At 38.1% G+C, this 144179-nt stretch overlaps 6 protein-coding genes and 1 pseudogene across 7 annotated transcripts; 3 read left to right on the top strand and 4 right to left on the bottom strand.

Moving 5' to 3' along the window:
* The first annotated feature begins 1377 nt into the window (after positions 1–1377).
* On the top strand, positions 1378–2477 carry LOC105048079 (transcription factor bHLH162). Its single transcript, XM_010927266.4, has 3 exons — positions 1378–1691; positions 1806–2147; positions 2267–2477. Exons 1-3 carry the CDS (start codon positions 1569–1571, stop codon positions 2336–2338), a joined length of 537 nt encoding a protein of 178 aa, XP_010925568.1. The 5' UTR covers positions 1378–1568; the 3' UTR covers positions 2339–2477.
* Positions 2478–10066: 7589 nt separating this feature from the next.
* LOC105048080 (VQ motif-containing protein 4) lies at positions 10067–11288 on the bottom strand. Its single transcript, XM_010927267.4, has one exon. The coding sequence runs from the start codon at positions 11056–11058 to the stop codon at positions 10279–10281; it is 780 nt and encodes a 259-aa protein (XP_010925569.2). The 5' UTR covers positions 11059–11288; the 3' UTR covers positions 10067–10278.
* Positions 11289–47864: 36576 nt separating this feature from the next.
* On the bottom strand, positions 47865–48907 carry LOC140859461 (uncharacterized). Its single transcript, XM_073261340.1, has 4 exons — positions 48817–48907; positions 48555–48656; positions 48102–48461; positions 47865–48000 (listed from the first exon to the last, which is right to left on the bottom strand). The coding sequence occupies exons 2-4, from the start codon at positions 48609–48611 to the stop codon at positions 47923–47925; spliced, it is 495 nt and encodes a 164-aa protein (XP_073117441.1). The 5' UTR covers positions 48612–48656; positions 48817–48907; the 3' UTR covers positions 47865–47922.
* A 12795-nt stretch (positions 48908–61702) lies between these two features.
* On the top strand, positions 61703–85298 carry LOC105048081 (uncharacterized). The gene is made up of 12 exons (XM_010927268.4): positions 61703–62021; positions 62459–62523; positions 63789–63887; positions 67259–67391; positions 68402–68461; positions 71066–71125; positions 72695–72817; positions 73622–73693; positions 78006–78143; positions 80231–80386; positions 81185–81289; positions 84863–85298. Exons 1-12 carry the CDS (start codon positions 61797–61799, stop codon positions 84899–84901), a joined length of 1275 nt encoding a protein of 424 aa, XP_010925570.1. The 5' UTR covers positions 61703–61796; the 3' UTR covers positions 84902–85298.
* Positions 85299–86460: 1162 nt separating this feature from the next.
* LOC140859246 (protein RALF-like 22) lies at positions 86461–87292 on the bottom strand (annotated as a pseudogene).
* Positions 87293–91726: 4434 nt separating this feature from the next.
* On the top strand, positions 91727–93057 carry LOC105048084 (heat stress transcription factor C-2b-like). The gene is made up of 2 exons (XM_073260469.1): positions 91727–92047; positions 92147–93057. The coding sequence occupies exons 1-2, from the start codon at positions 91826–91828 to the stop codon at positions 92780–92782; spliced, it is 858 nt and encodes a 285-aa protein (XP_073116570.1). The 5' UTR covers positions 91727–91825; the 3' UTR covers positions 92783–93057.
* A 17387-nt stretch (positions 93058–110444) lies between these two features.
* AG2 (floral homeotic protein AGAMOUS-like) lies at positions 110445–129016 on the bottom strand. Of its 2 annotated transcripts, NM_001305068.1 has the most exons (9): positions 128807–128838; positions 128388–128616; positions 123510–123591; positions 111554–111615; positions 111375–111474; positions 111252–111293; positions 111129–111170; positions 110884–111044; positions 110511–110720 (listed from the first exon to the last, which is right to left on the bottom strand). In NM_001305068.1, the coding sequence occupies exons 2-9, from the start codon at positions 128567–128569 to the stop codon at positions 110717–110719; spliced, it is 675 nt and encodes a 224-aa protein (NP_001291997.1). In that variant the 5' UTR covers positions 128570–128616; positions 128807–128838; the 3' UTR covers positions 110511–110716. The 2 variants fall into 2 exon arrangements, with proteins under 2 accessions (XP_019707055.1, NP_001291997.1); XM_019851496.2 differs by having other exon boundaries at positions 110445–110720; positions 111252–111474; positions 128807–129016.
* Between the last annotated feature and the right edge of the window lie 15163 nt (positions 129017–144179).

Raw genomic sequence — 144179 nt, 5'->3', positions numbered from 1 at the left:
ATCTGAAATCAAATTTGGTCGGCTCAAATAGAATTGCAGATCAGATCGAACAGATAAGAAAATCGAATCGGATCGAATCAAATTGGATAAAAAACTCATTATATAAATATTATAAAATAATTATAATTTAAAAAAAATATATTAAGATTATATTTGATCATATTTATGATAAAACATTTCATTATTTATATTTGATCCAAATCCATTTTGCATATTTTTTTCTCAAATTCATATATATCCGTTTTGAGTTCTAATTGGATCGGATAAAATTCAAGTCATTTGGATTGGGTTGAATTAAATACCTAATAAGGTGGCTAAAATTGTCATCCTTAATAAGGTTGTCATCTTTTAGGTGGACTTCCGGTTCATGTCAATGTAAACCTATAAAAAAAATTTCGAGGCCCAGTATGATAAAGGCAAGTATGGCTAAATTTGGGCATGATGCCTGGTATATTCGTTAGTTCACCTCCCAAGCTCCATCGTTGCCCCTTGCTCCTCACTGTCACCTTTCATCTTAAGGATTCTGTGGTCCTTGCCCCGCCCTTGCCCATAGCATATCATTCATCGAGCAATACTACTGCAACTCAGGAAAACCACTCAAAAAAGGTTACGCACATGTCTTTTCATCGGTTATATGCTTCATTAAATGCGCATGCTGTACGATTTTAATTCAAAGAAAACAGTGAGAACACACACACAAGGTGACTTTTTGTGCGATATTTCGCAGTCACTTAAATATTCTCTTGACTCCAAATATTATTTCTTTTTTATCACTCGTCCCCACTTTATGTTCGCAAATGGACTGACAACATTTAGATCAAAAATTCAGGGGATTCAGTCTAAGGTAGGTAACACCCGGGCCCAGCCTGACTGAAATGCACCAGCGTCTATCTGATGTAATGCACTCAAAAAGTGTGACAATCAGCGTCCACTCCTTGCAAAAAGAATCAGCATCCGTTCACATCTTTCCGCCTTCTTTTCGCACGCTAAATGATAAGAGTAAATTTTACAAAAAGAAACGATAAAAGAAAATTAATGGTCGGTGATTCGACGCGCTTTGCTCTTCAGCTCGCACCAGCAAAACAATGATCACCATAATCATATCCGTCCATCTGTAACAGATCTCGAGCTCAAACGGTCATGATCAGGATCAACTTCAAGTCCGCTGTTCAGCCCAAACAGCAAACGAACCCAACACTCAGTAAGCTGGGGAGTCAATAAACACGGCTTCGGATTCCACCCCCTCGACCCAGTCAAGCGTCAACCTAAAGTCGTCACGGTGCCAGTTGTTCCGAAACCACGTAAAACCCCTTTTTTTTCTTCTTTTTTGGTAGAAAAAAAAAAACCCCTTTGGATGACTTGTGTCATTCCCTCCCTCTTTCCTTCGTCTCTACTTTATCCCTTCTTCCCTTTCTTTCCATTTTTTTTTTTTGGGGTAAAAATTCCCTTCGCCTTTGCACTATATGAAGAGATGGAACGGCTTGTGGTGGTCCAAAAAAAAAAAGGGAAAAAACGCAGCGCTTGTGGAAGAATAGAAGAATAGAGCTGGTTAGAAGCTGTGACCCCAAATGGAGAGCTCCCATGGCTTGACGAGACCGGACCGAAAGACCGTGGAGAAGAATAGAAGAATCCAGATGAAGGCTCTCTGCTCCAAGCTCGAATCCCTCCTCCCCAGCTCACCAAACTCGAGGGTACGTTATCCCTTTTACGGAAAGCATTCACTGATCAATGTTGAAGTATGGAGAAGGTGAACAAATGGTTCTCTTTTTCTTCTTTAATGAGCCTTAATTTGCTTGTGTTGGTAGGAGGGAGTGACGCTGCCACTGCCGGATCGACTAGATGAGGCGGTGAATTATATCAAAGGGCTGCAAGGGAGGCTGGAGAGGATGAAGGAGAGGAAGAGGCAGTTGATGGGATCCGAGAGGAGGAGCCGAGGAATGGGAAGCGAGGTGGGAGGGGGGATGAGGGTGCCCCAGATAGAGGTCCAGGACCTGGGTCCTGCGTTACGAGTTGTTCTAATAAGTAGCCCGGTGGATCGGCTTTTGTTCTACGAGGCGATTCGAGTTCTGGAGGAGGAAGGAGGGGCGGTTCTCAATGCCAACTTCTCGGTGGTCGGCGACAACGCTTTCCATATCATACACTCTATGGTGACCATATTGAACATGAGCTGTGTTTAGTCGTAGTCACTGGTTGCTAGCTAGTGTTGCTTATTAGTTTATTGAAAACACCTCTTTCTTCTTTTAACATGCAAGTGTTAATGGTGTAGGTCGCGGATCCTAGAGGTGGTTCGGAGGCTACCAAGGTGTTGGAGAGACTAAAGATGGCATGTAGTCAATGATGATGTTGTTAGACTAGTGTTTGTGTGTGTGTGAAAGGGGCTGTTCAGATTTATTAGATTTGTATTTGTTTTCTGACTATCGTATTCATACTAGATTTTGTATGGGTGCTTCACTTTATAAACAATGAGATTGATCAAATTTTTAGAAAGTGCCAAAAATGAATAATGGAGAGTAAACTATCTGTCACTTTCTGTAACAGGGCTATCACTTTTTTCAACACGCGGAGGAATGGAGTTAGGAGTGCTTTAATAGCTGTACAGTGACCGGTTCAATAATATTTGTACGAAACAAGATGACAAATAGCAACTCAGACCTCATTCAAAAAAATTAAAAATATTATTTCATTTTTTTAATTTTATATAAATATTTAAATTTTTTGAAGTAGATAATCGATATAAGATAAAATATACATCATATGGATCATGGAGGATCCCTGCAACCCCAACGAAAAAAACAAAAGTAAAAATATTATATACATCCTTGGCCTATCCACTCTCATGATTCACATCTTTCTTGATTTCCTTGCAATTATAGATCTACATCTTGGTGATTTTTATTTACAAGATCTTGGAAGTGTAGATGGCCTATTTTTTGCCCCTTGTGTACCATCTGGGAGTGTCATCTAAGGACATATTCCTAAACCCAAGTCTAATGTATTCCGAAAGTCTGAATCATTATCCAAAACGTGCAATCCATTCATCATCTTTATTATGCTTGCCTTGCATATTTGGAGCCAGGTTTTGAACAAAAAAATTTGATCTTTCCACCATTTTAGTCCCAATGTCAGATCTTTGGCATCTGGATGCTCCAATACCACTGTTTTAGAATCAGTATAAAAGATCAAATTTTGGCATGCCTATATACAGCCCTCCGGGATCAAAACAAAAATCATATGAGGAGGGCACCATAGAATATCATATGGGACTAGTTTCCTTATTTTGTCACGTTTCTCTTAATATCTATTTTAAAGAAAAAACTTAAAAGTTAAAAGACTCTTAATAAAGGAGTCATTGTCTCATAATTAAAAATAAAAAAGCACAGTATTCTCTTTATTCCTCATTTTCATAATATCTTTTATCGATATATATCACATAGTCAATTAATACACATCAAGCAATTAATCATCAAGCAAGTCAATACATATCTTCAAAAAAAATTGATACACAATTTTGGAATATGAAGCTAATCAATACATGGTATGCAATCAAATGATACATATTTAGTAAATTAGTCATCAGCAATTCAATAGATATTTTTAAGTAAATTGATATATAATTTTTTTCAGAATATTATATTCCTAGTATATACTACATGATATAGTGATACATGCTTATTGACTTTTTGATATAAATTATAAATTTCTTTGATATATCTAACAATGATCCAATATACATATATAGGTAAATTGGTATACAGTTTTCAAAATATAGAAAGTTCATCAATACATATTATACAGTTAGATAATACATACTTAGTAGATTAGTTATTTAGCAATATAATCCAATGCATATCTCTAAGTAAATTGATATATATTTTTCAGAACATTATGTTCATCAGTATATACTATATAGAAAGATGATATATACTTATCAGCTTTTTGATGTATGTTACAAGTTTCTTCCATGCAGACTTCATAATGATCTAATATACACCTGCAGGTAAATTGATATGTAGTTTCTAGAATATATTGTTATTTGAAGATATGTATTGGATCACTATTAAGTGTGTCTAAAAAAAACTTATATTATATATTGAAAATTGATGAGGTGTATCAGCAAGCCATATAGTGCATACTAATGAACATAATATTCTGAAAACTATATATTAATTTACTAGAAGATATGTATTAGATTGCTACATAACTAATTTACTAAGTGTGTATCACTTGTCTGTATAATGTATATTAGTAACTCTATATTTAAAAATTATATATAATTTATTTGGAAGTTATATTATCTTTTAATGATTCATTTATTTAGTATATATTATATAGCCATATAATATGTATCAATAAAAAGTATATGCTGAAAATGAGGATTAATAACTTTGTTAGTATAAATTTTTTGACTTTTAGATTTATTTTTTAAAATTATTATTAAAAAAATATGGTAAAAACTATAAACCCATCGTATATGATATTCTATGGTGCTCACCCCATATGATTTTTGTTCCTTTGATCGCATGGAGGAAATATTTTTGTTGATCATACAATTCTGGTGGAGAAGAACGACCTTGCACCGGATCCAAACTACTTTGTAAATGGCAACCATCCATCTCGGGTGGAGAGCAGCATTCCATGCTCTTCAATCAATGTCTTTTGAAATAGGTTTAAAACTCCAGCATCATTTATTAATTAGCTATATATAAGCCCATCTTGCTTGGCTCTTTTATAAAGATTTTCTAGTCGTATAATCTGAACTCGATGCAAAGCAAGAAATTGGATCTCCAATCAATAAAGTCCGTTTCAATCCTCGAGCCCTTGTAATTTGTCGTTTGTCACACAAGTCAATGGTAGTAAGGTGAGACTTGCTCTTGGAAATTCAAAACTTAGCTCTGGTCCTTCTAGCTGTTCTATTACAGTTCTCTTGGATAGTTTCTCAAAAACGAATATAGTTCTCTTGGACAGATATACCCAGAATCCGACTATTTTGGTTAGCCCTTAATTTACTTGTAATTGGAACAATCCAACCCCTAGTAGGTAATCAAACCAACCTCATGTAAAATCTCATCTTACATTTTCCCAGCCCTATATATCTTAACACCTGAGAGCTCAGATAAGCCATGTATAGCCAGTTTCATGTTTTGATAAAACAGGAATTTATTTTATTATTATTTTTTTAAAATCTTATAGGGCCATCCTTATGGGACCGGTGTACTGTTTAATTTTCTGGCTGAGTTTAATTTGATCATGGTGATCAGTTTGTTGGCTCTGATGTAAAAGTCTGATGCAATGAGCATAAAACAATATGCTTACATCATCATTAGTGGGGAATTTGATTCTTAGTTGGGAAACAGGAATCAGATGCTAACGAAATAATTTGGGGAAACAATCAGAAATTGGAGACATACCTTCTTATTCTTGCCTGACGGAGTTTTTATTCTAATATTATTTAAAATGACTATCAGTTCGTCCGTGTTGTATTGAAAATTGTTGGATGTTCCATCCTTTCCTACACATGGACCTGCCACTAATAGAGCACTTGCGTCCACTAAGACCAGCTCCATGTTGAGTTCCGTACATAAAGTATGATTCTTTTGAGATTTTATCCTAAAGAAAAATAAAAACCTGAAGGATCTTTTAGATTTCTTGCACATATTTTAATTAATTATATTAATTAAAATAAATTTTTATATATTTTAAGTAATCGTATTAATTGAATAGAGTTGGTAGAAAAGAAATAAATCTAACCTATTCATCGTATACAGCAGAAATAAGGATTAACTACCTATCTTTTCATGTGAAAAAGAAAACCTAACAATAATATCCCAATATACAGAAGAAAAGAATCAACAAGTATTAAAAGAAAAATCGATTTTTCTTTATACCTATGCGCGGGTTGATGATCTCCATAACTGATGACCGTGAAAAAATTCTTCTCCTTATAGCCATGTAAGTGCCTGCCTTCTATGAGTATTCACATAAAATTAAAGATAGATCAGCGATCTTTTGGTTCTCCGGGTGCTAGCTCCCTTGTGGAATTGTTGCTTGATGGATGATTGTTCTCAACACCTTGAGAACAAGAGCAAAACAGGATCCTCTTCAAAAATCTTCTTGCTGAAGTTTGATTTCAGCACAACCAAGAAGGAGAAAGAGAGGCTTTAGGACATGGAGGAGAGGGAAGAGAGAGAGAGGCGGCAACCTTAAGGCTTGGGAGAGAGAACTTGGGGTGTGGGAACACTCTTTTTCTACCCTTGGAGATTGACCACTAATTTATAGGTTCAAAACCCTGGGTGGCACCCAAAGCTTTCATGAAAATTAATCTCTTTGAAAGAGTTCCTAACGGCTAGGACTCTTGGAGATAGAGTCCCAGTGCTACGGCTCCCTCTAAATCAGCCAAAAACTTTCCATTTTGGCTTGGGCGGCTTGGGTTTAAAAAAACCCTAGAGATGGCATCCCAAAGTTTCTCCATTTGCTTTCTCATGTGGTGCCTAGGGTTTCATTCAAGAAACTCTAGGGCATGGGCCCTGTTGATTGATCCAAGATCAAATCAAAATTGATTATGTAGATTAGACTTAGATGTCAAACATCTGATGCATTCAAACCCATTTAGGTGCATGTGATCTAAAGCCCAAATCTGGATCCAAACTCAATTGGACCAAATCTCTATTTAATTTAACTTGAATTCAGTCATAATTAATTTGATCCAATCAAATTAAGACATGCAATATTTGCATATTGGTCGTCCTTAAACTTTGCTAATTTTTAGCAATTAAGTCTTACTATTTGTAACAATTATAAGTTAATCCAATTATCAATCTTATTGAAAATTTGGATTTCAACTATCTGATCAGTCTCAAACTCTTTATGTGTGTGACCTCATAGGTTTTATTCTGCCTGATAGTGAGTCATGTTGTGATCTCCATTACAACATCCTTGAAACTTCTTTCAATAGATTGGAACGTTTTCAATTCTTTCCAATAAAAAATCATTTGATCATATATCTGATTCTCTGTAAGCTCCATAATCTATCAGTGACACCTAGCAGTATATGATAGTAGGCCAACAGAATGAAATGCAATGAATATTTAGGTACGGTTACCGTGTGATACAATTCTTCTATCTTGGGTCCTAATAAGATGGAGGTTATAGATCACTCATCAAACCACAATATCTGTCATATGTAAGATTTATTTGACTTGAGTTCATGCTGTGAAATACGTGAAAACTCTTTTCTACTATTCACACTGTCTTGGTCAAGGTCTTCTGAACTCAGTCTTATAAATTACATAAGATCATCTTCCTTATCTATCAATGATGATAGATTTTATCTTGGTGCACACCTTATTTCTACAATAAATCTACTACGACCAACATGCAGCATAAAGATTCATATGGCTAAGGACCAAACGTATGTGCAGTCAAACAATAACAGTCTCATTGTAAATGGTCGAGGCACCTCAGGTCTAAGAGCTAGTCACACTACTGTGGCATTGAATAAGACACCGATGAGTGGGGAGCTATCCAAGTAACTTTTCGTAATGATTATGTTCGGTACTTTTGTTCTCCAACAAACACCTGCACTCTCGCTCCAGTGTCTCCGTATTGTAGACTCGAGACTTGTCCATCCTAATAGGAAAGTGATCCGTGCACTGATCGGATCAATTATTATCTCCATAATTATTCATTGATCGAGAGCATTCAGAAATTAATCATCAATGACATATGCCTCAAATTCTCGACTTTTGAAAGTATGTGTCATTATCTTATTAATTCTTTGAATAATTCATGGACATAAAATACAATATGCATAAAAAAATAATTCAATTTTTATCAATCTCAATAATTTAATTATAAAATTATGCGTCTAGAAAATTTACAAATATCGATTTAATTGGCTTCTAGGACATATATCTAACAAAACTATCATCCTGCTATCGTTTATCTTGTTGTCGTAGGTCTTAGACCAAATATTTTTGGATTCGCATATTTGAGTAGAGTTAATAGCTCCAAGTATCAGCTGCCTGTATCACCAGTTCATGTCAGATTGATTAAATTTTTGTTTGAATTTGCTGTCATCCGAGATGTCTATATCATCTAATTCATCATTTTGATTAACTTAAAACTCGACTGTGCTCATTTTGACTGAAATGTAAGATAGCCTATTCTTCCATCTTAACAAGTCTGTTAAAAATTGAAGATTCTGTCTTTAATCTGACTTATAGATTTTTAATGAAATATATATTTGTATTTGTGGTTTTTTTTTCTATGTTTCTCCATTTCTTTTTCCGAATTATCTTCGTTAATTACTAATATCAATTAGCTCACCGAATAGATGATAAAATGTGGGAAGTAGGAAGTTTGTGTGCAGCGTATTTGATCATGTGATATGCATGGTAGATGATTTGATCCGGAAACCTAACAGCAATCACTATGCCCGAGTCAGAAGCCCTGCCCCTATCAAGTGTTGGGTCGGAGTCTTAGACAGGACTCAACTGCAGCCTTAATTGACTTCATCTGCATGTAATTTAACATCAAGAGTTGATGGCTCCACATTATTGTCCCACATTATTGCCTTTGACAAATTGATTGTTGGTATTCGGAAAGTGAACTCTTTCCAACCCTTTCAAGTGTTAAGCAGTTTAACGCACCCATCAAAACCATTATTGACCGATATTATCATAGCACCTGTTATTTATCCCAAAAACACCTAAAAAAGATTTTAATATTCAAATAGTCATTGAAATAATGGCTGTTACAATAGTATTATCTTTTTTGTTTTTATTGTATAAAATAATATATATTTTGGACCATACAATCATTTTTGGAGGGAATTTTGAGAAAAATTAAAATTTTAAAATATTGTTTAGCCATGCAAGTAAAAATAATAGTTGTTATTTGCATTATATGTGAGAAATAAAAGGAACTACCACAATTATATTTTTCTTTGTTGTTTACCTCCACAATATAATGGAAGGTAGCTTACCTCCACATTATAATGGAAGGTAGCTGAAACTGTAATAATAACCATCACCATTATTTAAAACCATGCTTTCAATGGGAAGTCCAACCATGATGGGTTGAGAAGTTGGTTACGAAACTGTAATAATAACCATCACCATTATTTGAAACCATGCTTTCCAAGGGGAAGTCCATCCATTATAGGCTGAGAGATTGGTTACTCTCTCCTGCTCGAATCCCTTGCTATGTATCACTAAGATTATCAGACTGGAACGCAATGCTACCAGCGGAAGTCTTCGTCGGAAACAAGGAGTTGCCTTCCTTTGCATGAATCCATCATTGAACCACCCCACCATACAGGTCTCAGAGCATTCGAAACCCCATCATTTATCCATCTGCATAGATCTCAAAGTGATCGGTGAAGAATTCAACAGTAGATTCGTATGAAGAAAGATGAATCCTTCTTTCGTGCCAAAGATACAAGTCCTAACCCTCTCAGCTGAAAATTTTAAACAACATGGTTCCCACCCATAGGCCACTGCTTCCAAGTCCCTGTTACTTTTACTCGATTGTCCAGCTCCGTAAAATTGTGCATTAAGATCCCAAAAGCCCACAAAGCATTTTTAGCTCGAGACACCTCAACCCACCTATCATTAGGTCCTAAAACTTAGCTCCCATCCATTATCCTAAATGAAGAAGGAGAAATGGGCCTTCTTCTTCTTCCACGCATTTTCATTGTAAACAAATGAGAAATGGGCCCACTCTCTCCATCCAGCTCATCATCCATATTCCCCACTCCCACATAGAAATGCCAATTAGAGAAGCGACCGATAAAGACAGGTGAAAATATACAATCATAAATTCTGTGAACAGTAGCTGGCTTCCATTTCTTCACTGCCATTTAATATGAGTTAACGAAGGGACTGACAGAGATAGGTGAAAATACAAAGATAAATTCTGTGAGCAGTAGCTAGCTTCCATTTCTTCACTCTCATTTAATATTAGTTAGATTCTCGGTCCCTACTCCATAGCCAACACCAAGGGGATGGACAAAGTAAAAGAGGAACACCAAAGCTAATAATGCAGAGTTAAAGAAAACAGAGCAAAAGAAAGAAAACCACCATCAGGGCATCATTCAACTCATGCTGGTGGATTTGCATCACAAGCATAATAATACACGAAGGAGAGGTCAAATTGTACAGTTGAAGCGGAGAACTCTGCTATGAAGCAAGCAAGCAAATATTGGATAGCCCCATCTCTCTCCAACAAAAACAAAGGAGTAAAGGAGAAATAAAGATACATGTTCCCACAGTTGAAATCTCAAGGACAAGGAGAAGGAGAAGGAGAAGAAGTGGTGATCGGAGAAGCGGAAGAAGAAACGCCGGGAGATGTCACGGGGAACAGCGGCAGGAGCCGTGGAGGCTCGGCATCCCTCGGCGTGGTCCTCGGCGATGGGTGCAGATAGAAACCTTTCTCGGCGATCGCCCGGTCCTCGGCCAGCTTGGCGGCCTCCGAGCCCGGGTGTGGCGAGCGGTTGAAGGGATCGGGTATGAGTGGCGTCACCGGACTGAGCACCAGGGAGGGCAAATCCAGCATGCTCGGCGACAGGATCTCCGGCTGCTTCCGAGGAGAGAAGGCGGTGGCCCCGACAGGCGAATTCGGATTGCAATTGGAGCCGAAGAAGGTGGGGATGAGAGGACTGGGGATCTTGAGGTTCTTCAGGCTGTTCCGGCGCTCATAGAGCTTGAAAGCTGGCTTCTTGGGGCCAGGAGGCTTGGCAGGGGGCGCGATCGGGCCCTTGGAGGGGGCGGCGGAGGCGGCGGCGGCTGCGGCGGTCTCGGCGGAGCCGGTGAGCATCTGGACGACTTGCTTGAAGGAGGAGGTGTCGGCCTGGACGAAGGTGGTCGGGTATGGATTAACTTCAGGGGCTTTCGGAACGGATTTTGGTGTCAGAGGTGGTGGAGCTGGTGGTGACGAGGATGTGGTTGCTCCATTGGTACTACTGTAATTGCTGTTGCTATTGCTATTGTTGGCAGCGTTAAGGGAGGAGTGTTGGAGTGGGTTGGTCTCCTTGTCCTGGGTTTTTGTGTGGTTTTCCATTGATTTTTGGTAAAAACCTGCCTTTTAAGCAGATGGAGGAGCAGTGAAGGAATGGGAGACTGGAGAGGGGGTGGTGGAAGAGAGGGAGGAATGAAAGGGAGACAAGTCTTAAATCTCTCTCCTTTTGTGGCTGGGTGGGCGAAAAAAGAAAAGCAGGAAATGGAGGAAAAGAAGAGAGGGAGATGGGGAGAAAGTGAGGGTAGAAAATGTGCGAGTTAAGGGGGAAAAAAAAAAGTAGCAGCTCTGAGTTGGTCTGTCTCTTGAAATAGAGGTGTGGTTTTGGGATCTGTCCGTTTGTTTTGTTTTGTTTTGTTGATTGGGTGCTCTGAAGAAAAACGGGGTGTAGAGTTCAGTAGGAATAGTACGTGGCTCCATAAAGAAATGAGGCATGAATGGCCTACCTCCTCTTTTGGGTCCCAAATCCAAAATTTGAAATGGATGTGCCATTGACTTCAGCACAGCCCACTCATAGTCACATGCAATGCAACCTCGTCCCACTTCCAGGTTTCTCCAGTGTACACCCACCATAAGTTCCCCACATTATCGTCCTCGAGGTGGTGGGTACGGTAAAATGGAGTGATTGGATTGACTAAGAACCATCCATCAAATCCACAGGAGTATAGGATAGAAGAAGCTAGATTTAACCGAAAATTTCTGTAAATCTATGAATTGAATCAGATCAAACAGACAATAGAATTATAGGCTGAATTAAAAATTTATATCTATAAATATTAAAAGATGATTCTGAAGTGGGTCGATCGAATCTTATAGGAAGAAAAAAGAAATCTGCTGGTATGGTGCGTGTCAGTGTGATTTATTTGGCGGTTGGTGAGTTTAGTGAGACTGTGAAAGTGAATGGATGATTAAAGGTCCTCCATGAGACATCAAGGACTTATAAATGCGCTAAAGAAAATACTTCAAATATTCAGTTGGACATGAGCCAAAGCGAGAGAGAATCCAATTCCCATTTAATGGCCTCGTAGATCTCCCTCCTGGGGAGGGGACCACTCATCCTCAAGCTTACAAATTGATGCCAAAAGATACTTTCCAGCAATTACGTGCAATATTATAGGAAATCCTTTGAATTTAACCTATCTATCTGTCTATCAAAGGCGTCCATGTGGCCCAAATGCAATGAACATTTGCGTTCCATGACATAAATATATGGAAACGAAGGCATCCAAGTACCATCGAAGGACAGCGAGCAAACTCTTCTCTTTTTGAAAATTTTTTTTTTTTCTTTTATCTGCGATAAAAGTCCTCACGCCATGATCATGTGATGGAAAGTGGCCCACGGTTCCGATATAATATTGACCAGTGGTGGGACCCACTACAGGCAGGAAAATGACAGGACCGTGTCCCGTACATGAAAGCATCCATAATCTATTGAGACGGGGTGCGGTAATGGGCGACATCCGGTCGGGGTGCGGTTCTAAGGTGGTCGCTCCGTGGAGGAGGGAAAAAAGGCGGTTTTAGTGGGGGGAGAGCAGCGCAATAAGTGGGGAGGGAGGGCCACCACGCGGGGGCGTGGGGACCGAGGAACGGGAGCAGCCGTGGTGGCGTTGCACCCTCGAGGCGTCAAACCACGGAGAGAAGACGGTGCCCCACGAGGATCCGGCTGCTCATTATTGTTCCTAAAACTCCGGCCTCGGTAATTATTCTTCTTGATTAGAGCATCTCGTAGGGTTAGTTATCTCTAGATGAGCATAGATTGGAGACCTCTAGGTGCGAAGCTACGCCTACCGAAGTAATTTGAGGCCCACCCTGGCTGTCCTGGAATTTTTTAATACTTAAAAAGTATTATGTTAAAATATGTAGACATGTATCATCCGACGGTCAGGACCGTTGTCTCTGCCGACGAGATGGAAGGTTATGCCCAGCACATCGTGCCGGCACCTAATTAATCTGAACTTTTCGATTTGTGATTGAATTCGCTTTCCCTTTTTTCCTTAATTTTTTTTACTATAAAAAAATGTTATGCTTGAAACACTTGTCAAACTAGTACCTGTGGTTCAAGGAAGATAAAAAGATTGAACATATATATATTATTAGAAGTGACTTAAAGAACTACTTTTTACTGTGTTCTTATTACTTTTTCGAAGTTGAGATGATTTAACACTAATCCTAGATTTATGTATAGAAAGCTCTCTTGATTTAATATTCAGTATTTTTCATTCTCTGTATGGAGAAAAGGATAAAAAAGAGTATGATGAGCTGCAGGTGGTCGATTTTATCAAGCCCGTTAAAGAGAATATTTAAAACTTCATTATCCTGTCCTAATTCCCAGCATTGTTTTTCCTCATCAAAAATTCGAAATTTTCCTTGAGTGCTTAAGTCTCCGTCTGGAGAGTGTATATCAAACGATTCAAAACTGTTCCCTAATTTGGTTTTCTGATGAACCTCCACAAGACTGAATCCTCTTATCCTCTCAACTCTCAACCATGTTTTGAAGAGGACTACCCAGATTTTTTTTCCCCCCATTAAAACTAGTAATGGAAACTCATTTTCGACAAGCAGTGAACACAAACCATGCTCAAATACTCAAAACCAGCATATATACTTGTTGATGTAGCAGGACTTCAAAACGAGTTTTATATTACATACAGCCATCACTTTAATGGGTTATCCATGAAATCCGTTTCAGAGATCGATCCAAGTAAGCGTTGCAAGTTATCCACGGCAACTTGACTTTGATCTTGAGAGAAAAATGATTTCTCTTTCTTTTTCCAAGGGAAGCTCCCCACCCCCAACAAAAAATGATTTCAAAGTTGGGCCCAGTTGAAGGTTGGGTCAGGCAAAGTCGTACAAGTAGGTTTTTTAGGGCTAGGATTGGGCTTTTGCTAGCCTCTAAGTCCGACTTGATTTCATTTGTCCAATTCCACCCCCAATATGGCCTTTTTTTACTGCAGCATACGGGCCATGTTTCAAAAGTCGTGCGATGATTGAGAAGTCCAACTTCCACGTTTCCTGCCTCGATGTTCGCCCTCCCAGAATACCCGCCTCAATCTCTACGAGACACAGCTTCATCTTCTCCGTTTCCCCTAGGCTCGCATAATCTCTTCTTTCAGATTTGCGGGCCCAAACTAGCTTCCTCTCCAGCTTTATAGTGTACGCTTCCAAGGACTTTGTAAACAAGAGCCATTTTTTAATCATATGTTCATATAACTTCCAAATACTTGGGCCCAAAAAGTAGATAAGCAAGATGCTACTCAAAATCTATGGAGATGGGTTCTTTTTTTCATATACCTTGATCGTTGGCTTGTATGTTGCCCTTGTTAGAGGATGCATTTTCTCCAATTAATATTAGCACATACCTAAGCATTTAAGTTTATTGCAGGTTTCAAATGCTATTAAGGGTCTGGATGCAGGTCCGTTGAGTTTCATTGTATAAATAGCATGCGGTTCAGCTATTACCTAATTTAACCTTTGTTTTTTGAGAGAGAGCTAATTAAACTTTTCCTGTTGAAAAATACTGACTGTTATTTACTTTTTATAATGGAGTTTTCTCTTGGTTTGGCTTATATTTTGTTAAGAGTAGCTGTTCTTTTATAGTCAGAATTTATGCTATAGCTGTTTATGTGCAATCAGGATTATGCTATTTGATGTTATATGTTGTGTTCTCTTCCTTCAAACTTGAGACTTGCAAGGTGATGAACTTGGTGGTATGGTCAAAATTGGGCAGAACTAGGGTTTCTTCTGATCAGATATTTAATTTACGTAGAGGCATCATACATTCACATAACAGCCTATGATGAGTATATTTGATGCAGTTCACCAATCTTATAAACTACCTTGTCATGAAGATAGCAGAAAGAGTGAATCCAGCATCTTCATGCACTAATCATAATCTGGAATATGACAATGAGTGCTTTAGCGTGCAGGTCTAGATTGTCTGGATTTGCCTCGCAAGTTGTGCCGCATATTGGTTTGATTTAGAGTACCTAGACACTAGCTCTACTAGATTATTGTAAGGGAATATTTTGAACACATCCATCTACAACTTTACGGGAAAAAGGGAGGTCGGCCACCCACATTATACAATTATTAAGGTCCAGATTTTTGAGAATGTATAACCCAAATTGCTAAACGAAAGAATGTGACAACTAATACAAGCCTGAGTCTCCCTCCACCGTGTATTGGAGTTTTATGACTATGTTTTTGATTTTAAATTTTATGGTGATTAAAAATGTTGAATTATTTCAATTTTTTCTTAATTTTATTTGGAGTATATCTTGAAGAGGCACATCTCTCCGTGAATGGTTGTTATTCTACCAAGAGATATATCATTTCATCTTAAGATAACTTTTAGTAAATAGGCTTGTCCCTTTATGAAAAGTGTCAATATAGACAAATGCTATTTAAGCATCACATTGGCTTGCATCTATTTCTGAAACCTATAAAAAGGGATCATAGACTGGCCATTAGAAAGCTATAAGTGACTAATTGAGAAGTGAGAAGATTTTGAGAAACTCTACTATCTTTGTTCCCTATTTTTATAGTGATTTTATATGATCTCTATTTACATTTGAGCTTGGAGGGCGGCTAGGACTCATCCTTCAATCATCTTATCAGAGTGCTTATTGTAGTGATTATGAAATAGTTCATTGGTTCCTTGCATTGCGGAAGTAGAACGTCATTAGTCATTTGCATAGGATAGAGCAAATTCTATGGAGTCCCATGCATAGCATACCTCTAATCGGATTTGTAACAATTCAACACCTCATCCAAAATGATTAGACAAAAGATATTATTTAAGTTTTTTAAGCTTATATATAAAATCTCTCCGATAAATAATCGATATGAATAGAGTTGGGCATCACGCCGGGCCTTTTGGGGAACGCAAATCGCCGCCCAGCGCCGATTCTGGGAGCGCGGGGCGCTGTCAGGCATCCCATCAGGAACGCGAATCGCCGCGGGCGATTTAATTCGGAACCGCGGCCCTTTCGCCACGTGTCGGAGGTGGTTGGGCCGGCACCTTTCGCATTAAATGAAGGCGGTGCGGCCTTCCCGGGATGGCGCGCCGATCCACCGGGCCGAAGGGAGGGCCCAGATGCCGCCACGTGTCGCCCATCCGGGGGACCTCGATCGGCGCGGGGTCATCTTGGCCATCGAACGACCCTATATATATAGGGCCACCTGCGCCCGAAGCCCCACCCTGAACAATTTGCTGCAGAGACTCTGTCCGAGTGGTTCCTCCGTCGGCGCCGGCAGTTGCCTCCCCTTCCGGTCTCCTGGGGTTCCTGATCCTTCCCTTCTTTCTTCTTCTTCTTCTCCTTCTCCTTCTTCTCCTTCTTCTTCTCCTTCTTCTTCTTCTTCGGCCTCGCCTTTCCCTCGGTTCTGGTGCGATGGCCGGAAATCCATCTCGGGGGGCTCGGTCGGGAAATCCGACCGATGACCCTCGGTCGACTCCGGAAGTTGAGATTTCCTCGCTTTCGGGGCCGAACATTGATCGGCTTCGGATCAGTATCGCATCCCGGAGCAGTTTCAACTTTCAGTCCCAGGGGTCGGCGGTCGGGTTAACAACCCTCCGCCGGGCCAATTGGCGCTGTACGTCGAAGATCTCCGCGCGGGTCTTCGGCTTCCGATTCCGGAGTTCGTCCGAAATTTGCTGGATTATTACGGACTTTGTCCGGCGCAACTGGCGCCGAACTCCGTCCGACTAATAATCAGCTTCGCTTTGTTGTGTCAGCTTCTGCCGACCAACCCTCGCATCTCGCTCTTCCGGGCATTTTTTGTGCTCCGACCCCACCCTAAGACCCGAGGGTGGTGGCTCTTCAACCTCCGGAAGGGTCTTTCCTTCATCACTGGTCTTCCATCGTCCATCCACGGGTGGAAGAACCAGTTTTTCTTCATCTCATCTTCTTCTCCCTGGGGCTTCCCTTCTCGCTGGGGCGTGCCCCGAACCGAAGCAAACGAGAACAGTCGGGTGGAGGCAGACGATCGGGAGGACTTCCACCGACTCAAGGACATATCGGTCTCGAAGCAGAGGGAGCTTGTTACCGAACAAGCTCTCTATGACGCTGGCCTGAGCTTGGTCCCCCGACTAGGTATCGCCCGATCCCTCAGTTCTCTTTTCATTCGGCCTTTATTCCGGTTCTTAGATTAATATTTCTGTCGGTATCGCAGGGACACCTCCGAGGATGCGGCCGACCGACGTCGAGATCCGGCAGTACGCAGCGAGGAAGAGGCCGGCATCGGGGGCAAGACCTTCACGTCTGCCGAAGAAGCCTTCCACAGCGGCGCCGACCGTCGAGGCGTCGGCGACCGACCAGTCGGAGCCGGTGATAGGACTCGCGGCTCCGACATTGCAACCGGAGGAGAGGCCGGCGGAGGAAGCGACGGAAGGGACGTCGGCGGTTTCGCCGGCAGGTGTGGCGTCGGATGATGTTCGGGAACCCGAACATCAACCGACGGCATCCGCAGCCACAACGGGAGGTGCCGCGTCAAACTCGAGCATCCCCTCCCTGCCGGTTCCGTCGGTCGGGGTGACCGATCGGGGGAAAGCCCCGATGGACCCCGCGGATGACACGAGGTCGGGGAGTCGCACTGTGCCGCCCAGCGCTTAGTTCCCCGAAGGTGCGTCGGTGCTGGCCGACCACAACCTAGCCAGGAGGTTGTGCCAGGGGATCCTCCTCCCAGCCGACGTGGAGGCGCTGAGGTCTCGGCAAGTGACCGAGATGCTATCTTCGTTCTACCCGACCATGATCAAGGTAAGTTCCGCTTCGCCTCCTCCTTCCTTAATATTTTCATTACTTTGCTTTCCTGACGAAACGCTTACGTCGGCAGCTGATCTACACCATGTCCGAACTCGAAGCCGGGTACCGAAGGTTCGGGAACGTCCGGACGGCTTGGAAAGACAGGGCGGCGGCGGCCGAAGCCGACCGGGCAATGCTGGTCGACCACCTAAAGCAGTCGACCGATCGGGAGGCGAAACTGGTGGACGAGATCTCTCGTCTCGGGTCCGAGCTCAAGTCGGCCCGGAAAGAAGCCAAACGCAAGGGTCGGACCGTGCACCGTCTACGGCGCGAGTGTGACGGCGTCGCCGCTGAACTCGAGGGCAAGCGCGAGCAGCTTCGGGTCAGCCTGGAGAAGCTCACCAAAGCTGAGGAGGATCTGTCAATCGCCCAGGCCGACGCCGACATATCGAAGGCAGAGGCAGAGTCAGCAAGGGACTCTCTCGATCGGGCGGAAGAGGAAGCAAGGTCGGCGAAGGAGTCGGCAAGTCGGGCAGTGGACGACTTCCGCGCCACCGACCAGTACCGGGAGGAAATGTTGGAGTCTGGCTTCGCGTCGTACCGGGTGGGGTACGAGGACGGTCAGGACGTGGTCCAAGCCCTGTACTCGGAGCTGGACCTCAGCAGTATCATCCCGCCAGGAGCCGAGGACCAAGTCACGAAAGAGATGGCCGACCCGTCGTCGGGAGGCATCGCCGTGGCGGGAGAGGCCGTCCAGAAACAAGCTGCCGAAGGAGAGACGGCTATGACTCGTGACCCGACGTCGACTGCCAGTCCCTTGCCGACCGACGATCCTGCTTCGGCCGTCGACCCAGTGCCGATCGCGGTGGACACACCGGTCATCCCCGACCTTCCATTGGTCGAGGAGATTGACTCGGAAGGATGACCGCGGCCCCGTCATCTTTTATCCTTTTTGTTTTTTCTTCTTAGAACACTTGTAACTGGGCTTCGGCCCGGCTTTGTAAGCTTCTTTCGACCTTGAATGAAATCAGTCTTGGACTTAAACTTTTTTCCTTCTGCCTGTCTTTCTTTCTTTCATGTGTTGAACACGTAAGTTGCCAACTCATATAGGTTGTTTAGGACGTTCGGCAACTCGCGCCGCCACGAAGGTAGAACAAGTCCCGACTTTGGATCGGCCTTCAACGGTCGAGGTCGTAAGTCGGGCATCCTTCCCCCGGTCGTGAGTCGGGCGCGTTCGTTGAGTCGGAAGTCGACCGACCGTCGGATAAAGGTTCGGTAGTCGGGTCTCTTCCGACGCGTTCAGTCGAATGTCGTCGGGCGCATTTAGTCGGGGGAGCACCGATAAGTCGGATCCCGATACCCTTGTGTCGGGTATCCATACTGTGCCTCATGATATACAGTGGTAAACCGAATATCTCCCAACCGGTCGTAGCTCGGTCGGTGAGTTGTGAATGTGACTGAGGTCGCATCGTGCGATAGACGGTGGTAAGCCGAATATCCTTCGACCGGTCGTAGCTCGGTCGGCGAGTTGCGACGGCGGTCGCATAGGCATTTCGCCTTTCTTTGGTCGGGGCTCAGTCGGTAGGTTAGCCGATTGTCCGACTCGAAAGTACGATCGTAGAAGGAGTGTCAACTCCCGTTAATATAGATATATCGGTCCCTGTAAGGGTCCGATGTTTCGTCGATCATTGCGGGAGTGTGACTTCCGTCCATCGGTCTTTGTAAGAGTCCGATGTTTCGTCGATCGTCGAAGGAGTGTGACTCCCGTCCATCGGTCTTTGTAAGAGTCTGATGTATCATCGACGATGGTGCCGTCGGTCTCAGGCGGATACCAAGTCCGAGTCGGCACGTCGGTGCTCGACCTTGGTGAGCGTCGATCGTCAGTCAAAGAGTTAAAAACTCCAAAATTTCAAACTGGATTTGTATTCCGAATGAACGAGTACAAAGTTCATTGGTGATACAACTTCAGGTTGTCGGCGTTCCATGTTCGGAGAATGGGTTTCCCTTCCAAAGTCTCTAGTCGGTAAGCCCTTGGCCCATAGGTGTCTGCTACCACGTAGGGCCCTTCCCAGTTCGGAGCCAGCTTCCCTTGGTCCAGGGGCTTCGAGACCTCCGCCCTTCTCAGGACCAAGTCACCAGGCCTGAAGAGCTTTGGTCTGACTTTGGCGTTGTAATACCGGGCCACCTTCTGTCGGTATGAAGTCATGCGAAGTTGAGCCTCGTTTCGCAGTTCGGGGAGGAGGTCTAAGTCGGCCCTCCGACAATCGAAGTTGTCCGGCTCTTGATACCGCTCGACCCGCATAGACGGCAGTCCAATCTCAAGTGGGATCATTGCCTCCGTCCCATAGGCCAAACCGAAAGGCGACTCCCCTGTCTGTACGCGGGGGGTCGTTCGGTAAGCCCACAGAATGGAGCCTAGCTCGTCGACCCATAGGCCTTTGGCTTCGTTTAATCGGGTTTTGAGCCCGTGTAGTATGGTCCGGTTGGTCACCTCGACTTTGCCGTTGGACTGTGGGTGCCCGACTGAAGTCAGTCGGTGCGTAATGTGAAAGCTTGCGCAGAAATCCCTGAAGTCTTGGTTGTCGAATTGCTGCCCATTGTCGGTGATAATGGTATACGGCAACCCGAACCTGAAGATGATGGATTTTTGGACAAAGTCCTCCATCTTTCGTTCGGTAATCTGCGCCAGGGGTTCGGCCTCCACCCACTTGGTGAAGTAGTCGATGGCGACAACTATGAACTTTCTTTGACTCGATGCTGGAGGGAAAGGACTGAGAATGTCGACCCCCCACTGAGCGAAAGGCCACGGAGCGACAATAGGAGCGATTTGGCTGACCGGTCGGTGCTGCACGTTAGCGTACTTCTGGCAAGGTTCGCACCTCCGGACCAACTCAGCCGCGTCCTTCCTCATGGTGGGCCAGTAGTAACCCGGTCGCAGGACTTTGTAGGCTAGAGACTTGCCCCCCAAGTGATTCCCACAGATCTCTTCGTGCACTTCTCGGAGAGCATAGTCTGCGTCGGTCGGTCCCAAGCATCTAAGCAAGGGAAGGGAGAACAACCTTTTGTAGAGTCGGCCATCCATGATCACATATTGGGAGGCCGACCATCGGAGCCGCTTGGCCTCCGTGGGATCTTCAGGACTGATTCCGTCAGTCAGGAACCGAACAATCGGATCCATCCAGCTTGGTTCAGCTGCCAGCTGCAGTATTTCTTCGACCCGGTCGACACTCGGCTGCTTGAGGTTCTCCACGAATGTCCGACCCAAAGAGTCGAAAGCCGAAGTCGCCAGTCTGGAGAGTGCGTCGGCACAGGCGTTCTCCGACCTAGGGATGTGGGAAATTTCAAAATACCTGAGGTGCGCTACGAGGTCCTTCACTTTCTAGAGATATTTGGCCATGGTCGGATCTCGCGCGTCGAATTCACCTTTGACCTGCCCCACGATCAGCTGAGAATCGGAGAACGCCCGGAGGCTGTCGACGCCCAGCTCCTTCGCCATCCTCAAGCCGACGAGGAGCGCTTCGTACTCGGCTTGGTTATTGGAGGCTTTGAAGTCGAATCGGAGGGCGTACTCGATGACCACCCCATCCAAGTTGGTGAGCAGGAACCCAGCCCCGCTCCCCTGAGTGTTTGAAGCTCCGTCGATGTGCAGTACCCAGGTGGAGACCGGGTCTAGCTCGGGGACCGCATCTCCTCCCGGGTCCGCAGCTCCCGACCATTGGTCGGTGGTCGGGCACTCGACGATGAAGTCGGCCAGGACCTGAGCCTTCAAGGCAGGCCACGGTCGGTACTGTATGTCGAACTCACTGAGCTTCATCGCCCACTTCGCCAGTCGTCCCGATGTGTCCGGTCGGCGCAAGATCACCCTCAAGGGCTAGTTGGTGAGAACCACTATGGCATGAGCTTGGAAGTATGGGCGGAGTCGTTGCGCGGAGACGGTCAAGGCGAAAATCATCTTTTCCGTCTCTGAATATCGGGCTTCAGCACCGCGGAGTACTTTGCTGGTATAGTAGATGGGCTGATGGGTTCGGCTCCCATTTTCTCGGACGAGCACCAAACTGACCGCCTCAGAGGAGGTGGCCAAATAGAGATACAAGGTCTCCCCGACCTGCGGTTTCACGAGCAGCGACGGGGAAGCCAAGTGCTTCTTCAGATCTTCGAAGGCCCGTTGGCACTCATCCGATCAAGAAAAACCCTTCGCCTGCCGCAGAGTTTTGAAAAACGGAAGGCACCTTTCAGCTGATCGAGAAATAAACTGGCTGAGAGCGACGATTTTTCCGTTCAGCTGCTGGACCTCCTTCTTGGTGTTCGGATGACGCATGTCGATGATCACCTTTATTTTCTCAGGGTTGGCCTCGATCCCTCTCTGAGAAATGAGGAATCCGAGGAACTTCTCCGAGGTTACCCCGAAAGCGCACTTAGTCGGATTCAGCTTCATTCGATGTTGACGTAGAGTGCGGAAGGCCTCTTCGAGGTCCTGAACGTGATCTGGAATCTGCGCACTTTTCACCAGCATGTCGTCCACATATACCTCCATGTTGCGCCCGATCTGATCTTTAAAGACCTTATTGACAAGTCGTTGGTAGGTGGCGCCGGCGTTCCTCAGCCCGAAGGGCATCACTCGATAACAGTAGAGGCCCTTGGGGGTCACGAAGGCAGTGTGCTCCTCGTCTTCAGGCGCCATCCGGATCTGGTTGTATCCGGCAAAGGCGTCCATGAAGCTGAGCAGTCAAATTCGGACGTCGCATCCACCAGCTGATCGATCTTTGAAAGTGGAAAACTATCTTTTGGACAGGCCCGATTCAGGTCGGTATAGTCGATGCAAATCCTCCACTTCCCATTGGCTTTCTTAACCATGACAACATTGGCGAGCCAATCGGGATACGTGGCTTCTCTGATGAAGCCCGCCTCGAGCAGCTTGTCCACTTCCTCGTCGATGGCCCTCTGTCTTTCGGGAGCGAAGGACCTTTTCTTCTGCCTCACCGGCCTCATCGTCGGGTCGATGTTGAGTCGGTGGGTTATTGTCTCTGGGGGGATGCCCGACATATCTGCTGCCGACCAAGCAAATATGTCGGCGTTGGCCGTTAGCAGCCTTGTCAATCGTCGTCATTCTGGGTCGGGTAATTGAGACCCGACCCATACCTTTCGGTCGGGGTCTCCCGCAATCGGGATTGACACGAGTTGCTTGGCCGGCGAGCCCCGTTCTTCCTCCTCCCGCTGGTCCAGTTTGTCGATCGTCAGGGAACCCCTCAACTCGTCGTTCTGAGCGGAGATTTGGAAGCATCGGCGAGCGAGCTGTTGGTCCCCGTGCATCTCCCCGACCCCGTTCCTTGTCGAAAACCGAATGAGGAGATGGTACGTCGAGACAATTGCCTTGAGGGCGTTAAGTCCGGGTCGTCCAAGTATGGCGTTGTAGGCCGAAGGCACTTGGACAACCGCGAAAGTCAAATGAACCATGCTTTGCCGTGGTTCGGTGCCGGCCGTCAGAGGCAGGGTAATTTCTCCTTCCATCGCGACGGCGTCCCCGGCAAAGCCTATCAAGGACGTGGAGACCCTCTTGAGTCGGTCGGTTGATAGTTGCATCCGGGAGAAGGTCGAGTAAAATAAAACATTTGTCAAACTTTCATTATCTACAAAAAAAATTTTACATCATAGTTTGCTATTGTTGCCGAAACAACAACAGCGTCGTCGTGGGGAGTTTGGATGCCCCGAGCGTCTTCTTCTGTAAAAGTAATCACGTCGTTCGGGCGCGGCTTCTTCGTGGGCTCCCCCTTAGCAGACGTCCCCGGGCCAAGTCGTTTGGAAATCATATTGATGACCCCGGCCGTTGGCTGATTGGTGGTCACTTCCTCAGTCAGCTGGGGTCGTCGGTCGGCCACAGATTGAGTCGGCGGGTTCCTCCGGAATTTATCGAGATACTCTCGGTGGATGAGAGCTTCGATCTCATCCTTAAGCTGGATGTATTGCTCGGTATTGTGGCCGTGGCCCCGGTGGAATCGGCAGTACTTTCGTCGGTCGAGGCCTTTTGCCTTCAGAGGCGGAGGCCGTCGCAGGTATTCTTTCCCCTCGATCTCCATCAAAATCTGCGCACGGGGGGCGGAGAGAGGAGTGTAGGAATCATACCTGGGGCGTGTCGGCCTTGGAGTCTGCCGTCGGGGTGACTTTTGGTTCCATCGTGGTGTCGAGAACCGACCATCGATCGGGGGCCTGCAGGGCTCAGCGGGGTCCCGACCCTTCCTTCATTTTTCCTTCGGACCCTTGAACTCGGTTGAGCGTCGGTCGGAGGCCCCCTCGTCTGCGCGCATATACTTGTACGCGCGCTCCAGCAATTCGGCATATGTACGGGGGAGGGTCTTGTCCAGGGAGTAGGTGAATCGGGACGCCCTCAGCCTCCGTTTCATGGCTGAGATAGCCATGTCTTCGTTGAGGTCCCGGACCTCAAGCGTGGCCGTATTGAATCGCGCCATGAAGTGTCGGAGCATCTCGTTTTCTCCCTGTTTGAGGGAGAAAAGGCTATCCGACGTTCGCGGCGGCTTCCGGCTGGTGCTGAAGTGAGCCACGAAAGAGTGCTCGAGCTGTCCGAAGGAGTGGATACTTCCCGATCGAAGACCAGAGTACCAGGCCCTGGCAGCCTTGCGGAGTGTGGTGGGGAAGCCGATGCAAAAGAGAGCGTCGGTTGCCCCCTGAATCGTCATGAGAGCTTTATAGCTCTCCAGGTGGTCGATTGGGTCGGTGGAGCCGTCGTAGGGCTCCATGTGCGGCATCTTGAACCGACCGGGGATCGGTTCGTCGAGAATGAGTCGGGAGAGAGGTTGGGCGGTCTGGAAGTCGACGTCGTTCGAAGACTTCTGCCCGTCCATCTGCAACTGCGCAAGCCGACGGTCGATTTCCTCGAACCTGCGTTCGTAGTCGTCCGTCCGTCGGTGCTGGGAGACCCCAGGAGTGGAGTCTCCGGAAGATTCTGAGAGGGAGGCGGACGGCGTCCGCGGTCGCTTCTCCTTCCTCGCCCGTTCCAGCAGGGAAGGAGAGAGCTGCTGGGACTGACGGGCATCACGCCGTGGCCGCCCCTCCTCCTCTCCGTGGGAGCGCTGTGGCAGGCGCTCGCACGGAGACGACGGAGATCGGCGCGGACGTCGGCGGTTGCTCCTGGAGGGCACCGGACGTGCCGTCGATTGTTGCTGGAGGCTCTTGACCGCATCCGTCAGCACGATCATCTGCCGTACGATTGCCGCGATCTGCACCTCCATGGTCACCGCGGGGTGCGGAGAGCTGGGTTCCGCCGCGGAGGGTGACGGAGAGGCCTCTTTCCGGCGGGAAGAGCGCCTCGCCGACCCTGTGACCCTCAATCGTTGGGCTCTTGTCTTTGTCATTAGTATCTACTAGGCCTGGCCCCTACCTGGCGCGCCAATCTGTTGCTACCAACCCCCTCGTCGCCTGGTCGCCGGAAACGAGCGCCTGCAAAAAAGGAAGTCCACACAGACCGGTGGTGACTCCGGCGGGGACCCTCCGACGGTCAAGTCAGAGAGGTGACTGGGCAACAGTGAAATGAAGACAGAGAGCTCAATCGAGAGAGAGAAAGATAGAGTTAGAGGGAGCAAGCCTGTTGCTTTTTCGGGGGCCTCCGCACTGTTGCCTCCCCCGATATATATATAGTGGAGCGTGGTATGGCGCCGTCGTTAATGGCGCGGACAATTGAGGAATTGTCAACTCACTGTAGACTGTCAGAGTCGCCGTGAAAGTGTTACATCGCCGTGGGGCTGTCAAATCACTAGGGTTGACAATGCCCTAGGCGAGATAATGCCCTTAGGTGGCAGTGCCGCATGTCGCTGTCAGGGCTGACAGTCTCTGGCAGCTGTACGGCGATCGGAGGAGTCGACCGACCCTAGGTCGGTGGCCATTTGTGTGGCGTCGGGCGAAGATTCGGGCCCCTCTGATAATCAGCCGGGCATGTTGCGAGAGTCGGCCATCGAACTCCCCGGTTCTGTCGGTCGGGAGAGTGGGAAAGGTCTGCCCGACCGACATATCCTCAGTCGGTGAAGGGCCGTTAATCGATCGGTTATGGCGTCCGGTCGGTCGGTCCGTCGGTCGATCGGTCGGTCGAACGGTCGGTCGGTCGGTCGGTCAGTCGGTCGGGTATGTCCGACCATGAGCCGTCGTGAGCGGGAACGGTCGGTATCCCCCAACAACTTCCAAATACTTGGGCCCAAAAAGTAGATAAGCAAGATGCTACTCAAAATCTATGGAGATGGGTTCTTTTTTTCATATACCTTGACTGTTGGCTTGTATGTTGCCCTTGTTAGAGGATGCATTTTCTCCAATTAATATTAGCACATACCTAAGCATTTAAGTTTATTGCAGGTTTCAAATGCTATTAAGGGTCTGGATGCAGGTCCGTTGAGTTTCATTGTATAAATAGCATGCAGTTCAGCTATTACCTAATTTAACCTTTGTTTTTTGAGAGAGAGCTAATTAAACTTTTCCTGTTGAAAAATACTGACTGTTATTTACTTTTTATAATGGAGTTTTCTCTTGGTTTGGCTCATATTTTGTTAAGAGTAGCTGTTCTTTTATAGTCAGAATTTATGCTATAGCTGTTTATGTGCAATCAGGATTATGCTATTTGATGTTATATGTTGTGTTCTCTTCCTTCAAACTTGAGACTTGCAAAGGTGATGAACTTGGTGGTATGGTCAAAATTGGGCAGAACTAGGGTTTCTTCTGATCAGATATTTAATTTACGTAGAGGCATCATACATTCACATAACAGCCTATGATGAGTATATTTGATGCAGTTCACCAATCTTATAAACTACCTTGTCATGAAGATAGCTGAAAGAGTGAGTCCAGCATCTTCATGCACTAATCATAATCTGGAATATGACAATGAGTGCTTTAGCGTGCAGGTCTAGATTGTCTGGATTTGCCTACCAAGTTGTGCCGCATATTGGTTTGATTTAGAGTACCTAGACGCTAGCTCAACTAGATTATTGTAAGGGAATATTTTGAACACATCCATCTACAACTTTACGGGAAAAAGGGAGGTCGGCCACCCACATTATACAATTATTAAGGTCCAGATTTTTGAGAATGTATAACCCAAATTGCTAAACGAAAGAATGTGACAACTAATACAAGCCTGAGTCTCCCTCCACCGTGTATTGGAGTTTTATGACTATGTTTTTGATTTTAAATTTTATGGTGATTAAAAATGTTGAATTATTTCAATTTTTTCTTAATTTTATTTGGAGGATATCTTGAAGAGGCACATCTCTCGGTGAATGGTTGTTATTCTACCAAGAGATATATCATTTCATCTTAAGATAACTTTTAGTAAATAGGCTTGTCCCTTTATGAAAAGTGTCAATATAGACAAATGCTATTTAAGCATCACATTGGCTTGCATCTATTTCTGAAACCTATAAAAAGGGATCATAGACTGGCCATTAGAAAGCCATAAGTGACTAATTGAGAAGTGAGAAGATTTTGAGAAACTCTACTATCTTTGTTCCCTATTTTTATAGTGATTTTATATGATCTCTATTTACATTTGAGCTTGGAGGGTGGCTAGGACTCATCCTTCAATCATCTTATCAGAGTGCTTATTGTAGTGATTATGAAATAGTTCATTGGTTCCTTGCATTGCGGAAGTAGAACGTCATTAGTCATTTGCATGGGATAGAGCAAATTCTATGGAGTCCCATGCATAGCATACCTCCAATCGGATTTGTAACAATTCAACACCTCATCCAAAATGATTAGACAAAAGATATTATTTAAGTTTTTTAAGCTTATATATAAAATCTCTCCGATAAATAATCGATATGAGTAGAGTTGGGCATCACGCCGGGCCACCCATGGGCCGGCCCGGCTCAGACTGTAGCGGGCCGTGCCATGGCACGGCCCAATTCTAGGGCCGGGTTGGGCTGGGGCTTTAGTGGCTCGCGGCCCAGGCACGGCACGGCCCTTCAGGGCCTGGGCTGGCACGGCACGGCCCGCGTGCCAACCCATATGGGCCGTGCCATAGCACCGCCCATTTGACATGACACATTTTTAAAATTTTTATTTTAAAAAATAATTTTTATAAAATAAAATAGATTGGGGAATAAATAAAAAAAGATAGGAGATACTGAATTTTTTTTGTAAAAATAAAAATCACCTTGTAATGATGGAGGGTTTGGCATGGACCCCTACCAGTTTATTAATATAAATCAAAATTATACAAAAGAGGGAGGGAGGCTAAGTCCGACCTCCAAAATACAATGAGGGAGAGAGAAGAAAATAGAAGTGACTCACCTCAATAAATAAAAAGTAAAAATATATAATTTTAAGAAATTAAAAATTGAAAATAAATCTTACTAATTGTTTGTTGTGTTTGTGTCATCCTCATCATCAGATCCAATATCATGTCCTTCTTTATCCTAAAGTCTCACCTCTGCATCCAGCCAATCTTTGAAGCAGAATAGCATCTCAATTATCTCGCCCGTCATCCTTCTCCTCTTTTCATCCAGAACGCATCGATCTGTACTAAAAGCTAATTCCGATGCTACTGTAGATATTGGTACACTAAAATATCACATGCAATTGCAAATATAACAGGATATTGAATGGAATAGAGTGGAGTAACCGAAGAGCTACCTCTTGAACTCCGACCTCCAAAAAGGAATGCTTCCTCCTCTTGTATAATTCTTAAATTGCTAAACTATAATTGTTACTTGCTAAATATTGAATAGAAGAGAGAAGAATTACTAGAAGAGAGAATAAATAGGAGTAAAGAGATTATAAAGGGAGAGAATTGGCTTGATGAATTAGTGTGGTGAGAATGAAAGAGGAGGATCCTATTTATAGAAGTTCACTACAATAGAATAGGGTATTAGCGACGGAAAAAATTCATCGCTAATAATGAATTTTTGTCGATAATAGTTATTAGCGATGAAATTATCATCGCTAATATTTCGTTATAAACAATGGCATCGTTGATAATTTTTTACGATGAAAAAAAAATTTTGTCACCAATAATCTATATTACCGATAAAAAATTTTCATCGTTAAATTTTTTTTTCGAAAACTATTTACGACGAAAAATTTTAGTCATAAAAAATAATAATTTACGATGAAATATTACATCGTTAATAAAAAATAATTAATAGCGACCAATCACATTCGTTGCTATTAATTTAATTAAAAATTTTTATAAAAAAATAAAATTAAAAAAATATTAGTGACGTAAATTTTTCATCATAAATATGTCAATTTTTTATGTAAATTTTTATCACTAATAAATTATTAATTACTTACGACAAAAATATTTTCATCATTATTAATTTAATATAAAATTTTAATATTTTAACATTTATTAAAAAAATTATTTATGATCAATTTTTTGTAGCAAATATATTTTTTAGTGACTATTATTTTATTGAAAATAATTTCATCGTTAAAAATTTATACATATTTTTAAAATATAATTTATGAATATATATATTTAATTTATATTTATAATATTTTTATAAATTAAAAATAAAAAAATTTATATAATAAATCTATAAATAAATTTCATCATTTTATTATATTAAATTAAAATTATAAGAGATTTAAAATAAAAATAAAAAGCTACATAAAAAGGTTGTCAAGTGTCGGCATCTGCAGAAGAAGAATGGACTGAGGAAGGAGAGTGCTCGGACCAGTCTGCTGCTGCCTCATCTACTCCATCTACGCTATTCACTCCATCATCTGGATCTGGAGCCGCTGGTACTCATCGACGCATGCAGTCAACGTATTAGCTCGCTGCTCAGCCTGTCTCTGTACCTCTGCCAGTCGAACATCGCAGGCAGCATGGATATCAGCCCTGGACAAGCATAAGGATGAGAGAGCACTGATCCCATGCTCTAGACCTTTAACATAATAGGATCTCATACAAGGCACTGATCACAGATCTCATCATCTGTGGGTGCGGTCGAGCCCTCGGAGGTAGGCTGGGATCTGATGCTTATCATACGGTCTTGAAAATTAAAATTATAGCTATTTTAATTTCATACTAAAAATCAAACTGCAAATGAAAAAAATAATTGAAAAAGCTTACAAAAAGCTCTTGGCTCCCCATCGTCCACTCCTCTGACCGTCGCTGGTGGGTCCACTGGTAAATATCGATCCTACCAGGAAGCTCGTCCCTCTTTGCATCTCTCTGTAATTTAAGAATAATTAATTAAATTTTTTTTAAATAGTTAAAGAGTTAAAATATATGAATTAGAAATTACTTACCATCTGCTTCATATGATGAGCGAATGACCTCGAATCCCCATAATGCGATACGGTCTATTTCGCTCGATTCGCAGTGTTCTGAGCACATCATCTCTGTACAGTTAGCAGTCAAATTAGTAGATAACAAACTAAATTTAAGAATAAATGATTCAATCATTAAACTCTAAAAAAAAATTTGAATGTGTAACCAGATATGCCAGATCTCGTAATGCCGGCATATGAGAGCCCAATCATCCATAGTGATGCTGTCATATAGCCGCTGCCGCACTGCCTTTATCCCATGATCCTGCATCACATGGTACCAATGTTGATGGATGCGGTGGCGATACTCCTTGAAATGTAAACATAAATGAGTGTCCATAGCTCGCCGCATGTGATCCTCCTTAAAATCAATTATATCAAATACACCTTGCTAATAACAAATATTAGAAGAATACCGTACTAATTAAATATTCACAGTATAATTTATTTTATCTGAAACTGGGTGTAGAAAATCTCTCTTTGAGCCCGTGCAACGTGACGCCAATCAAAAAGCATTACGAAAGCATAGCTGCGGTATATGATGCCCAGCTCGATCTGTCACGGATCACACCATCCCCTAATGGGCCTGGTATAGCCGAGTGATATCTCAATACGAAGACGCTGTCTCGGATGCTCGCATCTCTAACGCTCTAGAGTGAGGTTCTTCGATAGACCTCATCTCGTCACTGATGGAGACTGACCTGAAATAATAATAAATAAATCATTAGTATGATAGCTATCCAAATATAAAAAATAAAATCTCAGTATATAAAAAGTATAATAATATCACTCAGATCTGCCTTACTGGGACCTGCCAGTGCAGGATCCTCTAGCGACAGAGCCGGTGCGACAGTGAAAATCGGTGAAGGCGCCTCAGCCTTTGGGGTAGACTGCGAATGCGAACGTCGTTGTCTGTCTCCTGATGCCATATCCGTAATTCTTGACATATAAATAAATATAATATTGAATAATAATAACAAAAAATAAATTACACTCTAATGAATAGAATTATATCGCATACCATTATTGTAAGAGAAGATTGAACAAAGAATATAGATCTACTTATCAATATTCGTATCTTCCTCGATGTGTAGGTCCTCTTCCGAATCACAATAATCGACATATGTATCGTCTTCTATCTCATCATCATTTATGAACTGATCGTCGTCTTTTGACTCATCAAGATTAAATACAAAATCAGCTTCAATTTTGTTGGACGGCAGATCAGTCTTATTCAAAGAAGCTGTTACAAGTTCTTTATTAACAAAAAGCTCGGCTAATATTTATTCTTCCTCTTGAAAAAAATTTTCTTCATATAAATCTGAATTTTCATCTATCTCTAATCGGATTGGTTTGTCATATACGCATCTAGGTATTATTTTTTGTACAACATGCCAATTACTTCGATACTTTAGATCCTTCAAATATATTACTTGTTTCACTTGAGTTGCTAATATATACGGCTCATTCTGGTATCATGTTCGTGCAAAATTTACACTGATAAAATATGGATCGATATGAATATCGATTTTTTATTGTTAATATCCCATTATTCACACTGAAACAAGAACACAGAATTACTAGATCCATACTTCAATTTTATGATATCTATCAGTACACCATAATATTCAATCTTTTCTTCTCCTTCATATCCTATCATAGCAATCCCACTATTTTAGATCCGTTGTTGCATCTCAAGCTTCCTTATATGAAATCTCATTCTTCTAATGATACAAGATGCGCAGTGGTTAATCCTTTGATCGGGATCATATGCTAAATCGTATAACTTATCGATCGCACCCTCTTCTTTATTGAAATACTTATATTCCATCTACACTATAACATAAAAATTATGTTGATTCAAATAATTATTTTTATAATTATAAAAAATAATGTATTACTAGTGTAACTTACAAGGTCATCAAACCATTTTGCAAATTTTTTCTTATGTCGATCATCAACATTCGTATTATTCTCTCTGCATAGTATACTCTTGTGCTCACTGCAACAAGTCATGATTTTTAATTTTACATCGATATGAAAAAAATACTTAAAATATTAAACAGTATGCTAAGATGGTACTTATTCAATAAAATCTTTAATTTCTTTATAATTATTTGGAATATAGAAGTATGCCTTGGATAGCTCATTCACGTCCATAAATTCATATCTCCTTCAACCAATGGGTTGAACCGTTTGTTTAAATATAGACAGTGTCGGTTCATTGTCATCCCATTCACAGTCTGCATTACGATCTGTACAATTAAATCTTGTTTCGATATTATCAAAATACATCGAGCAGAACGTGATACACTCTGTAGCTACGTATATTTTCGTTATAGACTCTTCAGGTCGTGCTTTATTGCGCACATACTTTTTTAGAGTACACAAGAATCTGCAAATAAAAATAAATTTAAATTTTAGAAATGTATTTACATCTTATAATTGATATGATAAAGTGCGTATAATTTTTTACCTTTCAATAGGATACATCTATGGATAATGTATCAGTCCGGTCAAAAGAGCTTTCTTTGGAAGATGAATAGTCAGGTGCACCATAACATCAAAAAATGATGATGAAATTTTTTTTTTAATTTATAAAAAATGAGCATAATATCCTTATCAAACTTCTCAAGTAAGTTAATCTTCAATTTTCAGCAACATAATTTTTGGAAGAATACTCCCAACTCAATCAATGCAGTTTGAACATCACTACTCAAATAGCCACAGATGACTACAGGAAGCAAGCATTGCATCATCACATGGGAGTCATGACTTTTCATGTCAGAAATATTATCGTCATTGTTTCCAACACATATCGATACGTTTGAAGCGTATGTGACAGAAAACTTTATGGTTTTGGATCATCCACAGAAACTTTTTTTTTCCTCACCAAATAGCGAATAACATACAGGTGGCATAAAAAATCTATCACCTCACCGAGTTAAATACAACTCCGATCGAATTTTCATTTCTTGCAAATCAAAATGAGCTTTTGTACTATCTTTAATTTTTTCTAAGATATTCAATACTATATCGATGATATTATCATAAATATTCTTCTCAATGTGTATTACATCTAGATTATGACAAAGTAGTAACTGCTTTCAATACGGTAGCTCAAAAAAATATTTTACTTCGTCCAATTCAGCTCAGCTTCAGTACGCTTCCACTTGCGAGTACTCGATGTTTGCCCAAATTGCATGTTTTCAATGATTTCAAGTTGTTATAAAACTTCTGCTCTACTTAACTCCTTAGATGGCGAATGTCAATCAGACTTATCATCAAAGTATTGGTTGTAACGGATCCTCCAAGAATGATTATCAGGTAGAAACCGTCGATGACCCATGAAGCATATTTTCCATCCATGCTTTAAATGTAAGGAGGATGCATCTTTGTTGCATATTGGACATACCAGATATCCTTTAGTACTCCATCCAGATAAATTTTCATATGCAAAAAAATTATTTATGATCCATAAAATTGAAGCATACAACTTAAAATTTCTTCGACTCACAGAATCATATATCTATACTCTATTTTTTCATAGCTCCTTTAGATCATCGATTAACGATCGTAGATATACATCAATTTCATTACCTGATGCTTTTGGATCCGAAATCAACAATGACATAAAAATAAATGATTCTTTTATGCACTTTCAAGATGACACATTATATACAACTAGCATCACCAGCCACATACTGTAAGAAGTACTCAAATTGATAAAGAGATTAAATCTATTTATCATTAGATCAAGCTGGATATTATGCGGGTCACTCGTAAAGTGCGGATGCTTTGCATCGAAGTCTTTTCACACTACGGAGTTGGTCGGATGGCTAAGTATGTTCTCCTCCGGAACCCGCTGCTCATGATATCATCTCATTTCTTCAGCTGTCTTTGTGGACATATACAACCTTTGAAGTCTTATAATCAATAAAAAATACCTCAACATCTTTTGAGGTATTTTCTTTCTTTTTCTATTATCGATTTTGTACCTAGACTCACTGCATTTTGGATATTTAGTTGTCTGTTCGTTATCCTTATAAAATAATATACTGTCATTTTTGCAGGCATGTATAGAAATATAGTCAAATTTTAATTTTCACATGTATATTTTTACTTCAGAATATGATTTCGGAAGTCTCTCTCCATCGGAAAGAGCTGATTTAATCAATATCAAATTTTGGTCAAATGACTTCTAACTCCATCGATTCATGATTTTAATATGAAGCAATTTTATCAAAAACGGTAACTTGAAGAAATTTGCACAATTTGGATAGAGTGACTCTCGTGTATCCCTTACAAGCTTTGTAGACTGTTTAAAAGTTCCTTCTACCTCAAGTCGGATATTGTGTTCATGATTAAAATTGCCTTCAGATGCACTAGTACTCATGCGTACATTTGAACAAACATCATGATGTAAATCATCCAATAGTTCTCCTATACCATTATATTCGATAGGTTCAATAACATCACTATCATCTTCAGTATCGTCATCGTTGTGCACAACTTTATTCGGATCATTCTCTCCATGTCATATTCAACAAGTATACTTCTTATCCATTCCATAACATAGCAGATGCTCTTCAACAAGTATTATGTTACGATATACCATATTGACACATCTCTTACATGGACACTTTATCCGACTAGCATTGTCAGCCTTATGCCGTGCAAACTCAATAAAATTTCGAACACCTTTTCGATATTCAGACAAAAAAATATCTTTAGTATTCATCCAACTTTTGTTGATATCTATCTAATAACAAATATGAAAATCTTTATAAACAAAGAAATTTTCAATAGTATTCATCCGAACTGGATCTCGATCCGGATTTCGAATCAAATCTCGATCCAATTTTCAGACCAAATCTCGATCTGAATCCAAACACGGATCATTTTATACAATACAGTATGCATTAAATAATACAGACTGAACAGTAACATAGAAAATCTCCTACCATCAATTTAATAAAGCAAAAATATATGATCTTATTTATTTCAAATCATTACTAACAGGCGTGGTCCTTTTCTTTCAGAAAAGTAATCATTTTATTATTGTTATTAGTTAATATTTTATTTCATTATCGTGAAAATTTTGATAGCATATCTCCATGATTCTTCAAGTATACGACGTGAATATGGTGCCTACGCACCTTATCCACTATATACCCAGAGAACAGTGGACAGATAACTGCGGAGTACCACATAATGAAATAAAATATTAACTATGAACAATAATAAGATTATTATTTTTTTAAAAAATTTGAATACATGATATTCAAAAGTCGATCTCGATCAAGATCGACTCTTGAACAGAAATCTACGGCTTAATGCAATTTAACTATCATTTCTGAACATATATTCAAAGATAGATTTTTAATTTATCAAAAAGAGTAATTCTGTATTAAATTTTTTTTATCAAAATTTTAGTAAATTTTTTTTAAAATAAAATATTTTTTATATTTAATTATAATAAGCAACAGCATACAAAACAACATACAAAATAATTAAATTGTAACAAGCAAAGGTAATATGCATTGTGCTAGTTGGAACAATAAAAAATTTATAAATTTCAGCAGTGACACTAAAAAATTTATGCAATAAATATAAAATAAACTATAAGTAGTTAAGCGTGTAAAATAATATTAACGTAAAATAATAACATGAAAATCCAATCCTGAGGGTCCAATGATTTTTTATTTTTTTAAAATATTTTTTATTTAAAAATAATAAATAATTTTTTTATTTTTTTAAATATTTTTATCTAAAAATAATTTTTTAAAAAATATTTTTTCTCCTAAATGAGCTCCAGACTCGATCGCCCACGATGGTCGCTCCCACGGTGCTGGTGCCGTCACTCACCTTCCGCCACCCGAACTCGACCCCCGCTCCCACGGTGCCGCTGCCGTCACTCACCCCCATGGTGCCGCTGCCCTCTCCAACTCCCCGTGACTCAGATTCCAATTTGGATCCTGATCAGATCCTGATCTAGATCCCAACCCGAATCGAGATCTTGATCCGGATCCTGACCTCGATCCAATTCGGATCGTGATCTAAATTTTATTTTTATTAATTAAATAATAAAATATTTGATTAATATTTTATTTTTTTATTTTTTTCCTTCTTTTCTCTCTTCCCTTCTTCTCTGCTCGTCGTCACCCACCCCTCCCCGACCAACCCCCTCCTTGGCCCCATGTCACCCTCGACCGCCCACAGCCCCCTCCTCGCCCCTAGTCGCCCCCCGACCCCATCCCCGCCCTTGTGTCGCCCCCGACCGCCCACCCCCACCCCTACAACCCCCTCCATCGACCGACCCCCTCCCCGACCTCATGTCGCCCCCGGTCGCCCACGAATCCCTCCCCACCTCCGTGTCACCCCCGACCGCCCCCCACCCCATCCTCGGCCCTGTGTTGCCCCCGGCCACCCACCCCCACCCTGCAACCCCCTCCGTCGGCCGACCCCCTCCCCACCCCCGTGTCGCCCGTGGCTGCCCACCCCAATAATCCCCTCCACCCCCCGGACCTCCGACCCTCGTGTCGCCCCAGGCCGCCCACCTCCACCCCTGTAACCCCCTTCGCCCCCCGGTAGCCCGATCAATCAAAAAACAAAAGATAGGAAGAATCCTTATCTCTGGTGGATGGCAATGGCGGCGCGGAGAAGCCCACAGCAACAGCGTGGACGGCAATGGCGGTGGCGACGGTGGAGATGCGCTCGCCGATGAGAAGAGAGGGGGGGAGAGCTCGGGGAGGGAGAGGGGAAAGAGAGATCTCAGTCGGAGAGAGGAGAGGGGAGAGCTCGAAGAGGGGAGAGGAGAGAGGGAGGGGGGAAGGAAGAGGATTTCGCACGAAGGGATGTCGAGTTGATGTCCAATTAATACAGAACTATTAGTGACAAAAATTTTCACTACTAATACTATTATTAGCAATGAAAAATTATTTTCATCGCTAATAATTTTTATCAAAAAAAATTTTCACTAAATTTTTTTTCTAAAAGAATTTCACTTAAAAATAAATTATTGACAATGAAAAAAAAAAATTATCGTTAATAAGATTATTAGCGATGGAAACTACATTTTCGTCGCTAATAAATACCGTCAAATTTTTTTTATTTTTTTCTCTAACAATTTTCTCTCAAAAAAATAAAAAAAATATTTTTTAGAATAGTTTTTCTGACGAAAACATCTTTTCATCATTAATAATTTTTTTTTCTATTAACAAATTTTTCGTTCACAAAATTGATTAAAATAATATTTTTAAAATATGGTTGCCGATGAAAAATAAATTTACATCGTAAATATATTTTTTTAAAAAAATTTATAAAAAAATTTAAAAGCTATTTGCGATGAATATTCATTTTACCTCGCTAATAATTAAATATCTTTCCAATAATAATTTTATAAAAAATTAATTTTAGATTTTTTTCATCAAAAAAATTTTCATCCAAAAAATTTAACAAAAAAAATAATATTAAAAAAATATTTATAATATTTTTTAATTATTATTATTATTATTATTATTATTTTCTATCAAAGACATTGCACATAGTTCTACAAAGTAAACAAAGAGAGGCAAAATGATAGATGATGATGACGAGGGACATGACTGAAAAGGCGAAGAAAGAAATCGGGGGCATGAGCCATGCCTTCGCACTTATCATCACTGTTACTCAAAAAAGAGGTATAACGTGCTTACATAACACTCGTATACCATCCCCACTCTTCATGGAATAAACACTACCAGAGACTCAAGCAGCTTTACCGGACAGAGAATTACCTCTATCCTTCAACCACAAACCCAACCATGCCAGTATGTACTCGTATCTTCTCTATACTTTAAAAGAGTGCAACACAGTGAACTCCTCCTAGATAATCCTACGAAATCAAGCATACCCGCAAGTCCCATACCCGCACATCTCCCCAGTGTTTCGCACCTTCCCGCACTTGCCACAGTTTTTAACGTCGTAGGCCGCGGTGGTGCACGGCCCGTTGCAGCAGAGCTGCCCGAAGCTGCACTTGTTGCCACAGACCCCACAGTTGTTGCGATCGCTGAGCACGTTGCGACAATGGTTCTTGCAGCAGTAGAGGAGCTGGGAGCCATTCTTGGCCTTCATCCCCGAGCATATGTCGTTGGTCGTCGGATCGCATTGGTCTCTATCAGCATCCACTCATTCCAATCCAACATTCTATTTTGGCTTGCACTCTTATTTGACTCTTTTTTATGTTTAGCAAGTCAACACATATTCATATTTGGCTGGCACTCCTATTTGGTCTTTCTCCTTGTTTAGCTATTCTACATTTGGTTTCTCTTTACTTAGTATGTAATCGAGATATTCCTTCTTCTTGTAATTACTACAATAGCTAGACCTTGTAATCTATATATACTCCTATTGGAGAACAATGAAATGCAAGAATCAGAAATTATCCTCAATAAAGATATTACCTTCTTTATGGTATCAGAGCCTTGAAGCTCTAACGAGCATCTCTTCTTCTTCCTCCTTCTGTGCTCTCTCATGGCCACCAGTTCATTTATCTCCACCTCCTCCAATCCCTCTTCTCCTCCTCCACCCAACACAACGACCCCTCTCACCTTTTCATCGGCACAGCATTTTCTATCTATCAAATTAAATGCATCCAATTTTTTAATCTGGAGAAAGCAAATTATTCCCTTCTTAAAGAGTCAAGGCCTGTTTGGGTTCCTTGATGGCTCTCACCCACAGCCCACCGATCCGATTGCCGCTACTGCTTGGCAACAACAAGATGCCCAACTCGTAAGCCTTCTTGTTGCTTCATTATCTGAAGATTTGGTTCCTCTTCTTCTTGACAAAGAGACTAGTTTTGAGTGCTGGACCACTCTTCATGAAGCCTTTGGTTCAGCATCTCCTACCAGGCTATGTCTCTGCATCTAGAGTTGCAGAATCTACGTCAAAAATCAGATGAGACCGTCACCTCTCTGCTCCGACGTACCAAAGCTGTGGCTGATGAACTTGCTGCCTCTGATAATGCCTCAAGCCAACCGAATTTAATCTTCATGTATTGCGTGCTCTATGTGATGATCTACAAGATGCGGTCCCTGGTATTCTCAACCGACACACCCCTCCGACATACACTGAACTTCATGGGCTGTTACTTAGCCATGAAAGCATGCGGGCATTTAGAAAATTAACTATTGCTGATGCCACTCCTACCAATCCTACCGTCAATACTGCTCAACGGTTCGTCCATTTTTCTAATGACCCTAGGCCCTCTATTGGCCGTGGCTTTACTCGAGGTCGTGGAGGACATGGCAAGTTTGGTTGAGGTCGTGGTCGTTTTGGTCCACCTGATGGCCGTGGTTCTCAATGGTGTTCGTTTTGCAATCATAACAACCACTCTAATGCCACCTGCTTCTATCGCCCTCAGCAACCATATCCATACTTTTTCTCTCCACAACCTAATGCCAATTTCTCATATTCACCATATCCAAATCCAAATCCATCTCAACGTCACCCTAATCCACCACTTCTCCCTACCCCTCACCCCTCTACTGCCCTCACTTGGTACCCAGATACAGGAGCATCTCACCATATCACTCCTGACATTCATTCTATGTCCTCCTATGATGAGTACACTGGTCCTGATCAGGTGCATGTAGGCAATGGTAAGGGATTACATATATCACATATTGGTCATGGTTCTTTTTCCTCTCCCTACTCTTCTCTTTCTTTTCAGTTATCTAACATCTTACACGTTCTTTCTATTTCTAAAAATTTACTTTCCGTACAACAGTTTGCAAAAGACAACAATGTCTTTTTTGAATTTCACCCCTCTCATTTTCTTGTGAAGGATCGAACTACCAAGACCATAGTGTTATCCGGTCCGAGTAAAGGAGGATTATACACTCTCCATTCCAGCCCTTCTCCGTTGTCTGCATCTGTTCACGTAGCCGAGAGCACCACTCTTGATGGCTGGCACAACTGTTTGGGCCATCCCCATTATCGCTTGCTTCGCTCCATGGTGAAGACTAATAATCTACCCTGCAAGTCTGCACATCTTCGTCCCCTTTGTCCCTCATGTCAATTAGGCAAGTCTAGTAAGTTGCATTTACCTCCGTCCCATCGTCGCAGTCAATTTTCATTAGATCTTATTTATAGTGATGTTTGAGATCCTTCCCCTACTCCATCTTTGTTAGGACACCGCTACTACATAATTTTTGTTGATGATCAAAGTAAATATATTTGGTTTTATCCATTAATGCGTAAATCTGATGTATTCTCTACTTTCTTACAATTTCAAGCCTTGGTTGAACGGTATTTCTCTCGTACTATTAAATCAATCCAAACTGATTGGAGAGGAGAATTTCGCTCTCTTCCTCAATTTTTTCGTAAAATTGGCATTACCCATCGTGTTGCTGCTCCTCACACCCACGAGTAACAAGGGGTTATCGAACATCGTCACCGTCATATTACGAAAACCGGCCTATCCCTTCTTGTTCATGGATCCGTGCCCATGTCATACTGGCACTATGCCTTTGAAACGGCTGTTTTTCTCATTAATAGGATACCATCTAAAGTCTCTAGTGATGTATCCCCTTCGAACTCATTCATAACAAACCACCATCCTATGCCTTCCTACGAATTTTTGGGTGTCTTTACTATCCTCTTCTTCGTTCTTACACTCGGCATAAAATGGAGTATCGGTCTCAACCGTATGTGTTTCTTGGCTATAGTCTCTCTCATAGTGCCTATCGATGTCTCGATTTAAAAATAAATCGTACATATATCGTTATGCACATTCGCTTCGACGAATCTACCTTTTCTTTTTAATCTCAGTCTTCATTAACTTGTCCACCACCATCATCTCCCTCTTCCCCACCTTGGGGCGTTACATTACTTCAACCTCTACAAGAGGCCACCCCACTACCATCAATTCCTCCACCGATTCACATTCTCCTTTGCATCGTCTGTCCAACTCATCATCGGCTGCATCCCCCTTTTCTCGGTCTGCCTCAACACCTTCTCCTATGACCGATCCCACTCCAAGCCCTTTTAGTATTAACGACTCTGCACCTGTTCGACCAGATTACTTACTGACCTCTATTGCAATTCCTCATCAGCAAAACCTTCCCTTCCTACGCCTTCCCCTACAACTAGCTCCCAGCAAGACAAAACCTCCCTTGACCCACCTGCCCAACCCACCCGTACACATTCCATGGTACTTCGACCCTATTCCAACCAGCCATCCGCCCTCACCACCACTATCCTCACCATGGAACCTACTTGCTTTACTCAAGCCTCTAAACACTCTGAGTGGCGTGCTGCAATGACTGAAGAATTTAATGCCTTAATTCGTAATGGTACGTGGTCTCTTGTTTCACGTTCATCTCATCAAAAGAATTTGGTCGGGTGTAAATGGGTGTACAGGATCAAGAGAAAAGCTGATGGATCTCTCGAGCGTTACAAAGTGCGTCTAGTTGCTAAAGGATTCCATCAGCAACTTGGCCTCAACTACAACGAGACATTCAGTCCGGTTATCAAACCTACCACCATTCGGTCTATTCTAAGTATTGCAATCTCTCAAAGTTGGTCCATCCGGCAATTAGATGTTCATAATGCCTTTTTACATGGCAACCTAACAGAAGAAGTCTACATGTCCCAACCGCCAGGGTTTGAGAACCGCGACCATCCAGATTATGTCTGTCATCTCCACAAATCTTTATATGGGTTAAAACAAGCACCCCGTGCCTGGTTTCACCGTCTCTCCCAGTTTCTTCTCCGACTAGGGTTTGTTGCCAGCAAAATTGATCCTTCATTATTTATTTTAAGGATGAGGTCTCATGTCCTCTATGTGCTCATCTATGTTGATGATATTTTGGTAACCAGCAATGACTCCAGTCAGATCTCTCTTCTCCTTCAACAACTTGCTAAGAAATTTTCTATTAAGGATCTTGATGATCTCCATTTTTTCTTAGGCATTGAGGTTGTTCGGAACTCTACTGGATTATTATTATCTCAAAATCGCTACATTAAAGATCTTCTTTTGAAGGCAGGCATGGTTGATTGTAAACCTGTTCAGACCCCAATGGCCATGACAAAAGATTCTGATTCAGGAGGTGCTCCCCATCCGGACCCCACACAGTATCGCTCCATTGTTGGGGCTCTTCAGTATGTTACATTGACACGTCCGGATATTTTTTTTGCAGTGAATAAAGTATGTCAGTTTATGCAGTCTCCTAATCCTGATCACTGGATTATGGTCAAACGCATCTTACGGTACATTCAAGCTACAGCTGATCATGGATTACACATTCGTCGATCCACCTCTCGCTCTCTCCAAGCTTTCTCGGATGCAGATTGGGCGGGTAGTGGGACTGATAGGCGTTCCACTGGGGGCTATGCAATCTTTCTCGGTCCCAACCTCATTTCTTGGGCATCTTGTAAACAGAAAACAGTTGTCCGTTCGTCCACAGAGTCTGAATATAAAGCCTTAGCAGATGCATCAGCTGAACTTATCTGGCTTGAGTCATTGTTTCAGGAACTTGGCCATCCCTTACATGGTCCCCCGATTCTATGGTGTGACAATATTGGGGCCACTTATCTGTCGGTCAATCCTGTTTTTCATACTCGCACGAAGCATGTCGAAATTGATTTTCATTTCGTTCGTGAACGTGTTGCAAGACATCAACTATCTGTTCAGTTCATCTCCATCCAAGATCAGCTTGCCGATATTCTCACCAAGCCCTTGGGTACCTCCTGTTTTAGGTTCCTAAGGGACAAGCTGAAGATTCGTGCTCCCGATTCTTTATCTTGAGGGGGTGTATCAGCATCCACTCATTCCAACCCAACATTCTATTTTGGCTTGCACTCTTATTTGGCTCTTTTCTATATTTAGCAAGTCAACACATATTCATATTTGGCTGGCACTCCTATTTGGTCTTTCTCCTTGTTTAGCTATTCTACATTTGATTTCTCTTTACTTAGTATGTAATCGAGATATTCCTTCTTCTTGTAATTGCTACAATAGCTAGACCTTGTAATCTATATATACTCCTATTGGAGAACAATGAAATGCAAGAATCAGAAATTATCCTCAATAAAGATATTACCTTCTTTAGTCCCCTTTCTTCACATTCTCGGCAAGGAAGCAGCTCCCGGTCTGAGGGGTGAGGCGGAGGAAATGGTCCATCATCATGCTAACATAGTCGTCCTCCATGGCGGATGCAATGTGGGATTCTGCAACGATTAGAACAATGGTGATCAGAAGAATGGAGACCGCCACCATTCTCCTCCTCTTTTTCTCGCCTTCTGGCTCTCGCCTCCTTTCTCTTGATTATAGGGTGGACTTAGGGTGGTTAGGTGGACGTGGATTTGAAAGAGACGGTTGTTGTGTACTAGGAAAGAAAAAAAAGGTAGTTAACATATTCATGGTTCACGTAAACAAACCATAAGCCTGCATTCCTTGGTCTAAGCTTCTTAATTATACCACTAGATCTTTTGCTCTACTAATGTGGCTCAATTAAGAGGTAGCACATGATTTGCTTGCATGGCTGCTTCTCACCAAGTTGAGGTTTTCAGCATGGGTTCAGATTGTATTTTTGTCGCAAAAAAAAAAAAAAATTCATCTTCTTTTACCATATCAACTAGAGTATCGTATCTCACATAGATCTCAAAGCGTTATGAACTTTTCTTTCTTTCATCTGTCTGGATCTCAATATGGTTATTGCATGATGCAACAGTTGATGTCACCTAAGAAGGTGAACTATATATTCTTTCACACAAAAGACACAACCAAACCCCTCCTACATGCAAAGCCTTAATCCATGGGATCACAGCCTGTATCTTTTGACTTAGCACTCAAAATCTGTTCATTTAGTGATTCACGTGTAATTTGGCCTTTTTTGTTTTTAAGTGGTAACGAGTTAAGCTTTTTTTTTTTTTTTTTTTTTTGGTAAGCAAGATTATAAGCTATTTAAGCTGCTAATACGTCTCAAATGTCAATAAAGACGTATGTTCGTTGAGAAAATTAGTCACATTTGAAGATGGATGGATTTTAAGGATCACTTGACCTCCACTCAATCGTTATTAACTTATTTTTATTAAATGAACGGCATGAAGGACTAAAGACAACTGGTGGAACGTGTGACGCGACCCACTTTTCCGGCGGGAAACGCGTGGGCGGCCACAAGAGGTACAGTACGCGGATGGGCCGGAGGCACGTGCGAGCGCGGTGGGCCTCCGTCCGTCCCTCGTTGAACTAGACTTGTGCTATAAATAAATATAAAGGGAAATAATAGATAGGGGAGGAGTGCGACTCTTGATGACCTTGATGGCGCGCCTTGACCTGGAGCTCGGTGGAACACTATAAATTTATACATTTGGGTTGTCCTTCGTGGCTATCGAGGAATTCCAACTGGGATCCTGGCCTTCTCAGCTCAATTCCGGTGGCTTGTATGAGATCCTAAACAGGCCATTATTTCACATGCCTCAAGGGCTTCTTCGAGTTCGAGATCCTTCGACATTGTACATTTGGTATTCCGAACTCTTTTGGCGTTTGATCCCAGAGTCATAATTTTGGTTTAGAAAATGAAAGGAAAAGGTTTTGCATCACTTCTTTGGGGCAAAAAGAAATCTTATTTAAACAACATGCTTAAGAGCTTACTCAGCTCCTCCTCTTTAGATTTTCTCCTTTTATCACTGCTGTTCGCACTTCCTTTATGTATTATTATACAAAAGGTTCCTGCTTTGACTTCCTCCCTATATCATTAGAATAGTGCTGTGGAAACAGAAAATTGTCACAAAAGATGCTACACGAATGATGCGAAACTCTCAGGTGGTTTCAATCATTATAAGTTTCTTTTTTGTTTTCTTCACCATTCCAGCTACAATTTAGCAAGGCACAGGTTGTATTAGAGCCATCCAGACATATATTTAGTCTCATACAGAATAAACATTTGGAAGATTTTAGAGACTAATATTAGACCAATGAATTTGCGAGCACGTACAAGGATGGATGTTTAGTTTTATATTGATCAAGCGCTGAATAGATCTTACATATTTATACAGAGAACCAAAATCTCAAATAACATCTTATATGTATTTTTGTGATCAATTTTATGGAAATAAATAATAACATGTTTAGGAGTACTAGCATTGACGCAAACATGGTGCCAACTAAAAATTAGGAGCTTATCACAAAACAATTGCAATCACAATTAGATGTTGTGAACTAAGATAATCTCTTCAAGAATATATTTTTAAGAGAAAAGATCTAGTATTAGTATGCCAAGAATGCAATTACTTGGCATCTGAAAAACATGATCTCGTTGAAATTAAAACAATGCAATAATTATAGTTATAAATCATGGCAAGAGTTCTACTTGTTCCAAGAATTTGATAGTTTTTTTTATTAATCAATGTTTCTTATTGATTTGAAACTTGAGAATGGGGACTTGTGATGTGATCTGGTATTTTTATTGCTGGTATGGTCACATCTTATATGAAACTTAAGAATGACCAAAAATTCCAACTTAATTGGTTCTAGTAACTAGTTCTTTTGCCAAAACATTATGGAAGAGTTAGAGAGAGAGAGAGAGAGAGAGAGGAGAGAGAGAGAGCATATTACATTACACATATATATTACACTAGATTTTATTGCAATAGTTTCATGTTGGTGCTTTTGCTATAGAATTATTTTAGTTACTAGATTGAATCCTATGCATTTATTTTACTGCTGCTCTTTAATTCATGCTCGCTGTTTCGTTTTTATTTCTACTTATCAACATAATCTATATGATTTTCTAAAAAGAATGTCTAAAAAACAAAAAGAAAAACTCCATGGGAGAAAACAGAAACATATTAACCTTTTTTATGCCTTCTTTGAATCACATATATAATTTGCTTTTGCGAGAGAAACTCATTATTGTGGAGCGCGCATATTGTTCGATTGTTCTTTGACTAACAAACCTGGGTCCTGAGGACATTGAACTGCTGCAAGCCTACGATTTAGGATCTCTTGGGTGAAGTCACTCAAACTAAGGCTAATACTTGCAACTCATGCGGTTTAATTATAAAGTTGATGGAAAGCTAAGCTAATGGTTGAAGTCCAAATTTGTGTCCAAAGTAGGCTACAAGGCACTCGATTCTTAAAAATTCCGAATCCCTCTCGAGCAACTGAAACGGGCACGGAGTGCCAACACTCGCCGTGTATGCACGCTAGAAGCACCACCCTTGGATAAATTAAAGACATCACGACTTTGTGGCCTTGGGACAACACATGTAGGCTTTGTAGTTGTTGATCTTTCGAGGCCCCCTTAGAACTTTGACATAGGTTCTATTATTTTGTTTGGATAGTATCTCACTATCTCTTGACTTCTAGAATTCAACTAGGGCAGTTTCTAGAAATCACCAAGGAACTTTAGGCGCCCAGAAAATAAAGATAAGTCTATGTTCTAGTTGTGAAAATAATAAATACATTAGCATGACTTTGGTGTGATACTATCATGATACAAGGACGAAGTAGTAAGATGTGTGCTTTAATTATGGAGTAAGAAAACTACTCTTTAAAGAACAGTGTGGAGTAAGATTTTTTCTTTTTCTTTTTTTTTTTTTGATGATAAGGGAGGCTTGAAGCCGCCCGAATTTTATTGCTAATCAGAAAATTAATTACATAGTAAATGCATTTACATGCTTAAGAAAGCGCAGCACACATGGAAGAATTTAAGATGAGATATTCAGAAAAGAGGAAACAAGATAGAGAAGATAGTTGAAACAAACTGAAATCAGTGATTAGTTCTACCCTCATCAACTAGTTTACTTCAATCTATGCCTCCGACTCAACTCTGATTGGGACATATGACCACACAAGTCTGGATTGGTCTTTAAAACCATCATCTGAAAGCGTAACATCTATGCACCTTGCAAGTTTGCTCGGAGGTGTTTCATCTCGTTCCATATGTTACCAAATCCAGGGAGAAGCTTTTGATCACATAAGGAGGACCAATTATTGAAGAATACAAGACCCCTGGATGCAATGGAAGCAATTGAAGCTTTTTTAAAGAAAGATACGTGCATTCCTTTCCATCCAACATGCCAACTGATAGCTGCAAATAAAATGAGAACAATTGGTTGAGCAGATTTTTGGAAAGAACTACTTCTCCAGCCTAAATAAAAATTCCCAAAAGAAGTTTAAGGACGCTGAACACCTACTTTCAGACAGACTTCTTCCCATCACTACAGAAAAAATGGTCATTAATGACGCTATTAATGTTATTTTACGACGCTTTAAAGTGTCGCTATTTAGCTTTACGACGCTTCGAAAAGCGTCGGCAAAACGTCGACTATGTAAGAGTGGAGATGAAAAGCGCCGACGCTTTTTAAAAGCGTCGTTATTTTTTAACGATGCTTTAAAGCGTCGTTAAATTTAACATTAACGGTGCTTATAAGCGTCGTTAAATATTTTTAACAACGCTTTAAAGCGTCGCAAAATGCAATTTTAACGGCGCTTTTTAGCATCGTTAATGACTCCGCGTCATCCACTCTACCAAGACGCTTTTCGAAGCGTCGGCTTTTTTTCTTTAACGACGCTTATAAGCGTCGTTAAAATAATTTTAACGACGCTTATAAGCATCGTTAAAGGTTTTAAGAGAAAAAAAAAATACAGGTATTATCTACAAAAAAAAAAAAAGAATACATACATTCCTGTACGAAATTATATCAATTATTCGAACATAAACCTGTACAATCACCACATTCACACCTGTACAATCACCACCATTCACACCAAAAGCAAACTTAAATAGAAAATTTAACAAAACCAAAAGACAATATTTTATATAAATAAAAAAAAGTACTAATCATCCATTACAATCAAGAGTAATATAAATAAATATAAAAATATAATAAAAATAAAATAATATCAATCTGCAGGCGGATGGTCGTCGTTGTCTCCACGTGACGTGCCGCTATCTCGACGGGTGCCTGATGTGCCAGGAGCCTACAAGAAACATATCAAAAGCATGATTTGCATATCTATAAATAAAAATATATAAATCATTAAATTAATATAAAAATATATATTTAATATTATGTGTTTACCTGAGATGAACCATACATCTCTAATAAAGATGTAAGGCGATCAATCTGTCCCCTCATGGCCTGCATCTCGGCACAGCTCTGTCGCATCTCCTCCATCTCAGCGGCACGACTCTGTCTAATCTCCTGTATCTCCGCCTCAAGTCTGCGAACGCGTGAATCCTGAGCATCTGCTGCAGCATGCTGCGTATATCTACTAACCTCAGATAACTGAGTGGGGGTGACTCCTACTCCATAACCCCTCACTCGGCCGTAGCGCTCTGGTCCCATCAACTCTGTGAACACCTTGGCCTCGATACGGCTCTGCTGCGTAGATGCTGCAGACTCGTCGTCACGCTCCGCAATGAGAGATGTAGCCCTCTCCTGTATTTTTTTTGAAAACAAGAGTTATACATTAATAGCTAACAAAATTAAATTTAAATCATTGCAAAAAATATAATATTAATAATACCGTACATATAAATCTCTCGACTCATCTCGAACAAAAGTACCATCCTGATGAGTATGAGTCATCCGGTAAAACTCCACTTGTCCGGGTTCCCTCCCATGCTCATCCTCCTACATAAATAATTTCAATTTTAAGCAAACAATTATAATAATTTAAAAAAATATATGAGTATCATGATACAGACATGGTCCACGATACATAATGATATTAGTTATATAAATATTTTAACATAAAAATTAAAAATTAATTATGAAAGTTTAAGGAACATACAAACTCCTGTCGGAGTCGTGCATAACTCTTCGACCCCGATGTATGAGGAACAGACTGAGCTGCTCGTGCAGCTCTACCAATAGCAGAATAAGTCTGTAAAATAAAGTAAAAAACTTGTTATATATATAATATATAAAAAAATTAATATTTTTATAAAATATTTAGGAAAAAAAGATAATAAACAGATAATATACCTGTGCCCTCTCGGAGAACCAATAATGAACCAACTCCATCCACTGATGAGGGGGTACATCAGGAGGACAATTCCTAGCAACCTCCTCCTCTGTCATACCCTGTCTCATATAGTCCTTCTTCAATTGTGCTCTATATTCTTTCCATTTGCAGTTGAGAGACTTCATTACAAAATCATGAGTGGATGGAGGGAGAACAAACTTGCTCTATAAAAAAAAAAGTTAAATGAAATAAATTATATAAATGATTAATAATTAATATACAGTATGAACATCAATTCATTACCTCTATAACTCGGAGGAGCTCAACTTTGTACGTTGGAAGCATGTCATTCCATTTTGCATAGCCCAACGGACATAGCTGAGGCCTCCGAGCAACGGTCCTCAAAAATGAAGTCAATAAGCAGGCAGCTTTCTTAATTGGCTGACCTAGCTGATTGCACTCCACAACAATCCTCTCGCCCTCACGCATCTGCCACACATCTCGCACTACTGTGGGTCCGCATTTGGGGCGTACTCTCCCGGATCCGTCTGCAAAAAATACATAAAAGTAACTATATCATAAATATATATAAAATGAAATAAAAAAAATTACATGAAAGACAATATATACCCTGCACGTGTATCTCATCATCTGGCTGATGAACAGGAGGATCGTGCTGTGCTGATGATGAAGGACAGGGCTTAGAATGCTGTGCAGCTAAACTGGCCTCAGGCTGCTGTGCTGAAGAAGACGTACCGGCCTCTGTCTGTGAAAACTGGAACTGCACACCAGCATATCGTCCCCTGCGACGCATGATGTCACCTAGCATTTATATAAATAAAAGGTAGAATCAGTTAATATATGGAGTAAAATAACACAATAATTAATGCAAAATATATACATCATAAATAATTATTACCAGTAACAATCAAGCAGTAGTGTTTTCTTCGAATTCTGTTCTAACCAACGTCGTCGTAGCATTTAAATCATCAGCTGGCACAAAATTGTAGGGCATACATTGTGTATAAGTGTCATCGTCATCATCCTCCACTTGGTTTCCCATATCATATAAGTCTCTAGGTTTTGTTTTGATGACAGTAAACCAATCTTTATCTTTTGCGTCTTGTACATAAAATACTTGACGAGCTTGAGATGAAAAAATGAATGGGTCATCCTTCAATAACACACCAGTGTGTATCAACCTTGAAAAATTTACAAGTGTAAATCCATTTGCATCTTGTTTCAAATCCCTTGGTGAGTTTATGTCTATCCAATCACATCTAAACAGTACTACTTTAAATTTTCCATAATAATCCAACTCATAGATATCTTTAAGTGCACCATAATAGGATTTTCCATCCGCTTCCACCATAACACCGCTATTCTGTTTTTTCTAAATTTCTCCCGTTCTCTAGTATAAAATTTAAAGCCATTAATTATGAAACCGTTATATCTATTCACAATCTTGTTAGGTCCTCGAGCAAGAGCTATTAGTTCATCTGAATTATTTGTCTCCATCATCTTTGATACCTAACAAAAAATGATATGACGAAGTGCAGTTGAGTTATCTGATATTAAATATGTATCAAAAATTAATATATCCCATAATTAAATATAAATCACACCTGATTCGAAAGCTACATAGGGAATAACTCGACCAACCATCGCTGTTCAATCCTTGCATTAGGACGAATTTTATGATTGGCTCGTCTCTGATAAATTAAAAATTTACTGCATAAAATATAAATATATCATTTAGAACATTATATCTAATATAAAATTTAAATTTTGATGTCATTCCTTAAATATACTAACCTGCGATGGTCAGATATTATGTCACTATGAAGTAACACATAACGATGTGCTTGTGCTAAGGATTTTTGATCAAGTACAATACTTTCAGCTCTTCTCAAGAATTTTCCAGCAGTTAAGAACTTATACAGTTCTGCATTCTCCACAAAGTCATTATGCCGTTGAGGTCGACTAAAAATAGTCTATACACCTTGAAGATATCTTGAACAAAATGTCAAACATTCATCCGCAATATATGCTTCAGCAATCGAGCCTTCGGGATAGGCTTTATTTCGCACATAATCTTTAAGACGCACAAGATACCTTCAAGAATTAAATATTTATTAAAATATCAGTATGCTGTTGTTTCTAATAAAATTATCAAAAGATTTAAGGTTTGTAATAATACCTCTCAATAGGATACATCCATCTATAATGTACCGGTCCACCAACTTTAACTTCTGAAGCTAGGTGAATGAGCAGATGTACCATAATAGTGAAAAATCTAGGAGAAAAAATCTTTTCCATCTGGCAAAGTGTAATTGCAATATCGGATTCTAACTGATCAAGTTCCCGAGGATCAATAACTTTGGAACATAATGCCTTAAAGAATGACGATAATCGAAGTACAATTGTAACAACTTGTTTCGGCAATGACGATCTTAAAGCTATTAGAAAAATATCTTGCATCAATATGTGACCATCATGATTTTTAAGATTTGAAAGTTTTCGATCCTTTAGATGCACACATCGTGAAATATTTGATGCATATCCATCGGGTACTTTGATACTTTTCAAAACTCCCAAAAAATTATCCTTTTCTCGAGCAGACATTGTGTAACATGCAGGAGGCACATAAATTCTATCATTAGCAAGCATTTTAGGATGAAGTTCCTGTCGGATACCCATTTCTTTTAAATCAAGACGTGCCTTCATGTTATCTTTGCTCTTTCCATCAAGGTTTAAAAATGTTCCAAGTAAATTATCGCAAACATTCTTCTCTATATGCATGATATCAAGATTGTGCCGAATAAGATTATGTTTCCAATAAGGTAAGTCAAAAAAGATACTTCATTTTTTCCATAAATGTTTACTTGGCTGTTGTGTAGATGCTATATGTGTGTCTTCCTCATTTTCATCCTCGAAATAATTGTCTGGATCTTGAAACACCTCTGCATCTATAGTACTGATACTGACTTCCTCTGGTAACCCTTCGTGCACTGAGCTTTCAACATCATCCCTTCCTCTTTTTTTAGAGGACTTTGAGTGCTTACCATAGTTGTAATTCATGCCATCCATTTGTCTATGAACATCAGTTCCAGAAGGTGGAATAGGGGCACATCCCAATTCTATAGTACCATCAAACAAATCTTTCTGAAATCGAAACGGATGATTTGCTTCCAACCATCGACGATGTCTCATGTAACAAAATTTACCTCCATGTTTTAACCAAATTGAATGTGTTGAATCTTCACAACAAGGACATGCGACCCGTCTCTTTGTACTCCAGCCAGATAAATTGGCATATGCTGGAAAATCATTAATAGTCCATAACAAAGCTGCCCGTAGTTTAAATGTTTGGCCGTTGGAAGCATCAAATGCATCAACACCCTCCCACAACTGTTTCAATTCCTCTATCAAAGGCTGTAGAAAAATATCAATATCATTGCCTGGACTCTTATCTCCTGGAATAACCATTGATAAGATAAGTGATGATTGTTTCATGCACATCCACGGTGGTAAATTGTAAGGTATCAAAATGACTGGCCAAGTGCTGTAGGTAGAACTCAGGGTCCGAAATGGATTGAAGCCATCAGAAGCTAAGCCAAACCTAACACTGCGAACATCAGAGGCAAAATCATAATGCCTATCATCAAATACTTTCCATTGAAGGCTATCTGCTGGATGTCTCAACATTCCATCTTTTGTACGTCCTTCATGATGCCATCTCATTGATGAAGCTATTTTTGATGATGCATAAATCCTTTTCAATCTAGGTATAAGAGGAAAGTAATGCAATACCTTGGCCGGTTTCTTTTTACTCTGCGTTGCATCCAATTCATTCAGTACATCATCTCGATCTTCTTTTTGTGTTATCCATCTTGAAGATCCACATACATTGCATGACTCTTGATTAGCGTTTTCACCCCGATATAACATACAATCTTTCGGACAACTATGAATCTTTTCGTATCCAAGATCCAATTCCTTTACTACTTTCTTGGCTTCATAATACGATGGTGGTAAACGAGTGCTTTCTGAAAATGCATCCTTTAATAACTTGAGCAGCATGGTAAAACTCTTTTCAGACCATCCATTCAAATATTTTATATGAAATAAATGTACAAGAAAAGAAATCTTAGAAAATTTTGTACAATCCGGATATAATTCTTCGTTTGCATCTTTCATTAAGGTGTGATAACGAGCTGTCTCATCATTAGATGTATGTATGGGCTCCTCAACATGCATACGTTCCGTATGCGTACATCCATCAAACATCCCAACTGTTTCTTGTATACTACTGGATTCTCCTAAATTTTGAACATCAAATCCAAAAGCATCTGTGATCAAACCCCTTATATCATCATCTCTTGCAGAATTATCTTCTAGGCTAGTGGATCCAAAATGAGTCAGGGGTTGGTTACATGATGATGGCAACATAGATTCTCCATGAAAAATCCAGTCGGTATAACCTCTTAAAAAACCATTCCATACCAAATGTTCTTCAACATTTTGTGGATCTAAAGAAGAACTATTTACACATTTCCGACATGGACATAAAATCTTTCCATTCAAACTACTTTTCTCCATACCAAATTTAATGAAGTCATGAACTCCATCTAAATATTCTTTACTATTCTTTGATTTATTTATCCAACTTTTGTCCATTGTAGGATAAAAATGACCGAACTTGCAATTTATTTAAAAATAAAAAAAATTATACAATCTATATTAATGCAATGAGTAAAAAATATCAGTCATTTCATAAAATCCAAAAAAATAACAGCTAGATAAAGTTTACATAGTAAATGCTTCCTATCATCAACTAATAGGTAAAGAAGGTCTTATCCCATTCAGAAAATGCATTAATTCTATAGGTCAATTACAGAAATCAAATGATATGCAACAAGAGCCAAAAAAAATTTCGGCAGCATTTCTCCTTAGTTCTTCCATATAGGAAGAACAAAAGGAAAATACCATCCAAAATTTTTTCCGAACCCTCAGCATACCATTTGATTATGGTAATGACCTATAGAATTACTCACATTTTCCAAACTGTCCATACTGGACAATCAATTGATCAATGTACATAATTCTTTTATCCGTACAAAAATAAATAAATGTACGGATACAATAGAATATGTACATTAATCAAAAGACGGGTCTATGTTTCTATGCAATGCAAATTTTTTTAAAATTAATTCATAATTAACTTGATTTAATACCTGATATTAACTTGGGGAGTAGTGGACAAAGAAACTTGGCCCAGCTTAATCCAGATGCTTAGTTTGCATCAGTCACGAAGATAAGGATAACGTAGGCCACACGATATCAGGGTCCAGCCACATAACGAGCGCCACATGTCAGATAAGCAATCAATCAGGATTCATGAAACTATGAAATTATCCATTCATCAACCATGTATCAAACCTTAATTAATTGTACTATATATTTTCGGGTGAACCTCATAGAGAGATACTAAGAGGGTGTGGTTGTAAATTGATTTAGCTCTATATCATTTATTTTATGCTATACATGTTTACCATATTTGATAATTTAGGAGAGGTGTGGATGAAGATGATCATGACTTATACGTTCGCTCCACAAGTACATATGAACCAACCATCATTCGATATTAGATTTTTTATTTATTTGTCATTATCTTTAAAAAATCTCAATATTATTCTGGTTATGTGCTATCATGTGCTGGTTTTTTGTTCTTTTTCACCCCTCTTTTTAGATCATGAAAAACTTATTACACCAACCAGATAGTGACCGACTCAGTATTTTATGTAGTTAAGCCAATTTTTATAATTAATTTTCCAAATCATATCATTTTATCCTCTATCTAGGCCAAACAAAATCACTCTACATCATTTTTGGAATTCATAAAATACAAGGAATTGGGGTGCCAGGAGGAGACACAGGCAACAGCATCATTAACATATATTCACCTTGTTAAGCTAAGAATATAAACCATATATCCTCTATATTTGAGCAACAAGATTTTATGAAAAAATATTTAGTTAAACATTTTATGAAAAAATATTTTATGAAAAAATATTGTCAAATCAACAGACAATATTTAGTTAAACCACTTTTTGCATTGAAAAAAGAAAAATATATTATTTTATTTATAATCTTCCTCGTTATTCAGCCTTTATGCTCGAAAATCTCATGATTAACAGCGCAGAGTGTAAGAAAGATGCGATTTGGTACTTCAATTTGGATCAATTACAGTACGGCCGGAGTCACTGCTAAATTGATGGATCAATCCAATCGTAAAATTGCATGCATAAACATGTATATATCATGCTCTTCTCCTTTTCATCCATTAGTGTGCATGTTGCTTCATGGTTAGACTGATCCACCAGTTGAGTAGTGGATCTAATTCAACCAATATCCACTCCAGATGTTTCATGGGGATCAATCTAGTTAATTTGAAATTAATCCTTTTTTTTTTAGCAAGGGTTAATTTGAATTAGTTTGCTGAGAATAGCTACCACAACAAAATTGAGGAAAAGAAGAAAATGTATAAATTAGTCTGCTGAGAATAGCTACCACAGTAAAATTAAAGGAAAGAAGAAAATGTATAAATTCATCAATAGCCAGCCTCACAGCTAACAAACATTCTTAAAACATGATTCAGTAAATCAAGGAAAAGAAAGCCGAAAGAAAGAGCCATAGAAATCATAATCAAAAGTTTCTACGACCTTCATATTTCGGTTTGGTGGAAAGGACATTAATCGTTAAGGTCTAACGTGATTCAATTGCATAATTCCCAGCTAAAGTTCACTGAAGCAGATATTGAAATGAGCAGGAAGATCACACGAGAGCTCAAAGCCTCACAGTCAATCATCCCAATGCAAAAATCAGTTGACCAAAATGTTTCAGCCGACAGGAGAAACGAGATGCAAATCCAATAAATGGAAGATATAAAGATTTATATAATTCTTCATATTGATTTCTGTAATTTTTAGTTCTATTCCTTGAGGAATCCACGGTGTGGCAACATCAGCCATGAGAAAAAGAAAATAAAACCAGAAAATCCCAATACTGGAAGAGCACAGCAGACCGAAGAGGGGGGATTCGGCTCATATAATCCAAAATCCAACCAAAATAACCCTCGAAGAGGGGGGAAACACGAAAAGATAAAAAGTGAGGGAAGGAGGGAGGGAGAGAGAGAGAGACCGAACCTTTGGGCCGAAATTGAATCGGTCGAACACGAATCAGTTCGCGCCAAACAAAATCCAAGCAAAAGTGCACGGCAATCGAAGGGAATCGTGATGGGAAGATGGCCGCCGGGAGGGGGGAGGGGAGGAGGGCCGGTAGGGTGGCTGCTTCCAGCGGACGGTGTACGGCTTGGACCGCGCGGGTGCGGCGTCGACGGACGCGACAGCAGAGGGGAGCGGCAAACGGCGATGAGCCATGGACGGCGGATGCGCGTGGACGGCGGGTGCGGTGCCGGCGGTGGAGATGAGATGGGGTCGGCGGAAGAAAGGATGGAAAGCAGGGGCGGCGGTAGATAGATTAGGGCACGAGAGATTAAGGGTATTAAACGAACCTAACGACGCTTTTTGGCGTCGTTAATTACTGTACAAAAATGTCGACATTTGCTTTATTTAACGACGCTTTTGCTAAAAGCGTCGGCATTGATGTTGGATAGTTTTACGACACTTTTAAGCGTCGTTAAACGACGATGCTTTTAAAAAGCGTCGGCAGGTCTGCGCAACTTGCCGACGCTTTCCAAAAATATCGGCAAAAAACTGTCACTACATCACCTTTTCGTTGTAGTGCATATTACACAGGAAAAGAGGCAGCCGGAGAAAGTGTGATCCACAACCTTAGGAGCTTGATTACAAAGTCCAGTTTTTCTTCCAAGGGCCTTTCTGATATTTTTCTTTTTCCAGCACAACCAAAGATTAGAAAACATCTTATGCTCAATGATGTCTTGAGATTTCCAAAGGATGAAGTAAATAGAGTAAGAAAGTTGAGGCAGAGGAATGTTGATGGAGTTAGAAGAGTTTAAACTCGGGGCCAATTGCGTCATTGCACGCATACTAATTTATTTATTTATTTTTTTTGGGTAAATCGCTCATTGGGGGACAACAGTCGGCCCATACGTGGGAGAAATTATTGAGGCTTGCATAACAATTCCCAATGAATGAGCTCCGTACACACGCCTTGAAACAATAAGAAGGATGGAATTCCTTCTGTTTCATCGTCGAAAAAATCAAAAAGATAATAAAGACCTTGTCGGTGATTATTTTAGTTCACGAGTTGCAATGCAAATGGAAATGTGTGACCAATCAACTATTTTTTTTCTCATCTTATCTTTACAAACAAGTTACTCAAAGATGATTGGTTGATGATGTGAAAAAAGTTTAAATAATTATATGGCATTGATTTGCGTTTGCCCCAGGCATGGAGTGGAATATTTCCTACGTAGATTAGGGCAACCTGGTTGCCATAATTTTTACATGAGTGCTTAATTAAATACGACGCAGCAGATGAAGGGCATTATAGTTTTGCATAGAATTTGAATTTAAATGTTTATGTTTGATTAATTTTCTTGATTTGTGTCTACTAATTTTTAAACATAATTTTTCTGGAGATAAAATGTAATCTCCATTTAGAAAGGGTCCAGGACTCAGAAAGCCGTCAACATTGTGAAGAATTTAGGAGCACGATCCCATCCTTATTTCAAGCCTCCAGTATCCCCTTGGTCTCCATGCCTTCGGAGTCAAAATCAAAGGTTTTTCCTTCTTCATCCCGAACATCAGCTCCCACCATTATTGTAACTACAGCCGGACGACATCAGAAAGCATGTAATGATCCCTCAATCTTTTAATTAGTCTTGCTTTCCATTTTTCTTAAGCCTTATTCGTTTTCAAAGATAAATGGCTTACGGACCCTTCATTTACACAATCTCCACTTTTTTGTATCAATTTCTTTTTCTTTTTTTTTTTCCTGTTGACTATTAGTGGCAATGGACGCTTGTAGTGGCCAATGACGTTGTGGACTATGGCCTTCATTCACCACTACAATCCAGCCTTAAATCTTTTAACCCTCTTCTGGTTTTGGGCCAAGTGTTTTGGGCTGGTCTTGGCCGATCCAACTGGTTGGACCAATATAACAGACTTGGCCCAGTTCAGTATCAAGCCTTTTAGAGCTCTGGGTGTTACCTGTACCAAACCTCAAAGAAACTTGGTTTCATCGTCTTCATGAATTGTTCACCGTCCGCATAGAAGAAGTTTTCTTCCTTTTTTGTTTCTTCTCATAGTGAATGTGGTATGAGATGGGCCAACCAATTTGCATGCAGCTCGGACTCCATGACACTGACATTGGGGCCTCCCCGTATAGGTCCACCAAACCAAGCCCACACTTGAGATTGCCCACATATCCGGGCCAGTTATCTCGAGAAGATGTTACGTTTTTTTTTTTTTTTTGATTGAAGAGAAGATGTTATGTTGAAAATTTACATATAGTTTACTTTGCATTCGATGTAGTTTTGTTAATTTTATCATAGAGAAAATCCAGACAATTAGTTGTTGGATTGCCAGAAACTAATAACAAGGACATGCTTTCTGGCTATTGACCATCATTTGAACTAGTAAAATTCAGTAGAGCTGCACTTCCATCGCGATTGGTCAGATGCATAAGGACACAGGGATTCCCGAGGGAGAAAAATGCTTGGAAAAATAATGAAGTAATAAGAAAAACATTCTTCATCCACCAACCCCAAGGTGTCCCACACTATCTTGAGGGTAATGCCAATAAATTCTTATCCAATATGTAAGCCCTGCATTACCGCTGCCTCCATGCCTAAATAGCAGATGATGGATATTTTTTCTAGGAAATAATTGGAGATAGATATCATCAAACACAAGTTTTTTTTTTTTTTTGCTAAAAAAATAGAAGTTGGAGGGGAGTGATTCGGTACATCTATCTTTCCTAGGCGTGACTATAGGGTCCCAACCTCCATTTGAGAATGTTCAATTCGGGATCGAGTTTGAGTGAACCTAGCGGGTGAGTACATCACCCTAATATTATTGAAGACCAACAGGCCAGATGTCATTTTCAGACGTCGTATCCAAACCACCGGGATATGCTCCTAGAAAATACGGGCTTTAATAAACTGAGTGGCCTCTGTTATGTTGACCAGGCCTGAATGTAAGGGCTTGCGCATGTAGTTGCTTGATTTATCGAGGCACAGCCAATTTGCACTGCTTGATATGATGTTTTTATCAAATAATGAGCTTTTAGCCACAAGCAGACAGCTTTGTGGTTTGATTCAAGTTATCCATCCTTGTGGTGAAAGGCTTGGCCCAGAGCATTTGGGACTCGTTTGATTGACAGAAAGTGGAGGGGATAAGAGATACTTCTTGAAAAGTAGAAAAAAAAAATCTCTTGTTTGGTTGGAATTTTAAGAAAAAAAAAAGTACTTCTCATGAGAAGTCTCTTCCCATATTTCATGGAAAGTGGAAACCTATGGAGGAGGTGGGTTTTGATACTTCCCGAGATATGAAAAGCGGTGGTACTTTTTTTCCTAAAATATCCTTTTAAGATCCATAGCTAAAATTTAGTAAAATATCAATGGATGATTAGAATGAAATATTGAATAGTAATATAATATTATATTAATATTATCTTAATATTTATATAAATATAATATTTATATTTATTATATTTTAATATTTATATTAATATAAATTTTTTATTAATATTAATAATATTTATATTAATATAATATTATATTTATATCTATATTAATAAATTTATTATATTAAAATATTCATATAATATTAATATATTAGTATTATATTAACACAATAAATTATTATGGTCTAATGTTATATTATAATATATTAATATTATATTTATATTAATATAAATATAATATTTATATTTATATAAAGTTTATGAGTAAAAATGTATGGTTTTATATCTACTAAGGGTATAATAGGTATTTTACATAATTTTTTCAAGAAAATAGATGCTCATCCAAATATAAGCTACTTTATAATAAGTCATCTTCCTATGGTCAACCAAACATATCAAAATTCTATTCTCAGAAAGTAACTTTCTGAAAAATTATTTTCCAGAAAGTTAAAAGAAAAGCTCTCCCGCGAACCAAATGAGTCCTTGGTGCTTTCGTATGTTTGTTTTTGTTTTTATTTTTATTTTTATTTTTTTTTTTGATGATAGAAGGAGGAGGTGATCCACCCATCTGATTTATTAGTGAATGGTATTTAGAGCGGATGACAAAAGGGTCCCACCGTCTATTAGATGATTTGGAAAGTTATATTTAGGACCGTGTAGTCACACGTATGGAGGAGAAATTATAGATTGAAACTGATCTACCATGTGTATCTTGAACTATTTATTAAAAAATCAACACATCATCTATTATTAGAAAAAGATTTACTGTTATTCAAGCTTGGTTGAAAATTTTGAATGAAAAAAGTTTATTTTTTTTGGATGATGTGTTGGTTTTTTATTAGGTGATCCAAAGTACGTGTGGCATAATGTTTCTAACCAATAAGTTGTCTATGAATGAGGTAACACAAAGTACCTATATTAACCTACAGCATGAAAATCAGGTAAGCGGAAGAACTGCTCCAGTGCTCTAATGCTGATTTGTCCAATATTTTCTCTCAAACATCTGAATCTAATATAAAGGCACTGTAGATTGCCCTTCTTATCCTCTCTCTTCCTCTACTCATTTCCTTTCGTCTACCCATTCAGATCATCTTTTAGAATTACATGAGACTCAAAATATGAAATTTATACATTCTGTTGTACTCTGAAACCTAGTTCTCAAATAATAAGATTACTTGTTCAACCACTTTAGTCGCCACCCTTTCCTATAGTTTGTGGATGGCATATATTTTGAATGCTAGGTATTGGCCAGGAGTTCCCTATATCCAGCAACAACTCTCCACTATAAGGTTGAGAAAAACACTTCTTGTTTCTCTTATCTTGAATTTTAGATTGCTACTACATGTTGAAAGTCTACCATTGTTGGCCCAAAGGAAAAAGAAGGTTGGCTGAAACATGTGATCAAGTATATCGTGCTTGTATCCCATATATTTTTTTCATAAATTCTTTACTTCATAGATTCATGCTTATAGATAGCTAATTTTTGAAAAAGTTAGATTTAAAACAACATTTACACATTGCACAAGACCATCTACATGCTGACTTATGTTTTATGAAAATTAACTTTTGAAAAGCTATCGGCTATTGGTCAATATAAGAGATGGGCATCTTCGTTGTATCGTGTGTGTGTGTGTGTGTGTATATAAAGGTGGCAGTATGATTGGATTGGATAAAATATATATGAGATCAAATATAAGATAGATCAAAAATTTATTAATTAAAATTTAATTTATTTATTAAATAGATAAAAAATTAAAATTTAATTATTTTAAATAATTAATTAAGTTTGATTGCAGTAAGTTTGAATAAATTGAATAAATTAAATGGTTAAGCAGTGCCATCAGTGCATATTTCCCCAAGCCTTCGTAAGCATTGTCTCTACCTAGCACGGGTCGGGGTGATTCTACGTATGGTGGCTATGTATAGTGTCTATGTATGTCCGTGGGTCTGCATACGCTGGACGGTCCTGATGAACAGAAAAGAAATCCATGTATCCTCTCCTCTCGACGACAATAAAAGCCCCCGACCCCTCTTATCCAGCGACTTATCCTTCGTTTAAACCCACTCTCCCACTCGCTCGCTCCCAGCTTTTGGGCGGCCGGGGGCCGCGAAGAGGAAGAGCGAGCGGAAGAATGCCGCGGGGCACCGAGCGGTTCTTGAAGGCGGTGAAGCAGCAAGCGGACGTGTACTACAAGGTCTTCAGCACTCGGTACGGGCAGCAGATCATCGACCTACTGGAGCTCCCCATCAAAGTCGTGCTTTCCCCTTTCACCCTCGCCTACGACATCGCCGGCTCCGCTCCTCGAGGCTTCGGCATCCCCGAGCTCGCCTCCCGCCTCTCCTTCTCCGCCATCTTTGTACGCCGCTTCTTTCTTCTTGATCAGAAATTACCTTTCCTTTTTATGAGTTCTTGATCGGAGATTGCGGTTCTTTGGAATCACTGATCTTTTTTATTTTTAGTTCTACAATATCTTTGATTTATTGATCATTGATGAATAATCACGTTTTTGGAGTTCTTGATGAGAATTAATGACGTTCCTTGGGTTCTTGATTGGAGATTGTGTTCTCCGGGCTCCTTGATCGGAGATTCTCGTTCTTTTGCTTCTTGAAAATCCCTAATTCTATAATATCTTAGAGTTTTTGACAAGGAATACTTACGTCCTTTGATTTCTCGATAAAAAATAACGTTCTTTTGGATCCCTGATAGGAAATTTTGTCCCTGTAATTCTAAAAAATATTAATTTCATAATATCTGTGAGTTCTTGAAATGCCATCTTATATGAGTTGGTTGCAGGTGGTTGCGACTCTTGGGACCTATGATATTGCCCTGGAGTTGGGAAGGAAGGTTATTTGTCAGAGGTAGTGCTTTGTTTGACTTTCTTGTTGATGCTTTGTCTCGTTTTCAGTACTTTCTTTTTGTTGCAGCTCTTTATTTCATGATTGCAATAGCGGTATTTTGGAACTAGGCTTTTCTTGATCTCCTTACAACTGTGGATGGCTTGTGGATATTTTGTGATGATTTGATGGTTGTGGTGCCGGTGGTTTTTCAGAATATAATGTTTTTATGATATCAAGAAGGGGACTCGTAAACTGGAAAAATAATTGAACATAGGCATTCCTTACTAGAGAAAGAAGTTGTATAATTTTATACTTCAGTTAGTTTAAAAAGATCGATATTCTTGGCTTGGTTTTGAAGGTGCAGTAAAAGGTGCACGTGAATGATTAACTGTAAGGATGAAATGCATTTGGTAATTTATTCTCATCTGAATTAACTTTTTCTGCTAGCTGCAAATTAAGAAAACCATGAGAACATTTACTTCGTTATGTTTTTTGTATTGAGATGCCATAATGAATCCTCTTAAAATTAAAGAGAGTGAAATGAGCTTGTGCTTCCCAAGCTGGCAAAACATGGCTCATCAGTGCTCAGCTTTTACCAATTTCCTATCAGTTCTCTTGTTCATGCAATTATTTGTGTAATTCAGAATTCTGCAACCTGTTAGTGTCTTCCTCAAACAATATTATTGAGAAAGTTGCTATGATGCACCATACATTGACACGCTTATGATTCATTGAGCCATTTGGACTCCAACATGGACTAAAATTCTTAATCCAAAAATAATTTAGAATCATGTAAAGCAAAATTCACCACAATATAGCGAATACTTACTCATGCCTCATTGCCAGTATGTTCTTAAGATGCTGGAATTGTAATTGTTCATTTTTTGACTTTTACTGTCAAAGTAGTGATCAAGTTTCACCAAACTTGTATTGGGGTTCGTTTTGGCCTGCAGCCAGTTTGGTACAATACCAATACATACCATACGGACTTGAGGCGTACTGGAACCTGGGGGATGGGGAGGGAGAGGGGGAAGAGGGAGAAGGAGAGAGGGAGAGGGGAGAAAGCGAGAGAGAGGGGGTCAAAGCTACTGGGATCGTCGTTATCTTTGGGTGAGAAAAAGAGACAGAGAGATGCAAAGTATATTTGTACTAATATATCATAATCTACTTGTGCTAATAAATACAAAGTAATTTCCTGTGGTTGGACTATGTACAAGCTTTTTATGCATTCTATATAGAACTGTAGAAGGTGGACTTACCTGTGGAGTTGCCTTATAATATTGTAGGAATTGTCGAACATGCAATGGTTGGCAAGCATTACGATGTACCATGTGCAAGGGTACAGGGAAGGTGCATTATCAAGTGAAAAATTATAGCCCAAAAAGGTGGAGTTATGTTGTTAATTGAAGTTTTTTTTTCTTTTTTCCAGTAATGTTATATAACTTGTCCAAAAGAAAAATATCATGTAATATTTCTGCATATATTTCTGATGGTTGAGATGAATTGACGATTTGTTTCAGGAACTTCTTCTATATATCTATTTGAGGAACTACAGGCAAATATCCCAATCGTAGATTTACATAATTTCTAGTGTTGTTCTGTAACCGGCACATATTTTTATCCATCTCATCACCTTGTCATCATTCTACAAGGAATGTGATACTGTCAACAATTCTAGTATGACTTTAGTCATTTGTCTTCTTAAGCAACAATAATTTCCTAAATTGAAGAAAAAGGTGTTTGGTGGGTGGGTGGGTGGGTGGGGGGGGTTTGATGGTGCTCGTATATGAGGGTGATATAGAACACGGAGAAATTTCTATGGTGAATAGCCCAATTCTAGAGGCCTGTTTGTAGAGGATGAATCCACCCAATGACTGACCAGTGCACTTAGCCCGAGTCATTAAACAACACTTTTTGTCTCTACTTGTTGACTAGATCATGACAGAACTATCTATACCTTTCTTTAATTGCACCTCTTTGTCAAACGAAAAATGTTTCTTTCCAAATGACTGCCAATTAAAACAAGGAAAAGTTCTGTTCCATTTTCTCCTTGTCGATGCCTACTGTTTTCCAAGCTAGGTGGGTTGTTGCAGATTGTGGCTTTGCTTATCTGGTACCAAAATAATTCCAAATCTACACCTATTTTATAGTTCTGTGTTGTAAAAGATTTGAAATATTGTTATCAACTTCTCACCAGACAATGGACCTTTTGTTTTCTAGAATACCTTGGACTAAGATGTTGTGGTCAAGCAATCCTTGAATTTTTGGTACCTTGCAACGGACATGCAGTTTTCCATCCTCCATATTGGGGGTCACTGAATGTCCAAAAGTACCCTTGCCTTATTGGTGGTCCTACACCAAATTGTCATATCTTTGCTCCTGCAATGCAGCTCAAATGTATGTATCACTCTCAGTCATCTGAAAGAATGCTTAAGTTGGACAAAGCCATACATTTAGCTCTCTGGAGTCTCACCTTTTCTTCCTTTCTACTTACAAACCTATGGCCAATTCTGAGCTTCTTCTAGACCCTTCTGCTCCACTTAATTGAGCCAGATCACAATCCTAGCATATCTTCTTTCTAAAAAGTAGCCATAGTATCTCCACTGATGAGGCCCAAAACACTAAATTATGAAGCAGTTACATGTTAGACTAAGATTAGTACTTCTTGAAAGTTTATTTTCTGTTTTGAATTGTGGTAATTGATAGCAGCCACTGATGGCCAGAAGAATGGAACTATCAAAATGAGTAGAAGTTTTGTATAGATGAGGAGAAGACATAATGAAGCACATACTTGCCACTTACTTCACCTTTCTTCATAGCATTATGTCATCCTTGGTTGCATTCCCTAACCTTCAAAGCAACCTTTCAGTTAACTGAGTTTCAATTCATTAACTCTTTCCATTGCCTACTCCCTCATTTGCTATAATCTACTTTGAATTCTCAAAGTTGTAACTTCTATTAGTCTCCATACTACTTGGTGAAATTACCCCTACCAGTATTCTAGATATAGACAAGTATTAATTAAATGAGGGCAAGTCTCTGGCCATTATAAAGGAATTCACTTTACATCGACAATCCTATTATCAAGCCTCTCATCAGGTTGAAAAAAATATGGAAATAAACAAATAAATAATCATGATATGCAGTAGATGTCCACCCTAATTTGTGACATTGCACAAGGTGTCCAAGAAATGTTGCATATTTACAAATAAACTTGAATGTGTTTCTAGTATAACTTGACAGTGAACTAAATTTTTGGTGTGTTTAGTCATTAGTGTCTCCATAGGTGCAAATAGTTCACCCCCAACTCTGAGTAACTGAGTTAGTTCACATTATATCTTATTTGACTAAACCTACTAAGTAATTTGTTCTGGAAGCTCTCTATCTTGTTTTGAGATCATCTAGGCCTGAAAATAGAAAAAAAGATATTATAATATGGGTTGGTTTTAGTTCTTCCAGATGAAACTTGTCAGTTTTTTATTTATTTTTGTTTTTGTGGGGGAGGGTTTGGAACCTATACATTTTGCACAAAATCTTAACTTCTCAAGGGTTAAAAGCAAATCAAACCAATTCAAACTTGAAATATTGTCAAGTTTATGTCAAGTTTTTATTATAGTCAACGCAAACTGAAACAATATGTTGGATGACACTTTGAACTTGAAGTATGATACTTTGAGAGGTGTAAACTTAATCTCATCTACCCTCCATCTACTGCCTCCAAAATATCGTGCAGCTCTTTTTATTTTTCCTACGCTGAAGCATCAAAATTAGACCTTTTAGTCTTTTTGATGATGCCTTCAGTTAGATTCTTGACCTTCCCTCTTTTGTCATGGTCTGTGAACTCATGTTCTTGATGCAAGCTTCATCGGTCACTTCTCACTTTGAGAAGGTACCATGTCCGTTAACCATGAAACCTCCTATGTGGCCCTCTGATTCAGTCTACAGATCCTCTGGTTTTCACCTGCTGATTATAGAACTTTTCTCTGCTACCTTGTCCATCTTCCTTTTTTTGATGCTAAATATGATATCTAATGAATTTAAATTGACTGAATATTCAATTAGCCTTCATTTAATGTGTATAATGAATTTTGTGGTAAATTTGATCCTAATATTGCATTTTTACAAACATTTTTCGTCCTAAGTTTCTGGTTAACTTTGGGGACTATAAAATGTTGAGCAGTAGGCAAACTAGCCACTTGGAAACCAATAAGATGAAGTTGTATTTGTTGTGTGGAAGGTGTTCTTTTTAGATTTAATTTATGGAGGGAGGTATTAGAGCAGCCCAAGAATATGAGCACCTTGCTAGTGTGGGACAGGTTGACATACACTACTGTGTTAAGACTTGACTTTGCAAGTCATTGTTGGAAAACAGTTTCGTAAGACTGGAGTATGTCTATCAATTTCACTTCATTCATCAAGTCTGGTGACACTTGAACAATCTGCTTTGATTGGAGGATGAATTTGCTTCTCTTCCTTCCTTTCTTCTTCTTCTTCTTTTTTTGAAAAAAAAGCGGTAAGCCTAATGATTTGTTCTTATAGCTTTTATTCAATGATCTGTAACAAACTATTAATGCTTGCTATGCTTTTAAGCTTTTTATCCTTGCTTGATTTTTTTTTAATAATTATGACACATATCTCTAGGGAAATATGTGAGTGATTAATCTTCATTTTAGATAAAAACGATTTGTTGAACTGCATGCAACTTATCCTGATTAGTTGCAATTTTTCTTTTGGTTTTCTTGACATATTCTTGTAGTGGAGAGAGAGCAACTGCTGAGTGCGTTGCAGAAGCCATTGTCGAGAACCGTGCTGAGTTGGTCCATCTTCCTGCTACTATCAATCTTTCCATACCATTGCCATCCAAAGATTGTCCGAGCTGTGATGGATCGGTAAGATACATGCATTTGTTCTACTCCAATTTGAATGATACACAGTTTAATTCTTATTATCTTTAAGGTACACTTGGTATGTGATTGAGTAGGTTCTGGTTATCATCTTAGATTATTGTTATCTGTGTTATGGATAATGGTATGTTATATTTATTATGTTTACGACCTACTATTGTAGGAAATATTATACATGTTATATGTGCATGTAGATAATAAATAGGTTATTAATTGTCATATGACCTATGCTTATGGATATTGGTATTTGATCTTGATGTATAACTTAGCATTTCTGTCCGATAGTCTAGGAAGATATGATTAAATATTAATGATTTTCTTTCCTATAAGATCTGAGTGGTATTATACTCCATACTGGCTGGACCTATCATCTGATTAAATAGTTGTAGAGTATGCATATCAATCAAACCATTCTATGGTATCAATATTTTCAACCATGAGGAACTTTTACTTTATCTTATAACTGTTTTGCTCTGTTGTCTTAAGTTTCTTTGTCGCTGGTGTACATGTTTATTCAAGCTGGTTCATTCATCTTCTTATTCCTTGAAAAGCAATCATACCATATCACATATGGAAGCCACGTATGGTTACCATATCCAGACCCACAAAACAACTCTTTCCCACTGATCGTTGCCATTTTCTGGTCTTAAATTGGTGCTATCAATTCTGAGTTCATGTGTACCACCCTATAGCACACAAATGGTAGCTGGAAAAATTATCTATTATTGGATTTATATACTGCAGCCATGCTTTGTCCATGCTTTTAAACTTATGCCCTGTCCATGCTTTGTCTATTTTTGGGGAAATTATCTAGTAAACGTGTGATAATTGTTCAAGTTGAAAAATAGTAGATTTGCAATGCCTAGTTATTAGGCATTTAATTGTTCTTCATGTTATGCAGGCCTTGGTCTTGCTTATGTGAGATTACTGGAGCTAGTTTCTGTGTTATAAACTTTTAATTCATATATTTGAGTACTTATGTTTACATTCTGCAGGGTGTGATGGGTTGCCCAGATTGCAAACATCGGTTGCAAGTTAGGATTTCTGCAGATGATGTGAGTATAAAATTGATTGGTGTTTTTGGTTGTTTTATGCATATTCTGCAAGAGTATGAGGTTTTTATCTTTACTGCAGATTTTCACTCAATGCTAGCTATACTTAGACATAGGTTGCTAGAAGCAAGAACAAGTTGAACACATCCCTGTTGAAAATGCAGTAAATGTGCATATACTGATATCTTGATAAAATCTTAAACTACAGAAGGGTAAAAACAAGAAATTGGACTTTATATGTTCCAAGTTTCTAAGCCCTAATCCAACCAAGTACTTGATATTACTGGTACTTTTATGCATAGTTCTCCACTTGAGCCCCAGGGAACATATTCTACAACTTTGTAACTCAAAATTCTGACAGACCATGGAGAAACATCAAATTAGCTAAAAGAAATGAAATAATATTTCTCAAACTTGACACATGATCCCAGTCACCCGTATTTTAAAGGGCAATTGCAATGTGCAGGTGGTAAAGGAAATGCATAGTATATGTGCAGTTGGTATTTTTGAAATATGTTAAAAGTAAATAAATACTTGAAATACATCAATCAATAATATCATCAACTTTAATAACGGTAGCAACTCACAGTAAATGCTTGCTGCTTGGTACTTAATACCTTATAGCAATATTTTAAGATTATTAATAAATTAATAATTGTCCGTGATACCTGCAGCCAGGCTGCTAAAATTTTCATGCAGTCCAAGCCATTTGCCCAAATACACACTGCAACAGTTCTGCATGAGAGTGGGCCATGTATGTGGTCACATAATGCCAAGTTGGTCATATACAGTATATAGGGAATACTGTATGGTCTAGGGACCATATATGTGTACATTGCAACATGCATTGATTTTTAAAATAATGGGACTCACATTTTCGTTAGATGATCCAGGCGCCCTTCTTGTTGGGTCCATGATAAAATCAAAGTACTTATCATATGCTTTTATCATGTGCTCTATCCTTTTTTCCTTTAGATTGAATTTTGTTGACTTAAACTTTGTAATTGCTAGGGAAATTAGTACAAAACTTTCGCTCCTGATTGGCAAGGCTTGATTGGGCACCATTGCACTTCTAGCTAGGTGCAGATTGAATTGCTTCAAGCATGCCTGACCAAGCCTAAACTTGGTTTGATAATTTTGGATCAGGCTGGAGCTTCTCTCAAACTCAAGGTTTGAAGATCTGGAGGTAGCCTAATTTAGGTTTAAAGATTTGGGACCATAGAGAGGCCAAGAGGGATAGATGGAGTGCGAGGGTCTGGGGTCCCAACAGGTATTGGGTCTGCTGGGGGTCATGGTTGGCATCTAGAAGGCTAAGCTATGGCTATTGTATGATAGTAATGTATTATAATTCAAACTCAAGGCGATGTAAGATATAGTCCCGATCTGTGCAACCACATGGTGGTTGAGAAGGTTAGATTTTCTAGGGGATAGATGTCCCAGGGCCATTGAGTTGATATAATCTTCAAAAATTCTCTGTGCTGATTACAGCCATCTCTTATAGAAGGCCAAAAGCTAGTTGCAATAATTAGTAGATTAAACCCCTTTCTCAACATATTTGGATGGTCTAGGCTTGTTAGGGCTTGGTCAACTTGTCATGTGGTTGTTTTGTGCATTTGTTTTCTCTGGATATATTCTAGGTTTTCTTACATTACTGTATGACCATATAGCTTTAGAGTCTTGAAAACAAATAAATCTTTGCATATAGATAATATATTGTATATCCATACAGGTAATATATATTACTAAGTACTAACAATGTCTTATTAATTTGGTTTGAAGCTGGGCTTGTGTCAGGCCAATGGTAGCCCATGTGGGGTCCAAAAGAATTTTGGGTCTCAAAAGTCTCTTCCATCCCAGTCCAAAGCTCAAATGTTTCATGCCCAACCAACCTGAATAAGGCCCAAGTTAATAAGGCCATCCTTGGCCCTTCAGCAGCCCTACTTGCACTGAATTGAAGGCATCTTAGGATTCTACGAAGTTTAGGTTCAACAAATGTAAATTCCTGTCTAGGATTTGAGAGTTGCATCACATATTTTGTGGCCCCTTGGTTGACTTGATAATAAAATTTCATTTCAATTTTACTGAGTTTTCATCTTAGTAGTTGAGTGCCTATAAAATTTCATTGACTTCTTCTGTTTACTGCACATAAACATTAGCTAGATGTCAATTGTGGCTGGAAGTAATTTTAATATCCTTGTTTGGTGTGCATGAATAGATGTTTGCTTGTGCTAAAAGGAGCGATTCATGGAATGAAAAGAAAGAAAAATCTTTGCTACATGAGCCGCAATTGTATAGACGTGATTGTGGTGTGTGCACAAGTAGGCTGGCATGGCTGTGTGTGTACATATGCACATTCATATATGTATATTCATTTTGCACATATGTATGCTTATATGTACATGTACATATATACATATATATACATACATATGTACATGTGCGTGGCACATGATTGGGCAGGGGAGCATGGTTGCGGGTGTGGGTGTTGGTGCGGGTGTGCATGTGCGTGTGCAAGCCATAAGTTACAGTATGAAGCATGCCGGATTATGTATTCTTACATTTTGCATTTTTTGATTATCTCATATTATTCACATGTTATGTTGTCAGATCATGGAGCCTCCATGGAAAGCATATAATGTTATGAGGAAGATGGATTACCCCTATGAGGCAAGTATTACAGTAGTTTTTATTTTGCCAGATGTATGAGTGAAAATTTCACCTCCTTTAGTTTGTTTTAATCTTCTCCTTCATTTGCCAATGCAGCTTCCTATTTGTTGAGTTGAAGTCATTGAGTAGCATTACCATAGAAAAGCCAAATGAAGGATTTTATTTGTGTAATGATATTTCCATCAAATGGAGACACCAAATGGTTAAAACCTCTCCAATTCTCCTTTCCTGTCTCATTTTTGAACACTTTCATCTATCCTTTTATTCTTTTTAAATTACTTAGTGCCATCATTGTGGGTGGATCGTCATTTTTCCATCTTTGGATCCCCTAAAATTAGTCAATATCTTTTTTTTAGTTTTATTGATCTTTTAGATTTCTAAGAACATCCAGAATTACTAGCTAGAGCCCAAACTTATTCTCATCTCACAAATTTACACTGTATCATCTATGCTTCAAGTAGCTTTCACCGTGTCACTTTTGACAAGTGGCAGGATCTTGGGAGAACCCTTGTTGCAGGCACATAATTGTCACATGCTTAGTTTAACTAAGGCTTGTCATAGTTGTCATTTCTTTCTTATAGACATGACCTAATGATATTTATGGTATTTTTCTCCATGTTTACAGAAGCCATGCTGATATTAATTAATTTCTTATAAACCTTTCATCAGTTTTCTTTGTTTGAATGTAGCACCTGTATTTGACCTTCAGGGCAAACAAACTTATTGGTCATGAGATTATAATAATTTAATTTCTTCTTTCTTACATAATCCCTCCTGTAACTTGTTATGGTAGCTTGTAAGTTTGACTTCTCTGTAGTTTTTAATGCAGTATGCTTCCTTTTCTTGTAAAAAGGGAGCTAACCAAATCAGACACAGAAACTGAGACTGGATGGCCGTTTAGTATAGAAGACAGTGATGTTTTTTGTGCTGGTCTTGGGCTGTTCCTGTAGAATGTGTCTACTTTTCAGTATGGCATTATCTAGTGATAAAAGTATTCTTTGTTTTTTACATTACAGAAAAGTATGCATGTAAATTTATGTTCAGGTCTCTAGACATCATGGTTACCATCTTGGCCAAAATGTTGGTTCTAATTGGTACAATAGGATTTACGTAATGAGCCATGTCTTATTATCTCAGACAATATAAACTGATGCATTTCGAGATATTAGCCTATTAAATATTAATTTTTTGCATGATATTTTCAATCAGTTAATTATGTCATATTTTTTTAAAAAAATTTTCCATACTTCATAAACATTAAATCAAATTAACATGGTGGTTCTTTCCACTTTTACTATATCAGCTGATGTTTCAATGTCTTGGTTGTTATATTTCTGTCAAGATATTGAGTTTCTTGTCTGGTTAAAAATTCTAACCCATTAATCTAATCCATGATAAGCTGATATTTGGGTTATCATGTTATCTCACTCAACGGAATAAGCGAGATGTTTGGAGGTTGAGAGAGTTAGCTTGGCAGGAATATACGCAAAACCAAAATACTTTGTAATTTCGCATAGGAAGTTACTTACAGAGGAGCCTTTGAACATGGTCATTTTTTTCCTTCCTCAGAACATTGTTCATAGCATGAGGGATCCCAAGATTGCAGCCTTCTGGTTGATAACCATGCCTCAAGTTTTGGGAGGATTCAACTATGATGATGATGTCAGGCAGAAAATTTGGTGGGCATACAAGGTTTGTTTGTTACATTCTTATATGGTCAAGTATGCATCCCTTTTTTTTTAATAGGCTTTTGGACATTGTTTTTGATTACCAACCTTGTGCATGCTGCAGTTTGAACTTACATAAGTTGAATTAGAGGTTAATTCACATATTGACATATGCATCAGACCAAAATTTAGCTTGAACTAATTGCAAATGAAATCATCAAATCTTTATAGATACATAAAACCACCAAATTGAAGCAAGGCTGTCAAATTCACTGAAGGCTCACTTATTCGGGATCTCATTTTTGTTGCCTATCAATCAAAATCAATCAATCAATCAATAAATAAATAAATAAATAAAGGATACCAATGGAAGATTCTATATTACATATAACCCAGAGCTTTTGGGCTTATCTAGCTCTATGATAATGCAACCTGCTAAATAAAGCAGTGTCTAAACTCACAGTAAGCCAAATGCACCCTGCTTTTCATAGCATAACATAATTTTTATTCAGAACTCTTATAGTATGCTTATATCTGTGTAAACATTTGAATGGCCTTGTGATTGCTTGGAGATTGTTTGCAAGTTAAAAAGCATGATTTTGAAATCTTTTCTATTAAAATATCATATGACCTCTATATAGCAGGTAAAAGTTGCACGCTATCTTCTTCTTCTTCTTCTTCTTTCCTGTTTTGCATTATTTTCTGTTTTCCACTTAGTGATATCTTATGTATCTACATTGGGAATTCTTTTATATTTTGCATCTTAGAGCCACTTAAAATTTTCCAATTAGTTTTTGTTTTCATATTGATTTGTGGTCACTTGTATAAGGAATCAATGCGGTATGATCAACTCCGAGATGCGGTTGCTAAGCGAAAACCTGGTTGGGAGCACCTACAAGATGTGAGTATTTATCTGTTTTTGAGGTTTTTATGTACTTTTTCAGAAATATGCACTGCAAAGCTGGTCTATTGGTACCAAAACCATGTGCTTCCAACAAACTGTTTCATCTTCCCCCCTTCTTTTCTTTGAGGCAGTTGTAGGTTGTAGCATCATACAATAAATATAGTGCAATATGCCGCTGCTGATATTGGTGAGAGTTTTAGTTGACTAGAACATCAATTGTTCATATATTGGTGTTTGATGAAAGCTTTTGCCACTAAAACATGCTTTAGATGAAATATGCAGATAATATTCATCCATAAGCACTAGATACAAATTCTTTGCATATTATTTGGTATCAATGCAACTCCATTTCCTATGCATTGCATGTCCAAAAAGATACACAACCATAACCATAATCATCCAGTCTTTTCCAAAAAGATGCATAATGAACTATATATTAATTAATTCTCATTTATTTTTCTATTAAGATATTTTTTCAAAGAGAATTAATGAATACATGTAGATTATTTTAGGAAAAGGAAAAAATAACAGAAAATAAGAAAATGAAAAGTAAGGAAATATAGTATGGATAAAGTAGATTAAAAGAAAGTATAACTCTTGTACAGTAATAAACAGGGCTGAAGGACAGAAGCAACCTGAGCTCATTACATTTGATTAAATCTGTCATTGTTAAACTTGAAACAATCTGATCACAATGATCCAATGCATTCATGAGATTATCTTATTATCATCCTACATCTGTCCCAATTATCATTTAATAATTGTATTATTTAGAAGTAAAAATAAATTAATGCATGTTAAACAAATCTATAAGACTAGCAAGGTGTCTGACACAGTCACCAAAAAAGGAATTGATGAAACTTTTGTGCTTCACAAGTACCTATGGGATGCTTACACACGATCACCCCTCCTAAGAAAAAAAAAAAGTAATTTTCTTCCTACAACCTTTCACAGAATAAGGGACTGATAGGATCTTCTTTCCTATTAAAATAAATCTATAGGACTAGTGAGGTCTAATACAACCTCCATAAATCAGGGACGGTTTGATGAAAAATATACTTCACGAGTGTCTCTGGAAGGCTTACGCACACAATCGCGAACCCTCCCACCCCAATAACAAAAATTTTTTTCTTCCTTGGACTCCCTTCCATAGAAGGAGTGGCTGAATGGCTGATGACTCGTAGGAACTTCTTTCCTGTCAAGTTAGATTTAAAATTTCAAGAGGACAATGTTTCCTTCTTATATAAATAGATATTTTAATTCAAATGGGATTTGTAAGAGTTATTAGAATTTAAAACCTTTGATAAGTGGGATTTGTGAAGTAGGAGATGAGACCTGTGACCGTGGATGATATGATTTTAGGGATTGAACCAAACTTTTTGTACAGGCTGTCAGACTGAATAATATTATTGTGATTAAGAGGTATAGCTACTGATTTGAATGGTAATTGACAGGTGAAAATTCAGAACTCCCAATTTTCTTGGTATAATTTTGGTGGCATATGTAAAAACAAGATCTGTAAGTAAAATCATGCAGACAATCAATGTTCGTTGATCCAAAAGCTCTAGTTTGAGACCCATAAATTTTTATTTTCCATCAAATATGATAATTTCTTTGCTTTTAAATCATCCACTATTTGAAAGGCAATAGAGAACCAAATTATCTGTTTCACATTTAACTTGTTTTGAGTCAGTAATAAAATTGAGCTGTCTACTAGTGCAGTCTCAGATGCTCTTCAATACTCTGCTACAACCAAGGAATAGTCCAATACAGCATGTTAAATACTTAAATGTTAATTTGTCTTTTTGTTTCTTGTAATAATATTTTTCGTAGAGCTTCCAACCCTGCCTCTGTAAATAATTGTGACTATTGACCACTAGTGTAGTGTAGATTGGAATTTTCAGGATATTTTTGGGCTCTAAAACACAATTTGGACCTTACTATGGTGGTTACCATCCAATAGGCTTTTGCGAAAATAACCATAGTTAAAAGTGCCAGTTGGCACGGACAATACAACATGGTATGTACTGCTTCAGGGCCTTACCAGAACATGGCATTGGATGCCTCTTGTTGCTCAACATGTGCAGTGCTTGTGTGTATCAAACATTGGCATGGCATCAGACAACATGATGCGTTCCATTCTACCACTTGGCCAGCACTCACTGGCATGCGTTGGTTCAGTTTATTAGAACTAACAATGAAGCCATCATTGAATTAATGTTTGCAGCTATCACTTGTTCCTACCTGTTGTGGAGAATAGAAAAAATGAATTACTTCATAAATATCCCTTTCTATGAATCAATTTCTTCAAGATGAGCTTTTCATGAAGGAGCTGTTCTTGATTCTATGAATCACTATATTCAGGGGAAATATGTTCTTTCGTCCCCTTCATCTGGGGTGGTTGGGGTTGGGGGGGAAGAGGGATGGGGGCTTATCTTACCTTTCTTTAAAGCCCAAACCTTAAATTGATCCTTATGCTAGTGTAAGAGGAAAATCAATCAATCTGGTAATACATTGTGAAGCATAAATGATCTAAGTTAGTTAATGAAAAGATTTAAGCATCATGGCCCTAGCATAAATTCTGATGAAGAATGTCAAAGGCGAGTGAGAAAGATCATCGGAAAAAAAGAAATTTTAAATGTTGGGATCATAAGTATCAGACTTATTTTTTTGACAGAATTGTTAGGCTCAATAGAGCCTAAAAGATTTTATTGAGTTAAAGAGCATAAATATCAGATTTGAAGGATTAAGACAAATTCTGACATGTAAGTAAAGAGCATGCTTTAATCAGATAGATGCCATTGACCCGGTAAATAGAGAGAGCTGTTGTTGCAGAAGATATACCATTAGTATATGTGCATGCGCAGAAGATTTGTGTGTGTGGGTGTGGGTGCCTGGGGGGGGGGGTGCATAAATGTGTGCTTGCATGAATGTGAGATATAAAAAACTAGAAAATTAGAATCAAATTATAGTATTTTGATATGTTAGGATGTAGAATGTGGGACAGTGATTGCTGAACTGTCCCGAACTGGACAGATCAGCCGGTACCAAAATATATTGTTGGCTCAGGACAGTTCAGTCACTTGTATCAGTTCCTATATAAAAATCCATCTGCTACCCACCCATTCGATGGTTTGAGAGCTTTCAAGGTTCTCTTGTTTGCTTTCTCATCGGATGTCACCTTTGATGGCACTGATGCTGCTCGCTCCCCCCCTCTTCGATGTTGGAATTGTCGATAAGTCTTCCTCTCTCTCTCTCTCTCTCTCTCTCTCTCTCTCTCTCACTCAGTCGCTCTCACTTTACTAGGTCAGGGTTATAAAAATACCCCTCACCTATCTAAGAGCTTCGAGAGTCTTTGAGGGCTCTCTTGCCTACTCTATTCACTTGCTCAAGTTAAGCTCCTCCTCCTCTCTCCCTCTCTCTCTTTGTGTCTCTGTTTGTCTCTTGCTCCATTGCATAGCCTCGGCCTCTTTCACTTGTTGGATTTGAATGCTTTTCCGAAGCGGACACTGAACTCAGGGTTGCTTTGAGCCCTTTCTGTCATTGGATGCCTCCCTATCACCACGAAGCCCTTGCAAAGCTGCATCAACTCTCAAGTGAGTCCAGATGTCTTGGCCTCTTTTTCTCCCCCCCTCCTCCTGCCTCCCCCCATCTCCCTCCCCCCCTCCTCTCTCTCTTCCTCTCCTTCCTTTTCACTCTCTCTATTGCAGTGCACCCTGGAACGGCATGCTACAGATCCGGACTGTATCGAATCGGTCATTGGCTGGTATGAGTCTCGATATGGTTCGATAGACGCCCCCCTCCCCCCCAACACACCCACACACACACACAAAAAAAAAAAAAAAAAAAAAAAAAAAACTTACTAGAAAATCCGTTGGAGAAAGATCTTTCCTCTTGCCAAACAAGAGGGCAAAGGGTTCATATACATTTGTGTAAAAATAAGAATCTTTCATATTTCATAATATCAAGCAGTTCATTTGGTTCTGTTTTAATATTTGAATTCAAATAATCCATGAAAGTGCATGTTCTACTTGATGGAAGGGCCAATCTTTTAAGTTGAACCAGTTCATTAATGAATTGTGTGCAGTGAAAGTTCACATCTATTTACAGATTCTTTTCTTTGTTCTGATTTCCCTTTTTTTTCTCCCTTACATTGTGTGCTGCCAAATCAATATAAATTTTCTCGACTGCTGTTTGAATTAGCTTTTAATGGTCCTAAGAAGCATACACAACAAGGACAAACTGTCCAATTATGGGAATGACTCCATATCTGATTTTTTTTTTTCCTTTTTAAATTAAAATCTTACAGGCCCTCATCTCTTTAGATCCAATCCGTGCGAGGGATGATCCAGTTATTGTGAAAAACATTCCCTTTTACAAGGCAAAGAAAGAGCTAGAGGCAGAAGTGATGAAGCTTGATGTCCCACCTCGACCTCAGCATTGGGGGGTAAGAATTAGATCTTCTATTTGTTATGGTGATGCTAAGTTCTTGGGCCCTGCTCTAGTAGGACAGTGAGATGCAGCTTGATTTTTGTTTTGTATTTTATTGTTCATAGATCATCCATTACTTTTCAAATTTCTATGAGGCATGCAGTTGCCGGCATTCTATTTTATTTGAACCTATTTGATTTATTTATTTTATCTTATTTTCTTTCAACAAAGTTAGATGCTAACCTTGATCTATCTACGGCAGAACTGTCACTAAGCAGCACTTTATGTGAAAACCATGAGATTTAGGTATTTAGAATGCTGACTTCCCTTAACTTTTTAAAAACTGAAGGTTCCTTAATATGTTGTTAACCTATTTGATTTATTTATTTTATCTTTTTTTTTTCCAACAAAGTTGGATGATAACCTCAATCTGTCTTCGGCAGAACTGTCACTAAGCAGCACTTTATGGAAAACCATGAGATTTAGGTATTTAGAATGCTGACTTAACTTTTAAAAACTGAAGTTTCCTTAATATGTTGTGAACTATAACTTTTAAAAACTGAAGTTTCCTTAATGTGTTGTCAACTATATAATCAATTTAAAAATTCTTGTATTATCCTTGGTGGGAAAACATGTTTTAGTCCATACAATTCTTGGATATGGAATTATACATTCCATGCAGCAGGTGCGTAGGAAGAGTGCCATCTTTGGTGAGTTGCAGCTTCATGCAAACTCAAACCTGCATTGGTTTAGAACTAAATGGGAATGGCTTGCTATAAATAGGTGGAGAAAGGGCTTAAACTAGGTTTAGGATGAACAGGTCACTTGCTTGTGAACCTAATGACAGGACAAAATTGGAAAGAAATCATGGCTATTGGCAATTGGGATGACAGACATGCTAAAGTTTAGAAATAGGGACAAGGTTAGGAAGGATGTTTTAGAATTTTGAGGTTAAGAAAATTCATGTTGACCCAAAATTAAATTTCAGGCAATTATTCAGATTTTTACAAAATACAAGATTTTAAGTTCTAGCTTTGTATATAGGTCAACTATGTAAGTGGCATTCGTATCAGATCCGAAGTATAAATAAAGAAAATAACTGTAGCTATCTAGTAGATTAAAGTGAATACTTGAAGAGCCAGAAATAAGTAAAACAAAGAGAGAACAGAGGGGAAAATATAGCACAATAGAGAGAAAGCACTAGGGGGTGAGTGTGCCCCAGAAAACCATTTTCTCTCTCCTTAGATTATGTTCTTTCATCTTTCATCCTACCTCAAATCTTTGATTAAACCCTCCACTTCTTTCTTTCTCCTTCATGCTTGAGTGGATGCTTTTGGAAAAGCTGCAACCAGGAGCCTATGATGACATGATAGGTTAAGGGTAAGGACCAGAAATTAAAGTGCTACATGTCTGATTAGTGTTTGGCAGATTTCTTCAGTGAAGACAAATATACACAAAGCCATTGTATATTTTTACTATGATGCATTGAATAAAAATGAGTAATAGTTGTAAACTGCACATTGTGCCATAAATTGGATGTTGTACGATGTGCCTACCTCAGTTTTTGTTGCTGGCTATTAGCCTGCCCTTTACAAATACTACTTTCTCCTGTTTATATTTCATGTTCAGCTTCATATAATATTTTCATTTGAGAAGTGCAAAGCACTTAACAAGATTGATATTACCCAACTTTTTCCCCTGAATTCTAAAAATAGTTTTATTGACCTTGTTTTTTTGGGGTTCCTCATTCTTATATCTTGAGCACTGCTAATGGTAGCCCAGGCCTAAATGGAAAATGTGGAACATTGAGGTTAGGTGGCTGCCAATTGTGAAGAAACCAAATTGTGAACTATATACTCTGATTTTATTATTGTTAGATTCTGCTTTTGAAGGATGTGTCCAATGTAATACATTTGTGATTGAAAAAAAATGGGGAATAAGAAAGGTTACTAAAATTGATTCTGCATGAAGGGGATGGCTGCGATCATGATAAAATTAATTATTTAATATGTCAATATAGGTCACGTGTACATCTGCATTGAAGCACAAGTTAATATAGATCACGGTTTGAAACTTTGAAATTCTGATATGGTGGTTCTCCAGGAATTGGACCTTCCACTAAATGCATCTTCATGGGCTGAGGAGGATTTGAAAGATCCAAAGAAGTTACTCGAGATGACAACCCTTCTAAATGCCCAAAGAGAAATAGCAGACAAAATACTGGATGCACAGTGGGAAGCAAAATGGCGCCAAGACAAGGTATGGTTGTATTTCAGGCTTACCCCTGGTCTGTGGTCATGCGCATTTTATTGCCTGATTTGCACATTGTTATCTAAGAAATTATAATCTTTGAAGCAAAGGAGGATGTCAGGGAGCATGATCCAGGCTCATTGCCTTCTTGCATGTTTATAAAATTAAGCATCAAGTGCAAGCAATTCATAGATCATATTTATTTACAGTGGCTGAGCTTGGATTTTAAACTGGAAGGTGGGTCAGTGGGTTGTTTAGCAAGCAAGATGCTGTAGCATGCTGGACATTCCTTTCTTCAAACTTGTAGAAAGCTTTGTGAAATAGTGCAGTGGTCTCAACCTGAGAGGCTGTGGTGTATTCCAGAGCTTTTAGGGACCAAATAAATGAAATTATCCTTGAGATGCCTTTATGGAATATCATTTCTTTTTTAAAAAGCAATTGTTTTTTATGTTTTAAACTGTTTCTGTGGTATGCCCAAATGCATGTTCTGGATTGGCTGCTGCCACTTATCTGCGAATGTGTGCTCTATTCTCATTTGGAGATATCCACACATACTACAATCTTAGTCATAACACGTGCATCTTGATGGGTTGGCGATGTCTTCTCATTGGGGTATGCTGTATGTGTGCTTCATGTTTTTTTGAAAACCATGACAGTTGTACATGTTATTATATACATAATAAATAGACATACGCATATGTATACACTAATATACACACTATATCTTTCATGGATATAATATATTTCTGTGTGTGATCTGTATTGTTAAATGCTGCACTAAAATATATTCATTTCATGCAATTTTAGTTGAATGATCTGTTAAAAGAGAAGGTAGAACCATATGTCCGGAGCATCGACAAAGGTGTTCTTCCCCAATCAATCGTTATAAAGTCCCATGATCAAGAAAACAAGGTTTGCATATCTCTTTTTTTATCTAAATAGTTTTGTTAGCCATGTCTTTTTTTCTTTTTATGCCAGCCTTGGTTAAATTTGATGTGACAAAATTTGCACCTTATTGTTTAAAAATATAGTTAGATTGGCTACATGATGCATTCATCAAGATCTCCTGTTAGAATTTTATCTGCTTGTATGTCTTTTTGTGTAAATTTGAAATTTTATTAGACCCTTCGCAATTGTTTGTTGCATTGTTGCTTTTCTGCGTGAAATGAAATTTATTCCATTTAATTTGCATTGATGATGTTGGAAGGTCATTAAGGAAGCGGTGAAACATATGCCCAACTAATTTACATTGTGTCCCAAGAGCATGACAAGAGGGTGGGCCTTGGCGCGGCATTAAGGTTGCTCCATTGTGATCTTGGTGTCATGAAACATGGAGGTAACACTGGGTATATCTGACCCTCCCCAAAACTTGTAGTGGTGGGAGCCTCGTGGACGCCCTTTTCCCAAGAGCATGGCACATGTGGAGCTAATTTAAAATCTTCCACAAATATGACCAGAGAGCTTTAGAGCAAGGATGTAGGTAGGGTAGGCGAAATTATTAACCTTCCTTTCAGAGACCCATCTCCTACTGGGAAACACTGTAAAGAAAATATTTGATTGTATAATGTATTCTCTAGGAAAGAGGAGCAATTGGGATAGCTTGAGGTTTGTCATACCTATTCATGTCAGAAACTGGAAGTTGGACGGCTGGTAACAATTTGTATGTTGAATCTGCATGAAGCCAGTTGGTTGCTAATAGTTTTGTAGTTGCTCAATTAATAAACGACATCCGTTTAAGTCACCATAAAAAGCAAAGGTTTGTATTTTTAATACAACCCTAATTTTTTTTAAAAGAAATATGTTTATATCCGCAGGAATTTCATAGATTGCAGATGCAGATTAGGGTTGGTTTCCTATTGATTTTATGATTTTATTACTTACTGAGGACTTATTCTTTTTTTCCAGAAGGGGAGAGGTGGGGGGGGGGGGGGTGGTGGTTTGGTTTAACTTTCTTAGATAGTAATGTGATCCATAACTTCCTTGGTGTTATGCTACCAAGCCTTTGTGAGCCTAGAGAAAATCATTCTTGTTTGGATATTTCTAGTTATCCTTTATCTATGTCGTGTGTGAGAAATAAAACTGTAAAGCCTTTCTTGGGGACCCATTGAAGGGATTTTTACCAGAATCTTGAAACTATATGCAGGATCAGCTTGAAGAAATGACTTTTTCGAAGTTTTGTACCCCAAATTTTGGTCCTGAGGAAAAAAAAAAAAATCTGTTCCATGGTTTAAAAACTTAGTTTTGATTGGCTTTGTGGAGTCCTGGTTTTTGGTAGTTTTCCTCCATGTTTTAGCATTCCAGACATAAAATTCCGGAAAACTTAGAAAAGGTATAACAATAAAGGAGCGAAGAGAATTTGTTACACAGCAGTCAGAATATATTTTGTGGTAAGTAGGTTCTTCTTTTTGTGTGTAGTTTCAAAGTTTAAGATTGAAGTTAAATAATTTATAAAAACAAATTTTAAAAATTAGACTGTAGTTTGTAACATGAATATATATTATTTATCTTCAGACTTTAGTTTGAAAATTCATCATGTAGCAATTTTGGAACATTTTTTCAGTGCCTAGTGCATTTAAATCTTTTTCTTCATAATTCTTTTAGTATAGTTCCCAATTATTGAATTTGATCATTTCTGTCTCATATTTTTAAGGTTTAACTGACTATTTAATTAAATTCATGTGATTGTAGAATGATATTCATTTTGTGTAAGACATGATTCCATTACCATGAATGATGGTGGCTTCTTTGTAGTTGTTTTTTTTATTCTTTATGAAGTACTTAAGATCCTTTTTTGAGGCTTTGGCCCATCAAGCCCTAATTTGTCTTGTGCCCCTCTTTTAACTCAAGCAAAGAGAACCAAAAAATGAGACTATATAGCCTATGTACTGAAAAAGATGGAGAAGTAATCCTAATATGGTAGCAAACTAGAAAATGAAACTTATTTAAAGTATTCATGATCAATTTCAGTTAGTTTTGGCAGTGGTTGGCTGAAACCACCAAAATTGAATCACAATAGGTGCTTTTTAGTCAGAAAAAAATTGATTGAAACCTGAAACTAGGGGCCAGTTGTGGTTCGGTCTCATCTGGAACTCTTCCATTTCACCTGCAGGCTGCAACAGTTTGGCTTCAACTGAAATTTAAAACTTGGATCTGTTAAACTGGATTGGTACAAGATTAGGATTTAATTGGCAAGTTGTGGGTGGCAGCTTCAAGGTGGAATAGTCTTTAATGAAATGTTTGTATGACTTATCCAAGGCCAATTACAACATGCAAAACATATTTTAAACTGTGAAAGGAGACCTTGATGCCTTGAAGTTCAACAACTCTATAACTTAGAGAATGGAGAATGTGAAGGTCACCTGTTTAGGTGGCAGGGGCTGCAATTTCCTACAAGATATTATTTGCTTTGCCTCAACAAAATGCCATGCGTTCGAGAATAGTTTTATGTAGAAGGCATGTCTCAAGGTTCAATTCTTAAGATAATTTGTTATAGACTGATTCTGGACCGAGCATGTCTATGGAGGATATATTGCTTGATACATCTGATTGGCCAACAGAAGTAACCGGAAAAGCAGAATCTGGTGAACTAGTGTTGAGAATTTCACAACTGCTCTTTCCTTAGAAGGAAAGGCAGTTAAAACATTCAGTTCTCATTTAGGCCATGTTATTTGCTCATATAAGAATTACTGCAATTAAGACAATTGATTTTAGACAAAACTATCATCAGTTAAATACGTAGTGGCATTCATGATGATAAGAAATTTCAGGCCTGCTATAGTCATTAACCTGGTAATGTTATTAATGGAGACATGAGTTTATTCAAGCCTCAGCCAAGTAATGCTTTCCAGTTGAACATAAAAGTTGAAAAAGAAGATCGATAGACAATTCATGAGCCATGTTGGATTTTAGGTGAAGAGGCTTGATATTGGTTCATATTGCAAGTAGTCAAAATGATCTCTCAATTTTTGCAGGTTGGCCTACTTGAAGTTCTATATTGAAATCCCATATAAAGAAAAGAAATTTGGCAAACTGAGATATGGTTGTTATGGTTCACAATGAATAACAAAATGATATTTCTTTTATATATCTCTGTCTCCTTTGCTTTTTTTTTTTGGGTGGTTTGGGGAGGGGAGAGGCATCCTCTATATCCAATAAATGAAAATTTTTTTCTAGGACAGGAAAGAAGTTGGTGCATTGCTTGAGTGTTAGATTTAGGAGTTTTTGGCTGGTCATTTGTACTATGATGCTTGTGATCTCTCCTGCATCATCTTCATTATTCAAGGCTGGGACCGTTTTATATAGTTCTTTGCTTGCTATTTGGTACCATGTGCATATCACCTTCATCCACATAAAAAGTTTCAATATTATTATCTTCTCTCAATTTTTCCATATGGACTATATCTCATGGTTGCATTGTTGATAAATAAACTTATGTGGTAATTGAAAAATTCTGTAAATTATTAACATGTTTCTCATGTATATCAGAAGAAGGCAACCACGCGGCGAAGATGGTGGTTCTTCTAGAAAAGCGGCAAAGGCAGTCACATGAGCAAATTATTGCCTTTTGTTTTTGCTGTTGTATTGTCGGAGCCTTCGGTTCACATGACCACGCAATTGTGAGGCAGGCAGTGCTCCTTTTCCTTTTTCTCTTCTTTTTTGGCCCATCGACGTGTAATGAAACTTGCTTATATGTATCATTCTGTCAGTTGAAATTTTAGATGTTGATTTATGTTGTCGTTACCCCTTCCTGTGTTGGTTTTGGGCTGGGATTATTGTTCTCTTTTTCTCAGTTTGCCAATGAATTTTTGAGAGAGATGTAAAGCTTAGTAGTGGATTGCACAGGTTTCTGGCCTTCGCAAGTGGTAGACCTTCTATTTGGTATTTATGCAGATGTTAAATGCTAATTTGTTTTTCCTGTCTAGGATGATATATGTGCCAACTGATTGGTTTGGGACGCCCTTTTCTATAAAATTGCTTTGCATTCCAAAATGAAATTTATACTTGTACTTTTTAATGTACTTGAGAGCGGTATCGTTAAATTCCTTCATTGGCGCATATTATATATTTTCCCAGTCTTTTATATATTGGATCGATGTGGAGTTCGGTCGAGCAGGATGGCGTACCGGGTCTATTTGAAAAAGACGTTCTTTTCATGCTGACGGTCAGTTTTATGAATTATGCCTTTATCTTCTTTATTTGGTTATTTACTTCTTAGGTTGGATGAAATCCACAGAAAACTTGGGCTAGGATTTACAAGTATTCTTCTAGGTCTGCAGGACAATCGACGTCTGGGGGACTCGGATCTGACTTAATTGTTCTGCATTTGACCCCAACGCTCTATCCTCACCATTGGCAAGTGGTTGACCATAACATTATCCTGATCCTGACTGGATTTTTTTTCATCTATTTTAATTCTATTAAAAAATTATCAAACTGGTCAACCCAGCTCGATGTTTGAAAATAAAAAATGAAAGCTAAGCAGCCATAGCCCGTCTTTGTCCGCAATGGAGATCTCAAACAGCATCAATACAATTCAATGAGAGAGAAATTGGATAATAAGCTACACGATAATCTATGGGCTTCCAGTCCGATGCTGCAACAGCGATCGATGGAAACTTGATTCTGCTTGTCATACATATGTCCCCACAACATCCAGTCCGATGGCCTTTTTTTCCCCCTTCTTTTGAACGAGACGGTCTAATGTTTATTCCATCCCGGTCCCCGTCCTATTTCATTTTAACTCATTTAAGGATTTTTTTTTTTGATATTTAAAGCATTGATGCATAAAAGATGTTTTTTGTTTGTTTGTTTGGTTTTTTATTTTTACTTTGTTGTTGGGAGGCGGGGGAGAGGGAATGGGTGCATGTAGCCTCCGTATTGCATGCACCAGATGCAATTGGACCGCGTCAAATCCCGCGGTGGATAACACGCCACGCTACCTCTTCTATTTCACCAATTCCCGATTGCGCGCGATCCACCGTCTAAATGCTCCCGGATTTGGCGTGGGTCATTTGCACCTGGTGCATGCAGTAATTTCTCGTGTATGTGACGGCGGGGAGGAGAGAAGACAAGAACCAGTCACAGCTGGGTCTTCTTATTACAATCACATAAAGTGTTACATGCTGGCAATATGAATATCATAATAGGGCCAGCAAACAACAGCAGCAGTCGTAGAAACAAATTTAATAGCGTAGAATATGACTGTAAGTAATGAAAGTTCACGGGGAGGAGGAAAGGAGGGACGTCTAAATGGACGACAGAGACGCAAAACATACTTGATAAGCGATGCATCTGCCAGCTATCATCCTCTTGCTCGTTTGCTTCTTACCCTCCTTTTTCTCCTCTCTTTTGGCTAGGACTCGGTGCTCAGTTGAAAATCCTCTGGCACTGGGTGATGATGCTGCAGCCACGGCGGTATGGGTTGGCACGTCTCCCCCTCGAGCAGTGGTAGTAGGAATGGCCTCGGCGGCGGCATGGGACTCGGTTCCTGGAGAGCGCGCCGTAGCTGATGTACCTGACGCCGGCTCTTGCCAGGCCACGCCGGCTGATCCCGGTCTCCGTCTCCATCTCATTGTCCTCGTCGGTGCACTGGCCTAGCAGCCCGTCACACGCGCTATCCCCCTGGCGGCAATGAAGCCCGCGAGGCCCATCGGGACCTCGGAGCCCACGGCGTTGAAGGCCGACGACTTGGTGACGCAGGCCAGCAGGAGGAGGAGGAGGAATGCTAGGCGCGGAGCCATGCGAGAAATGGATCCAACCCAACCAAAGAAAGGTAGTGCGGGTGGTGGCTGTTTTTCTGTGCTTCTTCTCTTATTGGGTGTCGGTTTTGTTAGTTATAGGCTGGCCTGTTCCCTTGCCTTCTTCGGTTGGGGAGGGGAAGAGAGGAAGGGAGGGGGAGAAGAGAGGAAGAGAGTGGGGGGAAATGGGTGGGTGGAGCGGTTGTGGGTTTTGGAGAGCGAAATAATGGTGGGTTTTTGTTCGGGGGCCGGTCGGGCCGGGATGCCTCACATCTGGTGGGGGCGCCCTCGTCTTGCTCTTTGCTAACTGGCAGTTACTATTTTTGCCGCCTTCATTTCATTGCGCGTTCGCCTTCAATTACCAAATGCCATATTCGGCCGTTTAGTCGAAAAGAGGCCCAGATTCCTGATCGTTTGATTACTTGTGCTACTCAAGGCGGGCTAACTCGCAAGAACAAATAGGATAAATAGTATAGGACATGTAATACGGCGCACATCATGCACAGACGTGATTCATGCATGACTAGACTACTTGGCTATCTAGCTAGCTAGTATTTTTGAGGTCTGCTCCACGAGTGCACCCTACACAAGCCTAATTCTAGATTTCCTCCCCAAATCGAGCACATGGAAGCTTTAGAGATGCCATGAAGAAACTTTTGTGAGTTTCTCTTTCTATTTTTCCTCTTTCTTCCTTTTTTTTTTTGGTAAGGGCTGAAAAATATATTAAAATAGAAATAAGCTTACAGACGTTTGAGAACCAATAAAACATGACGCTGTGACATACAGCCTGGATGAGGGAAGAACCGAAAACAGAGAACAGGACATTAATACATACAAACCAAAACAGAGACCATGCGTCACAGAGGCAAAGGAGGAATAAGAGGTATTTTGGACACACAACAGTGAACCAAAATGTACATGTATGTGACAAGGAAAACATTCAAGAGATTGAAGTGTCAAATGTATATGCTTCAACATGTGCTTCAACATCTCTACGGAACCGGTTGAGTCAAATGCAGCCCTACAGGACAAGGATATCTGAATAGCCTTCAATATGAAACGAGAATGTAGCTGTAGCAAGGGGCAAGATAGATCAGCTGAAGCTTCGTCTTCACTCAATAAATATGTTCTCTGTACAACTGGAAACTTGAGTTCATAGAGGACACAGCAGCATATTGAAAGATATAAAAATGTATGAAGATATGAAGCCATCCGATACAAATAGTAGCTCTGACAAGATGATATCATTGAGAACAGAACGACATTGCACTTCTCATAGAGTTCTGAATAATTGAAACATAGAACCTGCTGAAGCAAAGGCATTGGATTAGATAATAAATACAGAATACCATTAGAACTATGGTTACTGCCAGTGAACCCAAACCAGAGAACTTGCACAAAGAAGAAAAAACTAGTAAAAACCACTCTACTCTCTCTTTTATTTTTTCACCGATATTTGTCGTCCTTTATTTCTTTTGCAATTTTGTCCTTCTCTGAACTTTTTTCCTCTCACTTTCTCTTTCTATTTAAAAGCACAAAATGCATGAAATATAAGTGCTTCATAACCAATAAAAATCTACCATTTATCTATCCAATTATAAGAAATTTCTAGAGTTAAGTTTGCTTATTATCTCACTAATTAATTCCTCAAGTGCAATACACGTGACATGGGGTGAAATCTACTTGGAGATGGCTTAGTTTGGTAGCTAGTGAAATTAGCAAATTTTCTGATCCAAAACACGGATGGAAGAAATCCCATAAACCTTTTCAGCTCTAACTTGTTTAAAAGATTCGAAAATAGAAAAATAAACACAATTAGGGTGTAGGTCTCTTATCTTTTTATTAAAAAATAATAAGATTGTATTATAAAACCTCTACTTATACAAGAGGGGACTACCCTTGCACAATTCAAGTTGTATTTTTCTTATAACAGAGTAAATTATCACCAAACAGCTAAAATCCTACTCGAGATAGATTTTCAAATTTACATATATAATTTTGTTTTTAGTTGTTTCATCTAATTGTTCTTTGATTTAAAGATATGTCTGATCAAAATGTTTTCTAAAAATAAATTTTTTATTTTGACCAGCCAAATTTTTTAGATCCAGATAATGGAATTTGGTCATGTTCTTTCGATGTACATCATTTTTATTGGGTAGCACTATGTAGTAAAGCCCGAAAAGTTATCCAATTAAAAATAAAAAAGAAGCATCTCAAGCGAATGCCATGCGGAAGTTGCAAATTAGTTTTAAAATCGGGACTTAGAATTGCCTTGGCATTTTGATCTTTGGCAAGCAGTTAAAGGTGGCTGAATTTTTTTAGCTCTATATTTGTGAAACTAAATGAAAGTTTGGAGGGTCGAAAGTGAAAGCACTTATTTCAGGTTGGAAGGCTTATCCTACATCAATTGGTTTTGGCCTCAACTCCATGATATCTAATTGCTAATTGTGATGTTCCTACAATTCTTATTGACAGCCTCTATAGGCTCTTCAAGTCCTTGCGAGGATATAAGATTGGGCGGAGGGGGATGCAACTGGTCTTATGGAATTCCCCTTGCTAATCCAAAAAAGAGGGTAGTCTTGGCATCCCGGATCTTAGAGTTAGATGCACTTTTTTCTTGCCTGGAGCTGCTGCTAATTTGGTACCGGACAACAATTCCTTGTAGGTCAAGTAGTCTTTTCTAAATACTACTTCAAGGGACCATGGGAGAACTGCAAAAAATGGAAGGAGAGTCCAAAATCTAGAAATTAACCAGATTAAAACTATCCTGACTTATCCTTGTGTAATAACTGAATTTGACAATACCAAGTTATTTTATGGAAGTTTTAGGGCTCGTGAAACATAGATTAAAGATTTATGAAATTTATATATCATATTGATAGAATTTGCTAAATGTCCCCCTGCTTATCTTGACATTATAAATCAGTTCAACAACTCATGAAATTCAAATTCCACCCTCATCACTGTCAAGACTATTCTACCTTGCAAAATTCTCCCGCACATCTATCATACTTGTCATCCTTTCCATTTAATTTCTAGACTTTTTTTTTTTTGGTTTCATATCAATTAATGTTGGGTCACCATCTATTTACTTAACACTTCTAGTTTACCCATAAATAATCTCCTTTCATCAAGTGAGAATAATCAACAAGTTGGTACTCCTCTCCAATTTGACTGAGGAGGTCCTAAAAAAATCGAACCCAGGAAACATTCCCATCGCGTCTCCAAGTGGCACGCAAATCGTACTATCCCATTGCATTTTTACAGGAGATTAGCATTGGCTTTTAGAATACATAAAACTAGACTAGCCTAGTGATACAAAAAGTAAAAAGATCTACAAGTTAACAATTCTTCTCACAAAGAAGGATCTACAAGTCAACAGTTCTTGGAAAGTGGAACAAAAAGAGCAAGAAATCTCTGACCTTTTCCTGTCACATCCATTAGATCCTATGGTCCCTACCAAATCAAACCCCTCACACGGTTGCACAAAATAGCTAATAGACCGTAACATCAAAATAGAGACCGTAATTTCACAATATAGTATGATGTGATTTTGTGGCCCATATGCTAAAGAGCCAGGAACCTCTTAGGTTCGGCCCCAATTTGATGATCCGGCTCGATAATTGTAGCCATCTATGTATCATGAACGGTCATATGATGCAGCAGCGTCTGTAGTCGATATGGGACAGCAGCTCTTGCAATATATGTGATCCAATGCATCACGATCATCTCACCACACACGAACGAACGGCCAAGGTCGTTTCACCCTGAACCGCCCATCCACGTTTCACTCGTTCGAAATGGCGGTCATCCACGTGGTCCACCAGGAACCGCAAACCTCGTGGCCCCACGTGCCCCTCGAGCCCGACCGTATCCAGACATCCTTTTGACCGACTGGTGCCGGTTCCGGACCCGAAACAACCAAATCGCTGAATCGACCATCGACGGCGACGTCCATGACACAAGAACTGGGTGACCGGACCCCCCCACCCCCGGTTTAGCTCCGCTGCCACGCGGAACAAAACGCTTCCACCTCGAACTATCTAACACTCCATTAATCAGCCCGAGCTTTAAAGTCCAACTGTAGATAGCCGAACAGTTGCGCGCGGTGTACTCCGTTTGGAGTGGAAGGCTAGAGCCAACCTGGGCCTCAGAGGTCAGGTGAGAACGGTGGGGGGTTACTTCATAGTTTGGCCCACAACGTACGTGGACCAATAAGGCCCCACCACCTCACCTCTGACGCGCACCGTGAACCCTGGAACTTGCCACCGAACCTAAAGGATATATATAAAAAATTTACTGTTTACCTCAATAGAGATTCCAGGTCGCCCGATGCAGTGGCTATATAAGACTGGAGGATCAACTGGGGTTAAGTCTACCGAACAATTTTTTAATATATATATATATATAAAGAAAGTATGTGGGTCCTGAACAGCAGTGTAACACGACAAGAGAGGTAATAAAATTTAACCGAGAAGTCAAAAGAAATGTTACTTTTGATTTTGTTTTGCGTTTGCGAACGGTCCAGAGAGGCGCCACGCGTCACCCAGCCTTGGCACCTGTCCTCCTGCTTTTGTCCCCCTCGGGTGGCTGGGTACAAGAAAAGGAGCAATCCATCCGGCATCCCCACCTCCCCGAACTTTACCATAAATGGCATTGCGACCGTGAAGTGGGCATCGATTCCCATTGCCGCTATTTTCCTTATTTGGAAATGGAAGACGGCAGCGGTAACGGAAGCGCCCTGGTGGCCGCCCCCTTCGTGTTGAAGACGTACCGGATGGTGAACGACCCGGCGACGGACCCAATGATCTCGTGGGGGAAGGACAACAACAGCTTCGTGGTGGGCGATCCATTCGTCTTCTCCCAGACCCTTCTCCCCGCTCACTTCAAGCACAACAACTTCTCCAGCTTCGTGCGCCAGCTCAACACCTACGTAACTACGATCGCATCCCTCCAATTACTTGATTCCTCTGATTTCTGTCGACATCTTTCACATCCGTATTGCATTAATTTTTGATCTTGCTAATCACAGGGGTTTCGGAAGGTCGATCCGGATCGGTGGGAGTTCGCCCACTCGTCGTTCCTAAGGGGACAGACTCATCTCCTCCGGCGGATCGTCCGGCGAAGCAGTGGAAACTCGAAGGGGGGAGGCGGAAGCGGAGGAGGAGGAGGAGGAGGAGGAGGAGGAGGGGGAAGGAAGGAGGAGGAGGAGGAGGAGGAGGAGGTGGTGGTGGAGGAGGAGAGGGTGGCGATGGAGGTGGTGAGGCTGAAGGAGGAGCAGAAGAAGATCGAGGAGAAGGTGCAGCGGATGTGGCGACGGGTGCAGGAGACGGAGCGGCGGCCGCGGCAGATGCTGGCGTTCCTGATGAAGGTGGCGGGGGACCCGGACGTGTTCCACCGTTTGATGGGGGCGAGAGAGGGTGGGGAGAAGAGGGCCAGGCTTCGGCTGGAGGGGAAACGGGCGGAGGTGGGGATGGACGGGGGGTTTCAGCCGTTTCCGGTGGACTGTGACGGGGAGCGGGTAGGGTTGTTCGGCGTGGAACCGTTCATCAACACGGTTGATTCGGCGGGGGTTTATGGTGGTCCCGGTTCTGATGTCGGAGGAGCGGGAAGGGGCGATGGAGGAGGGGCATATCCTAGCTCGTTTCCGGTGGGAAACGGGTTTTAATTTTAGTTTTCCTACCTGGTCTTTTTTATCTTTTTCTTTTTTTTTTCTTTCTCTTCTTTTTTTTTTTTTAATTTTTATTTTCCCCTCTCCGGCTTCCACCTCCTCCTTTCTTTAGTTTTACTGTGAATAAGAATAAGAATGTGCAGTTATCCATGTTCTCTCTCTTCTTCTTCTTCCTTTTTTTTTTTTTTTTCTTCTCCTTTGGTCTCCTCCAAGTAAATGTGTAAATATGTGTAGTTTTTCTTGTCGATTAAATAAAATGTTTGTTCGATATACTTTCTGGGGTGTAATTCTGCCAAGCGGAAGCAATTCTGTGGCAATTCAAAAAAAAAAAAAAAATCCAAATCTTTTTATAAAGCTGAAAGGGCATAGGGAACAGTAATCTCCTTAAGAAGAAAATAAAACCAGGAGAAGACTGGTATGACAGATAAGCAAGGATGGCGTGCTAGAAGTTCGAAATGGTCCAAGAAGAAAAGAAATTTGATGGAATTTTTATGTAGTTGGAGAGGCTTGCCAAGAGTATCCAACCTTTCGGGGCTACGATGGATTTTATCGAACGAATGAACGAGACTCTTGATATGGAGCTTCTTATATTGCAAGTTTCTGATGGTCCAATTGAGGCTTATAGGTGGGCATGCAGGCGATTTGGCACATGTTTCGTGTCATAGCCCGGCCCATATAACAAACCTCAGCCCAAATTAAAAAAAAAAAAGAAAAGAAGAAACAGAGAAGAAAACTCTCTCCTCTCACCGACTTCCAACCGGAGTCGGAAAGAGGCTTCCCTCCGACTCTGTTTAAAGGGGAGACCCCTTCTCTTTTTCTCCCACGAAAAAAATCAGAGCCAAACGACGAGAATCGTCAGAAATTACTCGCAAGAGCCCGTCATCGTACTCGCCTCGATTCCTCGCCACAGCGGTCACCGGAGCTCGAGGTAAGCCCGATTTCGCTCCCTCTCTTCTCCTCCTTCTTTTTCGTGCCCGTGTGCACGATCGCCGGCGACCGGAGTCGCCAGATTTTATTGCGGAAGAAACCTCTGTTTTTATCCTCTTTTCTTCAATTTTTCGGACATCGGTGGTCACCGTCGGACATCGTTTAGGTCCCTCCGAGTCGCCCGACGTCGCCCTTTTGTCGTTAGCCAGTCTTGTGTCAATCGGCTGTCGGTCGGCCGACTAATCGAGGGGATTGTGAGGTCCCCTGTTTCGGCCCAAAGGAAGCTGGGGGAAGAAGGAAGGAAAAGAAAAAGAAAAGAAAAAGAAAAAGAAAAAGAAGAAGAAGAAGAAAAAAAAATAGAAAAAAAAATATAGACTCTCTCCTTTCTCTCTCTCCCTCTTTTTTTCTCTCTACTTTCTTTTTCTCTTTCTAATCTCTCTTTATTTTCTCTCTCTAGATTATTTCTCTCTTCTAAGATTTTCTAGAATTTTGAGAAGAATGATGCTGAATTTAAATGATCCTAGTGATGGATTTTTGATCTGTGATCGCCGGACGGTACATCGGTACCCACTTTGATCAGATTAGTATTTTTAAGATTCTATTTATTATGATTTTATTGAATTATCTATCTGATAATTTTAGTATGATTTGATCTGATCGATCGGATTTGTTGAATCATATCATCTGAGGAGTCTAAGATGAATTTTCTTTCTCTAAAATTTTTTTTCTCAAGAATTTTCTCTCTCTAAAACTATTTCTCTCTCTTTATCGATTTATCAATAATTTTTTTTTAATATTTTTGATCTGATGAAGAATCATGATCTATGATTGTCGGACAGTGTACTGACATCCATCTTGATCAGATCAAATATCTTTAGATTTTATCATCCATAATTCTATTGAATTATCCATGTGGTAATTTTAGCATGAATTGATTAGTTTATCTTGATCAGATCAATCGAATTTGTTGAAACCGTATCGTCTAATTAGTACAGATTCATCTTTATGAATTTATCTCTCTAGAAGTTTATTTTTTTAAAATTTATCAAGAAAAAAATTTTATTTTGATGAGTTTGAATGATTCTAGTGAAAGCATCCTGACGTGGTTGTCAGGTAGTGTGTCAGTACCTTGATCAGACCATTAATCCTTAGATTTGATCATCCATGATCCCGATCTAGCTATGACTTAATTTGATCATATTGATTTCACCAATCGAGATATTGGACCAATCGTATTGTTGGATTGTGTCACTTGATCAATTCGAATTGTACCTCATGAATTCTCTCTCCTTTGATTTTCTCTCTCTACTTGATTTTATGAAATCAATGAAAAAATCTCGATCCTATCACTTCGAATCCGATTTGATCTGATAGTCAAACTTTGGATCGTCTATGCCCTAATTAGATTTTGATTAGATGAAATTAGATGATCGGACCCAATCTAAACCGTTGAAATATGATATTCGTATTCTTTCTGATTATTGAATTTGATCTCGTATAGGTATCATTGACACCTGATAATCGGATATTGTGATATGATTTATGAACTGAAGAATTTTGAAAAAAAATTTATAGAATTATGTGGATTTATTGGAATGCGTTCGAGATAAGAAATGTTTCATTTTTTTTAGATTTATCGATAAATTATAATATATTTTTTTGATATGATTTGTGAAACGATGCATGAATTGGATGAATGATATTTTGTTATAAAATATCGTATTTGAAATGTTATGATGAAGCATGATTGAACATATTGATTTCATGATGCATTATATTGATTGATTTCGATACTATATGATTATATATTTTATTATCAAAATTAGAATATAAATATGATTTATGAAGAATTTTGATATAGATATGAATTGACAACCTGACTATGTAAAGGACTCTGTCAATGGAGGCATATATGTTGGCAATTGATTTGTCTTGAGGATTTATGTCACTAGAGAGACCAGCGACAAACCGTCAGAGAGATCAGCAGTTTCGAAAGATTTTGCTGCCAGATGATTCGCAGCTTACCGTAAGAAGATACGCGGTGTTATGATCCTACCACAGAGAAAATGTGGTTATAGTTCATGGTTGATGAAAATAATTTAAAAATGAAAGAAGTTGAAATCTCGAAAGAAACTCGAATTTTGAAAAAAAAATAAATTTGGCATGAACTATATTGCATAATCGAAATTGATTTCAAATTGATGAACTCGATATGCTTATTTTCTATAAATGATTATTTACTTTAATGCTTGATGAAATCTGTTGAAAGTGATCATTGCTTACTGGGCTGTCTAGCTCATTACCTCCTATTTTACTATTTTTACAGATGTTGAGAAATTAAGATGATACAAGATATGAATGGAAGAGTGATCAGAAGCAGAATCTCCATACTTTTATGTTAGGTTGAAAGTCTTATTGAATTTGATGTAAGGCCTATGAATCATTATTGAATTTATTGAGATATCAATTTAGAAATTTAGATTGTTATGGATTTAAATTATTGACTAATTATTCCGCTGTTGTTTTAGGATAGTATGATAAGATCCTTGCATACTTATGAAAAAATTTTCTATGAGTATGCGGTGGTTGCCATGACCCTCGATTATAATCTCGGATTGGAGGCATGACAATTAAAGCGGTATTAGAGCATTAGTGGATGAACTAAGATGTGTATAAAATGAGTGTCAGTGGATAGACACTAGGGACATTATGATGTAGATCTTTGATGATTGTAGTGAGAAAAATCTTTATAATTTTTATTTAAACATTAAAATTATGAAAAGATCACAAGAGATTATGACATATAGAGTTTGAAATACGATGGATGATCTATGGATCATAAAATGATAAGTTAGATTTTGATCGAAAGTAATTACAAAAAGATTGACATTAAGTTTTATTGTGCATTATGGTTATTAATTTGATCATCGATTATTCAAGAGAATTGTAAGTTCTAATTCGATGTAAGAATAATACTATGATATTCTTCTAGTTGAGAAGTTGACTAGTATTGGCAAATAAAGATTTGATAATAAAATATTATTTCAGAATAGACTAAGAAATCTTTTATAATGCTTGATTAAAATATTTATCAAAATTAAACTTGATATGTGGATCATATATAAAGTGGCATATTGGGATGAATACATATTTGAGAATATTGCAAAGAAACCTATTTCTTATTGATGAAATCGATTATGAGGTTATAGGATATTCATCGTACTGAAATCTTTAATCATCATCCTTAGATCTAAATAATAGATCTTTATGTCTCTAGAGACTACATGATGTGTATAAAATTTTAATTTAAAGATTTCGTACAAAGTTATTAAATCCGGCCTGGGCCTTGACCCGGATAAGGCACCGGGTTAGTGGGTCGGCGGTCCAACCGTCGGGTCAACGGTTGAACCGGCAGGTCAATGCACAAATCATAAAATTCAAAATTTAATAACATGTTTATATCCAGAAATACAATAATAATCCTGATAATATATATTCTAATGCTACAAGTATCAAAATACAAATGAAACAAAACTGTAATCCTATAAATACAAATAATTAAACTAAAGTATTGATGAATATAAAGATTTAATGGCATAAAGTTATAAATGCATAATAACTAGTAGTTTAAAACATAACCATCCACATCTGCTAGCAAAATGAAAAGTTTTAACAAACAAGTACATAATAATGTACGACATTTCACTTCAATATCTTTTATAAAAAAAAGTTAAAAGTGATAAATAAGTACACAACATAAAAATTCAAGCTAATGGACTGAAATTTATGTCAATATTTACAAAAATATCTTCTTGAGTTGCAATGTTCTCATCTCCTCCATCTTCTCTCCTATTCACATCATTTCCATCATTTTCACCATGATCACCATCCAAATCTTCCAAGTTCAATATATCTACAAAATCACAAATTTAACAAAAAGTTAAAAAGAAAAATCATATGTAATAAAATTGTAATAATATTTTATTCATAAACTATATAATAAAATAATTCGCTCATCATTATTATTATTTTCTTGAATAGAACATGATGTCAATTCACGGTGAAAAATTTTTAATTCTCACTAGTTAACTCCGATGGCTCATCGACTAATTCCACGTATCATTATCACCAAACAATTCAAAGTCAATAGGATCATAGTTGCGACCCTTGAAATAAAATCTGTATTTAATATTTGTTAGTTTAAAAATTAAATAACAAAAATAAATACAAGCAATTGGATATCATTCATAATAAAATTACCTTTGTTGTAGTCTCAAATTATAGTGCACAAATACTAGATCATTAAGCTTTTGATGCTCTAACCTATTTCTCTTTTTAGAATGAATATGTTCGAAGATGCTTCAATTTCTCTCGCACCCGGACGCACTACAAGTTTGGCTTAAAACACGAATAGCTAACTTTTGCAAATTAGGTGCACAACTTCTATAGGTGACCCACCATTCATCTAGATACAAAATATTATATTTGTTAAAATAGAATGTAATTGAAAAAACTTTATATCAATGAAACTAATGAAAGCATAAGAACATAACTAAGGAACAAGCTTACTTGGAGCCAAGCGACTTCGATCATTTATAGCCGATGAGCGTCCAAATTCATTTTCTGCATTTCTAAATAACCTCATCTCATTAGTTAAGTTCTCCTGCAAGGTTGGATTACCAAATGAATATCTCTCTATGACATCTAAGAGTCCAGAAACACTACGAGGATGTTTATCCATAAGTTCTGAGTCATATTGAAAACAGGGATTCAACCAAAACCCAGCTGCATGAAGATTTTGGTGTAATTACAAATCCCACCGAGAATCAACTATTCTCAAATAAGGTTCAACTACAATCTTTCTCCTTCTAAATCTCTTGATCATTTCATCTCTAGCTTGATGCATAGCATGATACAAGTAACCCATTGAAGATCTATCATCACTGTCAACAATCCTCAAAACTCGAATTAAAGGTTTGTTAGTTTAACAATGGTTGCACATTAATTCCAAAAAAGAGAATTAAGCACGTCATCGGCGAGTTTTTTTCCTTTACTATCCTTAGCATAAGCTGAAGTTGTCCACTCTGTAGAAGTCACCATTGCTCTTAATGCATCTTTGTGGCCCAATATACTTTGTAAAGCAATAAAATTGGTAGCAAAATGTGTAGGTGCCGGATGAATTATCTCCTTTCCACCAGTAAATTTTCTCATCAAATATAAAGGATAACAATGATTATAAATATATTTTGTGATACCTGCAGCATGGGCTACGGTGTTCTTCCATGTTGCACGAAAGCTTTCAACATATTTTTTACCTCATCAACATTCTTGGTTAACAAATAACCACGAACAGAATAAAATTTGGAGCTTTGTAACTAGGCCCCATACTAGCTATGGTATCTATCATGCACTGATAATACTTAGAGTTGACAGCATTAAATGGCACACATGCATCTAGCATCCATTTTGCCACTACAAGATCACACCTTTCAACTGCTTCTTTGTTTTGCAACAAGCTTTTTATAGTTGGTTGAGCACCAGGAGTTGTTCTTGACATGAAATAGTTTTTAATTGTTCCTAGTTATTTTTCTTTTCCACCTTCTATATTTTTACCTCTTGTATTACCGTAGACTTGTTTGATGAGGGAGAAATTTCTTGTATGTCATCATCTTCACCTAATTGCCTATAATATACTTGTTCCTCATGTTTCTTATACCTTGCACTAAAGGGATTGTAACCTTCACCCATTTTCTTTGTTCTTTTCTTCTTCTCACTAATAGCTTGAATATTTTATATCATTTGATGACGAATATCCGCCGGCACCTTGCGACATAGTTCTACTTCTCCTTTTACTCCTGCAAGATGTTGTTTGAAGCGATTGATCCCACCACCAGCAAATGACTTTTCACAATACAAGCATGCCAACTTCATCCTTTTGGTATTACCACTAAGTTCAGAAGCTTCTCTACAATGATTCCATGCAGGATCACTTTTACCTCTAACCCCAGTTATTTAGTGGATGAAGTATTACTTGAATCATCCATGGATGGCATACTTCCCTCAACAGAGGCATTTTGATAATCTACAAAGAAAATTAAATTAAGCTATAATTTATAAGTAGAAGATAAAATAAATAAATAACAAGATCAAGTCATCGACATCTTCTTTCATTTCTATCCAAATTTTTTTTTCCCATGATCCTATAGAGTCAAACTCATGGTGATCACAGATTACAGAAATTAAAAAAATAATATTTAATATTTACTGTATCAATCAACATAGCATCATTAAAAAAAATTTCTTCATGTTCACGGGTGTTTACTGTACTGTGGTGTCTAGTGTTACTGTGACACTGCAGTCAGTCACACAGTATTTAAAAAAAAAAAATTTGCCATGTCCGCAGACAGTCACACACTCACACTGTCACAGCATTTAAAAAAAAAAATTTTTTCGCCATTCCGCGCTGTATACGGAGGAGGAGGAGGCGGAAGGGGGAGGAAGGCGGACGGCCATATGGAGGAGGAGGATGCGAAGAGGGGAGGGACCGAGCGAAGGAGGCAGAGGGGGGAGTGTAGGAGGAGGAGGAGGAGGTGGAGGGGGGAGGGAACGGAGCGGAGGAGGAGGCCGAGGGGGAGGGGGTCGAGCGTACGGAGGAGGAGAAGGAGGCGGCGGAGGGGGGAGGGAGCCGAGGGAGGAGGAGGCAGAGGGGGAAGGGGGCAGAGGGGGAAGGAGTCGAGCGTACGGAGGAGGAGGAGATGGTGGAGGGGGAAGGGCCGATGGAGGAGGAGAGGGGGGAGGGGGTCGAGCGGAGGAAGAGGAGCGGACGGCGGACCCAGAGGAGAGGAGGAGGCGGAGGGGGAAGGCGGCCGAGTGGAGAAGAAAGAGGCAGAGGGAGGTCCGGAGGGGAGGAGGCGAGCAGAGGAGGGCAGTCGCGGACTCGCGATTGGAGCCTTGGAGGAAGCAATGGAGGGGCTGATTCCTACCCCTGGGTCCTATTCGCTGTCGGACTCCAGAGATTTGGAAAAAAAAAAAGAGTTAGATAACAGATTACTCACCGGAGACGGAGAAGACTCAGTTCTCCTCCTTCGCTGTCGCTGCTGATTTCATCGTCGAGGGAAGATGGCTGAGGCTGGGGTTTGAGCTCGGGAACAAAGACAGACAAAGGGACGACGGAAAGTCAAACTGTCGATCTCGAAGATCAGAAGATTTTAATTTTTAATTTTATGGCTCAACGAGTTAGACCGGGTCAGACAGTTCATGGTTCAACCGGTCGGTTCATGCGGTTTTAACCAAATTTTAAGCATAAACGGTTTAATTAGATAACCGGCCCGATCTTCTGACCAGGTCACGAGTTTTCGGTCCGACCGACCGGCCGGGTCGGGTTTAATAACACTGATTTCGTATCTAAATTGATCAAAATTTTTTTGATATTATTGTTGAGGTTGTTAATAAAAATTTGATATCTTTAGATTAAGATAAAAGATCTAATTTATATTTATTCGAGATTATGGGATCTATGTGAATTTATAATTTAAAATTTTTAGATTTAGAAATTGATATGGAGTTCCTTTGTTTTTGTTAATGAGGTCTTGATTGAATCTATTAAGTAGAGAATTGATTTTTTTGAGGCTTGTATGATTATTATGAAAGATACTTGATAGATATTAAGGATCTTGATGATAGAAATTTTTAAAAAAATAATGATTTAAAATTCTTATATATTCTAATTATGTCTTAATTTGATAGAGTATCGAAGAATTTTCTCATTGATTTGATTTATAAGGATTTTGATTTGAAAATTATCGAATTGAATTGATATGAGAACTAAATTTGATTCATATTGATTATAGTAGACCTATATGATGATTTTGAATGTGATATTGGACTCAAGGGTTAATCAAGATTATTATATACCAGTAAAAGTATAAATGAGAATCGAAAGTTAATCTTTGGCTTCAATTGAAATTTAAAATTTTAGATCTTTTCTATTGATAAGATAAAAAAATAATTTGATCAAAATTTTTTTTGATGTACCTAAAAAATTTTGATTGCAGAAAGAGTGCGCAGCGGAAGCATGGTGATCTGGATTACTTTGAGTAAGTCAGGAATGTTGATTCTTTGAGTCAAAGAATTATGATAGATGATATGGTTTGATACAAAATATTTATTGATATTGAAAAAATAATATTTAAAAAAAAATTGGATATCCTTAATGTGATTTTTAAAAGTAGTGCTTCCACCTACTATGCTAAAGAAAAAAAATATATTTAGCATCCTAATTCTAGGATGAGTGGATCTTTGATTTTTGATTTTAGATTTAGAATATTCAGAGATAATTTTTTTTTATCTTAGAATTGAGTTTTATAATTGTCTATTTATTAGGAAGAATTTGAGATGATTTATGGAATAATGATTTTGATCTTAGATTATTATACTCAAATATTTATCTCCAGGTATAATAAAATTTGAAGTTTGAATTTTTTGATCATTATTATTTCTTTGACTGAATGAAAAATATTGAGGTTATCTATTGATATTGATGTTTGTTCTACAAAAGATGGATTAGAGTTATTTATAATTTAATTTGATAATTAATCGATTAATTAATAGTAGTTAATATTTAGATAAAGAAAATTGATATACTTACTTAGAATAGATACATTGATTTTGATTATAAGAAAAAAAAATAGTTTTGATTTAGATCAATTTTTGAGTTATTAATTTTTCTTATGGAATGACTTAATGATAAAATTTGCTTCAAGAATTAGAATATTTAAGAGTTTGAGGGTTTGAGTAAGAAAATTTTGATGACTAAAAATAGTGGTTTTGATTTTAATCAACACCGGTGATATTGATCTTTTCCTATGAATGACTTAATGATAAAGTTGCATCGAGAATTAAAATATCAAAAGTTTGAGGATGAGATTAAAAAGATAAATTTTCAACCTTTGAAAGTATAAATAAGAGAAAATAATTTTAAATTTTGATTGATTAGGATGTCATCATATAATTCATAGAAGTATGTTTTCCTATTGTATGATAGGTTGAAATTAAGAGTGGTTAATATTTTGAAAAAAAAATGATAATGATGAATGAAGTTCTTATGCAAAAATAGAGACATTGATTTTCTTCTATCTACAAGAGATGGATTTGATTTTAATTTGAGTCATGAGATATTAAATACTATTTTTATAGGAAATGAGATCATAATTTTGAAATCTTGAAAATTTTGAGATATTGGTCTTGATAAATAAGAAAATGAATGGTTTCGTTTCAGATCAATATTTGATGTATTGACTTTTTCTTTATGAAATAATTTAAGAATGAATTTATATTAAGAATTAGAATATTGAAATATTTATGGATGAGATTCAAGTAAGAAACTATAAAAACTCAAGCAAAAAAATTTTGAGGACGAAATTTCTTTTAGAAGGGAAGAATGTCATAGCCCGGTCCACGTAACAAACCCCAGCCCAAACGAAAAAAAAAAAGAAAAAAAGAAACAGAGGAGAAGACTCTCGAAGGGAGTCTTCTTCCTCCTCTCACCGACTCCCAACCAGAGTCGGAAAGAGGCTTTCCTCCGACTCTATTTAAAGGGGAGACCCCTTCTCCCTTTCTCCCACGAAGAAAATCGGAGCCAAACGACGAGGATCGTTGGAAATTACTCGCAAGAGTCCGTCACTGTGCTAGCCTTGATTCTTCGCCACGTAGTCACCGGAGCTCGAGATAAGCCTGATTTCGCTCCCTCTCTTCTCCTCCTTCCTTTCCATGCCCGTGTGCACAATCGCTGGCGGCCGAAGTCGTTGAATTTTGTTGCGGAAGAAACCTCTATTTTTACCCTCTTTTCTTTGATTTTTCAAGTGCCGGTGGTCGCGTCGGCCACCAGTTTGGGTCTCTCTGAGCTGCCTGTCATCGCTCTTTTGTCATTGGCCAGTCTTGTGCCGATCACCATCGGCCAGTTGACTAATCGAGGGGATTGTGAGGTCCCCTGTTTCGGCCCAAAGGAAGCCACGGGAAGAAGAAGGAAGGAAAAGAAAAAGAAGAAGGAAAAAGAAAAAGAAAAAGAAAAAAAAAAAAAGAAAAAAAAAGAAAAAAAGAAGAAGAAAAAATAGAAAAAAAATATAGACTCTCTCCTTTCTCTCTCCCTCTTTTCTTTTCTCTACTTTCTCTTTCTCTCTCTAGTCTCTCTCTACTTTCTCTCTCTAGATTATTTATCTCTTCTAAGATTTTTTAGAATTTTGAGAAGAATGATGCTGAATTTAAATGATCCTAGTGATGGATTTTTGATCTGTGATCGTCGATGGTACACCGACATCCACTTTGATCAGATTAGATATTTTTAAGATTTTATTTTTTATGATTTTATTGAATTATCTATATGATAATTTTAGCATGATTTGATCTGATCGATCGAATTTGTTAAATCAAATCGTTTGAAGAGTCCAAGATGAATTTTCTCTCTCTAATTTTTTTTTTCTAAATTTTCTCTCTCTAAAATTGTTTCTCTTTCTTGATCGATTTATCAATGAAAAATTTTTTTAATATTTCTGATCTGATGAAGAATCTCGATCTATGATTGTCGGACAGCGTAGTGGCACCCACCTTGACCAGATCAAATATCTTTAGATTTTATCATCATAATTTTATTGAATTATTCATGTGGTAATTTCAGCATGAATTGATTAATTTATCTTGATCAGATCAATCGAATTTGTTGAAACCGTATCATCTAATTAGTACAGATTCATCTTCATAAATTTATCTCTCTAGAAGTTTATTTTTTTAGAATTTATCAAGAAAAAAAATTTTATTTTGATGAGTTTGAATGATTCTAGTGAAAGCATCCTGATCCGTGGTTGTCAGGTAGTATGCCAGCACCTTGATCAGACCATTAATCCTTAGATTTGATCATCCATGATCCCGATCTAGCCATGACTTGATTTGATCATGTTGATTTCATCAATCGAGATATTGGACCAATCGTAATATTGGATTGTGTCATCTGATCAATTCGAATTGTACCTCATGAATTCTCTCTCCTCTGATTTTCTTTCTCTACTTGATTTTATGAAACCAATGAAGAAACTTTGGTCCTATCACTTCGAATCCGATTTGATCTGATAGTCAAACTTTGGATCGTCTATGTCCTAATTAAATTTTGATTAGATGAAATTGGATGATCGGATCCAATTTAAACCGTTGAAATATGATATTAATATTCTTTCTGATTATTGAATTTGATCTCGTATAGGTATCATTGACCCCTGATAATCGGATATTGTGATATTGTTTATGAACTGAAGAATTTTGAAAAAAAATTTATAGAATTATGTGGATTTCTTGGAATACGTTCGAGATAAGTAATGTTTCATTTTTTCTTGATTTATCAGCAAATTATAATATATTTTTCTGATATGATTTGTGAAACGATGCATGAATTGGATGAATGATATTTTATTATGAAAATATCTTATTTGAGATGTTATGATGAAGCATGATTGAATATATTGATTTAATGATGCATTATATTGGTTGATTTCAATACTACATGATTATATGTTTTATTATCGAAATTAGAATATGAAACATGATTTATGAAGAATTTTGATATAAATATGAATTGACAACCTGGCTATGTAAAGGACTCCACTAATGGGGGCATATACGTTGACAATTGATTTGTCCTGAGGATTTATATCGTCAGAGAGACTAGCGACAAACCGTTAGAGAGACCGACGGTTCTGAAGGATTTTGCTGCCAGATGATTCGCAGCTCACCGTAAGAAGATACGCGGTGTTATGATCTGCCACAGAAAAAATATGGTCATAGCTCATGGTTGACGAAAAGAATTTAAAAATAAAAAAATTGAAACCTCGAAAGAAACTTAAATTTTGAAAAAGAAATAAATTTAGCATGAACTATATTGCATAATCGAAATTGATTTCAAATTGATGAACTCGATATGCTTATTTTCTATAAATGATTATTTACTTTAATGCCTGATGAAATCTGTTGAAAGTGATCATTGCTTACTGAGCTGTCTAGCTTATTATCTCCTATTTTACTATTTTTACAGATGTTGAGGAATTAAGATGATACAAGATACGAATGGAAGAGTGATCAGAAGTAGAATCTCCATACTTTTATTTTAGGTTGAAAGTCTTATTAAATTTAATGTAAGACCTATGAATCATTGTTGAATTTATTGAGATATCAATTTAAAAATTTAGATCATTATGGATTTAAATTATTGACTAATTATTCTGCTGTTGTTTTAGGATAGTATGATAAGATGCCTTGCATGTTTATGGAAAAAATTTTCTGTGAGTATGCGGTGGTTGTCATGATCCTCGATTCATAATCTTAGATCGAAAATGTGATATTTTGGATTGGATCGGAGGTAGAGGCGATAGCGACGGAGTTGGATCACGCAAAACTGAAGAGTCCCAGGTCAAACCCATTTCACAGGACGGTGAGTTCGGCGCGAGAGCGGCATGGTCTGGACATCCTAGCGCGTTGCGCTCCTCCTGAGGCATCAATAACTAATATTCCAATGCGTCAAGCAGGCTTAGAGTGATAGCTTCTTGATGAGACGGGGTTCCCGAGTGCATCTGGTAGTCTGTGGGCGGATAAAAATGTTCCGTAGTGCATCATGGGTCCAAACTCAGAGCATGACGAGGGAGTGGAATTTTATAAAAGTGATGTCATGTCTCTCCATGCTTTTATTTGTTCGCCCCTTATAGGCCGGGCCATCCAGAGGCTGGCTGACACAGTTAAATCTTGATCCTTCCGCAGGGAGAAGGATGTGCTTTTGTTATTCCACTGGTGTAGAACAGAGTCGTCGCTGGGCCTAACGATCATATTCATATTTGCTCCCATATCCGGTCTTTGCTTTTGATTTTTACTAGCATCGCGCACTTGCAATACTAATAAAAAAGGCGTTGTTCAAATCATAAATATCTTAAAAAAAAAAAAAAAAAAAAAAAAAAAAAAAAAAAAAAAAAAAAAAAAACTTAGTAAAAGCTTTGGCATTCGCAGCATTAGTAGTTGGAGTATTGTTAAAGAAAGCTGAGATCAAAACCCGCCGCCTTTAAGATAAAGGGGGTTTAGGGGAATTCAAAGAGGGAGGAGGGCTCTTCTATTGAATCCACAATCTCATTCATCTAAATTGGAATAGAACAAGTAAGGGCAAGAATTGTCTATTTGGATAATCTTATCAGATCCACAGTACAGGAAGTATGATTTCTACTATCATAGAATATGAGGTCCGGCTCAATCTATATTAACTGAACCTCTTGTAGTCCAGATAGAAAAAAGAATTGAGATCTGTTTGGATGATTGGATCCCAAATTTTATGAAATTCATAAGTTGAGTGAGTACAACCATTATAAGTATTGGATTATAGGTTAGGCATGGTTTATATTTATAAGTATTCAAGACTACCTTTTAAGATCTTGTTTGAATAATTGGATCCAAAATCCCCCAATAGGTCATTTTTTCTTTTTATAGAATTTAGACTAGTCCACTCAAAAGATAGTGCTAAATACTTGTAAATGTAAATCTAACCCAATTTTTAATCCGATGTTTCTGCTGGTTGTATTAGTCCAACCTACGAATCTCACAAAATTTTAAACTCAGTCATTCAAACAGGCCCTAAGTGGGTTGGCTCAAATCTCATAGAAAGAAAAGAAAGATCTTATGAGATTCGGATTAGCCCATTTAAAAAATAATCCTAGATATTTATAAATATAGGTGTATCCTAGTTTATAATATAATATTTTTATTGATTGTATTAGTCCAACCCATGAATTTCATGTGATTTTGGGCTCAATCATTCAACTAGGTCCTTGGTGAGATCTTTTTTCCTTCTTATAGAATTCAAGTTGGTCTATGATGAAGCAATTTCTATGATTCTATGAATATAAGCTTAGATCAGCCTATATTCCTGTGAATCTGATTGGATGTCGTAGGTTATTCAAACATCCCTGCAATCGGCGGCCCTATCTGTGAATCTAGTGGGAAATATGGTTCAAACTGGCCCTCAAGAATATTTCCCTCCTTGGTCACACAAGCGTATTGAGTCACCTTGATAAAATGATAGTGGTAGCTCTAAATTATTCTGCCATTTAATTTTATTCAAGTATCAAAAAGAGGCTGGTCATTTTACTCACCTAACCAAAGCATTCGAAATCTACTAGCTTTTCAGGAGCCTAGTGAAGAACTTATGATATTTTCCTTTTACCATTTACGAGCTTCTTGGAAAAATTAATTTTTTTCTTTTCAAATGATTTTGAAATTAAAAACTTATATTACCAACAGAAGTAGAAAACAATGTAGAAAAAGTAAATAACATGTTTAAAAATATTCACTATTGTACGCTATTTATTTATTTTTAAATGGAACGGGAGGTATAACCACCCAAATTATATTAATGGAAAGAAATATTCTCGATCTGTCGTATGTTATTAGAATATTGGAACAAAACATCAATCATATCATATTCATATGTTTAGAATTAAAAAAATCGTATGCACAAAAGAAAAATAGATCTTTTATTATAAACTCTGTGAAACTTGACAGACTATGGAAAAATTTTACAGAAGAAAAATAGTTATAAAATTACAGTGATGAGCATCAACTGGACCTAATAACTTGGCATCTCGACCCATGTTTCTGCCAGCGTATATCAGTTTCGGACGGATAAAATTTTCACGTTCAGGCACTGAGATGTGTGCATCTCCTAAGCCCCTGCGTGTGACCAAATACCCGATTATCACAAGCTCCATTTCATCTCCATCTAAATTTTGTACTGTTAAAATTATCTGGTCAACTAGCTGGGCCTGTTTCACATCAAAGCGGACTCGTTGGGAGCAAAAATATAATCCTAGCACTGGTTCCCCGTCTATTTTCTCTATTTGTTTCCCATGGGACCCATTCCTAAGCTGTAAGCTTGAAAACTGTCAACTAAATGTACAATAGCTCACTGGACCATGATCTAAACAATAAGCTTGTAGAATGGCATGCTATTTGATGTAGGTTAAACACGCCGGTCTCAGTGTCAGAAAAATTGCGAAGAGAATTGTGAGAATAAAAAAATATTAAAGAGAATAAATTGAAAAAAAAGGAACTAAAGCAAAATTTTATTAATAAATAATAACAAAATCTACCGCTAAAAGCTAACCCAATTCTCTCTCTCCCTCTCTACCCAAAAACTCACGAAACATAGACCCTCCCGACAATCTTGCTAGATGCTACCACTATTTATAGGACAAGAATCCTGATATAAGATAAATCTCTATTGCACAGAAGACCATGTTGAAATCCTCAATCATATGAAAAGAATAAGACTTAGAACAGCATATTATTGTTCCTAAAGGAGTGTTTGATAGCATGTAATCTTGATAGAATTACATATAATTTTGCAACAAGTGATCAGATTACACTGTTTGTTTCGTTATTTTCACAGATAATGCTGCATTATATGTAATACAGCATTATTTAAAAAAGACGTAATCTAATTATCTAGAGGGAGATGACTATGTGATTATGTGAAATCTTGCAATCCTACTATCTTATAACAAGATAACTTCAAGACCAAAATATCCTCATCAAAATAAATCAAAATAAATTATGGATAATCCCAGTTGATGAAAATAGAAAAGAAAATATAATGGATGATGTCATAAAAAATAGTTGGTCTTAAAATTAAGTTGTCCCTTTAGAAAATAGATAATAATCAATAAGTAAAGATGGAGATATTTTGAAAATTAACTTATATTCTATATAATCTAAATTATATACTAAATACTGCAACGTAGGATTCTCTATAATTTTACAACAACACTGCACATACCAAACACTGTCATATAAAATTTTTATAATTTTATTAAATAATTATATATTTTTTATAATTATATTATTATAATAATATTATCTATGTAATGCATCAAAAGCTACCTAAGAGTTGATAGCCGATTAAATTATAGAATGGCACTTGAGCTAGCGAAACCCTTACTTTTCCGATAGATTGTGGTGCAGCCTTTCTTTCTCATTTAAATATTGACACCAATCTTGTCTTTTTCCAAAAAGAAACAAACTAGGAATAGTTGAAGGACTTCGACAAGGAACTAAACTTTGATAATTATTAAAGGACAAAAATATCTATTCTGAATGACAAGGCTGACACCATTATATTCCATAACCAACACAGTAAGAGCAACAATATTAATTCTTTCAGCTTTGGAGGAAGCCTGGTCCAAAACCACGCAATCTAGAAATCAAGAACTGTGTCATGAGCCTCCAACAACAGTTATCGTTCACGACTAATATTTTATTCTAGCAAACACAAAGGGATGTTGGAAGTCTTTAGTGAGATATCATCACACTGTATACTGAGATGGGATGGATACTATCAAGCAAAAAACCCACTTTAGTCCCATATCACCATCTCCTGGTAAACGGTATCTCCATTCCACTGCCATTTGTAAAACCTAAAAAGTCCATTTGTGCACCTAATTTTACTGTAACACTGTCAAAGCAATCCCATCCTAGATAGCCTCAAATTTGACTCATATAAAAAATGTCATCCACTCAATTACTCAGATGTCACTTATTTTGGGCACATGAAAAACTTCATCATCCGATTTCCAGAAATTAAGATTACTAATATCCCATGATTATCCTGCAAGAGTAATGGCCGGAAAATAACATTATCTTTGATGAACACGACAAATAACAAAAACAATATAAAGTCCTATATGCTGCAATATGAAGTGACAACCGCATGCAGTTAAGAGCATACAAGTGGAATTGTTTGTATATACTACAACCAATTGTCTTATGAGTCCATTTTGGATGAAAGGCTACCAACTCGGGCAATCTTCACCCACATCATCTGTTTAGTTTTCTCAACATAACTTACCAACAAACTACATGCAAGCATTCCAGCTCTACACCTACAGGTTTGATGTCGCAGAACCACCAATCATGGATCATTTCCTGGTCTCATCTACCCAAAAACAAAAGATAAGACGAAACGAATTAGTAGCAACTCTTATCAACAGAATACAACAAATGATTGAGGAGGAAATTAATGAATGGAACGACAGTAGTATACAGATGGTATGCATGATCGTTGTTAGAAAATTTGGTGAGCCAGGGAAAGTTGGTACCCTAGTTGGAGAGCTGTCTGCTGCTGGTGAGAGTAATGCTGATTGCTTTGCATTAGATTCACTTGCAGGAAGTTCCTTGAATCATATGGCGGCATGACCTCATATTCAGTCGTAGCGGGTAACATATTCATCTGTTGTTGTGCTCCCTCATTCTCGGCTATCTGTTTCCACATAAGCTATTACTCAATTAAATAGGTCACAAAGTGGTGGGGGGGAGGAGAGGAGAGGGAGATAGAGAGAGAGACCTTGTTCCTTAGGTACATGTTGGCATTTTGCAGCTCCGTCTCCTAACAAATAATGAAACCAAAGTATAATAGATAGCAAAACACAATAATGAGAAATCAAAAAGCTTCAGACTTGATATTTACCCTTTTCTGCATGTATTCAATTTCAGCAAATAGCAACTCATTCTGACACAATAAAAAAAACCAGTAAGAACGGATGTGTAAAAGTAGAAGCAAATGCATGTAGAAGACTTTATTTATGACTACCTTCTTAGTTCTTATTTTGTTTATGCCCTTTTCCAACCTTCCCTCCAGTTGCTTCAGGTCCCTAAGGCTCATGGAGCCAAGAGAATCTCCCATCAAATTTCTACAAATAGAAGGACTCATTAGAACCAGTAACTCCACAGCCCGAGAAGGAACAATGTTAGCTCAAGTGTGCATGTTACCTGTTTGAATTCTGTAGGCTGGTTATTTGCTGGCGCAGTTTCAATGATTCTTGTTGATAATACTGATATAAATTGGAAAGTGTTAGGGTTGTTATTGGAGGAAATCTATATGAAGGAATGTAATATGTTTTTTTTTTCGAAGAAAGGAATGTAACACTTTAAACTGCCAACTTGGATTATTAGTAGAAAACAGCATTTATCAGCTTGCAATTCAAAAGATAGTGCTCCATGAAAGATTTGATTGCCTAATAAAATGCAAGTTAAACATTGAAAGAAAAATCAATTATATGAATGGAACTTTATATATCAGCATTGCTAATTATTAGATTGTTCACAATCAAGCACAAATAAAAAGTTCCAGTTAAACCATATTGACTTGGAACGCATGGATCAGAGTAATGCAGACTTCAAACAATATTAGATAGCCAAAAAGATTCTTTAGTTTCTCTTTCTAAATGCCTTAATGATGCTACGATGATCAACTCTAACACAACATCTGGTAATTCTTGCATAAGTGGACAGACACACAGTCCGCAATCAAGCAACCAGATCTTTTGTTATCCTGGAATGCTTTGTCTGTAACGCTGCCCTTCTATATAAGATATATGTGATAAGCAGAAAGAAGATCACAAGAAAGTGCTTTCCATGCACCAACATATCAAACACTAAACCTTGATTGCTTTGAGAACCAACCATACATAGCCTATGTTTCCTTTGAGAGACTCGGTAAGCAACAGTATTACAAAGCTGCTTATTGTTATTATAAGACCACCATCGTGATTAACCCACATTAACATCACAAGAAAGTGCTTTCCATGAGTAATTAAACACATCAACTGCTAAACATAGATTGCTTGCAGAACCAACCATGCACGGTTTATTTTTTCTTTGAGATACTTGGTAAGCAACAGAACTGCAACACCGATGTGTTTTGTCGTAAAATGTTCAAAATTTTGTTGGCCTCCATTTGTCTAATTGATGTTTAATCTAGTTGCACATGATAGATTTAACATGCTATAACCATATGAAATGTGAATGTCATGCAGATGTGGAGGAAAAAGATCCTTTTGTGCTCTAGTTGCCTTGGAACATAGACCTTGTCAAGAACATAGCAGCATGACAAATTTCAAAGGGTGACAGACTATTCCTATATAATAATAGTTACATTATCAAAAAACAAATATCTAAAAATGGAAGGCATGCAGAAGTGGATATTTAAGTATAAAACAAGAGGAGAAGGAGATGATAGATGGAGACCAAAATAGTCCTGAATTCCGCTTCTGATTCCACAATGGCCTTGCAACCCTTCGCGTCAAGGCATTAAATTTCCCGAAGAATGGAAGATATAAGTACTCACATGAGCTCTAGGAAAACATCTTCTAGAACTTTCTCATCTATAAACAGACCTACAAATGATTGTACTTTATAGTTAAATAAATTGGTTTAATTTCAGACGTCTTAACCAATTGAGGCTTGGGAGTAAGAAATAAAATGGACTAGACTGAAGTACATGGATGTTGAAACCCTACGGTTTTTTTTTTGGAACTGGTTGAAAAATTTTCAGAACTTTTGGTAGCAAAGGTTTATTGTTTTTTGATAAAAGCAAGGAAAAGCATAAATTTAGAGAAAATGCTATTTTCAACATCGATCTTTATATTGTATTTTACTAATATGTACAGAAGCAAAAACACAAAAACAACGGCAACACTAAGCAAGCCTTATATTTTTATGTTAAGGCTCATATTGTATGTCCTCATGAATAAGCCCACTCTTTTCTGAATTGAGGACTCCTAAATCAAATCCGGTCCCAAAGACATCTCAAAATCAAATATCTTCAATGATACGAAGGTACTACTTAACTCTTATTCTTGGCCTTCGTCGTAGAATGATCAATGAATCAAAATAACGTGCATGTGGTGCAGTTGGCCAAGGCTTTCACAACTACTTCTTGAAGAGGCTGCATGCTTGGCTTTTATTTGGAGCAATGGATGTGCCTTTTTACAAAATTAGATGGCAAGAAGACTTAGGGCTTATCAGGACAAGCAGGCTAGAGAATTCTAGATGGCTAATGTTGCCTAGAGATGGAGTAAGTGGAAAACGAGGTTGGTGTTAATATGTTTAAGCTCTTTTTCGATTTTTTTTTTTTGATAAAAAAGGTTTTGGCACAATGATGTAACATAGTTTAAGTTTTTCCTTATTGCCATGAGGGTAGCTCTCCTATATTGCATGTAGAGATGTTTTCACTTTCAGATATATCAATTGATTGGGGCTAGGGTGTAAGAAATAAAATGAACTAGATTGAAGTTTATGGATATTAACCCTATTGTTTTTTGAAACTTCTTGAAAAATCTTGAGAACTTTTGATAGCAAAGATTTATCATTTTTTGATAAAAGCAAGGAAAAGCATAAATTTAGAGTAAATGCTATTTTCAACATCCATCTCCATATAGTATTTCACTAATTTGTACTGGAGCAAAAACATAACAATACAAAGACAACAACAACAATAAGCAAGCCCTATATTTTCATATTGAGGTCCATATTGTATGCCCTCATGAATACCTTTTACAAAAAAAGATAGCAAAAAGACTTCGAGCTTACTAGGGAAAGCAGGCGAGAGAAATCTAGATGGCTAATGTTGCCCAGAGATGGAGTAATTGGAAAATGAGGTTGGTGTTAATATGTTTATGATTTTTTTGATTTTTTTTTTTTGATGCAATGTGTTAATATGTTAAATTTATTTTTTTTGGCATAATGAGGGTAGCTTTCCTATACCATATGGAGATTTTTTTCAACATGACAAAGTATAGAATCAGGCCATCATATAATAAATTATATTTTGAGTATCCTTAGTTATGACAAACTAGAATGTGGCATTTGCTAAAATTCCTGCAGTAGATGGACCATGTAGATGAAACTACTTCACATTTGTTGAGATATTTAGTACACATTTGGAAGCCTCTGGAACTATGTAGGGAATGAATAAAAGTGGAACAAATGTCAAGAAATTATGAGCATGGACAAATTGGCAATTAACCAACTTGATACAGACAAAAATTAGAAATTTCTAGAAACTATAATTTTATTGTAAAGGTCTATATTGGGTGCATGAACGTGGCATGTAGTGGCATGTTGTAAGACAGCCAAAAGACAAGGCCTCCCTACGTGTAAACTATGCTGCTATTTTAATAATAACTAATTACTTTTACATGTCCTAACTACAAGTTTCATTCAACCATTGATCATCCTATCCACATAGACTATATACTTAAAATATTTCACCTCACCTAAATGTCAAATGATTCAAACCAATTATCCAAGTCCTCTTTTACAACCAACAATATTAAGCATAAATTTATAGTGTAGCCATAATTTTTGGATTTCCATTGAAGTGACCAAATTTAGGGAAGAATTTGATTCTAGTTATTAATCTTAAATATTGCTAGGATTAGTTGGTGAAAAAAAAAAAAAGGAGCAGAACCTGCCAATAACATAATTGAAGAATTGGCTGCTAGAAGGGATACCATGATCATCTTCTTCAATAGCCCATCATTTTCGTGATACAAATGCAGTTTATTTCTTATAGTTTTGGGAACATGTGCTCAATGTTAACTTAAGCTAAAATTCTCAAGAATTTTCAGCTGATAACAGATTCCCATTACTTAGTTTGCTCAAAAAAAAAAAAATCACAATTGTATATTATCATAAACCATGTAACTCAAGCAAAACCACTATAAGCATTTGGCTCCAAATTATATTTTTAACTGACAAAAGATATGCCGGCAAAGAGGATTTTGCTGCATGCTAGACCTGATTTGCGCACTTCTCTATTTGAATCTAGTTCTCTACCGTGCTTCCATTTGCATCAAATGTTATTAACATTCTAAGAATGTGGAATTGAAAATGACAAGAATGATGATCAAATGTTTCACAAACTGATGTTCAAAAATTATTTGCATGGAACAGGGAATTCGTTAAAAAAAAATTATCATGGATTTCTTTTGAAGAAGGCTTGAAGTGCTTTAGAATAGGCAGATACTTATCGGACCATCTTACTACTAATTTTTGCTTGCTTTGAAGCTACTTTGACTTTTCTAACTTATTTTATTTGGCTTAGAATGATAAAAAGAAAAATTGTGATTGACCAAACTGACTGGGTCTATGATCAATATGTACAATATCTTTTTTTTGAAAAAAATATAGAAATACCTCCTCAACTTTAGTCCATTTCACTTACACCCCTGTACTTTAAAAAGTATCAAATTAATAGTTAACGATATGTTCCAATGTATCCAACGTCTATCTCTATTAATAAAATGGTATCATATGATTATCACATGATATCATTATTTTATAAAATGATAAAAATATCCTTATCTCCATCTCCTCCCACTTTCTTCCTCTCTCTTCTCCGATTGATCATATCCTCCTCCATCGCTGGTGATCTTCTTTTTCCTCCTCCTTCCTTTTTTTCTCCTTACTCATTTCTCCTCCATGATGGCTTTCTCCACCTCCGCCCTTTCCTCCACTGCCTCCCTTTCCTCCTCCTTCTCTACCACCACCTCCTCCTTTTTTGCCTCCTCTTCGATTGATCTCCTCCTTCTTTATTGCCGACATCCCTCTTACTCGCTCTTTCTTCTTCCTTCCCTTCCTCATCTATTTTTTTTCTCCATTGCAACTCTCTCCACCTTCACCCATTCCTCCACCACCTCTCCTTCCTTCTCCTTCTCCCTTCTCCATAATTGATCCCCTCCTTCATCGCGGCATCCCTCTTTCTTCCTCCTCTTTTCTCCTCCCCTTATCATCTATATATTCTTCCTCCTCCATGGGAGCTCTCTCTATCTCTGTCCATTCCTCCCACCTTTTCTTCTTCCTCCTCCTCCTCCTCCTTCCTTCCTTCTCTATGATTGATCCCCCCATCCTCCTCCTCCAAGCTGTCTGTAAGTCATGCCCTCCATGCCATCCCCTTCTCGTCCTCCTCCTCTTCTTCCTTTCTCCTCCTCCTTCTCATCCTCTTCCTCTCTCCTCTCTCCTCTCTGATTGATCTCTTCCTTCTCCCTTCCTCTTCCTCCAAGCCATCTATAAGCTATCCTCCTCTACGGTAGTTCCCTCCTCCTTCTTTCCAACCTCTTCTCCTCCAAGTCCGCCCATGAGCAAGAACATTTCTATCCATTGAGAAAAAAGATATCACCATTTATTGATAAGTAAATGACTGAACCATATTGAAACATAATGATAACGAGAAGGATCAGTTTGACACTTTTTAAAGTATAAAGGTGTAAGTAAAATTAAACTAAAGTTGAAGGAGTATTCCTATAATTTTTTTTTGAGAATGATAGAGGCTAATGACATATCACCATTAGTCACAAGATCTATTAACAAAGAGTAAAATTTACAAGAAGGTGAATATACAGATTAAAAGAACTTTAATAAGCACATCCAAAAAAATGATAGGAGATTGCCAAAGAAAGAGAAAAAAAAATCAAAATAAAAAACTAAACTTTTGGACTCAGAAGAGAATTTCAAAAAGAGACAGCAACAGATAGGAGTATTCTTAGCCACCAACAACATATGGGAGCCTCAAGCAAAAAAAACTTCAAAGTGCTGCAAGTCTTCATCATCATCATCTCAATAGCAAAATAGAGCCAAACATGATATAAAAGAGATATCAAATATGAGAGCACGAGCCACAACAGTATATAGTGTTATGAAGTTCAATATCATCATCCCAAAACATGAGTGATCACAACAACCTTAGAAGTTGGTTAAGAGGAAAACAGAAACATTAGTCAATAGCACTCCAGATCATTTTCCCTTTCCTGATCTGGAGTACCATTGATTGATGTTCCTATTTTCCCTTTAACCAACTTTAGAGGCTACTTGTGATCACTCATGTTTTGGGGTGTGATGTTGAACTTCAGGACATTGTGTATTGTTGTGGCTTGTACTCTCCTATCTGATATTTTTTCTATATCATGTTTAGCTCTATTTTATTATTGGGACGATGATGAAGACTTGCAACATTCTGAGATTTTTTTGCTTGAGGCTTCCATATACTGTTGGTGGCTAAGAATACTTCTATCTGTTGTTGTCTCTTTTTGAAATTCTCTTATGGGTCCTAAAGTTTGGTTTCTATTGTGGGTAGGCTGTGGGGGACCTCCCTTAATAGTCCCACATCGAGTAAACTCTGAAGTGTCATGTGCTTAAGAGGGATACGGCACACCTTCCTTCACGAGGCACCTTTTTCCGTCGAGGGTAAGGACAAAACTATGAGGCCGTCTGCGTGACGCTGGGGGACTCGCCCCCAGTGGGGACCACTGGGCATGCTCCCAGTCCGAACCCAGCCGTATCGGACAATACTTCATGGGTCGAGGCGTGTGGTCCCCGACGACCTGCTTGAGGCATGGACACATCAGTGGCGCGCCAGGTAGGGGGCACCCGCCCCCTACTCACAGCACATGCCCTCCAAAGTGGGGGGCTATGTTGTGGGTAGGCTGTGGGGGGACCTCCCTTAATAGTCCCACATCGAGTAAACTCTGAAGTGTCATGTGCTTAAAAGAGATACGAACACACCTTTCCTCACGAGGCGCCTTTTTCCACCGAGGGTAAGGACAAAACTGTGAGGCCGTCTGCGTGACGTTGGGGGACTCGCCCCCGTGGGGACCACTGGGCACGCTCCCGGTCTGGACCCAGCCGTATCGGACAATACTTCATGGGTCGAGGCGTGTGGTCCCCGACGACCTGCTTGAGGCATGGACACATCAATTTCCCTTTTGATTTTTTTCTCTCTTTTTTTGGCAAGCCCCAATCTTTTTGGATGTTCTTGTCAAAGTTCTTGTTAATTTGTATATTCATCTCTTTATAAATTTTACTCTTTGTTAATAAATTTGATGACTAATGGTGATATGTCATTAGTCTCCATTTTTCTCAAAAAAAAAAAAGAAAAAAAAGAAAAAACTCATGATGATAGGAGCTAGAGACATAAATACTGTTAAACGAACCAAAGACACTCATCTTTTTGAGGAGATTAAGGTACTCAATAGGCAACCAGTAGCATAACGGCTTCTGCTGAATTCAATGACTGCTTATTCCATCTAAAACTCATGAGATCAACTCTCCCAGCTGGAAGTACATTCGGTCTAATTTTCGGCAGAATGCTGGCTTGGCAAAATTAGACAGATACTTCGTCTCGGTAGAATGGCACAACCATTTTTCTTAGACTTCACTCTCCTCACTGGTATGTACCACATCCGACCACACACCTCTCCTAATTATTTTTTCTATAAAGATTTTACTAGGGTCAAAACTTTTCAAGTTTTTTTGGCTTGAGAACACATGTAATCTCTGCAAGCAGGTCAAGATTTGGTGGGACGCTGCACCAACATCACAAGATGTAATCTCTGCAATTGTACTGAAATTTGATACTTATGTTCTCAAATGAGAGCTTGGAACAAGAAAATCTTTGGAAATATTTGGAATCGAAAGAAAGTTATAGAGTTGAAAATTAACGAATTAGAATGCATTGAAGAAGAACGTAATTTGACTGATGAAGAGAATTGTGAAAGATCAAAACTTAAAAATATGCTTCAGACATTGCTTCATTAAGAGAAAGTATATTGCAGACAGAGATCTAGGCATTTGTGGCTCACGGATGGAGATAAGAACACTAAATTCTTCCATATTTGTGCTTCCAACAGACAAAGAAAAAATAATATAGATTCAATTCAAAAGGATGGTAACCTATATAATGATCAATCGGGTATACACAAGGCATTTAAAGATTACTACACTAAACTACTAGATTCTGTTGAAGATCCCCTGGTGGTAGCCGACTGAAAATCTCTGTACTCTGATAATATCGACCTTAGATCTTTAGAGAGGCCCTTTTTCGAAGAAAAAATAAAAGAAGCTATATTTAACCTTGCAAAAGACAAGGCATCTGGTCCGAATGGGTTTCCATTATTTTTCTTTCAAAAACACTGGCAGCACATTAAACCTGTTATTCTTAGCTTTTTAAAAAGTATTCACAGCTCTTCTTTGGACTTATCTCGGATAAATAACACATATATTATGCTTATTCTGAAGAAGAAGGAATGCACTGATGTTAGAGACTTTTGGCCCATTAGCTTAGAGGGGAGTATTATTAAAATCTTCTCTAAAGTGCTTGCTACAAGGCTTGGAGAAGTTATTAACTCTCTAATTTTAGAAAATCAATCTGCCTTCATCAAGGGTCTAATGATACATGAGTGTTACACAACAGCTGCCGAAATTGTATCATATTGTAAGAGATTCAAGCAGAAAGGTATTATGTGCAAAATTGGCTTTGAAAAAGCTTTTGACAACATCTCATGGTTCTTTCTTAATCAGATGATGGAGAAAGAGGATTTGAAATTCATTGGTGACAATGGGTGTCATCGATCATCCAAATAAATACCTCCTCACTAATTATAAATGGAGTTAAGGGAAGATCTTTTCGAAGCAAAAAAGGACTAAAGCAGATAATCCTCTCTCTCCTTTACTGTTTATTTTGGTCGCTGATGTCCTAAACAAGATGCTTAAGTTGGTGGCAGCTAACCAGATGATTAACGGCCTCAGTCCTCTTGATTTAAATGAACCACTCACCTGCTTACAGTATGCTGATGATACCATTCTCTTCAGCTCATCAGAAAAAAAGGGACATCAATACTATCAAAATCATCCTATATAACTTTGAATTGTTGACAAGCTTGAAAGTCAACTTTGCTAAGTCCAATATCATTGGTTTAAACCTGCCAAACAACATCCTGAAAATTTATGCGAGGATGCTTGGATGTACTGTTGCTCAGCTACCGATTGACTACCTAGAAATACCATTGCATAGCTCCTCTTTGAAAGCTAGGGATTGATCATTTATCTTAGATAAATAGACCAAAAACTAGCGGGATGGAAAAAAAAACACCCTGTCATTGGTTGGACACCAAACTTTAGTATGTTCTATTCTTAACGCCATTCCGGTGTATTGGATGCCGGTGTTCATGCTACCAGAATCAGTTATTAACAGAATCAATACCTACTGCCACAGATTCTTATGGACTGAAAATCAGCAACACGGGAAAATCAAGAACTTGATAAGTTGGGCAACAATTTACAGACTTAAGAACATGGGAGGATTGGGAATCCGCAACATCAAACTCATGAACATTTCATGGTTGTTAAAATGGTGGTGGAATCTTTTTACAAACCCTGACAAATCATGGTCATAACTAATTTTCAGGATATATTACCGGTCCTCTTTGCCTCCGCTTACTTATGAAAACATTTCTGGCGGAACATCACCCTTCTGGAAGGGAGTCACCAAATTTCATGACTATTTCAGACTTTCACCATGTCAAATGTCGGTAAGAGAACGTCCACATCCTTCTGGTACGACATCTGAACAAGAGGAGAAGCTCTGAACTTCACCCTCCCTGATCTACATGCATTTGCTTCCAACAAAAAATCAGTGTTAGCTCAGCTCATTTCAAGCCATGACTGAAAGGTTCGCTTCGCAGACCACTAAATTATGCAGCATCCGACGACTTCCGAAAACTCGAAGAAATCTTGTCGGATAGATCATTAACAGAGGAACCGGATCAAAGAATTTGGAAATGGAGCCAATGAAAGATTTTTAGTCAGAAACTGTTACCACTTTCTGATTGATGGTGGTGTTTGATATATCCTAGCTAAAATACTTTGAAAATTAATATTGCCTGAAAAGGTAAAAATTTTTGGTTGGTTAATTTATTAGAACAAAATTCTAACCACGAAAATCTGCTAAAAAGAGGTGTGCAAGTTGAAAAGCAGTGTTACAGAGAAGATGAAACTACCGAAATTTACTGTTGCAATATTCATATTTCACCGCCTCTTGGTCAACACTAACAAGTTTACCAATGTTCCTCCCCTACTAAGCAAATCTCTCTGGACAAAGTGGATCTATTTAGGTCTCCAAAAGGAACAAGGTAAGGCATTCGCATCGCTTCTTTTCACTACTCAATGGTTGGCTTGGAAGGAACGAAATAGTAGGACCTTCCGCTTTGAAGCATACTCGGTACCGGAAACGGCAAGAAAAATAGCTCATTTCTTCGCTGACTGGACACGTTACGAATCGGAGGAAGATGGAATTAAAAACCCCATGTAGAGATTTTATATGAAGAAGCTTTCCTTAGCCATCTTGCAAGCAACGAAGAAAGAAAGCGCTAACATATCGGTTAATTCTAGTGAAGATCTTCCATTGTCCTCAACCGAGACCGGTCAGTAAAGTTGCAAGACTGAAGTATGCTTAACAATTCGACACTCTTTACTGACATGTACAAATATAGCAAATAGGATACTCATACTCTGCCTCCAGATTATGAAATTTCAGTCCGAGATTACCCTTTGCTACCATTATTTTTGTATGTATAATCAGAATCCTTGACTATTACATCCACCGCTCAATCTGTTGGTATATTGCCACCAACTCCTCAAAATATCATGTATATATCACTATAAATATAGACATTGTAAATACCATATTATCTATCTAATATATATCTCGGGGGAATCACCCTTTCCTCCTGGTTACTCAAAAAGCAATCTAAAATGCACGAAGCAAGAGCTACCAAAATAGGCTTTTGGCATTCTTGAGTTATCTTGATAAATTTTTGTCATCCTTTTATGGTATTCTAAGAGACAATTATGAGTGGAAAGTTAAGAATACTCTTGGCCCACCCTCCGGTTTATAGAGAAGGTACCCTTACTGCTTATTGTATGCAACATAGGACTCCCTGGAAGGTTGATTTTTCACGCCAAATAGGGCCTAGAAAGGGGGAGTCCTGACTTAAACTATCTAAAAATATGAGGCCTTCAGGTAAGATCATCATGCTTCATACAAGGAAGAGAAAGTTAAAACTCTAAAATCATATATCTATCTCCACGTAGGTTCTTTAAGATCCATTCCATGATAAGGACTACTTATTTGAAAGCTTCTTACCTTCAAACGAAATAGTTGACCATCCCTTATGAGAACAGTCTAGTGCATTCTTTTGTCAACAGGTTTATAATGATGGTTTCAATAACCCCAACAGCCCCGAACAAGATGGCAAGATTTTATGTGCATTACACCACTCAAGTCAAGCATATTCTCAATTATCAGTTTTGGTTAAGTGAAACTAAACAAGGTCGTTGGTGAGCAGATACAAACAATACTTTCTGCCTTTGGCCATAAATTTGTTGGGCCTTGTTCCTGTGGAGATGTTCAGAGCTCTATACTATTCAGTGATTTAAAGAAAGAAACTTCAACAACTCTAAGAAGACCTTAATGTCAGAAGATTCTAAGGGCATTTAATGGTATCACTTTCCATAGATATTTACTTTCAAGACATCACTATGAAGTTTTATCTCACTCATTTTGTTACTTGACGTATTTATAGTCATCAAAGATGCAAAAACTGAAAAATATGTTCAAGAAGAATTAAGCATACATGTATTAGTAAGTCATATGATGATTGTATCATTCCAAGGGCACATTTTATTATACAAAATCATGACCACGCACCTATGATTCAGAAAGATAAATGCTTCAAGCGACAACTTGAATTATAAAGATCAAATTAGAGAAGATTATTATAACAAAAACATTAGGGTCCTAATACTATTTTTCTTCTATTACTTATGTACCATTTAGACTTGCGGATCAACAAAGAAGTTCGCAAGCTTGCCATAAAAGAAAAGTGTGAACCGGTCAGTTTGTGCCCAATTGTTGATTATCCGGGTGACACAGAGAGGGATTAGCTCATATAGATGTATGATATATTGCTTTAAATGTCTGCTAATAGAGAGAATGCATCCGGTGATTATATATAATCTAGCAGTGATGATGAGCCAATGAACACATATCTCCAAATTTATGCTTGCATTGTAAAAAGGTAAAGAAGTGACTCATGACAAGGGAAGTTACCTGGGAATCAGCTTCAGAGACAGATCCAGAGTTAGAGGTATCAGTACATGCTTTTTTGTACCTCTCGATAGTAGCTTTCACACTGCACTCCCAGAATAACAATGTTAATTAAAACATTAAAAGTCATGCTTTTCAAAACCTTTCACTTCACTAGGCCATATTCAGTTATATTGATTGCTCGATTGCAAGTATTCCTCCAGAATCTCACTTTCTTATGCTGCATTTCATGATTGTTCAATCTATTTTATCAACATATCAGCTTGCAAAAAAAAAAACTCAAAAAGGTCTCTGCTGTGATTAATTATTTCTGGCAATTTAACCAGTGCATCTTCCTTCCCATTTGCAGGTCCAGTATTTGATCTGGCACAATTAAGCATCAGTTGCAGCCTTCCAAGAGGGTGATTTGCAGGCTGATAAATGCAGGTTTCACCCTTTTCGATATGGCTAAAGATCTGTTAAATGCTGAGCTTTCACTAAATTAATAATTATTATCTCTTGACCGAGTACATTACATGTCATGAAAAGAAACTAATATTATTTTCAATATTGATTTTGAATACTATGATTACCAAATCCTAAACCTTTAAAGTTGAAATATATAATTCTGGAAAAGGAAGTGACCTTGTCTTTGTAAATAATGTGAAGTGAGGCAAGGTGTGAAAGAAAATATACTCTTTGAAGAAAAATATAAAATTTGCCCTTATATATTATCTGCGTCACAATACACTTGGATTTCAGTTCTGCAATCACATGATCTAACATCTTTGATTTCAGTTCATTGACCTTGACCAACACCCTTTTTCTCCTAAAAATTTTTATGTTCCACTTATGGAATTTATCAAAAAAATATTAGAATATATTAATACTTTTTATGATGACAACTTATACAAAGACTGAGGTGACCTAAAAATTGTGGTTATATTGAAAAGTTCAATTAGCTGCAACAGTGAGCATTGTCACATGCAAATCATTTGTTTTATAGGAAAGATTGCAATGCCAAACCATGATCATGGTAGCAGAACTAATGCCAGACTAACAAGAGAGAAATGTAAAAAGGATTAGAAAGTCTCCATTATGAGCTTCCACAATCAACTGGTAAATTTGAAGGTGATGAATCAACCACCGAAAACAATATAAATTTCATGCAAAGTTGGAATCTAATAAAGGTAATTCAGGAGTAGAAGGGATGTAATGCTGCGGGTGGATTTTACTAAACAGATGACTTGCTAATCTGCAATAACTTTAGTGGGAATTGGTATTTTTGTAGGTATAGGAAATGATATGTTAATATGTTCATAGTTTCAGGAACTTTCATTAGGTTCATGAAGAATTTTATGAAACTTACGGACATCAGTATTTTAATACTAAATTTTCTTCGACATAGACTAGGTATCATTGGAAACTAAGCTATTGAGTAGCTAAGTACTGCAAGTATTATAACTAATACTTCATCAAATTTATATGGATGGTAAACTTTAGATGAATATAGAAAAGAAAATTCAAAACTATGTTTTTTCTCCTTGTTTGTGAAATAATTCCTTATAACGTGCATCAAATAAAAAGCATAGTTCAGGGCTATAGTTGGATAGGGAATGATCTTGCACTGATTCAAAATGGAGTGATTCATCAATCTTCAAGTTCACAATGGTACTATTTTTATTTCATTATGAGAGAGGGAGAGAGGGGGGGGGAGGGAGAGAGAGAGATATAGAGACACTTTCGTACTGTAAATTTTGTTCGGGAAAAATGCAATGTCAAGAAGAATATCTAGCCGATTTTTCATGCCTCAGTTCACAAATACTGAAGAAGAAAGAAAAAAAAAATACTTTTTTTTTTTCAAAGAATAAATGACAAGAGCAACAGCTTGCCAAGATATACTGTATTCCAAATTTACGGTACTTGAGTAGGAAGTTGTTCACATTAAAATATTGCGCATTTATTTCTTTTTATAATCAGAATATGTTCGTTCTTAGAACCGGAAGTTAGCACAACACTGGCAAGCTTGCTTCCACAAGGCTTCTCAACGAAGTGATGGCGTCTCTAACATTATTCATGAACAGATTAAAAGACAAGGTCTTCATGATGTGGCCATGATTACTTTGTAGTAGATCAAGGAAAGTGTTGGTTGTGCCAAAGAAAAAACAGAAAGAAAGTAAAGGGTCTTTTTTGTACCATAGACGTAAAATTTGGGAGTTTCTTTCTCAAAAATCATTGGCCGGTATGACTGCATGAGTCATAAATCAAGTAAATGATAAGATATATAACACCAGGCAATATGGCTGATTTCAAGGAACTCCAAATGTTTTGTTACTTTATGAATTTTTTTTTTTTGGGTACATGCTAACGCAGAATTATTAGGAAAAAAACTGCAGGATATAGAGAGCTTGGATGCGGATGTTTGCTCTCAAGTAGAGACAAAATAAGAGGTTGATCTATGAGAGATTATTGAAAAAGAAATTCTTCTTGAAGACCCACCTAATAAATCATCATAGAACTCTAAAAACCGGAAGCACCATATTCCTCCTTTCATTAGGTAAAGAAACTCTCATTCAGCATGCCCTCAAAATTCTAAAAATCATAAAAAAGCATAGTGGAAGGGAAACCTAAGAATAAACTAAGGAAAAAAAAAAAAAGAGATGTGAAACTTAGAGGCTTTTAGCGAACAACAAAAAAGTCCCACTTACATTTGCAAAAGCCATAAGATGTGGAGGAAAAACAAATATTCTCTATGCTAAACCTATGGCTTCAATTGTTTGACAGGAAAGACCCAATTATAAGAAGTTCTAAGGATTAAATAAAATACAAAAAAAAAAAAAAGAGAGAATGCTCTAAATGGTAGAACAAAAATAATTTTGGTAATGGAACCCACACATGCAGAGACACAGCAAAAGCTTGTGATCACAAAATAGAGGTTTATCTCTTTTTTTTTTTTTCAAAAAACCAAAAACCTTCCTGATCTTAAACATAGTAATTTTTTAAAATATATTTTTGCCATAAATCAGCTCAGGTTCTCAATGCACCCTTCAAACTTTATACCCACAACCCCACAACAAAAACACATTGTCATACCCCTTAATATTCAATTTAATAAATCTCATGTCCAACTAAAAAACATCCAAAAGATTTTTTCACTCAAGTGAATCATACTGATTTCAAGATTCAGATCAGATGTCAACCAATGTCTTTTCAAAGAAATTTTAGTGTACCTACCCTCCAGGTTCTTTTACGTCCGGTTTTAACTGGCTTGGACAATCCCCAATCTCTTTGTCCATAAAATAATGGAGTAAACTAAAAGAATGCAGCAAACATCAACAAAGTGAATATATTTATTCAAACGCCCATTATTAAACAAGACAACAGCAAGAAAGGATAAATGTCAACCCGTACATAAATAAAATAATAAACTTGGATTCCCGAAGCCCTAGTCTTGTCTTCCTTCACGCGACCTTTCTCTAACCTTAGTTTCCTCGAGGATCCGATTGGCTCCTTCCTGCCACGCTGGCACGCGATCCCACGATATGATTGGCCCGACCACCTCCGCCCTAAGGACCGCCCCGGACGGCCCTCTCAGGTGGTCTCCGCGCCCTTTACCTGCGGTGCAATCACCGTCTCCTCCTTCCTTTGCCCGCCTCGATCACCTCCACCCCCTGACCTACTGCCCTCCTTCTGATCCCCTTCTTCTCGGTCTTTGTCGTCTTCCCATGCAAAGCTCCCACAGTACAATCACCCCATTGGCTCCCCAGTCCTGTCCTCCTCCGTACCCCTTCAACTCCCTTAAAATATTATATTTTTTGATGAAGAGATGGGAGAAGAGAGAGAGAAAGGCTTGAGGGGTTTGCAGAGATGGTGTCAGAATGGGAAGAAGTGAAGAGCTCCCTCCCAAGATTCGTGGTAGCTAGCAAGTAGCAACATACGTAGAGAGAGGGACGGAGGGGGTAGAATGGGAAAGCAGTTTCAAAGAAACCCTAATCCGCACCGGAGAAACCCTAACCGGCCATTGGTCGCAATGGGTAAAGAGAGAGGAATAGAGGAGTGACGTGTGAGGATGGGACCGGGAGGAGTACTTTGGCTAAGGAATGGGCAAATGGAAGCATGACAGCTCCATAGCAGGCTTTCTTACGCCGATGGGTGACGTGAGAAGAGAGAGAGAGAGTTTTGGGAGGGGAAGGATGAGAGGAGCATAGCAGAGGGAGGAAACGAGAGAGGAAATGGCAAGGCTGAGATCCAAAAGGGGACGGGGGGTAGTTCTTTCCCCTAATACCAATACCCCAACCACTCGCAGCCCCCATCCTTAATAACATCACCTTACTATTCCTACCACTCCTTCCACAGATCTATGCTTCCAGCCAACAAAGCATGGGAAGGGAACAAAAGAGAGAGAGTTTTATAATAAGAGATGGATCTCCAAACAGGAAGCTCACACAATAACACCACCACATCATAGAGAAAGGAAAGAGAATAACTGGAGGAAGAAAAGAACAGGACCACCAGGCTAGCAAATATCAGCTCAGCACCGCACTGTACTAAAACTATGTAAACATGCCACAACTCACAGGATGGGGTCTCTCCATGCTTTTAGATCTACCACCAGTTCAGATCTAACTACAGAAAACCGAAAGAAAGAAGCAACAAAAACAAACCCCATCCAACAATCCAGCAAGTCCCAAAGAAAATAATTCCTTTTTCCTTTCAAAAAAGTAGCTAAGAAACATCTCTAATCCATGCCTCCAATCTACAAGGACCAGCTATAGGCTATTTTACCCAGCAAAAAAAAGAGAAGGAAAAGAAGCTAAAAGAGTGGCTCATTATGGCATGGAAGTGAATCGACAGGGAGGCTGGTGGCTATGGTGGATCATCAAAGATGTCAAAGAAAATCACCTATTGTTGGCATACTCGTAGAGGCGGCCACGGCTCGAGAAGATGATGAGAGCAACCTCAGCGTCGCAGAGCACGGACAATTCATAGGCCTTTTTGAGCAGGCCATTGCGGCGCTTGCAGAAGGTCACCTGCCGGTTGGTTGTGTTCTCTATCCTCTTGATTTCGATCTTTCCCCGACCCATCTTCCCCGGCCGATCCAGCGTAGCTGCTTCTTTCGTCCTCTCTTCGCCTGAAAGAAACAAAAGAAAGGAATGGAATCGAATCTGAGGAGCGGAAATTGTAAGCCAACCGTGGTGGCTTCTTATAATGCAGCTAGTAACAGCAAATGGGTGAGGGATAGAACAGGGATCTGAAATGAGAAAATGATCATTTTACGGTCTTCCTTTCGATACATAATTTTTCTTTTCTTTTCTACTTACCGGTATAAGATGGGAAAGTGGAGGAGGGGTTTGGTTAGTGGGAGGAGAAAGTCTGAGGGGCAGAGAGAGAGAGAGAGAGCAATTCTAACTGGAGGCTGAGCCTCTCCTTGCCCTCTTTCTCTGGAAAGAGAGATGCATAGAGTGGGAGGAGGGTTGCCTTTGGATACCGGAGGGGGTTAATTATTTATGGACTAAGAGAACCAACCCTCCTTCCTTCCACTTGTCCTTCTTCCTTTATTTCTTCTCTCTCAAACTATGTGTTCCTATCTGTATAGCAGCAAATGCAAAGCAAGGACCAGTTATTGAGGCATCCCTTATCATCAGTTTCATGTATGGGATGATGGTGATGATTAATGGGCTGTGACCGAGACGTTGGGCTGAGTTGCACTAAAACAAATATTACTGCACAAAAGTAAAACGGAGTGTGGGGACTGGGGAGACGTGGGCTGCATTGTCCTTTCATTTCTCCCCTCTTGGTTTGTGTTTGTTTGGCATCATCTACGAGATGAGGAGTTGTGATCCTAGTGGGATTTTAATTGGAGAATGCGACATCTAACTCTACTGCACTGACCTATAAGCTCCTCCCATCTGCTCACTTTTCTTTGCATGCTTCCACCACCTCAAATTAGTTATGAGTTGTGACAAAGGAGAAGGCCACTTCCATGTGACTCCTACCCTCCTCCATCTTCCCCAAATCTTGCCTCATTTATGTGGCGATGGTTTTCTGATCATGTTGCCTCTGGTGGGGTTCACTGTCCACCACTTTCCAAGGGTCATCTGGCTCACGTTTTGATCTCAAACGACCGAATCAAAGGTTCGACAGCAGATTGACGACTCCATCGATTTGTAGCTGCAGTGGCAATGACATGTCGTTGTTGCATACCGACACACTCGATGATTCCACCTCACTATTGTAGAGAATGCCGTAACATCTTATTGTACAGTACTGAATTACTTCTCTTTGGTTCAACCACTCAAAGGGACCATCTACCTCGCCTGCATTCTTCGAACTTACTCGTACGAGTGTTTTAGTTCCCTTGTCTCAATACTGGACGATTTGCAAAAATGCTTTGAGATTTAATTTTACTAGGGTAACAATTTCCCAGAGCTTGATCAATGGCACCCTTATGCAAGAGGCTCGCTAATTGCTACAAACTAAGCCACCACATTATCATGTCATACTGTCTATGCTCGCTACTACATTTTGATGCGACTCATTAGATCCTTTACTTGCATCCAATCTCGTACACACTATCTAGTTTAGTGGAAAAAGGCTATCATCCATTTTCCTTTTATACCTTTGTATGTGCTCGGGTAACTTTTAGAGTTCATCCTACTCATGGCCACATAAATAGAAAGCCATCATTCTATTTAGAGTGGCCGCCATGTAACATTAGGGGAATTCCCCTTCATAACAAAAGAGAGATGTTTGGCGCTACCCTAATATGGGACCACCAAGTGAAATACTTGGCGTCATGTAATCATGATGCATTCAGGATGCTGAGGCCTCTCCATTCACTACCCAGACCGTATCATGCGTTGTTAGAAGATTGCATCTGTGGAGGTTTGTTGTTAAATTGCAAGCTAAACCATATAGAAAATTTGCAAATTTAAGCCTCCTAATCTTGTTGGAGATGAAAGGCAAACAAACTACAGGTAAAATGCAAGCCATCTACTCATTCCTAAAGCCTTGGATTTCAGTTCATCAAGAAATAATATATACGACCTTAAACCAGGGGACCATCACAGATACATAAGTTCCAATTTTAGGCCATAAAGATGCGAGATATATTAAATTAGTTCTTTTTATGATAAAATGCTTAGTAAACAGTATTATGTGTTGCATTCAAAATTTTAGAAGGGAAGACATTGAATCTGTAACAACATAGTATCCCATCTAAAATAGTCGGAAGATATTATTGGGCTCTTTAGTTCTGTATAAATACTTAAGATTTTTCCGACGAATAATCGATATCGGACTAAATGCATATGTATATGGATTCTCACATACTCCCTTGTTTAAGCCATGTGGTCCTAACCAAACTAAGGGTCCAAATCCATGATCTATTCATAAAAACAATGATTGGGGTATGATCAGCTTAATGAATCAATGTTGCAGCATCTTCTTGTCGATATAGACTATGAGCTGAATCGACTCTGATACCATTTGTAACAACCTAAGATCTTAATCAAAAAACTAGTTGCAAGGTATTATTCGGATTCTTCAATCCTATATAAGTATCCAAGATCTTTTCAACAAATAACTAATGTGAGACTGAATACATGCTCATATTGATTTTTATAAAATCCTTCTTTATTTTATCGCACTTTTTTTTTCCATTTGAGAGTATTATGAGAGAGAGAGAGAGAGAGAGAGAGAGCAAACAAGAATCAAACACATCTAAAAATTAGTTTGTACTTGTATTTCGGAGAGGATCACCTATGGCGCTACATCATTCAGTAAAAAAATATTTTTAATGATTGCATAGTTCAATATGATGTATAATTCACTAAGTTCATCCATTGGCAAATAAATGGCTTGGAAGTACAGACTGCAGAAAACCTCTGCTCTTTTAATTTTCCATCTACCTCTTGCATCTCTGAAGTTTTTTTCGATTGTAACCTCGCATCTCTGAAGTTACTGCAGTGAAAATTGTATTAGAACCACATGACTATTGTAGGATAAATATCAACATAGTTCAGTTTGGTCATATATGAGGAGTTAGGCTTGAAAGAGAAAAACAACTGGTCCCTACACTCATGTGAATCAACTGATGGAAATTCCCAACACTGACTTCTGTTGGGACTTTTGACACTAGTCTGGAAATAGCAATGCTCAGTCTTCTAAAACAGAACTCCAGGGAGCATCGGACCTCTATACATTGTAAGGGAGGTCAGTGAATGTTTTGAGCTGTTTGCGAAATTAACTAATCCAATGGTAAAAAGGCATCAAACTAACCAGCAAAGCCTTCTTGTACTCTATTGAAAATGTTTTTTGGCCATCCAGGTTGTACTCTGTGGAAAATATCGGCGGGAATGCTTCTTCTCGCACAGGAGAACTCCAAGTCCTTGAAATTATAAACAAGTCATTTTACGGGTTTGCTGATTTATTAATCTTGTCTCTACCAGAGTTTGGTGGATACATGCTTATAAATTGCAACATCATAGTCCAGAATAATATAAATTTGAGGTCTCAAGTTGTCACGCCCCCGATCCGAGATTGTGAATCGAGGGTCATGGCAACCGCCGCATACTTATAGAAAACTCTTCCCATAAGCATGCAAGCATCTTATCATGCTATCTTAAAACAACAGCAGAATAATTAGTCAATAATTCAAAATCCAAAACATAACGATCTAAATTTCTTCTTTAATATCTCAATAAATTCAACAATGATTCATAGGCCTTACATCAAATTCAATAAGACTTTCAATCTAAAATAAAAGTATAGGGATTCTGCTTCTAATCACTCTTCCATTCATATCTTGTATCATCTTAATTCCTCAACATCTGTAAAAATAATAAAAATAGGAGGTAATGAGCTAGACAGCCCAATAAGTAATGATCACTTTTCAACAGATTTCATCAGGTATTTAAGTAAATCATCATTTTAGAAAATAAGCATATAGAGTTCATCAATTCGAAATCAATTTCAATTATGCAACATAATTCACGCCAAATTCATTTCCTTTTCAAAAATTCAAGTTTCTTTCCAAATTTTAATTTATTTCGTTCTTAAATTTTTTCGTCAACCATGAGCTATGACCATATTTTTCAGGTGGCAGGGTCATAATACCGCGTATCTGCTTGCGGTAGGCTGCGAATCATCTGGCAGCCATGTCCTTTGGAACCGTTGGTCTCGCTGGCGACATAAACTCTCAGGACAATCAATTGCCAACATATATGCCCCATTGGCGGGGTCCTTTACATAGTCAGGTTGTCAATTCATAATGTTTCTTATATCATAATTCTTCATAAATCATATTTCATATTCTAATTTGATAATAAAACATATAATCATATAGTATCGAAATCAATCAATATAATGCATCATAAAATCAATATGTTCAATCATGCTTCATCATAACATTTCAAATAAGATATTTTATAACAAAATATCATTCATCCAATTCATGCATCGTTTCACAAATCATGTCAGAAAAATATATTATAATTTATCGATAAATCTAGAAAAAATGAAACATTACTTACCTCGAACGCATTCCAATAAATCTACATAATTCTATAAATTTTCTTCCAAAAATTTATTCGTAGATCATATCGCAATATCCCATGATCAAACATCCACAATCCTATACAGAATCAATTTCAATAATTAGAAAGAATACGAATACCATATTTCAGCGGTTTAGACTGGGTCCGATCATCTAATTTCATCTAATCAAAATCTAATTAGGACCTAAACGATCCAAAGTTTTACTATCAGATCAAATCGGATAAGAAGTGATAGGATCGAGATTTCTTCATCGATTTCATAAAATCAAGTAGAGAGAGAAAATCAGAGGAGAGAGAATTCATGAGGTACAATTCGAATTGATCAGGTGACACAATCCAATATTACGATTGATCCAATATCTCGATTGGTGAAATCAACATGATCAAATCAAGTCATGGCTAGATCGAAATCATGGATGATCAAATATAAAGATTCATGGTCTGATCAAGGTGGGTGCCAGTACGCTGTCTGACAATCATGGATCAGGATTCTTCATTAGAATCAGATCAGAACTATTAAAAAAAATTTCTTCATTCACTAATCTTTTTAGAGAGAGAATTAATCAAGAGAGAGAAAATTCTAGAGACAGAAAATTCTAGAGAGAGAAAACTCATCTTGAATTCTTCAGACAATATGATTCAATAAATTTTGATCGATCAGATCAAATCATGCTCAGATTATCATGTGGATAATTCAATAAAATCATGAGAAATAAAATCTAAAAATACCTGATCTGATCAAAGTGGATGTCGGTATACCGTCCGACGATCACAGATCAAAAATTCATCACGAGGATCATTTAAATTCATCATCATTCTTCTCAAAATTTTAAAATCTTAGGAGAGAGAAATAATCTAGAGAGAGAAAGTAGAGAGAGAAAGTCAATTCTAGAAGAGAAAATACTAGTTCAAGCTGAAGAGAGAGAGGGAAGAGAGAGAAACTCTCTTTCTCATATTTTATTATTTATATCATTATTTATTAATTATTTTATTTTTTTTCTTCTTTTCTTTCTTTTTTTTCTTTTTCTTCACGGAAGAGAGATGAGAGAAAATCCTATTTATTATATTATTATATTATTATTATTATTTTATTTTTTTTTTTCTTTTTTTTTCCTTTTCCTTTTCTTTTTTCTTTTCTTTTTCTTCTTTTTCTTTTCTTTTCCTTCTTCTTTTTTTCTTTTTCTTTTTCTTTTCCTTCTTCTTCTTCTTCTTTTCTTCTTTCCCGTGGGTTTGGGCCAAAACAGGGGACCGTGAGGTCCCCTCGTTGGTGTTCCGACCGGCGGTGCGGTCGATGTGGGACGGCCGTCGGCAGGAGGGGGTGACTGCCGATAAGAAGATGGCCAAACCAGTGGTCGGCGGTGACCACTGGCGTCGGTAATCAAAGAAAAATGGTAAAAAATGAAGGTTACTTCCGCAACAAAATTCGGTGACTCCGGTCGCCGGTGAACGTGCACATCGGCATGGGAAGGAAGGAGGAGAAGAGAAGATGGAAGGAGGCTTACCTCCATCGTCGGTGAAGCTTTTTCGGTAAGAAATTGGATGGCACAAGGACGGTCTTTCGGATGGATTTTCTGGCGATCTCTACCGTTTTGTCCCGAGATTTCTTGATGAGAGGAGAGAGGAGGGTTCTCCTCCTTAAATAGGACGGAGGGAGATCGTTTCCGACTCCGATTGGAGCCGACGAGAGGAGGAAGAAGACTCCCGCTCTCCTGTTTTCTTCTCTTTTTTTTTTTCATTTTGGGCTTTTTGGTGGGCTGTAATTCTTATTCGGGCCAGGCCATCACATTCTTGCCCTCTAAAAAAAATTTCGTCTTCAAAATTTTTCTTGCCTGAGTCTTCATAGTTTCTTACTTGAATCTCATTCTTAAATCATTCCATAAAAAAAAGTAAATACATTAAATATTGATCTGAAACGGAACCATCCATTTTCTTATTTATCAAGATCAACATCTCAAAGATTTTCAATATTTCAAGATTTCAAATTATGATCTCATTTTCTGTAAAAATTAATGTTCAATATCTCATGGCTCAAATTAAAATCAAATCTATCTCTTATGAATAGAAGAAGGTCAATGTCTCTATTCTTGCATAAGAATCTTCATTCATCATCATTTATTTATTTATTTATTTATTTTAAAATATTATCCACTCTTAATTTTAACCCATCATAAGATAGAAAAATATACTTCTATGAATCATATGATGACATCCCAGTCAATCAAAATTCAAAAATATTTTCTCTTATTCGTACTTTCAAAGGTTGAAGATTTATCATTTCAATCTCATTCTCGAACTTTTAATATTTTATTTCTCGATGCAACTTCATCATTAAGTCATTTCATAAAGATCAATATCACCATTGTTGATTGAATCAATATCACTATTTCTAGTCATTGAAATTTTCTTACTCAAACCCTCAAACTCTTAAATATTCTAATTCTTGAAATAAATTTTTATCATTAAGTCATTCCATAATAAAAATCAATAACTCAAAAATTGATCTAAATCAAAACTATATTTTTCTTATAATCAAAATCAATGTCTCTATTCTAAGTAAGTATATCAATTTTTTTATCTAAATATTAACAACTCTTAATTAATCAATTCATTATCAAATTAAATTATAAATAACTTTAATCCTTCTTTTGTAGAATAATCGTCAATATCAATAGATAACCTCAATCTTTTCCATTCAATCAGAGAAATAATAATGATCAAAAGAGTTCTAACTTCAAATTTCATTATATCCTGGAGATAAATATTTGAGTATAATAATCTAAGATCGAAATCATCATTCGATAAACAATCTTAAATTCTTTCTAGTAATTAGAGAATTATAAAATTTAATTCTAGAATAAAAAAAATTTATCTCTAAATATTCTAAATCTAAAATCAAAAAAATAAAGATCCACTCATCCAAGAATTAGGATGCTAATTATTTTGTAGCATAGTAGGTGGAAGCTCTACTTTTGAAAATCACATTAGAGATATCAAAAAATAATTCAAAATTTTTAAAATATTATTCTTTCTAATATCAATAAATTTCTTGTATCAAACCATATCATCTATCATAATTCTTTAACTCAAAGGGTCAACATTCCTGACTTACTCAAAGTAGTCCAGATTACTATGCTTCCGCTGCGCACTCTGATCTAACAATCAAAATTTCTTAGGTTCACCAAAAAAAATTTGATCAAATTATTTCTTTATCCTAAAATTTCAAATTTCAATTGAAATCAAAGATTAACTTTCGATTCTCATTCATACCTTTACTGGTGTACAATAATCTTGATTAACCCTTGAGTCCAATATCATATTTAAACCATCATATAGATTTACTATAATCAATATAAATCAAATCTCAATTCTCATATCAATTCAATTCGATAATTTTTAAATCAAAAATCTTTATAAGTCAAATTAATGAAGAAAAAAAATCTTTCGATGCTCCACCAAATTTGGACATAATTTTAATATATAAGAACTTCAAATCATTATTTTTTTTTAAATTTCTATCATCAGGATCTTCAATATCTATCAAATATCCTTTTATAACAATCAGACAAGCCTAAAAAAATTAAATCTCTATTTAATAATAGATTCAATTAGGGACCTCGTTAACAAAAGTAAAAGAACTCCATATCAATTCCTAAATCCCAAATTTCTAAATTGTAAATTCACATGGATCCCTTAATCTGAAATAAATATAAATCAGATCTTTTATCTTAATCTGAAGATATCAATTTTTCATTAACAACCTCAACAATAATATCAGAAAATCTCTTGATCAACTTAGATACGAAATCTTTAAATTAAAATTGTATACACATCATGTAGTCTCCAAGAGACATAATAAGATCCATTATTTAGATCTAAGGATGATGATTAAAGATTCTAGTACGATGAATATTCTACAACCTCATAATCAATTTCATCAATAAGAAATAGGTTCCTTTGCAATATCCTCAAATATACATTCATCATAATATGTCACTTTATATATAATCCACATACCAAATTCAATTTCGATAAATATTTCAATCAAGCATCATAAAAGATTTTTCTTAGTCCATCCTGAAACAATATTTTATCGTCAAATCTTTTTCAATAATAGTTAACTTCTCAACTAAAAGTAATATCATAGTATTATTCTCACATCGAATTTGAACTTACGATTTACTTGAATAACCAATGATCAATTAATAACCACAATGCACAATAAAATTTTATGTCAATCCTTTTGTGATTACTTTCGATCAAGATCTAACTAATCATATCATGATCTATAGATCATCCATCATATTTCAAATTCTATATGTTATAATCTCTTGCGATCCTTTTATACATAATCTCAATATTTAATCAAAATTTTTAAATATTTTTTTCACTACAATCATCAAAGATCTACACTATAATGTCCTTGGTGTCTATCCGCTTACACCCATTCCATATCTGATTCTATGTTTCATAATTCATCCACTTATGCTCTAATATCACTTTAATTGTCACACCCCCGATCCGAGATTGTGAATTGAGGGTCATGACAACCGCCGCATACTTATAGAAAACTCTTCCCATAAGCATGCAAGGCATCTTATCATGCTATCTTAAAATAACAGCGGAATAATTAATCCATAATTCAAAATCCAAAATATAACGATCTAAATTTCTTCTTTAATATCTCAATAAATTCAACAATGATTCATAGGTCTTACATCAAATTTAATAAGACTTTCAACCTAAAATAAAAGTATAGGGATTCTGCTTCTGATCACTCTTCCATTCATATCTTGTATCATCTTAATTCCTCAATATCTGTAAAAATAATAAAAATAAGAGGTAATGAGCTAGACAACCCAGTAAGCAATAATCATTTTTCAACAGATTTCATCAAGCATTTAAGTAAATCATCATTTATAGAAAATAAGCATATAGAGTTCATCAATTCGAAATCAATTTCAATTATGCAACATAATTCACGCCAAATTCATTTTTTTTTCAAAAATTCAAGTTTTTTTTCAAATTTTAATTTCTTTCGTTCTTAAATTTTTTTCGTCAACCATGAGCTATGACCATATTTTTTCTGTGGCAGGGTCATAATACCGTATATCTGCTTGCGGTAGGCTGCGAATCATCTGGCAGCCATGTCCTTTGGAACCACTGGTCTCGCTGGCCGTTTGTCGTTGTCTCTCTGGCGACATGTCGCTGGTCTAGCTGGCGACATAAACCCTCAGGATAATCAATTACCAACGTATATACCCCCATTGACGGGGTCCTTTACATAGTCAGGTTGTCAGTTCATAATATTTTTTATATCATAATTCTTCATAAATCATATTTCATATTCTAATTTCGATAATAAAACATATAATCATGTAGTATCGAAATCAATCAATATAATACATCATGAAATCAATATGTTCAATCATGCTTCATCATAACATTTCAAATAAGATATTTTCATAACAAAATACTATTCATCCAATTCATGCATCGTTTCACAAATCATGTCAGAAAAATATATTATAATTTATCGATAAATCTAGAAAAAGTGAAACATTACTTACCTCGAACGCATTCCAATAAATCCACATAATTCTATAAATTTTCTTCCAAAAATTTTGTTCGTAGATCATATCGTGATATCTCATGATCAAACATCCACAATCTTATACAGAATCAATTTCAATAATTAGAAAGAATACGAATACCATATTTCAGTGATTTAGACTGGGTCCGATCATCTAATTTCATCTAATCAAAATCTAATTAGGACCTAAACGATCCAAAATTTTACTATCAGATCAAATCGGATAAGAAGTGATAGGATCGAGATTTCTTCATCGATTTCATAAAATCAAGTAGAGAGAGAAAATCAGAGGAGAGAGAATTCATGAGGTACAATTCGAATTGATTAGGTGACACAATCCAACATTACGATTGATCCAATATCTCGATTGATAAAATCAACATGATCAAATCAAGTTATGGCTAGATCGAAATCATGGATGATCAAATCTAAAGATTCATGGTCTGATCAAGGTGGGTGCCAGTATGCTGTCTGACAATCATGGATCAGGGTTCTTCATTAGAATCAAATCAGGACTATTAAAATTTTTTTTATTCACTAATCTTTTTAGAGAGAGAATTAATCAAGAGAGAGAATATTTTTAGAGACAGAAATTCTAGAGACAAAAAATTCTAGAGAGAGAAAACTCATCTTGAATTCTTCAGACAATATGATTCAATAAATTCTGATCGATCAGATCAAATCATGCTCAGATTATCATATGGATAATTCAATAAAATCATGAGAAATAAAATCTAAAAATACCTGATCTGATCAAAGTGGATGTCGGTATACCGTCCGGTGATCACAGATCAAAAATCCATCACGAGGATCATTTAAATTCATCATCATTCTTCTCAAAATTTTAGAAATCTTAGGAGAGAGAAATAATCTAAAGAGAGAAAGTAGAGAGAGAAAGTCCAATTCTAGAGAGAAAAAATACTAGTTCAGGCTGAAGGAAGAGAGAGAAGAGAGAGAAACTTTCTTTCTCATATTTTATTATTTATATCATTATTTATTAATTTATTTTATTTTATTTTTCTTCTTCTTTTCTTTCCTTTTTTTTTTCTTTTTCTTCACGGAAGAGAGAGGAGAGAAAATCCTATTTATTATATTATTATATTATTATTATTTTATTTTTCTTCTTTTTTTTTCCTTTTCCTTTTCCTTTTTCTTTTCTTTTTCTTCTTTTTCTTTTCTTTTTCTTTTCTTTTCCTTCTTCTTCTTTTCTTTTTCTTTTTCTTTTCCTTCTTCTTCTTCTTCTTCTTTTCTTCTTTCCCGTGGGTTTCTTTTGGGCCAAAACAGGGGACCGTGAGGTCCCCTCGTTGGTGTTCCGACCGGCGGTGCGGTCGGCGTGGGGCGGCCGTCGGCAGGAGGGGGGTGACTCGCCGATAAGAAGAGGGCCAAACCGGTGGTCGGCGGTGACCACCGGCGTCGATAATCAAAGAAAAATGGTAAAAAATGAAGGTTACTTCCGCAACAAAATTCGATGACTCCGGTCGTCGATGAACATGCACATCGGCACAGGAAGAAAGGGGGAGAATTGAAGAAGGGGAGGAGGCTTACCTCCGTCGTCGGCGAAGTTTTTCCGGCGAGAAATTGGACGGCATAGGGACGATCTTCTACGGTGGATTTTTCGACGATCTCTGCCGTTTTATCCCAAAATTTCTCGATGAGAGGAGAGAGGAGGGTTCTCCTCCTTAAATAGGAATGGAGGGAGATCGTTTCCGACTTTGATTGGGAGCCGGCGAGAGGAGAAAGAAGACTCCCTTCGAGAGTCTTCTCCCCTGTTTTCTTCTCTCTTTTTTTTTTCATTTTGGGCTTTTTGGTGGGTTGGAATTCTTGTTCGGGCCAGGCCGTCACACAAGTCCCATGAAGATGGCTCTATATCCATAAACTTTAATGACTAGGGTACGTACATTCTTTATTGTAACATCTGGGTTGCAATTTGCTTCCCTTTACCATCAAAATCAAAGAAAGGAAAAAAAAAAAACTTTGATAACCAAGGGTTTATAACAATATAACACCACGTTGATAAACATGGCTGTATATAGGATACATGGAAGCCACAATCTTAGCGTTATTAAACCACCAATATTTGGTTGGAAGGTAGGCTATCCACCTGGCTACCCAAATCATCATGGACCTCAAGGCCACAATAAATGCTCATGGGGGTGACACTTCCTATCTTGAAGGATATTTTTGATGGAAGCTATTTCTAAGGATATAACAGCATACATTAACTCGAATATGGAGGGTTGACTATCTTGCTTGCCTTTGAGGGTGCCTCTGGTCTCAAAATCAACTTCCACAAGAGCTCAATTGTCTGTTTGAATATAGAGGACCAAGAAGCTGATTGTTATACAAAGTTATTGAACTACAAACGAAGCAAACTACTGATTACTTATCTTGGTCTACCCCTCCATGATAGAAAGCTACCTAGATACTGTTGGATGCCGCTAATTGAGGGATTGGAGCAAAATTGGCTTCTTGGAAAGGTAAATTTCTTTCATAGGGTGGAAGGTTGATTCTTATTAACTTTGTGCTTTCTACTTTACCCAGCTACTATATGTCTATTTTCAAACTATCAAAGTGGATCATTGCTAAAATTGATCAGATGAGATGGGCTTTTCTTTGAAAAGAAAAAGATAAGGTCAGCGGCTTTCATTGTCTAGCTAGTTGGGACTCAGCGTGCAGAGGTCTATTGAGCAAGGGGGACTGGGCGCATTAAGAATCTTAAGCAAATGAATATAGCTTTGCTATCCAAGTGGGTATGGAAATTCATAAATGGTTCATCAAACCCCATGGTGGCACCGAGTTAAATCAGCGTATTACTTGAGATGGAGGCTTGGCATGTGTGTTGCAAGGAACTACGTACTCTCGATTCTCACAAGTCTGAAAGGATGTAAACAAGCACTTGAGCACCTTTTGGAACTGTATTTCTTTCAAACTTGGTGATGGTGCAAAGATAATTAAATTTTGGGGCCGGACTGTTGGGCTGGGCCAATCCTCTTGGCAGAATTATTTTCAGATCTCTATGCAAAGGCTGTCTCACAAAACTGTATTATAAAATCGTAATGGTCAGCTAGATCTATTGCTTGAAAAATTCAGATTAGAAGGTCTCTTAATTTAGAGCAAACTGATCAACTCGATGCCTTGAATGTTACCTTTCGAATATCAAACCATCTAGACTTGGAGACACGCCAACGTGGAAGCTTTCACAATCTGATTCATTCACTGTTGAGTCTCTTTACAACTTTTTAAATAATGGAGGACTAGTGTGCCCTTATCACAAAGTAATTTGGAAGGCTGCAATTCCAATGAAAGTCAAGGTGTTTTTGTGGTTGACTATGAAGAATAAAATTCACATGAGAGCCAATCTTGCTAAGAAAGCGTGGATGATTAGCACTGGATATTCTCTTTGTGGTGCAAATGAAGAAACGATCTTGCACCTCTTCCTCAAATGCCCGTTTGCAAGAAGCCTGATGAATGCCTCAAAAATTTAACTGAAAATCAAAGGATGGCTTTCTTCTTTTAATGAGCTCTGGACATCTTAGAGAAGAAAGAAGTTTTCTGCACCTTTGAGGAGATGCACCGACCAATTGATGGCTGCCTATTGTTGGAAGGTTTGAAAGGAAAGGAACAACAGGATCTTCTTAAATAAACTTTCAAATATCTTCTCTAGTTTATAAAAAATTGTATCAGACTACTATTTATGGAAGAATCTATATAACAAAGCCAATTTGGTAGGGCATAAAATCTTTTAAAATTCTTTGAAAATATTGCTATCCCTATTGTAGTCCTTGGAGCTGCGCGTATCAGCCGAAGAGTACCTATCAAAGTTATTACCGCAAGTGACCTCTATTACATCCTCTTTTTCCAATTCCTTATGGTCAGTCGTTGCTTTTATCATTTTACCCTGTTTTACTATTTTATGGATTTTAGTTTTATTTTCTTATACTCTATTTTACTATATTCTCTCATATGTAAATAATTTTTAGTAATAAAAGGTGGGTGGCATACTCTCTGCTTCTCTTTCACTCAAAACAAAAAAAAGATAGCATACATTAAGACCTAAGTCAAGATTTTAGGAAGATGAGACGGAATAATAGATGAGGGTTCATAAATGAAATTTACTGGAGTAACTTTCGATTTGCAATCCTATAATTACGATGGTATATATATTTTGTTCTATGATGGTGACACATTAAGAAGCAAAGCCAAGAGAATATATTGCTCCTGTTTAAGTAGAGATCTCTACAGATGTTGTATTAGCATATATTCTTGACAACATTTCTAGCAAGCACTTTCCATGCTTAATCTAAATGATGCTCATCCTGAAACAAATTTGATGAGTACAGCAAGATTGCGCAGCCATCTCTTAAACTTGAGGTCATGCTCAATTCCCTATCAGTACCTCCCATTATATTCCCCCCCAAAAAAAAGAACAACATATAGCAAGGTGGTTATGGGAAAATTTGAGCTTCTTGATCCTCAGAAAAAAAAAAGGGGAAGACTTTTTGAGCACCTTTTTAACATTCTGAAGGGGGAGGTGGTGGTGTCATGAGTCCTAGCACTCTTGCCAAGTTTCCAAGAGGAAGAAACTCTGGCCACCAAGGTAGGAGGGGGTTGGCTCGAGCACCTTTGACATTTAACGGATGCCAAGACTATATTTCTAGGTTTGGTCAGGTCATGTTTGTGGTGGAATGCATACGCAATGTGAGAATAGAGATCCAGTAGCACAGATAGCCTCATAATGCACTGCTTGTACAAGTGTGATTTCAGATATGTCCTCGGGCACGATTTAGTTCATTTGCATTAGTTATTTGGCAATAGGGTTGGGATGGTGTTAAATCGTATCATACTCCAAATTCAGGACATAACACGATCATGCTATCGAGGGATACAGTCTGCGATAACACAAAGCCAACATCATCTTCTTAAATATAACAACAGATGCATCATAAATAAGGGTAATACTAAAATTTAATTCAAATACTTAATTAAACTAAAAATGGTTCAGAGTATCTAAATTTAAAAGTAAATATCAACCAAAATCTCAAAATTCATAAATAAATAACTACAAGTCTATGATTATAAAATAAATGAAACTTCTGCTATAAAATTTTCAAGCTTGCTACGCAGATCTCCAAGCTTAAATCTTTTGTTGGTCCTAATCTTTTTTCTCTGTAAACAAAAAAAGTATGAGCTACACTAGCTCAGTAAGTAGAACTGATACTTCTTTATCAGATCAAGCATAAATTTTTTCATGATAATATAATATTTAGAAAGTAAGAGATATTATAAAAATAAATATTTTATGAAGCATATAATAAAATAATTTATAAATCAGATCATGCTTGCATAAATCATAAATATTTCATAAACATGAATCATAAATCATTTTTGTCATATATTCGTGTCATGTTTAAAAATATTGCTTATAGATATTCGTACAAAGATCACTATTATACTCATGATAGGACCATATTTCTTAATCGACAGAGTTTTTATTTCGTGTACCAACTTTATAGACATTGGCGGAGTCATATTTTGTGTGGATGCTAG

Source organism: Elaeis guineensis, chromosome 7, assembly GCF_000442705.2.
Source record: "Elaeis guineensis isolate ETL-2024a chromosome 7, EG11, whole genome shotgun sequence".
Classification (NCBI taxonomy): Eukaryota; Viridiplantae; Streptophyta; class Magnoliopsida; order Arecales; family Arecaceae; genus Elaeis; species Elaeis guineensis.
Note: the sequence above shows the minus strand (reverse complement) of the source record. Positions and strands in the feature narration are given on the sequence as shown.

What these genes read in the sequence shown, in the direction of transcription:
- LOC105048081 (XM_010927268.4), top strand. Translation starts at nt 61,797, where the DNA reads ATGCCGCGGGGCACCGAGCGGTTCTTGAAGGCGGTGAAGCAGCAAGCG. An exon ending in TTAGGATTTCTGCAGATGAT is followed by an intron (nt 68,462 to 71,065) that starts GTGAGTATAAAA and finishes TTATGTTGTCAG; the next exon opens with ATCATGGAGCCTCCATGGAA. An exon ending in AAATTTGGTGGGCATACAAG is followed by an intron (nt 72,818 to 73,621) that starts GTTTGTTTGTTA and finishes CACTTGTATAAG; the next exon opens with GAATCAATGCGGTATGATCA.
- LOC105048080 (XM_010927267.4), bottom strand. Translation starts at nt 11,058, where the DNA reads ATGGAAAACCACACAAAAACCCAGGACAAGGAGACCAACCCACTCCAA.
- AG2 (XM_019851496.2), bottom strand. Translation starts at nt 128,569, where the DNA reads ATGGGTCGGGGAAAGATCGAAATCAAGAGGATAGAGAACACAACCAAC. An exon ending in TCTCTGAAGCTGATTCCCAG is followed by an intron (nt 111,616 to 123,509) that starts GTAACTTCCCTT and finishes AATTTATATCAG; the next exon opens with TATTATCAACAAGAATCATT. An exon ending in TTGAATACATGCAGAAAAGG is followed by an intron (nt 111,171 to 111,251) that starts GTAAATATCAAG and finishes ATTATTTGTTAG; the next exon opens with GAGACGGAGCTGCAAAATGC.
- LOC105048079 (XM_010927266.4), top strand. Translation starts at nt 1,569, where the DNA reads ATGGAGAGCTCCCATGGCTTGACGAGACCGGACCGAAAGACCGTGGAG. An exon ending in CCAGCTCACCAAACTCGAGG is followed by an intron (nt 1,692 to 1,805) that starts GTACGTTATCCC and finishes TTGTGTTGGTAG; the next exon opens with GAGGGAGTGACGCTGCCACT. An exon ending in TCCATATCATACACTCTATG is followed by an intron (nt 2,148 to 2,266) that starts GTGACCATATTG and finishes TTAATGGTGTAG; the next exon opens with GTCGCGGATCCTAGAGGTGG.
- LOC105048084 (XM_073260469.1), top strand. Translation starts at nt 91,826, where the DNA reads ATGGAAGACGGCAGCGGTAACGGAAGCGCCCTGGTGGCCGCCCCCTTC. An exon ending in TGCGCCAGCTCAACACCTAC is followed by an intron (nt 92,048 to 92,146) that starts GTAACTACGATC and finishes TGCTAATCACAG; the next exon opens with GGGTTTCGGAAGGTCGATCC.
- LOC140859461 (XM_073261340.1), bottom strand. Translation starts at nt 48,611, where the DNA reads ATGACTCATACTCATCAGGATGGTACTTTTGTTCGAGATGAGTCGAGA. An exon ending in ATGAGTCGAGAGATTTATAT is followed by an intron (nt 48,462 to 48,554) that starts GTACGGTATTAT and finishes AAAAAAATACAG; the next exon opens with GAGAGGGCTACATCTCTCAT. An exon ending in AGATGTATGGTTCATCTCAG is followed by an intron (nt 48,001 to 48,101) that starts GTAAACACATAA and finishes TGTTTCTTGTAG; the next exon opens with GCTCCTGGCACATCAGGCAC.